Source organism: Meriones unguiculatus, chromosome 19 (genome assembly GCF_030254825.1).
Source record: "Meriones unguiculatus strain TT.TT164.6M chromosome 19, Bangor_MerUng_6.1, whole genome shotgun sequence".
In the NCBI taxonomy this organism is placed as follows: domain Eukaryota; kingdom Metazoa; phylum Chordata; class Mammalia; order Rodentia; family Muridae; genus Meriones; species Meriones unguiculatus.
In genome coordinates this window covers 15514258-15636153 of record NC_083366.1, presented here as the reverse complement: position 1 = coordinate 15636153, position 121896 = coordinate 15514258, and the positions used below count along the sequence as shown (strand labels likewise).

Sequence of the window (121896 nt, the reverse complement as noted above, 5' to 3'; positions counted from 1 at the left end):
TGTGTTTCTTCTCATTGTATCAGCCAGAAAGTGCTCCCTCTGCAGTCCTCATCTTCTGTGGACCACTCCAAGGAAAGGCTTTGTGTATGACATGTCCTCCTCGGCTCAGGTATTGAGAAACGAGAATGTCCACCCAGGAAGGCTATTTGAGAAACTTCTGAAAACTTTGAGATGTAAGGTTGGAAGCTGACGGTTGGCCTTGAAGGTTGTTCACAGTTTCCTGCCTAGCATGAGAGGAATGTCTTTCTTCCTCATAAAGTCCCACCACCATCGCATTCTGCTTTACCATGGACTCAGAGCCGATAGGCAAGGACTTGGGGCTGATAACACTTTGAAGCCATGAACTAAAATAAATCTTTCTTCCTTTAACTTATTCTTTCAGGTGGTTTGGTCACAAGAATGCTGAGAGCTGCATCACTCCACGGGCTAAATCTTCCATACAAAAACATCATTCCACTCAGTTCACTTCAAATCTCATCCCAGTGAAAAGAGACATGACTAGGGGAGAAATAGTAGCTGTGGTCAGTATTGTGGGGAAAGCAGTGTTTGTGGTGACAGACTGACTGTCAAATAAAAAAAAGAGGTGCTTCCCTTTTGTGGGGGCCAAGGATATGATCAGGGCACAGCAGAAAGGGAGGATTTCTGATTGAGCTTGCCTTAGGACTGGTTCAGCTAGTATGACCAGCAGGAAGCAGGAGGCTGAGCAGAGAAGATGCTGTTTGGCAAAAGTAGCGGAGAGTCTGGTGGGCCGTGGGGAGTAGAGCTAGTTCACAGCCAGCTTGGAGCTGAGAACAGACAGAAGAACCTCAAGCCTTAGCATCTGCCAGGGTTGGCGGGTTCTCAGCGCTGCTGGCAGCCCCCACTGGAAATCTGTTTACTCCGAGAACGAAGCATCAGATAAGCTTTGCGGTGGAAGGCAGCCATGAATCTCGGTTTAAACGTTGCAATTAGAGGGAGACACAAAGCTGATCCAGCGGAACTTGAGGCTGGTGGGGCGCTGGGGAATCCGAGGCAGACATTTGGGTCTGGGGTAAAACCTGTTCCGTTTATACAGAAATTATTCCAGGAAAAAGCCATCTGCAGTTCGAGTTTTTAGAAAAATGGTTGCTGGCTTATAAGTACTAGAGATTTGATCTTCCTTTGCTTTTTTTTTTTTTTTTTTTAACTTCTTTTCCCCTTTATTTAAGTACACGTAGTCTATGTAAAGAAACTTCTGAAGAACAAGCTGGTTGTGGTTGTTTCCTGTCTGGTCAGTTACCCTAGGGCCTTTGCACGCTGTGTAAGTACCCTGCAACTGAGCCTAACTCCCATCTGCTCCAGCCTTTTATTTTGAGTCAGGGTATTGCCCAGGCTGGCTTCCAGCTTGCTCTGCAGCCCAGGACTGTCTTAAACTTGTAGTCCTCCTTCCTCAGCCTCCCAGGCAGCTGAGTGTACAGGCTTGCTCTACTAGGTCCAGTCAACTGCACAAAATTTCTCATTGCTCTTCTTGGAAAGTGTGTGTTTCCGTGAGATGGGGGGGGGGGGTGAGAAAATATATGCTACAGGCTTTATAATGTATTTGGAAACAAAACCAACAGAACACACACGGCACACATCCATAGTATCTGTATTAGTTACTTTCTCATCTCTGTGAACAAATATTTGAAAGAAGCAACCTAAGGAACGAAGGATTTGTGCTGATACATGGACCGGAGAACTCACCCCGTCATGGTGGAGATGCTGTCATGGCTGGGATGAGCTTAGGTCAGGCTAGTGTTAGCTGGCACTGGGACCCTGGGACCGCTCTCTTCACATCTCTTTGCATTAGGAAGCAGAGTTCCAAACCAGAACCAGTAACCCTCCAACCCCATTTCTACAATGCTAAGCCTGATAGCTAGGCCTCATCTCTCAAAAGTTTACAACCTTCCAAAACAGCACCATGGGCTGTTCAAACCCATGAGCCTAAGCGGGGACACTCAAAACCTGACAGGATCAAAACCTAAGGTGTCGACTCATGAGCCCCAGCTGTAGCCTCTGAGGCCAGGAGAATCTGTGATATGGTTTAAAATCCTGAGCATTGATGGTGAGCATTCTAGACCTAAAAGTCTGAGAACCAGGAGCCTGAATATCAGAAAACTGACATCCCAACTAACAGCAGACAGGAATAGAAGAAAAGCCTTCTTCCTTTTGTTCTAATCAAACCCTGGGTGAACGAATGACTCACATTCTCATTAAGAGAACCACCCGTTTCACTTAGTCTCACCAAGTCAAATGCTATCTCTTCTATAAACACCCTCACAGACAAGCCCAGAAACAACATCATGGGTCCCTTATGCCTATGGTCCAGTCCAGTTGACACATAAAATTTATCATCACAATAAAAAATGGATTGTGACCACGTATGCTGGTGAACTAGCAAGCCATGGGGGTCTAGGGTGTGTGTGAGAAGGTGCAGGTAAGCCATGGTTTGCAGCATTTGCTGGCTTCTGTGGTGCACATGTTCTCACCATAACTGCTTTTAAGCTTCAAGCTCCCACAGGAAGTCACTCAGTATGGTGTTAAGAGTAGAAGACCATGATTAGCTCACAAACCAATATCATCCAAAGTATAATGGGATAATACCAAACATCTAAGACCAAACAGAAAAAAGAGGATGTTTGTGTGTGTGTGTATGTGTATGGATGGATAGATAGATGTATAGACAGTTTCATGTAGCCCAAGCTAGCTTCAAAGCTGAAGATGGTCTTGAACTCTTGATCCTCCTGTCTTCTCCCAAGTGCTGACATTACAGGCCTGTGTCACCAGGTTCAGATCCCTAAACAGAAAAAAAAGTATTATTTGTCTCGGGGGGGAGAGGCTGTCACCTGTGTAAGTCAAGAGGCCTGGAGGGGTTAGTTTTCCCCTTTACTAGGTAGGTTATGGGGACTAAACTTGGGGTGCTAGTCATTTTCCCTCCTCTCTATTTCCATATGATGCCAAGGAAGGCTACAGTGGATTTGAAATGTCTAAATGATCTTGAACTGTTTTAAGGCAGGGTCTCACTATGTAACCCAGAACCCAGCCTTGCCTCAAACTCATATGTGGCCTTGAACTCATGATCCTCTTGCCTTACCTTCTGAGTGTTATTACAGGAATGTGTTACTAAAAACCAGCTCTTGGTTATAATTGCTAAGTGGTTATAATTAGAATAGTCTCCATGTTGCCTCCCAACCTGCCTTTGCTTCTTTTTATATTTTTCCACATCTTTAAATTGTGTGTGTGTATATGTGTGTGTGAAGGGAAGAGAAGGTACCAGAACAGCAGTTTTATAGCAAGCTACTTCTTGTCATTGGACTAGAAATTAGACTGCAATTACTTAATTTAAAAGTGCAATATTTCATGAATGCTAACATCAAGGCACTAAGAGGAAAAAATGCTTTTCCAAAGATTAACACTTGCCCAGACATCAGAGAGCTTCAGGGAAACATTTGGTCCTTCTCACAGTAGAACTAAATTCAAAGTTTAACAATCTGAAGCTGGGGCAGCAGGCCTTGCTGATATCCCTAAGGAGATCTTTCCTTTAAAGGGAACTGTGGGCGGTGAAAGAATAAAGTACGATAATCGTGGCCATAATTTCCATGTTATTTAAAAGATGTTCAGGACCATTAAATAGGGGTACTTCTCTGGCGGGAAGATACATATACATGAATATAAAATTATGTCCAATGGCTCTGAAGCATCAGGGAGCATTTGGAGTAGGTCACACCAAGATGAGGCCCTGGGCTCTGCCTTATTCTCTCAGTGTCATCATTTTGAACTTTTTCAACTTGCCTGGAACAGGTATTACACAAAAACAAAATAGAATTCCATTTTACAGAAGAGGAAAATAAAGGCCAGAAGGATTAACCTGACCCCAACTACATGGCTAGCAAGGTACTGAGCTAGCAATCTGATCCTAAAGGACTGTCTCAGCCATCATTTACTAAAGTACTAAAGGCAGCAGCTGTTTGGGGAGTTCTCACTAGGTGCCTGGGCACTGCAATACATGGACAAGGTAGGTGGAAGTGCCTCATGTGTCACAATAATGTAGAGATGTGGCACGTTTAGAAAAGAGGAGCAACTGAGGTGTGCCATTGAGGACACCTCCTGGCAAGCCTTCACTCCTGACTACTTTTCCTTGGACTCTGAGGACAGTCATACTTAGCACACAGCTATGAGGTGCCTCCCCACCCAAACACAAACATTTCACCCAGTTACTCAAGCCTTTTTGCAAAGAACAGTAGTGAGCTGCTAAGGAAAACACAGAAAGAACACACAGCATTTTATATGTGACACCTGCCAGGTTAACAGGGACAGAATGTATACATGTATGTACACACACACACACACACACACACACAGTACTTCAATCATGATTCCTTGCTTGCAAGTGACAGAAAAACCCATCAAATTCTGTCTTAGAAAATGAGACTCCAGCTTTGTCCTAGACATGAAATGAGAAATTAGTTTTACTGACATTCTGTTCTTGGCTTGAGTATCTAAAATAAAAGTGATTTTTGTGGTAGCTAACCAAGATTACTCCATTACAGCTGCTGAAGGTCAGAGGTCAAGTTGTGGGAGTCAGTTCTCTCCTTGCACCGTGTGGATCCAGGGCTCAAATCCAGGTCCTCAAGCTTGGCGGCGGGCACCTTTACCAGATGAGTCAAACAAGCCCCTGCTTTGGTTTACTTTTCACTGAAGACCTTTCCTGGAAAACCAGAGGTTCTCCGTCCCAATATTCAGCTCAGTGTGGCTGTAATCAGCTCCCAGGATTGCACTTTGTGTTTGGGAGACATGTGCTAAGAAGTATTCAGGCTTCTTCACTATTGGGCTTCTCCAGTTCTGCTGAGAGCAATGTCTGCTATGAGAACTTGGATTTTAGGGGTGTGCCCTTCAAATCTGTTACGTTGTCTTTCCTTTCAAGGACAGTTAAACAAATGGAAGATGTGGCTTCCTGGTTCTTAGGCAAGCTTTCTAACTTTGGGTCATTGGAATTGTCTTATAGAAATAATGGAGGTCAGTAAAAGGGGCTAAAAAGAGGCTAAGCATGAGTCTTCATGGATCTGAAGTTAATCCATTGGACACAAGTCATCTGAAGACTGTCCCTGGGATAGAGCCCATGTTAGAGAAATCCCAGACTCTATGGGCTAAGCACCTGCAAACAGCCATGCCTATGACAGCTTCTCTGTATATGTGGTCTCTCAGCTTTTGACACAATGCTAAGGAACACTATTATTATTTTCTCCTCATAGATTCCATTCTAGGACTGGTAGGACTCAGACAAACATAAAAATCCCACCAAAGTCTGCATGTTCAAGGCTTTGTCTCTAGGATGGTGCCATTGGGTGGTGGTAGAACCGCTGGAGTGTAGGATCTAATCGAAGGCCCTTAGGTTAGCAGAGGTGTACATGGGAATTAGAGTGAGAAGTCATAGGCTGTTCTTCTTAGCAACTTCGCTATTGCAGTGCTAAAGCACCGTTACCAAGGCAACTTATAAAAGAAAGTGTCTATTGGGCTTACAATTTCAGAGGTTGACTCTATGACCATCATGGTGAACAGTGTGGTAGCAGGCAAGCAGACAGACATGGAGTAGTAATTGAGAGCTTACATTTGATCCATAAGCATAAGTTTGAGAGAGAAGTAATTGGGAATGGTGTGGGCTACTGAAACCTCAAAGCCCACCCCAGTGACACACCTCCTACACAACAAGGCCACACCTCCTAACCCTTCCCAAACAATTCTACCAACTGGGGACCAAGCATTCAGGTTACCACACCCTTCTTCTTCACTTTGATCCCTTGCTTATGAGGTGGATGATTTTCAAACTTTGCCACATGCTTCTGGCATAATGGGCTGCCTCATTGAAAGCTCACAGTTATTAGGGCCACATTTTTAACTGGAAGCTCCAAAACATTAAGTATAGTAGTTTGAATAACAGTGGCCCCGTAGACTCATATATTTGAATGCTTTGTCACCAGAGGGTAAAGGATTAGAAGCTGTGGCTTTGTTGGAGGAAGTGTACTAGGGATACGCTTTGAGGTTTCAGAAGCCCGTGCCAGCCCCATTCTCTTTCTCTCTCACTCTTTCTCCCTCCCCCTCTCTCCCTCTCTCCCTCCTTCTCTCTCTCTCTTTCCATCCCTTTCCCTCCTTCTCCCACTCTCCTTCCCTCCCTCTCTGCCTGCGGATCAGTATATAGCTCTCAGCTACTGCTCCAGCGTCATGAGTGCCACCATGCCCCCCCATGATGATATTGTCCTAAGCCTCTAAAGCTGTAAGCAAGCCCCCAGTTAAGTGCTTTGCTTTCCAAGAGTTGCTTTGCTCATGATGTCTCTTCACAGCAATAGAACAGTGACCATGACACTGAGATAATCTTTTTTTTTCTCTTTATAAATTAATTATCTCAGGATTCTGTCATAGCGATAGAAAGCTGACTAACACAAAGGCTGCTAACCCCAACATCTTGCCCTTTCTCGTACTGCCCTTGTTGACCTCTCCTCTAGAACTGAGGTGACATCATGAAGGCAAGAATGCTCAGAAAAGCATCATCTCTGCAAATGAAAGCCACACATCTTCTTGTTTTACAATTTTATCACTTGATGGCTTAGGTAAAGTCCAGGGAGGCTCAGGGAATAAGCAATCTCTGGGAGGCAACCTCAGTCCTGACATGTCCTGGGATCTGATAATGTGATTATAGTAATGGCTGCATGTACTAAATTGCGCTCCTGCTTTCAGCGCTGTCTTGAATTAAAGCTCAGCTCCTAATATGGTGATGCTGTGAGGAAGGGACTTTGGCAGGTAATTAGTGTTAAATGAGTGAGCTGTGACTGTCTTCATTAAAAGAGGAGACAGCAGACATCGCTCACTTTTTGTATGTGTCAGTAGGAAAAGCCATGGCAGGACTCAGTGAGAAGCTGGCTATCTGGAAGCCTGAAAGAATGCCCTCCCAGAGAAAAAGCTTCTCATCCCTTGATCTGGAGTTCTCATCCCAAACTAAGGAGAAATCTATTTCAATTGTTCAAGCCATGCAACCTGTACTCTTTTGTTACGGTACCCCAAGTAAGCCAGCCACAAAATGAATGTCATTCTCAATACTTTACATGCTTCAACTATTCTATATAAATCTATGGGAAAGATGATTTATTAGTCATATGCGCATTCAAATGAGAGTTTTAACATGTAGAGAAGCCATATATTTTAACAGTGAAAAGTTCTGTGTGTGTCTCTGTCTGTCTGTCTCTCACACAAACACATACACACACATATACTCACATAGTGACACACCAATAGAAAGGCTGTCCTGGTACTAGAGATTGGAGTGGTGGAATACAGAGAGGAGAAGGATGTTTTCTGGGGTGATAGGAATATTCTGTATCTTGTTTTACATCTTGGTGGTCTCTCTCTCTCTCTCTCCATATATATATATATATATATATATATATATATATGTCAAAATTCATCAAATTATGCACTAACATGTATGTTATATAACTTTGCCCAAAATGATTACAAAGTTAAAATACTTTTTTAAGTGAATAAAAAGATACAAGCTGGCTCCCGTCTTTACCAAATATCAATTGTGTGATATTGTTCAAATTACACAGCCCATGACTTCATGTCTTTGGGCCTCTCAGATGCCAGTTTCTCATTTTTAAAATGCTATCATGCTCTCTCTCTCTCTCTCTCTCTCTCTCTCTCTCTCTCTCTCTCTCTCAAAAAGATTCATGCAGCTCAGGCTAGTCTCAAACTTGTGATGTAGATGACCTTGAACTCTTGATCTCCTATCTCTACCTCCCAAGTGGTGGGAAAGTAGGCTGTTACTTTCTTAATGCATATTTTTAAGAGTATTATAAAAGTAATTCATTTATTTATACATTCATGCAAGGAGTATGCAACAAACACCTGCTACATGTCAGGGTCTGATCAGGTAGACAGCAGGAACATACCATCTGGAAAATATAGTCAAAAATGAAACCACCAGGGCCCCTGTGACAAGGAAGCTGATTGCCTCGGAAAGGAGGAGGAAGATGCTGTGAGTAAAATAAAAGTGTTGTCATTGGCTTTGCGATAAACTAGAAACTCCCCCCCGCCCCCGAGGAAAACTTCCAAGTTTTAAAGCAGGAGGAAAGGGAAGGCGCATGAACATCAGCAGGATAAGGGTTCCAAGCAGAAGGAACAGTGATTGCAAAGGTCTTGAGGTGGCAGTGAGTTTGGGTAAAGTGCTTGCCTGGGTTCTAATCCCTATACCACCAACAAAGAAGCTAATAAAAAGGTGAAATTAGCACTGGGCAAAGTCAACACGTGGCATGAAGGCTAACACTTGGTAAATGTCCAAGCGACATTGGACCCTGGCCGCCATTTGTGTTAGTCACTGAGTATCTCAGTCTGTGTATCGCTGTTAACAGGCTCATGGGCCAGAGACACATGGACCCACTCCAGCTTCCTTCTGAGCTCCTGAAACGGAAGACTTCTGTAAGCATTTTGAGTTGTTCTCATGAGATGTCATGGCTAGCAAGCTGAAAAACTATGTGGCAATTTGCCAGCTGCCTGATTTTAAATCTAGTCCCTTCGGTGGAAAATGAAATTGAGAACAAATTCAGAATTCTAATTGGAATCTGTCCCCTGCAGGGAGAAGTCTATTTTTATGTTTCAATACAATACCCTAGAGAATTCTGGGAACCAAGCCTGTGTCCACATTCCATGCCAGGGAATTAAGCAAAGGAGAGGCACTAGCTTGCTTCCTAAGGATGACGCCCACAGTGTCCCCCAGGTCTCCAGTTTTCAGTGAGGCTGAACCTCCAAATCTACTGAAAATACAAACAACAGACACCCTGTGCCTAGTTTAGAAGGAAGAGAGGGAAATGAAAGAAAAATTCCAGAAGGAAGTTGAAACAGTGAGGACTTTTCTTCTCTTGACATTAAGAGCCTCTGTCTATTCTTAAGTGATTTATGTGTGAGACTTAGCCAGGGGAGGGGACAACTGGAAGGTGAGGGGAAGGAAGCACAGTGTTCATCTTGGTGTGACAAGTCAGAGTTTGTGGGTTGAGAGAAATGATGTATGGTAGAGATGCAAGCAGGTCGTGTTCAATGTTTATGACTCCCGGGGAGATGAGAAACTGCTCCCTCCTGCACTAAACAGTTAGTTTGATAAAGTGCTAGAAACATCTGGACACATGTATCATGTTTCAGAAGGAAAAGCTGACAAAGGGTGGGCCAGACAATTCCAGCTGGAGGTTTAAGGAAAATGAAGGTGCTGTCTCCCCCCGCCCAAAGACTTTCTGGTACTTGATTATTTGAGTATGAATGTCCAACTCACTGGTACCTGGTGTTTGACACCAAAATTATTTAAATTGGCTGAATGCAGAGAATTTTCCTCAGAGGTCCAGAATGGTACTTTGTGAAATGTGCCTTGAGTTTCTTGTGTGTTCCCGCTTTTACCACCACTACCACCTCAGGAATAAAGGGCAGCCCATGAACGTTCCAGGAGAAAAGTTGAGGGAAAAATGATCTGTGGTATGTGTGGTTGGAAAATGTACGACTGCAGCCAATACAGGATTTTCGCACGGAAGTAGGTTTTATGCAACAGGAGTTATGGTACTGGTAGAATTTTCCTATGCTTGTGTACTCTTCCTGAGTTGAAATCTAGTCCTGGCTTCTTAGCTCCCCCGTGACATGCTACATGCCACAAGTGAGCCATTGGTCATGATCAGGCATGCTATGAATAGGAGGGGGTATTTCTGGGCTCTCTATCTCCTACTCATGATTGAGATGAAGGATGGATGATAAGAAAATTCAGTAATGGGCCTGCACAATGGTCCAGTTGGCCAAGTGTTTGCCTTAGAGCATGAGGACCCCAGTTGATTCCATCAGGGAGTGGGAATCCAGCCATAATGGTTCACACTGGTAATTCAAGTGCCAGGAGACAGGGATAGGCCTATCCTTGAGGCTCACTAGCTATCCAGCTTAGCTTACCTGCCAGGTTCCATACCATTGAGAGACACACTGTAAAGAAAGAGAGGGGGAAGAGGGAGAGAGAGGGGAAAGGGAGGGCAAGGGAAGAGAGGAAAGGAGAAGATAGAGGAGAATCAAGAGGAGAAGAAAGGAGAGGGGAGAAAGGAAAGGAGGGAAGAGGAGGAGAAGGCAGGGGAGGGGAAGGGAGAGGATAGGGAGGAAGAAAAGGGGAAGGAAAGGGAGAGGAAGGGAGGAGAAGGGAGAAGAGGGGAGGGAAAGGGGGAAGGAGAGGAAGGGAGGGGAAGGAAAAAGAGGGGAGGAGAGGAGATGAGACGGGTAGAGCAGAGAAGAGCAGAGAAGGGGGAGGGGAGCAGAGGAGAGGAAAAGAGAGGAGGGGAGAGGATAGAGAGGTGAATGGTAACTGAGGAAGGAAACCTGAGGTTCTTCTTTGACCTATACACAATGGCCACTCAATGCATATACACCTGAATATATGTCTGCGCCCCTTCACATGAACACACACACACACACACACACACACACAATTCTGTAATGATAGCAAGGTGAGTGTCCTCTACAAATACTAATGCTCTTGAACAAAACAAGAAAAGCATGGAAAGAAAAGTTTTCTTCTTTTTTTTTTTTTTAAAGAGCATTTTCATCTAATTGATGTGCTGTGTTCCTCTCTGAAGTTCCCTGTGGTGTGTAATTCTTGGCACACAGGCAGAAGGGGTGGATCTGAAAGGTGTGTGCCTCGAGGACATTGAGTGAGTTATCTGAATGGAAGCTGTGGAAGAACCAGGCTGCTGCCTCCCTCCAACTGTTACTTACAAAAAACTTTCCACATGGCCTTGGGCTGGTTAATCCAAAGATTTGCAACAGCTTGCCTCTTCCAAGCTAAACACTGGGGTCTGAGTTATTAACTCCAACTAAAGCAACTGCCTTGAGGAATCCAAGGTAAAATGAAACTTTCAAAGGAAAACACTTAAGTACAGCGTGAAAATGACAGTATGGAATCTATTTGTAAGAGATTTATGCATCTGAGAAACTTCTTACAAAATCAGTCTTCTTGATATGTCCACATTGAAGGTAATCTAGATATGAAAATGGTTGGTTGGTTTATTGATTGATTTTAAATTTACTGATGGAAGGACAAGTACAGTGCCAGTAAATCATCCACATCATCAACACAGCCTCACTAAAAAAAGATGAGGGACATCTGAAGTCTTGCTTTCATACTACTAGATGATATGGAGAATAGATGACAAGAACATAAATTTCAGACTGCTGTGGAGTGTCACAAGGATAGTCCTTTGCTCTTAACGCATTCTCTCTATTGATGGAAATTTCTTCATGAAACCAGCAGAGACGTGTTACATGTTTATGTTCCCCAGGACAGCATAGATTGACACCCACAATCCATTCTGTGGAGAACCAATGAAAAGATAGGTGGAAGGCTGAAGAATTGGTTCAGCCATTAAGAACACTGGGTGCCTTTCATAATCTCCCTCTGTGGCCTGGTAAGGCTGTTCCCTCATCAAGGGGAGGTGATCAAAAAGCCAGCCACTGAGTTCATGTCAGAGACAGCCCCTGTTCCCCTTACTAGGGAACCCACTTGGACATTGAGCTGCCATGGGCTACATCTGTGCAGGGGTTCTAGGCTATCTCCATGCATGGTCCTTGGTTGGAATTTCAGTCTCAGAAAAGACCCCTGTGCCCAGATTTTTTGGTTCTGTTGCTCTGCTTGTGGAGCTACTGTCTTTTCCAGATCTTTCTATCTCCCCCTTCTTTCATAAGATTCCCTGCACGCTGCCCAAAGTTTGGCTATGAGTCTCAGCATCTGCTTTGATACCCTGCTGCATAGAGTCTTTCAGAGTCCCTTTGTGGTAGACTCCTGTCTTGTTCCTTGTTTTCAACTTCTGATGTCTATCGCATTTGCCTTTCTGGATGAAGATTGAACATCTTACCCAGGGTCATCCTTCTTGCTTAGCTTCTTTAGGTGTGCAGATTTTAGTATGATTATCTTATATTATGTGTCTAATATCCACTTATAAGTGAAAGACAATCCTGATGAGACCTTATAGACTAGGGTCAGATGGAAGGGGAGGAGGACCTCCACTATTAGTGGTCTGGGGAAGGGGCATGGGAGGAGATGAGGGAGGGGGGGAGGGAGAGTGAGTGGGAGGGGATGAGGGTGGGGCTACAGCTGGGATACAAAGTGAATAAATTGTGATAAATAAAAAATTATATTAAAAATTTAAGTTGAAAAAAGTAAAAAAAAAATCAAAAATAAAACAAGAACACTGGGTGCTCTTGGAGAAGACCTGGGTTTTTCTCTTAGCACCTGCATCGCAGCTTACAGCTATCTATAACTCCAGTTCCAGGGAATCTGATCTCTTCTTTTGGCCTTCATGGGTACCAAGCATGCACATAGTATATATGTGCATACTGTGTGTGTGTGTGTGTGTGTGTGTGTGTGTGTGTGTGTGTGTGTGCAGGCAAAAACATATTTGGTACTAGCTTCCAAATCAACCCTTGCCTTGATCTAAGACATGTATGCTCCAGAACTGTAAGAGATAAATGCTGTTTGTGGCATTCTGCTAGGGCTTTATGTGTTAGCCCTCTAAGATGTCTAAGTCAGGACTATTTAAAGAAGGGGTGTGAGTATGGATTGAATTTCCTCAGTAGAATCTTGAGAGTTATTTATTACTCTGAATTTCCCTGTGCTTTCAGCTGAGGCTTACAAACTCCCCTTTGGGTGTCAGACTGCATCTGGAAAACAGTGAGCGACTTCATGGGCTTTTGAGCACCTCTAGTAGGCACTTGTCCTTCATAAAACAACCAAGCCAGTCATGGTGGTACAGACATGGTAGAGCTCTCTCTCTCTCTCTCTCTCTCTCTCTCTCTCTCTCACACACACACACACACACACACACACACACACACACACATTTCTGGGGAGCACTATCCTTCCTTCCTTCCTTCCTTTAGGACATGCCTTTGTACTACTGAGTTATTAGAACCCAGTTGTAACAGATTAACTCTAAGATAGTGCTCACAGGTTCCCAACTCCTGGCACATGTGCCCGTGTGTTGCCATCCCTTTGTATGTTAGATATGTGTATGTGGCAGTGGGGGGGGAGAGGATCGGTTTGTGGGAAGGGGGCTATGACTTGTTTCTAATTTGAAATGTTGCAAAGGAGTTCACTTCCTGTCTAGATGTAAATTGTGACTTGTTGGTACGTACCCTCTATTGCTCTGTAAGCTTGCATGTTTGATGTTTGAGAGGCCCATCTGGCAAGAGTATGAGGGCAGCTATTTTGCCAGTGAGGCTTTGGTTCAACACATTTCGAGAAACTAAATTGTATGCAGTTGTTACTGTTATGTTAAGGTGACCAAATTCTCCAGCATAATCAACATAAAGAAGGAGAAATTATTCTGGCTTACACTTTCTGAGAGTTCAGTCTATCCCGGGAAATGGGGAAAGGCTTGATGCGGCATCTCGGTTCATATTATAGCAGATGAGGAAGCAAAGACAGTGATGGGCAAGGAGCAGGCATGATATTCCTCCAAGGACCTGCCTCCAGTGGCCAATGTCTTCCAGCAAGGCTCTACCTCCCAAAGATTGCAGAACATTCTCCCAGCTGGAGATCAGTTTTTCAAAATATGGGGAGTGGAAGCATTTCAGATTCAAATGAGATCTGCCAACAGTCCTGTTAACATTGGAATGGAACTTCCCCACCCAGCCTTCACACAATACCTTCACCTTTACTGCAGCCAATGGCTGGCCTTTGCAGAGAACACTACTGAGCTACCCCTCGACACCAAACTGTAGCCATAAAGTGGTAAATATGCAGTTTTTGTTCTGCTGAGTTTCTGATAATTTATCACACAGCCATTGGGTAGCTCATATGTCAGTCTAACATACTTATACTCAGATCATTTTAGAAATACTCAAAGCTATTTTCAACACCCAGATCATTTCTTACCAAGAAGACGCCCTATATTATTATCTCCCAAAATGAAGTGTTTGCTCTAAAAACAAGTAGCGCCAATTACCCTCACTTAGCACAGTGATGTCTCAGTCCTTGCTTACCATCCCCATGCAGCAGGTATTGTGTTAGTCTCACTGTGGAAGCTAGGCTCCCAAGCTGGGTAGGAAGGCAAAGCTTACAGCTTTGAGGGGTCCCCAGTGGGCAGCCAGGGTAGTGATCCCCTCATTTAGGTTCACATTATATCACCATCTGGTGCTTTCCTGGTGGCAGTTTGTCCTCTCCTCCTGTGCTCAAGGGTCTGGAAATGCTGATCTACTCCCAGGGAACCTAGATTCATAATTAAGATGTGTTTTTAATAAAAGAAAAGCTTTGTTTCTGTGTCTGCTTTAAATTTCTCCCATTTTATTGGACAGGAAGGCACAAAGTGCCAGGCTGTGTGGCTCATGCCTAGCCATCTGGCAACTTGAGATCCATCTCTAAGGGACAGAGGATACAGCCAACTCATGAACCGTTAATGGGTAACAGAATTCATTGAGAAACTCAGATAATTGGATAGCTTCATCTCACTTCCTTTTAGGGGCCTCTTCCAAGATCCCTTAATAAAAGCCAAAGAACCCCCCCCCAACACACACACACATAAATCAATGAGGCTTTTATTCCTTTGACTTGTTGAAACCTCTGGTGGAAAAGCCAACCATCCTATATATGTGAAGAAAAAAAAATCAGCGAGAAGGGGGTATAGAAGGAAAACGAGATTTTGAAGTCCTACCCCCACCCTGAGAGAAATAGTGTCAAGGCAACCAAGAGATGACTTTCATATCCCCTCTACACTTTAGGAACACAAGATGGCAACGGGTGGTATGAGTTAACGGATGTTTGCATAATCCTTGCCCTTGGGAAAGCTGGGAGCTAGAAGGCGGCTGAATTTCTATGCATGGAAGAAGTAACATTAGGTGGTGGCATTTCAGCTGCTGCATATAGAATTCTTGGAATTTGAATTTAAAATGTCCCCACAGGTGAGTATGTTGAATGTTCAGTCCCAGAATAGTTCCAGCACTATTCTAGAAAGTTGTGGACCCTTTAGGAAGTAAGGGTTGGCTGGAGAAAGTAGGTCCCACAGTGCATGCCTGTGAAGGCACCCTGGTCCTTCCTCTTACTCTGCTTCCTGCCTAGCATGTGATAAAGAACCTCATCCTCCATCTACTGCTGACAAAACTATTTTCTACCTAAGGGAATGGGGCCAAGCAACCATGGACTGAACCCTCTGAGACCATAAGCCAAAATAAATCACTTTGAGTTGCTGAACTTAGGTTATACACTATTCTGGAGCAGGAATTTTTCTTAATGTCGGCAGCTCAGGGGACCTAAATCCCTTGCATCTGGTCAGGAATAAGCTAGACATGGGGTAGAGGAGGCAACCTGAGTGCTTGGGATTTTAGAGAGGAAAAGGAGTGGGGGCAGAGTACCAAGTCCAATCATCCCTAACACAAGAGATTTATCAACACCAGCAATGGGCAGCCAGTAGGGCCTGGTGGACAGGGGTTAGACTGAAGGAATGTTTTAGTTCTTTAGGAAAAAACAAGGTTTACACTTCTAAAGGTTTCTGTGAGAGGGGTGTTACACACAGACCAGCAGGCTTAGTTGGTATGTGACCTATGCTACATGATTGCGGCAGGAAAGTGGGACATATGTGGTTTGAGATGTATAATAATGGTCACTCCTTCCCTGGAGAAGAGAGCAGGACCTGCCTAATGTCTAACCCACACACTATAAACAACAGCCAGGCTGCCTCTGACCCTCAGGCAGCAGGAGCAGGGATGCTTGTGTTCTTGCCCTGCTTGCAATTCTCTGTGTTTGGGACCTGGTTTGGGTTTTCTACAAGTGAAAGGAACCTCTTTCTGTTCCTTCCTCAAATCTCTAGTTCTAAGCTACAGAAGCTCATGCTGCTTCCATTTTCTCATTCTTTTCTCCTCGGGTATTTAGTTCATGTTGTGTTTTGTTGACCACTGAGGATTCAGTGGGGGAATTACAAGTCCCACTCAGGGAACTCACAAATTAGTGAAGTGAGATACAGTCAGTGCTAGAGATTGGGAATGTTTCACAAATGTCATAGGACCCTGGAGGAAGCAGTAATAGATTCCACTGGTGGAGGGAGGGCTAAGAAAGGCTTCTCCCATTAAAGTTTCTGTGCTACTTATTTCTTACGCAGTGGTGTAAGCATGTTTACCACTACTGAACTGGTACTCAAAACTTGCCATTCTAACCATTTGTATCATATCTTTACTACAGGTTTTTAAATTAGACTGAGCAAAACTTCCCAAATGTCTTAGACTATCCCAAGACTTCTCAATCACTACTTATTGCAACACTGTGAAAATTTAAGGAACTGTAACTGTTGCTATGGAAATTAAAAATCATGTCCTTGAGTTTGAAACACAAATGGGATTTTCTCCATGATGGACAAAGAGAGGCCAAAGGAAAGGGAGAGAAAACATATAATATAATCAAAGTTGTTGGGTTCTGGGTGAATTGTGTGGGATGTGGCTTATTATGAAAAAGTAAGTATATTGACAGTCTGCTAGCTAGTCTGGATTATCAGCTTATTGAGATTTAGAACCAGGATGGAAACACACCTCTAATTAAGTCTGTAAGGGAGTTTTTACATTAGGTTAATTGAGGTGGAAAGTCAGCCCCACTTGTGGACAGCAGCGCTCTATGGGAAATCAAGTTCTAGGAGTTCAGTGGCAAGTCTCCAGGGAGGAAGAAAGCCCTCCCCACCAGAATAAATGGCGAATATCAGGTGGTTGTTGGTATACTGTTCTTTTGAAATGTATACACCTTACCCTTGTTCATTCAAATGCTTATTCTCCCTGCCCACTCTCTGGTTTCAATCCGGATATTGCATTGTGATATTTATTCTAAACATCCTGTCTCAACTTTGTGTAAACAGGTCAAAATAAAGCAACTAGCCACAATGTTGGGCAATGGGAGGAACCAGAGGGGAGGAAATGAGTGGGAGGAGCCAGAGTGCAGGAAATGAGTGGGAGGAGAAAGGGCGAGGGGAGAGCTAGGAAAGAGAGCTGGAAGAGAGATCTTGGAAGGACGTGGAGAATGAACCAGACTTAAGATTTCACAAAAAGCAAGAATAATGGGTAAAATCTAAATGTTAGGAAAATATGAGGGCTTGGAGGTTTAAGAAGGAGTAACTATTGCCCAGCATTGTGTTCTAGGTTAACTAAATAAACTTAGTCTCTGTGTGGTGATTTGGTTATATAGCTGTTTAGGATTAACAGCAGTGTTACTAAAAGAGAATTAATATTAAATGCCTACAACATGTGGTCATGGTGCAAAGCTGATGGTACCATGCAGCACCTTTCTTTCATGTGAAATCAGGGATTTATAAACCTTGGGCAGTGGGAGGGATTCTGAGGATGAGTGTGTTTGATTCGCTGGGGCTGAAGATGCTAGTGAAACTTGATTTACGTGTAGTGGTACAGTGCCTCACTTACATGCAGTAGCACGGTCCTATCACAATAAAGAGAACACAGTATTTAATTACACTGTGGGTGGAAGAAAATCTCCAGGTACACTTGAAAGTCATTGGTTGAAAACCAAGACATGGTATTACATAGGGTAGGCATCTCCAGGAATCCTCCGGTGCTTGCTGAACAGGTTTCTTCTCAGGAAAAGGTCAGGCCTGTGGTCTTCTCTGAGGGCTATGTGACACTCCTTAGAGGTTTTTAGGGTTCAGAGAGGGTACCCCACTGAGAAAGGAAGTCCTTTGGAGCTCAGAGGCTATCTAGAAAATGCCAGACTTCAACTTCACCAGCAGAGCCCCACATTTTCACAGACTAGTGAGACTGACTATGAAACAGGCTTGTAGCATGACTCTAGGAACTATCTGATCCTCTAATCCATGCACCTCCCTTTGACTTCCGTCTCGGATATAGTTCAGCATCGGTACCACAACCCCACAGGGGACTTAGGGTTTCCCTTGCTCCATACACACTGATACTGGTAAGTACCTGCAGCTCCCTTTGTACAAGCCTAGGAATAGTGAGAGCATGTTTCAGTGTCATCACACGACTTTGCTTTCAGCAGGGTTCCTGACCTTAGTTTGTTCAAGGGGCCCTATGAACTGCTATAGGTCTTGGAATCAGTTGAAGTGCTATGGCTCCCTGAAAATAGAGACCAATACTAGACTTCAGATTGCCAGATCTAGATTGATTGACGTTATAAGGATCAGTCTGCTGTTTATCAGGTGGATCATCGTTTTCATCTGTGCAACAGGGAGTATTTCCCACAGGCATCTCTGATCTTCATGTCTACCTCTGTGCTTCCCAAGGATGCCAGGACCCAGCATTTGCAAAGGGAAATGTGTTCCATAGCTTATATGAAAATAAAACAAATTTTAAATTAATGAGTCTTAAGTGAAAAATTAGCTATTTAGTAACACTAGTCACATTTAAAAACTATTTTTATTTTATCTGTATGGGAGTTGTTCTTGCATGTATGTCTATGCAGTGCCCATGGAAGCCAAAAGAGGGTACCAGGTCCATTGAAACTGGAGTTACAGATGGTTGTAAGCTGCTGTGTGGGTGCTGAAAATTGAACCCAGATCCTCTGAAAGAGCAGCCAGTTCTCTTAACTGTTGAGCCACCTCTTCAGCCCCTGGCACTAGCCACATTCTAAGAGCTAGCAGCTTCCATTATATCCATTACAGAAGAAGGTCCTGTTGGGAACCACTGGCCTAGATTGCATAACTAGACATGTAGACATTTTATTTTTGGCAGTATTGTTGTTGTCAGAATTTGTAAGTTTAAGTATTAGTTGGTCAAAGCTAATTTAGTTGTTTAGCAGTGGTCAGGGAGATGGAAAGAGGGGGTGTGAAACAGGAAGAAGAAAGTCTTGGTAAAACGTCGTGAATTATGTTGAGTGTTTCCTTTTGATAATTTGATAAAATGTGGGAGAAAGCAGCTTTGACCATCTGCTACCTGAGAACAGCAGCCTGGACTGAAACCCAATCCTCACAGGCTGAGGAGGTCAAGGGAAGTGGAAAGTGCAAGCTATCTCTAAATAGATGTACAGACTTTTGATTGGGGATCAAAGGACAGAACCAAGATAATGACTTCAGGACATATCAGTGCCATCATGGACCATTCTTGTGCTTGGGGCTGGAATGTTTCTTTCTGGTTTTTGTCGTGGTTATGAATAGGTCTGAGGATGTCTGGAAGATAAAGATAGGCACCCCCAATAATGAAGACCTATGGTTAAAGAGGAGAATGTTGGAGTTAGATATTTTCTCTTGCTTTAACAAAAACACCTGAGGGTCATTAATAGAGGATTATTCATCTCATGGCTCTGGAGACTTGAAAGCCTAAGGGCATGGTACTAATTATTTGGTGGATATTGTAACATGGAGAGAATCATACATTGAGCAATGCAATGGTACCAATTAAGGTCTCTCTCTCTTTTTGCTTGTTAAGCTCCTAATATCATGGGGCAGGCACTCGCATCTCATCAGCTTCTACTTTACCTCCCCAAAGTCCTATCTTTAACATACAAATCTGAGATTTTTCCAACATGGACAAAGTCGTCGAAGGAAAAGAACATCTTACTGACCCCGCATGTGGCAACAGAGGCAGGCCTCTCCTCAATGGGGTGAGATGAGGAGGATGGCAAACCTAGATTGTATGAGTGGCGGAGGCGAGAGGATTGAGGAAGCACACTAGTGATGGGTTGTAGTTTCTCTGTAAATCTGGAGGAACAGCTATCTACACTGTGTGGAAGAAAGGGATATGCTTAGAATTTTTTTAAAGATTTATAGTGAATTTAAAAAGGACTAAAGACTCGTGTGGGGAACAATGAAAAAATTATATGCAATTCTACCAAATGGTCTCTTTCCAACAAAGTTGATTATGTCATATTCATGTACAAAGTTATTGACTCGTGACTTCTCTATGCATGTGTAGCACATATATGTGATACATTTGTATCACATACCATGAATGTAGTCACCCTCACTTCTCTTCTCATCTAATAAACTTTCTCATTGTGACACACAGTGAACCAAATGTTGATAATGAAATGTATACATAGTAAGCAAGGCAGAGAAGGCTATCTGAGCTGTGTTACAATCTGAACGACACCGCCAGTCCTACTGCTAATTTCAGGGTAACGAGACATCATGGCCCCTATTTTACAGGAGAGCGGATGCAGAGAGAAGTGAAGGTGGAGTTGAATGCTTGTGGAACTACCTGCACGGTTGTTCACCTTTGCTGTTTCTTTCCGAAAGCCTCATACTCCTGTTGGAGAGTAGGAATTGAGCTTTCTGCTTTGTAAAATTATTAAGAACATTAAGTGAAATAATCTGTGAGGAAGAACCTAATATATGCCAGGAATCTTAGTGGTTTTAAGAGAGAGAGGCATGAGTCGGGGTCTTGCTACACGGCCTAAGCTTATGATTCTCTTGCTTCTGTTCCTCAAGGTTAGGAGTACAGGTGTGTACCACCATACCAGTTAGGATGCTTGATTTTGGTAAAAAACCTCATAGAATATGAATTGTTGATTTTGCCACTTGATTGAAAGCCATTGTGATTTGAGTTTTAATCTGTCTCTTCAAAGCTAGATAAGTCTCAAGCTCCAGATGGAAAGATTCTAGTACCTTCCACCAGGCAGGAGCCATACTTCGAAATATCCCTGGTGTTTAAAACAGGTGTTTTAAAAAGGAGTTAACAGTACAGCAGAGACAGTGTCCTAAATGAGAATCAAAGACGTTGACAGTCAACATTCTGTGGGGTACAGAAGCTTCACGCCTGCACACCTTGCCAGTGTGACTTCCCTGAGGACTGTCACTTTAAGGATCTACAAGACTTTAAAGACTGAATGAGTCTGCCTGCTTCCTGCTTGCTGCATGATTTCGGAAAAGCTACTTTGTCTTCTGGTACCTTGAAGAGAAATGACACAATAGCCTTCATTTCACAGAAGGTGCTAAGACCGACTGAGGAAAGTGCGTCATGTTCTGAGCAGTGCCGAGAGTCAGCCTTTTGTGGAACATTAAACATTTCACTCATATGGGCTATGGCAAGGGCTATGGCAAGATGACAAGGCAGAAGATACGGGACCTGGGGAAGTCTCCTTCAGCAAGGCTTCGGAGCATGTCTGGAGACGTTGATTAATGATACCTCGTGTCCCCTGAGGGTGGCAGAGCAGGAGCACAGGTGTGCCAAGAGATGGGAACCCAAGGGAAGGGAGGCCCAGGCCACATCCATCAGGGAATGGCAGGAGATCAGACTTGAACAATCTCCTCAGTGTCCCAGGGTCACTCCAGATATCTCCCCAAAGGCTTTAAATGACTTTTCCAGACCGAAGCTGGGAATCATGAAGCTTCCCTGATCCAAAGACACACGCATTGTCTCACTGCTGTTGGAATCACTGCTCATGTTTATTGGAAAAGCAGAACACAATGCTACCATATGCTGTGGCTGCCACAGTTCTCCAAACCCTGGCTGTCACCTCTGAGCTTGCCATCCTCTTGGGAGGTAAGGAAACTGCTTCAGTTAAATGTCCCCAGGGAGAATTAACGAGAGGGCACACCTGTGTAGCACATTACGAACATCACCGCCAAAGGGGCTGAGGGGGGAGGGTGGGAGAAGATTGGTCCCAGAGTAGAAGTTCCCATCATGCCCAGTCCAGCCAAGGGCACAAGTTTGCTCCCGCACCACCGATACTCATGCAATACACGATACTTCTCGTAGAGGTGCCTGGACTTCCTAAAGTAGAAAGGAAGCAGTGCGACAGTAAAGGACACTTCATCAGCCTTGTGTGTCTGGAGTGGGCTCTGAGTGGTTGACGCTATAGGGCAAAAGAATTCTTTCTGTTGGCGGGACAGCATGGGAGGGCATTAGGTCTGGAGGGCCATCATCAGAACAGACGCCCCTCAGCTGACTTCCTAGTAACCTAGCCGGCACCTGGTCAAACTTGGCCCCCGGTAAGGACAGCGAGAGCACTCCTACTGAACCGCCTTGAAGTTTGCTTTCCAAAGAAAGCCTTCTGTTAAGGAACTGATAAAAAGAAAGCGCACTCTTAGGCAAATATTTCTCTCAGGGTATGCACAGGCCTTTTGTGGGGAACCTGGGAAGGGAGCATGAATGTGTTTCCAGGGAAAGGGTTTGGTAGTTGCACAGAAGCTTGGGTTAGACAATCTGAACAAAGCCCTTTGGGAGCCAGTGTGGGAAGATGAATCCCAGCAGGCAGCGAGATGGATTTGCAGAGTAGACCATGTCAGTGTGGTGGGGTGACTGACCGTGAACTCAAATTCATGGCATGCTCAGCAAACAGAAAGTTAAGACTCCACAATGGCTGAGCTAAATTCCAACCTGGGAGTTTGAGTGATGAGACATGGTGTGTCCATAGAAACAGCTACTCTGTAGATTAAGGCAGCCTGTAGGAGCTGGGGTTGGAAAACTGACATAATTTATCTTTACCAATTACCAGCTGCCTCAGCTCCCTGCTCGGCTCCCGTGCCCGTGATGAACTCATTAAGTCTTAACATGCTTCCGCTCTGAGAGGGCACCTGCTTTTTAAAACATGGGTAAAAGCAGAACATGCTTGTGCCTGCTCTGGCTGCTGAGACTCAACTGACTCTCTTCTGAAATAATAGCACAGTCCCGTGGTATCTCCGTATATATTGAGGTTCTAGAATGTTCTCTCCCCAATGAAGGCACTCTAGAGGCTGAGGGCCAGACCCAAGTTGGCCCAGAACTTGGGGATCCTACTGCCTCTGGATTTTAAGGCATTTGCTTGGCGCCAGGACAGACAGGAGGCATGCTGCATGTGGGGTCTGAAGCCGAGTGGCCAGTAAGGCCAGCACCCAGTGGGAAAGAATGCAAGGCTTACCACCGTACCCAGTTAGACTCTACCAAATGCTAGCGGATATCTCTTATAGGGTTTGAAATAAGTGCGCGCAGAGAACCCGCGTTTATTCTCTCAGTCTGCGGGGACGGATAAAGCAGGCCTGCACCTGCTACCCGTGCCGATAGGGGGCGCGCGCGGACTCCCGGCCCAGGGCGTTGATGTGCTGCTGAGCACCTGCGCCCGCCAGCTTCTCATTGAGTTTCTGGTTCACCAGCTCCAGGTGGCGGCTGTTCTTCCGCGCCTGCCTCAAAGACCTCTTGACCTTCTTCACCCGCTCTCGGAGCTGCCTGTTCCGCTTCTCCAGGGTGGCCACCTTCTGCTGCAGCTTCTTGACGTGGTCCTCCTCCTCAAACAGGGCCTTCTGCACGGAGGAGCACATGAGCTGAGGACAGAAATGCCACAAAGGGAGAAGCGGGTGAGTCTCAGAAAGTGTTCTGCCTCCAAGCAGTATCCCCAGCCCTCTTCACATACAGACTGTCAGAGTCAGGATGTGGGCAACAGGGCTCTACGGGGACAATGTGTAGACCCCCATAAGGAGCAGTTAGAGACTGTCAAAAGAAAAACTGTGTATCCTTTGGCCTAGTAATTCTGAGACTTCATCTCACAGAAATACATTCACATGTGCAAACTGCCAGGGATACAAGGGTAGCCCAGCACTGTCTGGGCATTGAGGATTAAACCCGTTGGTCTCAGAGCATGCTAAACATGTATTTGGCCACTGAGCTGCTTCCCATCATTTGTTACTTTAAAAGAGCTGAGCAGAGTGACGCCATCCCGCCATCCCAGCCCTTGGGAGACTGAAACAGGAGGATTGCCATCAGTTTGAGGCAAGACTGGGCTAAACAAGACTGTCTCCAAAATGTGTTTTTTTTAATGTAAAACCAAAAGTTTTTGTTTTTTTTTTAAGGGTTGAAAACATCTTTAAAATGTCCATCACAAGAGACATTGTTCAAAAATCACAGTAGGGCTGAGAGTGCAGCTCAGTGGTAGAGATTTTCCTACTAAGCACAGGACACCCAGCTTGACTCCCAGCATCATGAAAAGGAACAAGAAAGTGAATCATTATATGATGAAAATAGCTTTTTCTTGTGTCTGGAAGGGGATTATGCAGCTCCACAGGACCATTGCTGAAGCAAGGAGCCGGTCATGGTGTTAATTGAGAAAGCACAGTGCAGGATGACATGGACATGGTGATACGAGGGCTGAAGAAGCTGATCTCCGTGTGCACCTATGCTTACACATGGGTATGTCTTCTCTGGGGGATGCCTTGGGGACGGTAGCTGTATCCCAGGAGCAGAGGGGGCAGGAGTGTGGGAGAGTGAGCTCTTGCTTTCTGGGTACTCCTTGGGCCTTATGCTCTAAGCAAAGTTCCCCTTTCCCATGGGAATTTGTGGTCTCCCCACCACCGCACAGTGTCTGCCCCCGCGTTAGCCGTTATGAAGAGCTGTGCTATCGAACAAAGGCCTGGGCATTGTGTGCTCTGCTCAGAAATGGAGCCTTCTGTATCTGCAGGACCTGTGCCTGTGCGTTCCTCCTCATCAGACTCGACCAACCGAGTATCAAAAGAAAAAAAAATCCTGAAAGTTCTCAAAAGCAAACTTTGCACTGGCAGGCTAAGAAGTACCCTGAACCCACACGGAGGGGGTTTAAGCTTCGCCATCCTGACACGTCTCTCAGACCCTTAGTATGTCTTTAACACCTGTCACTTAGGGTGTATTCCATGTGCTTCATTTGTGTACTTTCTAGGGAGACAAGCAGTGGGGGCATCTGCCATGGGCATTGATAGACTGTTCTCCTGCTGTTATCCAGAAACTGTTCATGTGTGTTGTGTTAGATAACCCACACAGCCCACAGGTGGCTCTAGGCAAACACTGTTCCATCTCACACCAAACACACGGAGCTTAAGCCTCTGCAGATTTGGGTATCTGAGGAAGGATCCCAGGACCAGTGCCCCCCACACGCTGAGGAGATGGTGCTCATCTAACCCCAGCCCCTGCACCGCAGTAGGGCGATACAGTTAAATGCATAGTCAGTCTTCAGACCAACTGCCCTAGTTTCTCACCTGCCTTTTCTGCTTCTAAATGTTCTCACTTCAGGCAAACGTCTTAAACTCAGTGTACTGGGTCTTCCTTGAACAAGCCACACTGGCTTCAGAACCGGAGGGTCTGTTCCCAGCTCTTTGGTGTGGTAGAAGTTTTGGTTTCTTTAAATACTCAGTTGTGGGGGCTGGAAAGATGGCTCAGCAGTGAAGAGCATTCTTTCAAAAGACCCAGGTTCAAATCCCAGCACCCACATGGCAGCTCACAACTGTCTATAATTCCCAGATCAGACAAGCTCACACAGATATGCATGCAGACAAAATAGCAATGCACAATACATACATACATACATACTAAAGAAACTCAGTTGTGTTATGTAACCAGGTGTTTGTTTTAATCCCAAGTGTGGGATATGGAGCTGCTTTTAGTTTGTCCACAGCTGATAATTGCCTTGAGGGGCGTGGTCTTTGCCAGCTGGAGTTAGTGGAATTCTGAGGACTCTGAGAGAGTAGTAAATATGAGAGCCCACGGAGAGAAAGAGAGCAAGGGGGGTTTGGAGGAGATGGATGGAGGAGAAAGAAGGCTGCTGTTTGTTCCGCTGCCACCATTTGCCATTTGCTGTTGCTGGACTGCTAGATATCCTGACGACCAAGATTGGCATTTTCCCAAAGAATCTGATGACCCTAACCTAGCCAGAACTAAGAGGTCTACCTCCTTTCCTTTCCTTCTAACCTTCCTAGGATTGGGGGATCAGAAGGGAGTTAGAGGCTTTGGGAATCCCAAATAAAGTAGAGGGTAAACACTAGTGCCTAGGGGCACTGGAGATGGCTCAGCAGTTAAGAAAATGGACTGCTCTTCCAGAGGACCTGAGTTAAATTCCCAGCACCCACATGGCAGCTCACAACTGTCTGTAACTCCAAGATCTGATGCTCTCACATAGACAAACACTCAGACAAAACACCAACGCACATAAAATAAAAATAAACTATTTTTACAAACCCAAAACTAGTGCTTAAACTTTGGAGTGTTACAAGTGGACAATCCTCAGCTGATTTTCCAGAACCTGCCTTGGTTTACCTCCCCTTGGCATTCGGAGTTAATGAGTAGGCATGGCACAGGGTTAGGAAACCGGGCCCCTTGTTCTACCTGGGAACATCTCTGAAGGGATATCTCAGCCTCACAGTGTCCTGTGAACTAGAATAGGGCCCCAGCAAGCTGGAGTTACCAATGGTCTCACCGTTTGTTTGACTGGTCCTGCAGCATCTCTTGCCCGCCTGTCCCCAGGTTTGCCCCTAATGCCAGGAGCATTCTCTGAAAATACTCCCACACGTATCTCTCCCTTCACGGTCTCCTTTTCAGGAAGCCTGACTAGCTGCATACTGTTTCTTTACGTGTACCATAAGATTAATCATGGGGCTGGAAGATCTAGAGAGTCTTATCTGGAAAGTTCCTAGACTCGTGTGCTGGTACCTGTTAAAGTTCATTGTCAGCCAGTAATCCAAAATACAGTGAAGGGTTTTAAAACCAGAACTTTGTGGACAGATCCACCTACTCACCTCCATTCTTGCTCACAGTTTGTGTACCTCAAGCTTGACCACAAACTGTGCTGGCTCCGGGTTCTTCCGCCAGCACATTCTGCTCCTTCCTGTCTCAGCCTGTGCCACGGCCTCTCTTCTACTACAGCACCATCCTCCCTCTGGACTTTTTTCTTTAAAGACAAGTCTCATGTAGACCCAATCTGGCTTCAGATTTACCATGTAGCCCAGGCTAGCCTCGAATTCCTGCTTTTCCTGCCTCCGTGCCCAGGGTCCAGATTCTAAGCATGTGCCATTAGACCTAGGTGGCTGGCAAGCTCATAAGCTCTGTGTGTGCCCACTTTCATGCTGCCCCTTATGCCATGTTCTCTCCTATAGGCTATCACACTAGGGATAATGAGTCTCAACGCCCTTGGCACATCACAAGTTCTTCAAGACCTAACTCAACATTGGCCTTTGGGTTTCTGTTGCCTAGCAATTTTGGACATATGAAAAAGGAAATTGAGCCAGTGTTCCAAAACTGTCATTTAATAGTTCTGGGCTCCTGGGGAGCCCACATATGCAATACTGCCCTCTTCTGGCCAAAATGACAGCAGCCCCCCCCCCCAACACACACACACAAAGAAGGAACCTCCTTGAGGAACTCATATTATTTCTAGCATATATGTGTGCGTAAATAAGACCTATGTATTTTTAAATTCCATATGTCTAAGTAGCTAGGATAGATACTCTCCTTATATTGTGGTCTGTGTATGCGTTATGGTAGACTCTTCAAGAACAGGATAACAGGAGATAAACAAGGTCTGCCAAAACAAGAGACCCAGGTCTATTAGTATGTGCTAGGCTATCACCTCAAAGAGGATTGAAGGGATTGTGAGGCATGAACAATCACCATGAACAAAGCTTTTCTGAAGTTACCGACATTCCTGGACCAATGGGCAATGAACTCCTTATTCTAGGGACCCCAGTGCAGGAAGAGCTACTGCTCTAGCAAAGACAACACAGCCAGCCAAGAATGCCCCGAGAATGACCTGAAGAAGCCACAGTGAGTCTGAGAGACATCGAGCTGACTTGGGATGGTGGTGTAGTGATGAGAGAAGTAAATCCCAAAGCAAGGTTAAGTGTGTTTCTCAGTGGGTGTATCCTCTGGTGGTCCCCATGGCTTCTTCTTCCCCCGACAGGAACAAAGAAAGACATTAAAGGCCTCATGGGATTTGTAATATGTCATCAGTAGCAAAGCTGTAATCTAAGACTACTATCACACGGGTCTCTCCTCTTCAACCAAGATGCCATGTGCACTGAAACAATACCATGACATAATGAAGTTGCTGCCCATAAAACCTAAAGTGGGCCTCCTCGATTCTAACCATCACCGCTCCCCAAAAAGTGAGAATTCCTAGAGTAGAACTATGCTTTTTAAATACATGTTTCTTTAAGAAACTCCTTTTTGGGGAATGCTTTCCAAATGAACTCTATCTCTTAAATTTTTTAAAACAAGCCATGCTATTTGCTGATTTAGCTTTGAGGTATTTTCAGTAATTTGAGCTGCAGAGGGGAAAGGCTAGGCTAGGCTGCAGCAGGTACTACCCATTCTCTTTGAAGAAGAACCAAAAGGGGGTGGGGGGATCTTGGAAAGGAGCCCTGAAGACAGATTACCAGCTCATCCTTGCAGAACCCCTGCCCTCTCCCGAGGCTAACCTGGGGAGGTGATTCCCACTAGCTTCTAAGCGCCTCCACTTTGCCTGCAGCAGAATTTTATCTGGAAGTTTTCATGTGGCTGAGGGAATGCCTGCTTTGGGGCACACATGGGCACACTGCCATGAGGTGGGGAGTGCTTTCTGTTTCTTGACAAGTTAGACTGAGGTACCCATGCCTCCTTATCTCTTAAAATGCCACTTTCCAAAGAAGCAAGGGGCTGATTATAGATCAACTTTTTAAAAGATAAATAAGGAACCAAGACTAGGCAGATGATTTCATTGGCACCACTCAAAACACAAGGACCTGAGTTCAGTTCCCCAGACCTCAAGTGAAAACCTGGGCACAGAGGTGCACACTTGAAACCCTGCCATTGGAGACATAGAGATAGGATCATCCCTAAGCCTGGCTGGTCAAGCCAGCCTAGTCTAATTGGCAAGCCGTAGGTCCCACGAAGAGACAACCTGCATTTACTCCCCAGGACCCCCGTGGTGGAAAGAGAAAAATTACTCTTGCAAGTTGTCCTTTGTGGAATACATACATTATATGAAGTATATGTAAAAATTCATAAAACATAGTAATATGGAGAATAACTGAGAAAGACACCTCTGGCCTCTACACGAGGCACATGCCTCCCTCATGCAAACATGGATACATTCACAAACACACAAACACAGGAACCCAAAAGTGGAAAGTTTAAATCATCCTTGATTGAGTATAGAGAAAGGCACTGTTAGCATTTCACTGTATGTATTTATTTCTAGAGCTGAGTTTCTGGGTCTAGGTAAACACATAAAGATTTTAAACAAAACTGGAATTGTGCCTATTTTTGTGCCTAGTTTTCCTGTTCTAATAATATAAATTAGATTGCCTATTCCACTTTTTTCCCTGGAATTTAATCATAGCATTTGCAGACCTTGGTCTGGGTAGTTCTTTCATTGAGCAGCCTTGAGACCAGGTGATCTTAACACGGCCATTTTTATCACCCGCCTCCATTAACAGGACAAATCTATGGAGTGTGCCTTGTCTGTACCTCTGTTGGGCATCTTCCTATCTGATTTCCGTGTCCCCCAGGAAGTTCGGGTTCTGTGAGAAGCTTTCACAGTAAAAATCTTGAGAGGTGAAGGAAATGTATCCATGTTGCAGTTTAGAATCATGCACCATTTCCAAACTTGTTCAGCTTATATTCTCTCTTCTGAACACACAGCTACCTAGCTAAGCAAAAACAGTGCATCTAAAAAAAAAAAATCACTATTTCATAGTAGTGGGCATAGAAATGTCCCTGAGAGTTCTTTTCTTCACAGCTGCTTTCAATTTAAATAACCACCTTCAAGGACAAGACAACGTGTACTTTCTGAAATATAAAAAACAAAAGGACTGTCCAAAAGTAACAAGAAAGACAAATAGCTTGCCTTCTAAACACCTCATTCCTGTTTTTGGGATTCAAAATGAGAAGGAAGGAGGGGAAGATAAAAAAAAAAAGATAAAAAAAAAGTGGTGAGTAGTGGTAATCCAACTATGGCCTATCACAAAAATCTGGCCCCACATGAATAAAATTTTATTAGTATACAGCTACAATTTTATGTTTGCATAGTGTCAGTGGCATTTATTGTGCTACAGTGACAGTGTTGAGTAATTGCCATGAAGACCTTATGGTCCACAGGCTTAATATATTTACTGTCTGGTTCTTCATAAGGCAGGGGACATCTGAAACCTGACCTCAGGAAGGACTCCAGACAAATGGAGGTAAAAATGTGATAATTAACCACACACAGGATGGGTTTGGAGGAAGGTGTTCTACAGCCAAGGAAAGAAGGAAAGACAAAGAACAGGAACCTCATTTGCTCACACCTCACCCCCATAATCATGTTCATACCACTGTGGAACACTCGTGTGATTTCTGTGGGTCACAGCACAAGGTACCAGTAATCTTTGTCCAAAGGTCATTTCACTCCATCTGAATGGACTGTGGCCAATTTCCAAAGTCCAGCTGGAGAAGTAAACTTGTACCACTTTAAACTGTAGAAAGTCTAGAAACAGACAGTAGCGGCCAGGATTGCTTCACCACCTGTGATTGAGGGGCTCAGCTGGCCTCAGCCCAAATACCCACAGTTCTCTTTGTCCCTTCTGCAAATCAGTTGGAAACTTAGCCTTGTTGCAGCATCATTTAACTCCAGAGAGAGAGAGAGAGAGAGAGAGAGAGAGAGGTGTAGGCAGGCAGTCCTCCCCAAGCTGGGCAAAACCCGCAGCTACTAGGGAAACACAAACCTCAGAAGTGACAAACAGGGCTGTCCCTGTAGCCTATGCTGTCACAGGTCTCCAGCTTGTCTCAGTGATGGCCCCGCTTTTGGTTTTCCTTTTCTCTCTAGGCCCTCAAACCTCCCCTCCCTACTCTCCCCACATCTGGTCCTCAACCCTTGTTTTTCTCCCTCCACCCTCTCCTATCCAATTTCCTCTCTGCTTCCTCTTCCACTGTCTATTTTCCTTCCTTATCTGAGTGAGATTCAAGGAGGGCCTCCCTTGGGCCATCCTTATTAGCTTCTTTGGGCCCATAATTAGTAATCTATTTATCCTGAAATATATGCTAATATCTCCTTATAAGTGAGTACATGCCATGTGTCTTTCTGGGTCTGGGTTACTTCCCTCAGGACAATCCTTTCTAGTTCCATCCATTTGCCTACAAATTTCATGATTTCCTTGTTTTTAATAGCTGATTAATATTCCATTATGTAAATATTTTCTCTATTTTTCGGTTGAGGGGCATCTAGGTTATTTTCAGTTTCTGGCTATTATGAATAAAGCTGCCATGAACATAGCTGAACAGGTGTTCTGGTGGTAAGGAGGAGCATCTTTAAGATTTATGCCCAGGAGTGCTATAGCTGGGTCTTGAGGTAGATCTATTTCCAATTTTCTGAGAAACCTCCAAATTGATTTCCACAGTGGTTGTACAAGAGTTCAAGCCAGGCCCAGTGTCTGTCTCTTCTTGAGGCCTATGGATCCAGATGTAGAACTCTCAGCCTCTTCTGCCTGCATGCCACCACGCTCTCTGCCACGATTATAATGGTCTAAAGATCGGAAACTATTCGCAAGGTCCAATTAAATGTTTTCTCTTATAGGAGTTGCCATAGTTATGGTATCTCTTCATTACCAGAGAACTTTGACTAAGGCAGCCTGCTCCATAGAACTGCCTGGAAGATTCAATTGGCTAATATATTGATTTTTGACTGAGCTCTGGCAGAGAGTAAACTTGACCTTTAATGATTGAAAGCTCGTCTCAACCACAGTAGGGTCTCTGAAACATGTAGATCTTTGCACAAGTATTTCTGCTTTAAAAATCTCTGTTGACCCTTCCTCCCATGTTTGTATAATTGGTAACATTCTTCGAACTCTTCAAGCCTTCCTGATTCCTCCAAGCAGAGCCCACTAATCCCTCTTTCGGTTCACTTAAGTGTATGACATTGTTCTGTTCTGGTTCATCTGACTCTGCCCTTGGCCTTGGACCCGTTGAGTATGAGGTCTTTGTATTCAGTACCTGGCATATATTAAGTCCTTAACAAATAATGAAAGGAAAGGTTTCAAGTTGAAACAGAAATAAGTGCAATGGTTTGAACATGGCACCCAAGAAAATTATCTTTGGAGTGTTATAAAGGGCCGACCATCATCCACGTGGAGTCCCTGATTCCTGAGAATAAGTTTAATTTCAACTTGTTCCAACTATATTTGGAGTTGACTTTTAGAATTCCTGAAATTAATACATTTTCTTTTTCTAATCACAACCTGTCTTACTTGGCTAGGTTATTTTGTGCATCCTCATGTCACATCCTATAGAAGCAGAACATGTGGGAAATGAGAGAAGAGTGTTTGAGGGGAAAGATTTAGGGTTTCATAAGGCTCAGTGGTCTAGTTAGGGTTTGAATGCTGAATTGTTAAAAACAAGGAAGGCCAGGCTGGTGTGGTGGATTCTTGATCAGAAGAGACAAGGGCTTACTGGTGATGGTAGTCACAAGGGACATTAGAGCAGTGTCTTTGTTAATATGAGTCCACTACAAAGAGCTTCACAAAACAGGGTCCATAGATTTTTCATCTCACGGGGAGGCTGCATGGTCAAATATAGTTCAGAAATGATGTACCCTATGCCTTCCTCTCTTGTGTAATAGTCACTATGTGTAGTTTTGTTCATGACAAGAGTAAGCAACCTTCCATGTGTTCCCCAGGGAGTGTGCATGCATTTCCCCTTATCTGTGATGTGAAGAGGACTGGGAAGCACTGGGCCACGGAATACTGCTCCTGACCCCAGCTGCTTGTCTAGGCCTACCAGGGGAAGGAAATGCTGAAATCAGAGTCTTGGGAAAGGAGGCTACTCGTCTCTTGGTGCTGGCTCCTTTTCACTGTGAGTGAAGAGAAGGATACCCCCTCTCACACACACGTCCTGAACTGAGAAGGGGGATATTTTATATTTTCAGTGGCTTTCCAGAAATCCATTCCAAGAATTCAGCATCATGGCAAAAGGGACGTGAATTTCTTTGCAGGGAGCCATAATGGAGGCCTTGGGTATTTGTAGTCTTCTCAGTGAGTTTCAAAAATGATATTTTCCAACTCTTGTTGCCTGTCGAAATACCATAATCCTCCTTTAGCCACTCATGCCAGCTAATGTTCCTTTCCCTGGCAGCATCAGAGGGTGCTCTGTACTCCAGACTGGCTTATGTGGTGTGCCCTTCAGAGGGATAGTGTCCTCCATGGTCCTGGAATCTCAGGTTTGTAAAGATCTGATGGTTGATCGTTTGTGTGTGTGTGTGTCTACCTCACATTACAAGGGTGGAAGGGCCAGATGTAGCATCTTTAAAACCCAGCAGATGACCTTGCTGTCACTGGGGTAGGAGGGTCTTTGTTCATTGCCATCCGGGTGTACTGACCCTAGATGAATAAGCTACACTGTGGAGAAATGTCTTGTGTGGATGTAGCAGCTGTCAATAAAGAACCGATTGGCCAATCAGCTGGGCAGAAGGACAAGAAATGGAAGGTGAAACTTTCTGGTAGGGAAAAAGGAACTCTGGGAAGGGAAGCTGGAAAAGCCTTTCGGAGACATAGAGGAAGAAAGATGTGTTTGGATGCTGGGAGGGTAGCTGGTCATGTGGCTGGATGAGGCAAGGTAGGTGTGATATAGGTAAAAAGACTCAAGCAAAATAGTGTAGACTCTGCCCAGCCAAGGCCTCAGTTTAAAAAATTTAAAAGGTCTTAGCGTCTTTATTTTTATGGTTTAAAGACCGTCCTGGGGTCTAGGTTTTTTCTTCACCGGAGATATAAGCCATGGGTCTACACTATACTAAGCCACCCCTGGGCCCTTTAAAATTCACCTATTGGACCTGCTCTGACCTCTGTGCCGGAAACACTCACAGCAGACACTTCTGATGTCAGGGTGAAGCAACAAGGCTATGGAGAGAATCAGGTTAGACTGAAGACCAGGCGTCTGTGGCACCAGCTCTGCCGAGGAAGGGGGTCCCAGGGCAGGACCACTCTGCTCTGTCCCACTGGTGAAAATAAGCTGACCCACCTTTGATCTGACACCAGTAGCTAGCACAGTGCCCAGCTCTTCTGCAGACTGCCTTTCCTCTTGCTGGCTTCCTCTTGGCTGGCTGGCAACGCCAGGAGCTCCTGCTGCCTACCCTGCTGGGGAATGTGACAGGAATGTATGAGCTCAGAGCCTGCTTGTGTTTACTTCTTGGAGAATGGTGACTGTCCACATGGCCACATCTGGAGGCCAGACTCCGCTGAGATGTTCATCTGGGAGAATTTAGTAAACTTACACATGAACACCAAGTGTTCATGCTGCTGAATTAAGACAAGGTGGCCCCAGGGCTGAAGGGACCGAAGAGCCATGACTCCTGTGGGCGGAAAGAACTGGGATGGAATTTGTAAGACCACTCCAGATGTGGCTTGGACACTTGCTAACTTCCTAAGTGTTCCTTCCTTTCCTCTTTCCCTCTTTTCTCCCGTCCTCTTCACTCGGCCCCTCCCTTCCTCCCACTGCTCTAGTATGTGTATGCGTTTGAGGGGTGGGCATATCGACATCAGAAGTCAATATTGCTGCTCTCCACCTTCTATTTGTGGCGCTCTCTCACTTGAATGGGGCTCACTGATTCAGCTAGCCTGCTGCCATCAAGCCTTGGGGATCTCCCCGTCATAGGCTTCCCACTGCTGGGATTAGTCTTTGCTGCACAGGTTTTTAGAGTGCTATGTTTCAAACTTGTGTCCTTATGCCTACATGACAAGTAACATACAAATGGGGTTCTTACCCAGCCTCCCCATCTTTCTTAAATCCAAGACTCGAGGGAAAAGCAGAGATTCATGGAGAAGCCTTAAGGTCACTACATGGCGACTGTGGCTATTTTAACATACTGCCAGGCTCAGTCAATAATTTTATGTCTTAGGATGAAGTTTCAGTTGATAATTCATTTGGCAAAATGTGATTGGAAAAGTTATAAATAACATGACGAACTGTAAAAGACAGTGATAAATGCGGCTGCCAATTCAAGGGTTGTCTTTCCTGGCATGTGTTGGATTCAGTCTTTGTAAACTGGAAAGCTTTAATAACAGGGCAGAATTTCCATGTGGAAAGCATTAAAGAACTTCGGCCAGATCCTGTGATGTATGAAAATATGAAAAGTGGATATTGTCTGTCAGAGAAAAGTTAAAATGTAACTGTTTGAAATGCCTCAATTAACCTTGTCTTATATAAAAATTCCAAGTTGCTCATGCATGCTTCTTTAATAGTCTGCTGTTCTATCTTCCTTACTGAGAAACAATTATCAAAGAACTGGAAAATACTGGAAAACAGGAAAAATAAGTAATCTCACCATTAAAAGACAGTTTCATTTTTCTTTTAGTGTGATTTTAAAAATCTGATTATAAATAAGTATTTACTTTTAAAATGATGCAGGGGTTTAGCTCAGTGATAATGACTTGCCCAGCATATGTAAGGCTCTAGGTTTGATCCCCAGAACTGCCAAAAAATTATTACTGTATAAAGATCATAACTATTTATGATTCTTTGAATATGTATATATTGTAGAATGGCTAAATTGATTTAATTAACATGCATGATCTCATACTTAATTTTAGTAATGGCAACATAAAGCTTTACAGCATTTTTTCTCTTTTTTATGAAAGATTTCTTCTGGTTGTTTTTAGCTATGTGTACATGTGTGGATGGATATATGACCGTGAGTGCAGGTGCCGGTGGAGGCCAGGGTCATCAGACTGCCTTGGGGCTAGTTATGGGTGGCTGTACGCTACCCATATGGGTGCTGTAAACCAAACCCAGGTCGTCTGAAGAGCAGTAGCATTTCTCACTCTTAAGTTTTGATGCCAGTCCCACTTGTAGCAACTTTCATTTAATTAATTTATATTTATAACTTACATGATGTATAAATAATATATTGTGATTAGACATATCACCCTCAGGTACACTCCATTGTAGTCTCTGATTTGGTGAGGTTTCTTTCTTTCCTTCTCTCTCTCTCTCTCTCTCTCTCTCTCTCTTTTTCCTCTACTTACCTACAACATCTCTTCATAGCTCTGGCTGTCCTGGAACTTATTGTGTAAACCATGCTGAGCTTGAACTCAGAGACCCACCAACCTCTGCCTCCCATGGGCAGGAATTAAAGGCCCCCTGTGCCACTTCACCCAGTGAGGTCATTCTTTTTAGAATTTGCCTATTAAATAAGGTCAAATGCGTGTTTTATTTCACTTCATACACTGTCCCTGGGCACGTAAGTGATAGCATGGTGATTATGACTAAGGTAGCAGTGAACGTGGAGTGTTCATCGACACATGTGTTCCATGTCCTTTGCACACTCACTTCATGTCAGATAGTCAGTAGTACAATACTGGAACCTATGCTCATTTTTCTTTCTTTTTTTTAACCTCCACACTTTGCTACCGCCAATTTAGAGCTAATTGACACCGATGGTACAAGGGTTCCTTTCCCACCAACACCTTTGTCACATGTGTGTGACCCATGGGCATGTCCAGAGAGCATTGACAGAGGAAGGAAACCCTAACCCCACCCTGGACAAGAGGAGTGCCATCCCATGGGATGCCGCAGCCCAAAACAAGCAAGCCAGGTGGGTGAGAGCGCTCCTAGCTCTCTGCTTTCTGATCCATCCAGATGCGAGCAAGCAGGCTCTCAGTCTGCTGTTCCTAACCACCATTTCCTTCCCACCGTGGTGATGTACTACCAACCTGTGCCAAAGTAAGCTCTTCCTGCCCGAATCTGCTTCCTGTTGGGCATTTGGTCATAGTAAGGAGAAAGTGACTCAAACTTTTACCTTTTTAAGTTATAACCATTCTAAGAGGTACAAGGTGATACGATCATGATGGTTTTAATTAGAGCTTCTCTGATGACTAGTGATGATGAGATTTTTTTTTTTTTTTTTGAGAATGAAAGAGCTGCCCTGGCTCTTAATACTCTTTTTCATTCCCTTGGGATGAAATCTCCACTCCTGTGGAAACAATTACTTGAATTTTGCTAAGATCGGCTTGAATCTATAGGTCATCTCAGGTCATGGGAACCTTTGTTCTTTCTTCTACTTCATGAACATGGGATATCTCTTTATGACTGTGGCATCTTTAAGTTTTTATATTAGTGTTGTAAATAGTTTTCAATGCAGAGATTTTTTTTACCTCTTTGGTTAAATTTATTGCTAAGAATTTTATTATTTCTTGACACTTCCATAAATAGGATTATTTTCTCAGTTTATTTTCAGATCAAGTTGTTAGTGTACAGAGACACTACTGATTTAGAAATACCCTCTAGCTTCACTGAATTCGCTTATTCGTTCAAACAAACGGAGTTTCCAGGGCTTTGTATATCTAAAGTGCCATTGCAAACACAGACAATTTAATATCTTCCTTCCCAATACCTTTTATTTATTGCCCAACAGTTCTAGCTGTGACCAGTTTTGTGCTGAATAGAAGTGATGAGAATGAATTTTGCTCATCTTTATTGGTTTGAAGGAAAAGCTTTGACCATTTCACCAATGAGTGTTTGGTGTTGGCTGTGGGTACAGCATGCACGCACACACACACACACACACACATGCTCACTTACAATATTTGCATGCAATGAATTGCAAAGTAGTAGGTCTCTTCATATTGTTTTGACATATCCTTGTTTTGGCTGACTCTCCCCTCTCCCACATACATATATGTAAAAATTAGAAGCTCCCATATATGAGAGAGAAGCATGCAATGTTCGTCTTTCTGAACATTTGTTAACTCACTATATATATTTTCCAGTTCATCCATTTTTCTGCAAATTGCAGTTCTATTTTCCTTTGTGACAAAATAAAATTCCATTGTATCTATCTACTACATTTTCATTCTCCATTCATTTGTTGATGGACATCTAGGCTGATTCCATTTCCTTATAATATGTGGCCCCTTTTGTGTGATGGGGTATGTTTTTTGCCTGATTTATTGAAAAATTTTTATCATGAAAAGACAATAGATCTTGTCAAATTTCAGTACTTGATGAAATGATAACTTGAGTTTTATCCTTCACTCTGTTAATGTGCTTTATCTCATTAGGGATTTGTGTATGTTAAACTATGTTTGCATCCCTGGCATAAATCCTTGACCATAGTCAATTTCTTGCTGGACATTTCACAAATTCAAAAGCATTGTTTGATTCTACATAGTTAAAATTGGTTGGAAATTACTTTTGGACCATACCATTGTGTCCACAAGCAAAATACTTGATAGTATTTCAGTCTTCCAGAATGGTTAAACATTTTTGCCTAGCTTATCAGTCCTGCAGAACGTGCAATGGATACTTGGGAAGATGTATGTATTTAGCTACTTTTAGAATGTTCTGTATATGTCTGTTTGGTCCTTTTGGCCTAAACTTAAGTGTGTTTACTTATTGACTTGCTGTGTGGAGGATGTTCTAGTTTCATTTCTGTTAATATAAAATACCCTGACAGAAACTAACTTAGGGAAAGGGCAGTTTGTTTGGCTTACAGTGGCAAGAGCTCAGAGTGGCTAGTCACATCCTATCCATTGTCATGAGCGATAAGAAATAATGTGTTCAAGACTGCTCTCTTGCTTTCTTTCTCCTCTCTCAGACAGTTCAGAATCGTGCTGGGAAATGTTGCAGCCTGCAGTGGAATGGGTCTTCCCACATCAATTAGCAAGCAAGACACACTGAATATCCTCCTGATTAATTGACCCCTTTGTCATTAGAATAAGGCAAAGTCAGCCATTATATAAGTTTTGTTTTGTTGGTTTGTTTTTTGTTTTTTTTTTTTTCTTAATCTAGTTATCTACCTTCCCTCATTTTTCAATTTCTATTTGCATAGAATATCCATTTCCATTCCTTCACCTTTAATTTATATATGTTCTTAAAAGTAAAGTGAGTCTTTTATAGATCACATACAGTTTTTTGGTCTTTCTAGGTCTGTTTGTTTGTTTGTTTGTTTAAATCCATTCTGTCACACTATGACTTCTGATCAGAGAATTTAATCTCTTTATATTCATGATAGATAATTATTGGCATTTGTTGTTTTCTGGATATGTGGCTTCTTTGTCACCTGCCTTCTGATAAGCTTTGGCTAATGTTTTTTGTTGTTGTTTTGCTTTTAAAATCCCTGCTATAGTTTGCATATCTAGCATAGGTTTGGGCTTTCTGGTTATCTGGGCTTACCTAAAATATTTTATAATCCCAAAAGGCTAGTTTAAATTAATCATGTTTCTAAAACTACAGTTTGGGGAGCCAGCATGGTGGTGCACACCTTCAGTCCCAGCACTTTGGGAGGCAGAGGCAGGCATATCTCTGAATTGCAGGCCAACCTCGTCTATATGAGTTCCAGGACATGCAAGGCTATGTAGAGCATCTATTAAAACAAAACAAAAACAAACAAACAAAACCCTACAATTACAAAGGGTAATTGAGAGGCAATTCAGTCAGTAAAGTGCTTGCCTCCAAAGTAGGAAGAGCTGATTTTGACCCCAAAATCAAATCACTGTGTTGGGCAGAGACAGGGCGATCCATTGGATTCACTAGCCAGCCAGTTGGTTTGAGCTCCAGGCTAATGAACAACCCTGTGCCAAAATTGGCAAATGGTGTTTCCGAGGATGACATCAGCGGTGTCCCTTGGCCTACATATCTATGTGCACACAAATGTGCATACTCAGCTCTCATGTTCTAATGTTACAATTTACATCTTTTTATAGCATGACTTACTTAACACATTCCAGCAATTTTTAAGAGTTTGGCTAAGTTTTATATACATTCACATATAATTACATTATTAGAGTTTTCTCAATTTGTGTAGTTATTTTACATTAATGTGTTTCATACTTTATGTGGCTTGCTCCTTCAGCCTGAAAAAATTCCTTTAGCATTTTTTTCTCTAAGGTGATGATCATCTCCTGAGCTTGGTTTGTGCTGAAGAGCCTTCACCCACCTTCATTTCTGAAGGATAGGATAGTATTGCTAGGTATCATAGTCCATGTTTGTAACTCCTCCTTTCAGTGTTTTGTGCATGTTATTCCAACATCTTACCTGCAGAGTTCCTATAGAGAAAACTTGCTGATCCCTTATTGTAAAACTTGGCTTGTCGGAATGGCTTCATTCTTCTTGCTACATCTTTGTCTCTGGTTTTTAACAGTTTGATTATAAAATATCTTGACATAGTCTCATTTGGACTGGATATGACTGGAAATCATTGACTCTCTTATGTCTGAACATATGTATATTTGTCTTAGTTAGGGTTTTATAGCTGTGAAAAGACATCATGACCATGGCAACTCTTATAAACAAAAACTGGCTGGCTTACAGCTTCAAAAGTTTAGTCCACTATCATCATAGTGGGAAGAAGCATGGCAGCATCCAGACAGATCTGGTGCTGGAGAAGGAGCTAACAGTTCTGCATCTTGTTCCACATGCAGCAGAAGGGGGGAATGAGTGTCACACTGGGCATAGCTTGAGCATAGGAGACCTTAAAGCTGGCTCCCACAGTGACACACCTCCAACAAGCCCATCTCCTAATAATGGCACTCCCAACGGGCCACGCATTTAAGCAGTGGAGTGTATGGGGCCATACCGGTTCAAACCACCACAGTATTGATGTCTAGATTTGAAATTTTAATTTTTCTAAAATAAGCTTTATGATCTTTTCTGCCTTCTCTTTGAATTACTATAACTGGCATCTTGTTCTTTTGAATGCTGTCCCAAAAGTTTTACAGCTTTCTTTATTCCTTATCAATATTTTTCTCATCTGATTGTATATTTTTAAATATCCTATATTTGAGTTTATAGGTTCTTCTGCCTGATTACTTCTGCTTGGTTCTATTGTATTGCTCATTTCATTCCTTTCTCAGCTCTAGAATTTTTAAAAATTATTATTATTGTTATTATTATTATTGCTTTGGTCCTTAATTGTTTTCCTGACTCACTGAATAGTTTGCTGATATTTGCTGAGCTTCCTTACAATAATTACTTGGAATTCTTTGTCAGGTAGTTCATATGTCTCCATCTTTTAAGAATCAGTTTATTGTTTTTTTGGGAATTTTGTGTTTCCTGATCTCTCTTGGTTCTTGTAGCCATGTATGGTATTTACACAGTTGTGGAAATAGAAGCATATTCCAGTCTTTGAAGACTGTTTCCATCTGGCAAAGCCCTTCATTAGTAGCCGGTTCGGAGACTCTGGGAAAGCTGGTTGTGGTACTTTGAATAGGTCTGGCCCCCATAGGGAGTGGCACTATTAGGAGGTGTGGCCTTGTTGGAATAGGTATGGCCTTCTTGGAGGAAGTGTCACTGTGGAGGCAGACTTTGAGGTCTCATACACACACACATGCACAAGCTCCACCCAGTGTGGATTCCAGTGTTACTCTGCTCTCCAGCATCATGTCTGCCTGGATGCTGCCATGCTTTCAAACCATGATGTTAATGGGCTAAACCTATAAAACTAAGCCAACCCCAATTAAATGTTTTCCCTTATAAGAGTTGCCTTTGTCGTGGTGTCTCTTCACAGCAATGGAAACCCTAACTAAGACAATGGTCACGTCTGGATCTACTAGGATGAATCCTTTAACTAGGTCCTTCAGAGAGTGACCTGAAGCCTAAGTCTATATGGGCTAAACTGCCATTGAGGGAGCATTAAGCCCTGGTCTGTGTCCTCTAACCATGGGAACTGTCATGGAGCCTATCTCTTCAGGGATAAACTTGGAGCTTGCATCCATAGGAACCAACCAGTGGGGCCTGCTGGAGTGCCTGATACTTGAATCTATGGAGCGGGCTGGGACTGTGAGTGTACGGCATCCATAAGGGCTGGCTTGGCACCTAGAGCCCGAGTCCTTAAGGGCCACCCTGGCAATGGGATACACAAATACGTTATTTTACTTACTGCTGTAGCAGAACACCTGATGTGCGCAACTCTGAGGATGAAAGATTTACTTTGGCTCACAGTTTAGAGAACATAGTCCATCATGGCAGGAAGGGCAGAAACAGGAGTATCTTATAACTAGAGTGACAGGAGTTTGGGGTGACTGTATAGCATAACAGCAGAAAAGAGGCAAGTATGGCCCATAATTCATGAGATATGACTCAAGGTCCACCAAGTAGGCCCCACATCCAAAATGTCCCTAAAACAATGCCACAGATAAGGACACAAGCCTGTGGGAAACATTTCACATTTGAACCATAACAACTTGATGAGCCTGCTTATACTGGATCTGGCAGAAAGCAGGTCTTCCCCAGTGTTAAAGTGACAAACTAGACGAGGGCAGGCCTGAAGCTTGGGATTGCCTCAGAGCTCATGTGGAACTTGAGGCAGGGCCACCTGGAGGATGATTTACAGGTGACACCTACTGGTAACATGGTTGGCAGTACTGGGCCTGGTGATGAGATCAGCTAGGAGTCTGGGGATACAGGGCTTTCACAGCATTGGCTTTTGTTGGGGGAAGGCCTCTCAGGGTCCGAGGCAAAGTTGGCAGGCATTTCCCTCATCTTTCTCCAAGTAGAAAGGTGTCTTGCCTCAGACTGGGGAAGAAGTGCTGTGGGAAGTCTAAAACCACTTTCTACCCTATTCAGAGTGACTCTTATTTCTATACCGTACCCAAGTATTCTTTGTTTTGTATGTGTTTTGTTCTCTTAAGACAGTGGCTCAAGTAGTAGCCCATGGTAGCCTCATATTCATGGCAATTGTCTTGCCTCAGCTTCCCAGGCGCCATAATTCGACATGAGCTATCATGTCTGACTCTGTTTAGGTACTATTACCTCTCATTTTGTTTCCTTAGTTCTTGTGAAGTTATATTTCATTTGTAGATAGTTGTCCAAATTGATGTTTCTGAGAGAAAGTAATGCTAGAAAGTCATTGTTCTGTCTTATTTTTAAAATAGTCCCCTTCCTCCCCCTCCCTTCTTCCCCACCCCCTCTGTGTGCATGCCTACCATGTGTCTGGGTACTGATCCTCCCCTTGCATCTTGTTTGACTCCGTCTCTTCCCTGTTTGTTTCAGCATTGTACACTCTAGGGTACCTGGCCCACTCATGGAATCCAAACTCAGGTTGTCAGGCCTGTGTGCAAGCACTTTTACACCATGAGCCATCTCCCTAGCCCTTAATATATATTCCTAAAAGCATAGTAGTAACTTATTTTGGTGTTTTCAGTTTTGATTCTTGAAGTTTTTTTTGCATGAAAACATTACAACCCAATAGTTGAGTAGCCAAATGACCACAATTTTATGTTTATTCCTTTACTTATGTAACAATATCTATAGTAGATTCTCAAGTTGTTTCTGCATTTTTTTATTGACTTAAGTGGTGTTAAAAAATTCAACCTACTACATTTTTCCTTAGGATAATTATTTCTTTAAAATTGAAACTTGAGGTTAGACTGGATGGCACAAGCCTTTAATCCCAGCACTCGGGAGGCAGAGGGAGGTGGATCTCTGTGAGTTTGAGACATGTCTGACCCACATAATGAGACCTTGTCTCTAAATTTCCAAAAGTTGATCAATCAATTAAAAAGTAAAATTAGTATTTAAAGTGAAACTACTTGAAATAAAGGACATTTCCTCTAGTTTCGCTTAATGTTACCAAAATATTTCCATCAAATGTCATTCTGTTAAAAGGCTTGATTGTTTTTTTATGTGACTATTTCTTTAATTTGCCTGTTGTTTATCTGAGTACAAGGTATCAAGTGAATGTATAAGTAACCAACAAACCAGCTAATTGCTTTTATTTTATTCACCACTCATCTCTTCCCTGCCCCCTTGCACTGCCTTCTTTAGTATTCCTACTAAGGTCCGATAGACCTACTTTGTCCTCTTTAGCTATGGGCTCATCTCCAACAGCATGTGGCTTTTATTAGTTATATAATGTAACATGTGATAGGAACTTTTTTCCAAAAACTGTCTTGGCCAAAAAAACTTTAAATACAGAAGGATTCTATAAAGATCTTATAATATGAAACTTATATAGTTCCACACATATTTTGAATGATTTGGTTCTACACATATTTTGAATGTATGAAAAAAAACCACAGACTAATATTTGCCTAGTACAAAGTTATGCCTGAAAATTTAATTTAAAGTATATGCTCCTTCCAGTCAGCACCCCCCATCATAATTTTTTCCCAAATATATTCTTGCTTCAGTCTTTATCTTATCATCAGTTAGGGACTAAGGCATTTTATGTTCCATTGTGGATTTGACCTACGGGTGCTGTGTTTTCATTTTCTCGTTTATATAAAAACACAGGACTTCTGGCAAGCGACAATCGAGGTGTGTGCTCGTTAAGACCCACTTAAGCGTTCCGGTGCACTCCCGCTACAACCAGTCCAGTCTTGGTTGCTTGTTGCCCAAATGAGTTTAGATTCACAGAATCTAAGGCCCGCCTCTGGAAAGCCAAAAAGTGTTCTGTGGGCCCATCAGTGAAAGATGGCGTAGCCATTCCACCACCTGGGCAGGTAGCTAGCTGATGGTAAGACACACAGAGGAAGCCTAGCTCTACCTGTCTGCTGCTTCCTTGACGTCTTCGGACCTCTATGAAATAGGAGAATCTGTCCTTCTCCCCTTAATTAGATTTGTCCGTGCCAGAGAGAAAACATCCAATGGCAAGTGTGCCCCGTGGAGTAACCAAAGGTCAAAGAGCCCCAACCCTGATCAGCACTGTGCACAAGATTGCCGTGGGCGTTAGGTATCATGCTGTACAGAAACCACAGCAGCCAGCAACTCAGCAAGTGACAAAGTGGCTCAACACAGTGTGTCACTGTCTTTCTTGGGTTGACAGCACCAATAATATTGAGTATGTCAACATACATGTGGCTTCTTGGCTAATTAGAAAATCGTTACTGCATTCCTAAGCTGAATGCTTAATGACAGCAGGGAGTTTGATGGGACTGAGACAGCCTTCATCACTCAAATTAAGATGGTCTCTGCTTGTGCAGAAGTGACATGTGACAATCCGATCTTTCATCAACAAAGGACTATCTGATGCATTCATTGATGCTGCCAGGAGTGGGCAAGGAGATCAAACTGTTCAAGGCAGCTGAGTCAAGCCTGCAGGGAGGAGATGGCAATGGTAAGTTTCCCTATATTAAAGGCCTCAAGTTACAAGGCCATGAGAAGCTAATTCTCGGCAACTTTCCAAACCTGGGGAAGGTGGCAAACTCCAGGAAGTGGGAGTTAGAAGGGTCTTTCAAGGACTACAAGGTTGCCAAGGATGGACTATCACACCTCGTGGATCTTGAGGGCAAAGAGGTAGTCAGAAAGCGTGTGGCCTCAGTGATGCGGACAGAGGCTCTTAGTGAGGATATCACACCTAACTTGGGAAGGCCAGCCTCAGCTTGATAATGATGGCTGTATAACTATGAATGATCTCCTCCACCTAATCAGGACTGGTCTAAGATCATAACTTCCACTAATGACAATTCGCCCCTTCCCTCTGATGTGTTTCTATAGATTAAATATTAAAGAAAAAAGAAAATATGCACAGATGTTTATAGAGGGGATAATCAAGGATGAGCCCTAAAAACTGGAAAAGTAAAAGCTTTAATTAAAAACTTTCATTCTCGTTGTTTGTTTTTAAAGATAATTTTTCTCCTCCGTCTCTTTCTGTGGGGGGAGGGGCACAGATAACTCATACATACCAGCCTGAATAATACCACGTGCAGTTTAGAAGATGAGGAAGGAAATTGCTCCAATATGTATTACCAAGTGAAAAGAAGTCCTCACCGACCTTCCAGAATCATTCATGTGATGTGCCATTCAGAAAAGCAAAAATGCATCCATAACTGTTGTGCAGTGGGAGTGGGTGTCTGGAGGGGTGCTGCAAGTTTTTTCCTTTTCACATGGCTCTCTCAAGAACTCAGAAGGAACTATTGTGCCAGTGCACTAGCATGAGATGACTTCCAGCTCAGAGGGTCCAGTGCTGTGACTAAATCTTTAGCTAGCAGGGATAGAAGATTTTGCGGTTGCCTTTTTTGTTAAGAAGCCATGCTAAAGTAAGAAAGGCTTGCCCAGGAATGGCCAGTGAGTGACTGGGTGCCTGGGCACAAATGAGGTCTGGGCTTCCCAGCCACAAATTCCATCCAGCAGGTCAGGATGGGTCCCGAACAGTATGGCCTATGAAGTGATGAAGGGGCATTTGCTAAGCAAGCCGAAACTTTGGCACACCGAGTGCACAAAGTCCAAAGGCAGCTGGCGAGGCAGGAGAATGCATCAATCGCTACTGAGAACTGGCTGGCCAGGTGGATCGGTTCTGAGGAGTGCATACTGCTCTTGCAAAGGATTGACATTCAGTTCCCAGCGTCACATGGAGAAGCTCAAAACTAACTGTAACTGCAACTCCAGGGCCTCTTCTGGACTCTGGGCATTTACACACTTGCAGGCATGTGCGCGCACACACACCACAGAGGAGAGAAACGAATCTTTGAAAACAAACAAATAATAGTTATTGGCACGGGGCAGGAAGCTCCCCCAACTTGGGGCTTTCTTCTGGTGTTAGAGATACAATTTATTGAACATAAACTATGCCCCAGGCACTGTGCAAGGAGGTTGAGTAATATTTTTTTATTAACTTTCGACATCTAATCTATATCATAGTTTGGGCCATTTTTCTGTATTTTATAGGTTAGTCAGATAAAGCTGAGAGCAGCTAGCACTTACCTGGCAGGGCCCTATGATGGGAAATGGAACTCAAACTTTCGGGCCATCTGTTAAAGGTTGTGTCCTCACTGCCTGGAGTCTTCAGAGCAGGCTGACTAAGAACACTCAGGATCATCAAATGAGTTCATGTGTAAGCCAGAGGCTCGGGGGTGTGGGGGCAAAATCCTAGTGGCCCCAGCACTCCCTGGCTCTCACCAGTGCACACAAACATCCTCCTTGGGAACCAACGCCCCTCTCAGCTACTCTCAAGAAAAACCACTTGCAAAATGCACATTGTGCTCTTGGCCGGGGACACCGTGGTTTCACTCTCCCATCATAAAAACTGAAAACCACCACTCCAGATGAGTGACTTCTCCTCTGCTTGTATAATCCCACTTGTAAGCAGTCTGGGCATTCAATTTCAAATGAATTAAGGAGGGAACCTAAAGTGTGGAGGATGTCAGCGGGAGCATTTACAAACTCAGAGTTAATGAACATCAAATCCCACTGCGGTCTGACAGACGGTGACCTTTTGACTCGAAAATTTGTACATCCTCTGGGCTGGAGCTGCCTCTGTGCTGTTGCCTGAGCATGTCTCCTGGAAGGGTCTCCTCTGGCCCCAGACTCTCTGAACTTGAACCAGGAAGGCCTGCCCACACCTAGGCTCCACTGACAGATGGAAAAGCCTGAGTATGTCTTTTTGTTGTTGATTTTTATGATGATAAAACAGGGTTTCTCTGTGTAGACGTGGCTGTCCTGGACTCACTTTGTAGACCAGGCTGGCCTCAAACTCACAGAGATCTGCCTGCCTCTGCCACCCAGAGTGCTGGATTACAGGCGGCACACCGGCTTGAGAGTTTATCTTCTTAAGCATATGGTGTTAAACACCTTCACCCTGTCTGTACCACCAACCTCGGGCACTCCCTTCATTTTGCAGACCTACGTTGGTTTTGTTCATTGGGATAAAATAAGCAGGCCTGAAAGTATATTGTTTTAGCCATGCTTAAGTGTGCAGTTGAATGCATTCCGGACACTCAGGCTGTCACACAGCCAGAGCTGCCCCCACCTCCTAGGCCTTAACTTTTACTTCCTGGCTATTCCAAAACTGTGCTAATTAGCAACCCACTCAGCTTCTCCTTCCTGACAAACTGACTTTCTCTTCCAGACAGTCCATTGCTTTCCTGTAGCAGTGCTGGGCTGTCCAGTACAGTTCAGTTGGCCTCTGCCATGGAGCAAGCATAGGCTCCCAAGTCGTCTGTTCTCCCAGGTGGCCAGGCTTCCGTGAGAGTTGGGTGAGATCTTCCTCGCCAGCCGGATCATGAGCTACCACCTGTGCTGGCCAGCAAGCATCTTCCTACCTTTGATTTCTCAGTGTCCAGAACCCCATGCTGCGGTTAGAACTCGCTTTGTTCCCTTCTTAACAGTGTGTCCTTGGGCAGCTGACTTCCACAGCGTATTCTGTTTGTAGAAAATGGAGTCACCGATAATTGTTAGTGTGATTGCAAGAATAAAAACAAGTTTGTGGGTTGCAGAGATGTCACGGTTGATAAAGCATGGGTCTCACAAGCATGAGGAATCTGAGGTCAGATTCTCAGAACCCACATGAAAAACCAGGCAAGTTGGGGCAGTCACAGTTAGCAAAGTTCAGGGCCAGTGAGAGACCCCGTTTCAAACAGAAGGCTCTTGAGAAGCAATACCGGACATTGGTCTGGGGCCTCCACATCTGCCCATACCCACAAGTGGACATGCACACACGCGTGCATCTACACATAGGTACACAAAGGATTTGCAAAACCGTCTCTCTGCATCTAGAAACTGTCCTGTCCTGAGGCCTTCCTGCGGGTCCTCTCTTTTTTCACTTCCTTTTCTCGCCAACCATTCCCCACCCCAGGAAGCATTGCCTCTGGTGGGAAAACGGAATGTTTAAGTTATCCCAGGATGTGGTACAAAGTCGGAGCCAGGCTCGCTGCTGTCTGAATCCTAATGAGCTCCAGTGTCTGACCTCTTCCCTGTGGCTGAATCTGGAACAAAGTGCTGACATTGCTGTCACAGCCTCCTACTTTGGAATGTGTGGAAGATGCCTCCCCAAATGCCAATTTACAGGATGGAAAGGGAGCCTGGGGCCTTGAGGATCTGGGAAAACAGTCTCTCTCATTCCCTGATTTGCCAAGTAATTCCGTTTACAAACTTACAACAACATCCTTTCCCTTCCCTCTCCACTTTGTGAGTGAGAAAAAAAAGGCAATCCCTTGGTGGGCTTAAAGAACAATTCACTTATTTTAAAAGTGAGTCAAGGGGAAGCAGGCCATCTGTCCGCCCTGAAATCCTCACAGCACAGGAAAGCAACTGGGTAGACAAAAGCAAACTGGGATAACCTTCCCCAGACTCCCTGTGGGTTTACCGTCTGCAAGTTTAATCTTCTGGAAGGAAAAAGTGTCTCGGTGATGTTCCTGGCTTGGGGAACACACGCCAGAACATTCACATTATGTCATGTCTCTGTCAGATGCCTTCAAAAGGAAATGGACGCGTTCCTTACTTTGGTGTCACCACTTTGTCCCAAGCACGTAAGTTACAGCCACATTGAACCGCTGTCACATTCTACATCTTTATTTGGATGCTTCCGGACACCCGTCAGTCCAGCAGCCCCTCTCTAAGCTGGTATGATGCCACCTTCACCTAGCCACGCCTAGCTCCCTTGACGACGCGTAACACACCACCTGTAGCCTTCCCCCATCCCTGGCTCAGGGAACTTCCCTTCTTGCATCGAGCCAGCAAAACCCAACAGTGTTTTATTTTGCTTCAGGCAGCAGGCGGGGTTCCCTTTGGGATATGCACTGTGGTTATTGACATTTTGTTTTCATCTCCATGCGCCTTTGTGAAGGAAGAAACTGTGTGATGCCCATCTTTGTACCATGCACCATCTTAGTGCCTTGCCTCTGTGTGGGAGACTAAGTACTCAATGAACTTAGTTGATGCTCTACAAGCCAATGACGTTACTCTAAGCGTACCGTCTTTGGATGAACATCACTTCCCCCGCCATGTGTGTCTCCACAAGAGTTAGTGAAGATACCTTAATTCAGCTATCCCCAGCCACCTGTTCCATGCAGTGGCTGCACTTGGCAGTAACACCAAGAGAGAAAGAATTAATGAAATCCCAGATTTTAGCATTTGTGCAATCGGTTTTGTGCATTGTAAAACACTGGCTTTTAATGCTTAGAATCACCATCACCTCCATTTCTGTAGTAAGCACTGGTATCATTAGCATAACATATGCAAGCTTCTAGGTGAAGCCCTGAGTTTTTAAAGTTTTAAATTTCCTGGCAAGTTGTAAAGGAGATAAAGGATGAGACATTTCACATTCCTGAGTTTATTTTTACCCTGCCCTATGGCATGGATTAAGCCCCACAATGCATGGTGCTGGTAGGCCATCACCACTTTTGAGCAATGGTGGACTTGCCATATTCTTCTGTTATGTTTTTGGAAATGCTATGCCAGGGGTTGAAGAAGATATCCTAGAAAGCTTTCTGACATGAAAGCTCATCACCAAAACAGGATTTTTAACTGTGCTGCCATGGCAGCCAATCTGTGATGCTTCACTTAGCCTAAGATGGGCAATCCAAACCCTGGTGACTCTGAGAATAGCCTAAGTGGAGGAGCAACCAGGTGCAGGCTCCACGAGGAGCCTGGCGTCACATCCGTTTGTCAGCTTCCGATCCACTGCCTATCTGCGGATCTCTCTAAACCCCGACTTCTTCTGCTGAATGTTGTAGGAGCATGGGCTTTGATCCTGCAGCACACACGCTTCACACTCTGATACACAGCTACTCCTGGGCAAGAACATGTAGTCTTGACAAGTCTAAGAGCTGTGGGGATGGTAGAGAAGACTTTGAAAGAATAGCATGAGAATTGCATGATGAACAAAACAGTCACCTCCCAAACAATAACTATCTTTTTTTTGCTTACTATTATTATTATTTTATAATTTATTCAATTTGTAACCCAGCTGTGGCCCCCTCCCTCATCTCCTCCAAGTCCCATCCTCCCTCCCTCTTCTTCTCCCATGCCCCTCCCCTAGCCGGCTGATATAGGGGAGGTCCTCCTCCCCTTCCATCTGACTGTAACCTATCAGGTCTCATCAAGACTGGCTGCATTGTCTTCCTCTGTGGCTTGGTAAGGCTGCTTCTCCCAGGGGGAGGTGATCATAGAACCTGCCACTGAGTTCCTGCCAGAGACAGCCCCTGTCCCTCTTACTAGGGACCCCATTTGGAGACTGATTCTATGAGCAACATCTGAGCAAGGGTTTTAGGTCCTCTCCATGCATAGTCCTTGGTTGGGGTATCAGTGTCTGCAGGGCCCCCAGGGCCCAGTTGTTGTTTTTTTGTTTGTTTGGTTGGTTGTTTTGTTTTGTTTTGTTTTGTTTTTGGCTCTGTTAGTCTCTTTGTGGAGCTCCTGTCCCCTCCAGATCTTTCTATGTCCCCCTTATTTCATAAAATTCCATGCATTCTATCCAAAGTTTGGCTATGAGTCTCAGCCTCTGTTTCAATACCTGGATCAGTGGAATCTTTCAGAGGCCATCTGTGGTTGACTCCTGTTCTGTTCCCTTCTTCTGATGTCTATCACGTTTGCCCTTCTGAATGAGGATTGAGCATCTTCCCTAGGGTCTACCTTGTTGTTTAGTTTCTTTAGGAGGATAGATTTATCCTGTATTATATGTCTAATAACCACTTATGAATGAGTATATACCATGTGTGTCTTTCTACTTCTGGGTTACCTCACTCAAGATGATCTTTTTAGTTCCCACCATTTGCCTGAAAATTCTATGATTTCCTTGTTTTTAATAGCTGAGTAGTATTCCATTTTGTAAATGTACCATAATTTCTGTATCCATTTCTCCATTGAGGGACATCTGGGTTGTTTCTATATTCTGGCTATTACGAATAAAGCTGCTATGAACATGGTTGAGCAAATGTCCTTGTTGTATACTTGAGCGTGTTTTGGATATATGCCTAGGAGTGGTATAACTGGATCTTGAGGTAGCACTATTCGTTATTTTCTGAGAAATCGCCAGATGATTTCCAAAATGGTTGTAAAAGGTTACATTCCCACCAGGAATAGAGGAGGGTTCCCCTTTCTCTATATCCCCTCCAGCATGTGTTGTCACTTGAGTTTTTGATCTTAGCCATTCTGATGGGTATAAGGTAAAAATCTCAGGGTTGTTTTGATTTGCATCTCCCTGATGACCTAGGACATTGAGCATTTCTTTAAGTGTTTCTCTGCCATTTGATATTCCTCTATTGAGAATTCTTTGTTTAGCTCTTACCCCATTTTCTAATTGGATTATTTGGTTTGTTGTTGTTTAACTTATGAAGTTCTTTATATGCCCCCTGTCAGATGTAGAGTTGGTGAAGATCCTTTCCCAACCTGTAGACTGTCGTTTTGTTCTGATGACGGTGTCCTTTGCTTTACAGAAGCTTTTCAGTTTCATGAGGTCCCATTTATTGATTGTTAACCTTAGAGCCTGTGCTGTTGGTGTTCTGTTCAGGAAGTTGTCTCCTATGCCAGTGAGTTCCAGGATCTTCCCCACTTTTTCTTCTAAGAGGTTTAGTGTATCTGGTTTTAGGTGAGGTCTTTGATACACTTAGACTTTAGTTTTGTGCAGGGTGATAAATATGAATCAAGTTTTAGAGAGATCATGGATACAAGGCACATACCTAAACATAGTAAAGGCAATATACAACAAGCCTATAGCCAACATCAAACTAAATGGAGAGAAACTTAAATCAATCCCACTGAAATCAGGGACAAGGCTGCCCACGCTCTCTGTATCTCTTTAACATAGTACTTGATGTCCTCGCTAGATCAACAAAACAACTAAAGGAGATCAAGGAAGTACAAATTGGAAAGGAAAATGTCAAAGTATCACTATTTGCAGACAATATGATAGTATACATGAGTGACCCCAAAAATTCTACCAAAGAACTCCTTCAGCTGACAAATGCCTTCAGCAAAGTGGCTGAATACAAAATTAACTAAATATATATATATATTTATAAAATTAACTAAATATATATATTTATAAAATTAACTATATATATATATATATATATATATCAGTAGCCCTCCTGTATACAAAATACAAAAGGGCTGAGAAAAAAATAGGGAAACAACACCTTTTACAATAGCCACAAATAACATAAAGTACCTTGGTGTGACTCTAACCAAGCAAGGGAAAGACCTGTATGCAAAAAACTTCAAATCTCTCAAGAAAGAACCTGAAGAAGGTATCAGAAGATAGAAAGATCTCCCATGCTCATGGATTGGTAGGATCAACATAGTGAAAGTGGCCATCCTACCAAAAGCAATCTACAGATTTAATGCGATTCCCACCAAAATACCAACACAATTGAAACTTGAAAGAACCAACAGAACTTGAAAGAACAATTCTCAATTTCATATGGAAAAAAAAAAAACAGAATTGCTAAAACAATCCTGTACAACAACAGATTGTCTGGAGGTATCTCCATCCCTGAAATCAAGCTGGACTACAAAGCAATAGTAATAAAAACTGCATGGCACTGGCAGAGTAACAGTCTGGAGGATTGATGGAATCTAATAGAAAACCCAGAAATAAACCCACACACTTACAGATACTTCATTTTTGACAAAGAAGGCAAAACAGTACAATCGAAAAAAAAAGATAGGATCTTCAACAAATGGTGCTGGTCTAACTGGATGTCTACATGTAGAAAAATGCAAATAGATCCATAATACCTATCTTCTAAAAAGGCTTCTTTAAGATTTTTAGAAGCAAAGGAGTCACATTTTATTTGTTCATATTAGCAGATTTTCTCAGTCCCATTTCCTACTTTGACCAAGAAAATTATTCTCTCATTTACTTGTTTGCTTAGCATGTGTGTGTGTGTGTGTGTGTGTGTGTGTGTGCCCACGGTGCACCTGTGACAATCAGAAGACCTTCCGGAAGTTGGTTCTGTCTTTCTACCACTTGGGCCCCAGGGATCACACTCAGATTATCAGGCTCAGCGGCAAGTGCAGCCACCCCTCCAGCCCTCTCGCTGGCCCATGTAGACTCTACAAAAATTTGAAAGCTAGTAAAATAAACTTCCTGTAGCCCATGCTCGTTGCCTTTCCTGCTTTGTCTAACCAGTGGCTTATTTTTTTTTTCTTTTTTTGCTATGGGGTCTTTTGAAGGAAATCCAAGTTATCATCTGTAAATACTTTACTATGCATTTCTAGGCAATACATTTTCATTGCATAACCACCACGCTGCTATCACATTCAGACTAATAACCACTCTCTACTAGCTAATACCCATACAGTTGTTGCACAGATGTTTTAATGCAGTTACCCTTTGGTATCCCATAGCTCTGAAGCAATTCCCTCTAGATGCCTAAGTCTTCAGATGTTCAAACCCCTTACATAATATGTTGAGGTATTTGCATACAACCTACGTACATCCTCATGTCTCTGTCTCTGTATTGCTTATGACACAACGGCACAGTGGAAGTCCTATGTAAAGAGTGGTATTGCTTAAGAAATCATAAACATAATCAAAAAAGCCTGCCCACGTTTAGTCCAGACTCGGCACTGTAAGTATTTCTGACCTGTGATGGATGACTCCACAGATGTGCAGCCCTGTCATCATGGTGCATCTCCTGCACATAGTTTATTGAAGTCATGATTGATGCCAGGCCATGGCTTGCATTCATGCCTCAGCTCCGGGGTCTCCTTTTTATTTTCTTAAAAGTACAACTGACTGCTTAAGGGAAACTGGGTCTTTCATGCTACAAGATGTCAAAGAGCCTATTTTTGACTCAGAAAGGATCTCTTCACAAATGATTGTGACCACCGCATAAGTAAAGAACAATAAATTGGGCGCTTAGGAGTGAATTCTTTGATACACACTCTTTATCTCAGAAACACTCCAAAGGGGTTCAAGAACACTTTGGAGGGATTGCATGTCATTTTCTCGTAAGTATGTAGAACCTGTGTGGGCCAGCCTGAACCACGAAGAACCCGCGGGGCTTGTTAGAATCAGCTGGAGCAGAAACTTTTTTTTTTTCAGTTCAATTTCAAGTGAAATTCAATCTGTATTTTAAAAGCGCTAACAAGATATGTAGGCTTTATCCATCTCAGACTGCAGGACATAATCCACAAAACTAACCCAGTAGAGAAGGGACTTCAGAGGCCCTCCTAGGTCTCCAGGAGGTAAACACTGCCAAGTCGTGAGTAACTTAAGTACCTTCTTCTACCCTGGAGTCATGTTGGGGCATATGGAAGGTGTCAAGGGATGCAGGTGTGTACACACAGGGCATCAGTGTGCTACGACACCGCCAAGCAGATGGCATAGCGACCCTGTCAAAATAGAGCTGAATGCACACATACTGCAGATTCGAGAAGGTCCTTTTGACAGCCGCGGCTGGGGACATAGAGGGCTAGTGAGAGGGCAGCACGGGGAGCCCTTGATAACAAATCCAAACTCTGATCTCTCAGACAGCTCAGAGAGCCAAAGCTCTGGAAAGGAAAAGGTCACAAGGGCCCGGGCACAGGAGACAAGACCATAAGGAATACGCAACAAGACGCAAGCAAATATGAAGCGCTTTTTCTCAGGGGTTTTCTATGAAGTCTGTCCCAACCCCTTTTCTGAATGGTGGCTCTTAGTATCCTTACTGTATACATTCAACAGTTGTTCTAGGTTGCTTTCTGTTGCTGTGATAAATGCCACAACTGCCAGCAACTTGGGGTAGCGGGTTTATTTGGCTTGCTGGTAACAACACTGAAGGATGTCAGGGCAGGAACCTGGAGACAGGAATTGAAGCAGAGACTGGGGAGGGGCACTGCTTACTGGCTTGTTCCCAGGCCAATGTTCAGCTGCCTTTCTTAAATAGCACAGGCCAACTTTCCTAGCAACCTTCCATCCAAAGTAGCTTTGGCCCACCTCTATCAATCAGTGGTGAAGAAGATGCCCCACAGATATGCCCACAGGCCAGTCTGATGGTGGCAGTTCTTCACCTGAAGTTCCTCTACCCAGGTGTTCAACTTGGAAAGCAAGCTGAGACATCATACAAACTGAAGAAACCGACCCAAACTAATTCATCCCTGGTAAGCCACCAAAGCCATGATCTCACAGTAACCTCCTTCCTGTGGCTTTCTGTAGAGATGACTCTCTACTACTAGCATCTAAGCTGCCACCTTCACCTGAGGTGACTAACGTGGCAGGAAAGGGTTTTGCACAGAGACGAAGTAGGGTGTGAAGTGCCCAGATCTCCTGTTCACATCACACCATCCCTCAGTGATTGTGAGGTGCTGGGGTCCCTGCAGAGTCCTTCTGCAGTGACAAGAGGCTCTTGTTTCATGGAAGACACAGTCTTCCAGAATCCACAGTGAAGGGGCAAACAGATTTCTATCCCATAATCACCATTCTGAAAGGGGTACACTCCTCTGGGGTCACAAGAATCTGCCAGTCCCTGGAGATGAAATCAAAGTCCATTGGGACCGTCTGGCAGAAAGGTGATTCTGAGGCAAAAGATGCAGATTTGGCTTTCCGCTGAATTTTACTTTTTGTCCCTGTGGTGGCATCTACACTCCAATAACCTGACTGTGCCTTTTCCTTCAGGTCAAGATGACCTTACAGGGCCAAGGGTTGCTATCTCTATGGGGCTGTGGGGATAGTAACGCTTCCAAGGAAACCCAAGTCCTGGTTTTGGTAGATGACAACACTCACACAGAGACACCAGCTACAACCTCTGGGGAACAGAGCCTATCTGCCCTCTCTCTGCCATACATTTTCTGTTGCCACATGTTATTGATCCCTGGAGTGGCCCCTTCCTTTACCTCAAGTGGCTCCCTAGAGCCAGATTTATGCCTTCTCCAGTGGTCCATCAAGATTCACCTTGATCTGAGGTTAAGTCCATATAAACTAACCCAGCAATATTGGATCCTGAGGGACCTTTAACTTCCTGGCCATATTTCTTATATTTAAATGTATGCAGTGATACCAATCTGATAAAGGGAGGAGAATATCATATGTGGAAATGTAAAGGGCAGGCCCCTGAAAACCGTAAAATACCACAAAGGCAAGCTAAGGGGCTGGAGCGATAGCTCGGCTGTTAAGAACAGTTGCTGCACTTTCAGAGGACCCAGGTGCAGTACCCAGTACCCACAAGGCAGCACACACCATTGATAAGTCCACTTCAGGGGGGATCTGATGCCCTCATCTGCCTTCTTCAGGCATCTACCATACACATGGCATACATACAGTCACTAGACACTCATATATACACATGGATAAAAATAGCTAAATTAGAAACCTGGAGATTGAAGTGGCTGTGGGGAGAGGTAGTATTCTTGGGGCACGATGAGAAATGAGAAAGAAGTTTTTCGTTTGGAAGTGGACAGTGAGGAAAAAATGGAATCAGGGTCTCGTGTTAGCCCAGAGAAAGCCTCAAGCTCTCTGTATAGCTGAAGATGATCTTGAGCTTCTGATCCTCCTGCCTCTACCTCAGTTCTTGGCTTTTGAACATATGTCACAATGCCCAGAGCTAAGAATGGAACCCAGGGCTTCAACATGCTGCACAAGCACTCTACCAACTGAGCTATGTTCCCAACTCTGAAATTCCTGTGGCTAGATTAATGAACATTAGAAAGCAGTCTACAAGCAGAATATGGGAAATGACACTATCAATAGTTACCTTGCATATCGCACATTGAAATGATAGCTCTTGAACACATATACTAATAGAGGATAATTTGTAAGTTAAATGTTAAATGTTTTGCTTTATAAGAGTTCATCATGGTGTCTCTTCACAGCAATACATCCCCTAACTAAGACATAAGGGCTGGGATTAAAGGCACCCACCTATGTGTGTGGCTTCCATTCTTTGTCCCATTTTGTCTGCCAGCCCATACTTGTTGTGAGCTTCATCTGAACAAGTCATATAATTTATATGCTAAGAAAGAAAACAAAGTCATAAGTTCACATTCTAATAGCATTATAACGATTTGTGTGTATGAGGATATCAGAGCAAAATAGTCCTCATACCCATCTCTTGTACTGTTGCCATTACTAATTTCATTGTACATAGCAAACATGCATACATAAACACACACACACACACACACACAGAGAGAGAGAGTACATTAACAATAGGACAAAGCTTTTTCTTTTGCCTCCACTTACTAATTCTCTGCTGTGTCCTTCCTTCATCAAGATACAAATTTCTTCCCTGTGTATTCTGAGAAATCCTGTTTCTCCTTCATTTTTAAAGCATAATTCCACAAGATAGAGAATTCTCATTTGGTTGTTTCTTTCATCTCTTAAACATTTTGCCCACCCTCTTTGTCCTTGTTCTTGATAAAGTTTTGATAAAGTGACATTCTTTTGTGCAGAGAGAGTAAGTGTGGCTAGCTTTAAGCTATTTTATTTCATCTGCTAAAATCTGGATATAATATACCCAGGTGTGGTGTTTTGGCATTCATCCCATTTGGTGTCACCCACACTTCCTGTGTCTGTGGTTTGGTGGTTAGCTTTGAAAAATCTCTGTGGTAATTGTTTCAAACATTTCTCTGTATTCCTTCTCTCAATCTTTTCCTTCTGGTGTCCCCTTGCTTATGTTACACATTTTACAGTAATTTCACGGGTACTGTGCTTTGTCCACAACCACCAGGTTTTTTTTTTTTTTCTCTTTGCTTTTCAGTTTTGGAAGCATCTATTGTCTTCTTTCCTTACTTATGACCAGCCTACCAGTGAATCTGTGAAAGGTGTCCTTTTATTTCCGTTCTCTTTACCTCTATCATTTTGAGACAGGTTCACTCTGTACCTCTAGCTGGCCTGGAGCTCACACCACTCCTCCCTCGTCCTCTCTCATCCTGGGACTGTAGCAGGGCACACTACACCTGCCTTGGTCTCTGTCATTTATTTCAGATTCTTTAATATTTCTGCCTGTTTACATTATTCACCTATTCTTATGTATCACCTGATTTTTTTCATTAAATCATATTAATTGTGGTTATTAAACATTCCTGTTCTAAAGCCAACATTCCTGCCATATCAGATTCTCATTGTGATATGAGTTGACCTTTTCAATGTGTATTTTTTTTTTCACTTTTGTCTTGCTAGGCAGGTTTTTGTTGAAAGGGGGCAGGGGTAAGAGAAACTGTGGTACTATACAGGACTTAGTAATGAACAGAGTGGTCAGGTGACACTTTGGGAGAAGCAATATTTGGCCTCAGTCTTTTAGAGAGCTTGTGACCATCTCACAAATGTCTTAGTGTCTCCTTTCCTTTAGAAGGACCCTAATGGCTGGAGTGAGATGAAGTTAGGTATTCTTATTATTTCACATAGAATATTATAGCCAAGTGGATTTTTCCTTCTTCTGGGGTTGGTTAGACTCTGGTTAAATAGTTTCTTCTGATTGAAGACATTATGCTCTATTTCAAAATAGTGCATGCTGGGCTGGAGAGAGAGATGGCTGAATGGTTAAGAAGTTCTTGCTACTCAGGAGAGCAAGCCCTGCACTTCACCTGCGTAGTGCAGTAGAGATGACCCTGATGGTGGAGGCACGGGTGAGCTGGCCCTGAGGATGTGAGGATGGGCCCTGCCATGGGGCAGCATGGGCAAAGGAGAGATACCCTCCTCTGTCCTTGCCCCTTGTCACCTGTGGCAGGTGGGAAAGCTGGCCCTGTTCCTCACCTGCTGCAACACTCAGGAGAGCAGGCCTTGCACCTTACCTGGGAAGCAGGGCAGAGGTGGCTCTGATTTCAGGGGTTGTGAGTGATCAGGCCACAAGGGCATGAGAACAGGAGAGCCTGCAGGCTGAGCATCTCAGATACCTCTCAGGCCCAGATCCAGAGCTTTGAATTGGCCCACCCAAACAACTATCCCATCAGTGAGCTGCTAGAATGCATGAAGGGGCCAGTCCTACAGATCCGAAACTATATGATCTCCATGACACAGCAGGATAGCTGAGAGGAGTTTCAGTGAAGTTCCAGTACTGAAAGAGCAGCAGAATCCAGAGGCCTTGAGCCAGACCAATAACTCATTGCAATGAACATTTGCAAGCAAAGAAGTGTGAACAAAAGGTTATACTGTGGGACACACTGACATACTACAGCTTCCAAAGTGAGATATTTTCTTTTATTCTGTTGTGGGGGATTTTGCCAGGATGGAGAGAAGGTACAAGGGGAGGGTGAGATGAGGGGGATTGGGGTGCATGGTGTTAATTTCACAAAGAACCAATAAAAAGTTTTTTTTAAGTTCTTGCTGCTCTCCAAGAAGACCCAGGTTTGATTCTGAGCACCCATGTTAAGCAGCTCATAACTGCCTGTAACTCCAAGCCCAGGAGACCAGACATTCTTTTCTGGCTTCCACATCTACCCACACACATGTGGCATATACACACATATACACACAGACACAAATTTTCCAGCAAAACAGAGCAAGAGAGAACATGTTCAATATATAGTATATGCCTATAAGATCATAAAATGATACCTTTCTTTATTCCCTATGTCAGAAAACACTGAAATCCTTATTTCAAATTCACTATGAAGACCTAAAGGCAAACTAACAAAATCACTGATGGAAAAGTGCCCCCCTGGAATTTTTGACTCTTAGACTTGTGTTCTGAAGCCATGGCACTTTGCTAATTAGAGTGCAGTCATTCTGACCCCAACGCTGGCTTTTGTAGACATGTATGCTTTAGTGAGTTGTGAATCTTGCATCTAGCTTATCTCTTTCTTCAATTTTGGATACCATAGTTTGGCCTGTGACCTTCTCTGGCAGATTTCAGAAGAGTTCTTGAATTTAAGGCTTTTTTCCCTCAGTCCTTTGTTTGTTGTTTGAATAGAATTGTAACTTCTAAACTATATGCTGGACTAAAAATGATATTTCTATGTAAATGTGCATGGTAATTAAAAGTAGGTTACATCCCAATTAAACTCATAAGTTAAAGATGCATTTAATGTGTTTTGTAGACATGAGAGAAGCTCACACAGTCTCAAGAAGCATTTTCTCAATTAAGATTCCCTCCTCTCAGGTGGCTTTAGATTGTGTCAGCTTGACATGAAACTAGCCAGCACATAATCTATGTTATCCTGAAAAGGATTACATAGTATCAACAGACTCTGAAAGAGCTCCAGGGTAAAGGATGTTAAAAGGCCAGTGTGATGGGGATAGAGCACGGTACCCATCTGAGAGGCCGCTGTCATGCTAAGGAAGAACATGTTTACTGTCCTTGTCCAAACGGAAGATCAGCTTTGTCCCCCCTGGATTGGGAACTTCTCTGACCTCCTCGCAGTTTTGCCTCCAGGATTCCAGGTTCAACAGTCTGTCATCCTTGGTCCTTACCTACACTCCTTCCTATTGCCCACCCATTTTCTTCCCTCCCATTCAAATATTCTCTTACCTCTTACGGTCTCATTTTTTCCCCTGTCTTCCCAAATTCCTGGAACTTTGCAGTATACAAAGTGAGTCTCTAAACATCTTCAACTTGCATGGAGCATGCTCCTTCCATTGACCTCCTTAAGACAAGCCTGATTCTTTTTCAACCCATCAGGATTCCAGGCTGGGAGGAAGAGTTAACATTTTCCTTCTCCGACAATAACGTTTTGCCTTAATTCCTCATCCACCCACATAAGCTTGGGCTTTGGGACCTAGTCCATCTGCTTGCATGACCAGCTACCCCTCTTCATTCTATCATGTACTGGCTTCTGATTAGCAGCCCACACTTGTCAATGCTCTTATCACCCAGGCCCCACAGTTTCCTCCCAAGCGTTTCTCATCCTGCTGAGACTGACACAGCAACCATATAGGGGCGGGCCCAGAAACCCCATCTCCAGTGACCTTCATCCACACCATGCTTTAGGTTTTTTCTTCAGATAACAGCAGTGCTGTTTAAGTGTTAATCAATGCAGGCAATTAATCACTCTATTCATTCTTCCCATGCCATTTTAGAGGCAGTGTGGTGTCAAATGAAGAGCTTGGGTTTTGTATGCTGGAACACCCAGTTACAGAAGTCCAAGACCTGTCACGGACTAGCTGGGAAATAATGGACAGGTTTCCTTGGTTGTTCTATGCCCATAAGTTGTGAGTCTGATCTCAACATTGTCATGAGAGTTAGCTGAGTTGACATGTGCAAAGTATCCAGCATAGTGTTTAAACTAAAGCTACAAAATACTCCATCTTTCCAGATCATTTACCCATCACTTTCGTTGTTGCATTAACCTTCTGTGGGTCCTAGTCTCCTGATAGGCTTCCCGCAGAAGTCTCCCTGTGCTCATGTCTTCACCTCCTTCTGTGTCTAGCCAAAATGACTTCTGTTGTTTGGAGAGTGAGGCAAAGAAGTGTTTTCAACGACTTCATCTCCTTGCCTTCTTGTCCTGTCGATACGCTAGCCCACATATAACTGGAGCTCTAGTTTCCGTGCCACCAGTGCTGACTCTACACATCTGCCCCTTTGCTGCCAAGCTCAAGTCAGTTCTCTGTCCCGTTCCTTACTGTAATCTGTCCCCCTCCTACCACCATCTTCCTTCAGTCTTGCAAGGTGACCTTGAGAGGCTCCCTGCTAGAACCTTCAGAGTCACTTCCTATTTGTTCGACATATTTACATCCTGCACTCTTCATTCTGATGGAAAAGAAGTTCCTCTTTTGAGTTAAGTGAATTCCTGCCCCTCTGCTCTAACTTCTGTCCAACTTGAAGCAGCATGAAAAGGAAGCCCTATGTTTGGTAACAGGTATTGCTTGTATTTAATGATTGGTAGAAGTGGGATGACTTTGCCTATAAATGACTTTATTCATACAAACTTAGAACCTGTGTGAATGAAGGTTCTAAGCCTCTATCAATGAAGTAGATCCTCTGAGAAAGTCTCACTCTCATGAGAACCAAATAGGAAATGGCACAGTGATTTTGATAAAGTCATCATAATATCTTAAAGGGTGAAGAGACAAAATCCTGTCAATCCTATTAAAAAAACAAAAAACAAAAACAACAGCCCAGCCTGCTGATGCATGCCTTTAATCCCAGCTCTGGAGAAGCTGATGTAGGATACTTGCAGTGAGTTCAAAGGAACCTTAGCTACATATCAAGATCCTGATTTTTAAAAATCCATTTCATAACCAAGTATTTATTAGAAATACTAGTTCTTTGACTAGTTCTAAAATTTTCCTAGACACAAAGTTAAGTATTTATTCATTGAGGGGTTTAGAGGACTTTAAAGGAAGGACAGCTGGCCAGATGGACGGGTGGAATGGCCACTACAGGGCTTTTACCACTTCTCAGTTGACTCCTGTGTCAACAGTAGATCTAAATGTCTGAGACAGGCTGATTTTTCCGGCAAAGCGCAAAATTCTAACAGTGGGTATTTTACTTAGAAAAGATAATTCATCAGCCCTATTCCAACTATGGCGTCATATCCCTCCCCCACCAATCCTCAGACAGTTGAAAGGGTCTTTCTCTCTGCCAAGTTTTCCTTTTCTCCTGCGAATGTGACTGCACCACTGGGAAATGCAATGTGGCTGGTGCAGGAGACCGCCATGGAGGGATCTGGAAGGATGTCAATTCTATGTTCTTTTGAGAGTTACTCTAGGCAAAGATAGTACAATGGAAGAGCTTAGATGTTGCACAGTGATGTCCAGGTGCTACAGGAGTTGTCTGTAGATGCTGCCTTGGGGGTTATGATGGCCCCCTAGTCAAAGGAGGGAAATCGTAGAGGGTTTTAAACCCAGACCTCAAATGTGACCTTGCTGCATGGCTACACAGTCTTTGACATCATGGAGCCTTGCCTCTGAGTGCAGCCCGATTTACTTTCCATATTTGTCATAAAGAATATGCTAAATAATAAATAAATATAAAAGGTGAGCTGTTTCCCCTCTGCCTTGCTTGCTGCCTGTAAGACCTTCAAAGTCACAGGTTTTCTCTGTGAAGTAATTGGTCAAAGAAACAGATTATAGTTTTATTGTAATTATTAGGTCGTTATTGCTTAAGAAAACTGAGCTCTCTCTACTAAAGATCTAAGCTTTTTCTACAAATAAATAGCTGCGTATATTTGCCTATAAACTTTACCATTCAGATTAAGTAAGTATTGTCTCACAGTGGCCTGTGACCCTATTGTAATCAAATGTCTTAAAGCATTCAGCACTTGGGCAGTTTCCCCAAATTAAACTCTAAGTTAAGACCCCTTGTCCTCATTATTAGCTTTGAGAGTTTCCCAGTGGTCCTCTAGAATATTGAAGAGTTTGTTCTCTCTTTTGGTAAGTGGCACATGCCTATGGTCTTAGCACTTAGGAAGTGGGAGCAGGAGAATCAGGAGTTCACGTTTATTCTTGGCTAAACAGAGTCAGAGGCTAGGCTGGGTACCCCAGATTTCGTTTCAAAAAAAATAAAACAAGGACGTTAAATTAATCAACCTTATCAAACGCTGATAATGAGTTTACTGATCTTTAAGTCATCACATGAGCATGTAATTGATATCTTCTGTACACGGCATAAAATTCCTAGGATAATGCTAACACCACTCATGGTTTACTTATTGTCTTAATTAGGGTTTCAATTGCTAAAACACCATGACCGAAAGCAGCTAGGGAAGAAAAGTGTTTGTTTCAGTGGACGGCTTGTAGTCTAGCATCCAGGGAAGTGAGGGAAGGAACTAGCATGCTTAGCCTGCTTTCTTCTGACACCCAGGACTACCAGCCTAGAGGTAGCTCTGCCCCAGCTGAGCTGGGCCCTCCTACCTCAATCAAGAGTATGTACCAGAGGTTTGTCCATAAGCCTTTCTGATGGAGACATTTTCTCAGTTGAGGTACCCTCTTCCCGCCTCTCTCTAGCGTGTGTCAAGTTGGTATAAAACTAGTCAGGACAATTATTGTCTTAAAATACTGTCGTACAAATAATGAGATTTCCATATTACTTTTATTTCCATATTACATATTATAATGGTTTCTCAACAACACAATTTTAAGTGCTTTCTGTTGTGCCTGTGCTTTTTCTAACAGATATGGCATACAACAGCACAGCACACACATGACATTCGTAAGTGGGACTATTAGACGTACAAGCTACTGAGAACTTGAAGATTGGTTTCCAGAACTCTAATGAACAATACCAGTGTAATAAATACGTCAGCACGTTATCCTAAGCCAGGTCATGCTAAACCTATTTTTGCAATCAACACTACGCACCTAATTTGGAGCAGAAAATTGGCACTTAGCAAGGCATAAGTGCCATACTAAACCTTCTCTTCATGACTTCTCTGACCTGGAATACTTGGTCCGGTCCTGCCCCACTGTGCTGTATCTTTGTGTCTGTGTGGCAAGATAATGGGATGGTTAGAATTTCCTATCTATCATTCAGATAGGCTAGAGGTTACGTTAAGCTTAAATCTTAACTATGGGTCACGAACACATATGTTACCATGTAACTGAATGAGGGAACTGTGGAAACTTTGGTGTGAGGGGTTTCTCACAGTACTGGCCCATGTTGCATTGCGTGACTGCTGCAGCCATGCACACGGTACTGTGTGTGCTGTCAACAGGAATGAAAACTGCTAAAACACTTGGGCTCAGAATTGAGACCACTGCAGTTTTAGGCATAAAGTTAGTGTTTTTAATGGACAAATTCTTCTATTCTTATACAAGCATGATGGTTTGATTACCGGGAAATAAAGACTAATGTTTTCCTTTGGTTGTTCCTTAGTATGTAAAGATCAAAGTAGTTTATCTGTAGTTTTATTATTTCAGGATGTATACATTTAAAAGCTTGAGTTTCACAAACAAAAACTGTTAGCTGAATTTTGGCTGGGGGTTAGGAAAACATTCCCAGTGATTTCTGAAATGGCTCCAAACCTGCTTCTACCATTTTTCCCTGCACATTTCTTATAAAGTGCCATTCTCAGCACTGATAGGATCAAATCAAAATATTGACCAACACTGAAAAATTGTCAAAGGCTGTACATTCAGCAAGTACAACCGTCTTATTAGTATGAAAAGTTACTTTCATCTTTAACAAATGGTAAAATCTACATGTATATAGTCCTGGCTTACCCAGAATGCATAGAGATCTGCCCGTCTCTAACTCCTGCTAAGTGTTGGTATTAACTAATTGTTTTAAAATAAATTTTTCTAAGTGGGAGAAAGCAGGGAATAGGACAGGAGGCTGTCTAAAAGCCCTACACAGAGGGCCTCTGAAGGACTCTATCCAGCAGGGTACCAAAGCAGATACTGAGACTCATAGCCAAACTTTGGGCAGAGTGTGGGGAATCTTATGAAAGAAGGGGTGATAGAGAGACCTGGAGGCGACAGGACCTCCACAAGGAGAGCAACAGAACCAAAAAATCTGGACCCGGGTCTTTTCTGAGACCGATACTCCAACCAAGGACCATGCATAAGATAACCTAGACCCCCTGCACAGATGTAGCCCATGGCTGCTTAGTCTCCAAGTGGGTGCCCTGGTAAAGGGAACAGGGGCTGTCTCTGACATGAACTCAGTGGCTGGCTCTTTGACCACCTCCCCCTGGGGATGCAGCTGTACCAGGCCACAGAGGAAGACAATGCAGCCAGTCCTGATGAGACCTGATGGACTAGGGTCAGATGGAAGGGGAGGACCACCTCCCTTATCAATGGACTGGGGAGGGGCATGGGAGGAGAAGAGGGTGGGAGGAGATAAGGGAGGGGGCTACAGTTGGGATACAAAGTAAATAAACTGTAATAAATAAAAAATAAATTTCTCTATGGGTATAAGGAGATGTTTGATTTGTGTCCATCTCTATGTATCTATATAGAGTCATAATAAGAAAAAATGCCAGAAGGTCTGCCACTTATTTCACTGATAGTCCAAGTGTGATTCAAATTCCTCATCTGGGTCTCTTGACAGAGTTAGTCTTCTAGAGTTATACACTGATTTCTTGTTTGAACTTAACAGTAGTGAAACCTATCCTGAAGGCTTTAAGTTAACTTGTGCTCTAAATTGATGAAGAAAAGCAACAGGAAAAAAAATGTAATTCAGCAGTCTGTAGACAAACTCACTAGGGTACATTTTAATCTATTGTAGATTTTTCAGCCAACCATACGTGCTGGCCACTCTTTCTCAGTAAGTGAGGGGGGAAAGAGGTCAATGTGGAGGAAAGATTTTAAGAACATTACCCTCCTAACAGCCCTCGAGATAATCTCTCTGCTGCATCCTGTCTTCTCAAGTGTCTCAAGTGCTTGCATAAAGGCATTCACTGTGCACCAGATGTTGTTAGAAAACATAAGGGGAGACTGTCAGGTCATTTGGCTGACTTTCTACTGTGATGTGTGGACTCTGTACTGAAATCAAGTAAGTCCAGCAGGATGGGGCGAGAGAAGGCCGAATGGCCAACATCTCAGTCAATCTCTCAAGAGTTTCCAGTCACTGCATTTTAAGTTCCTAGGTAACAAACTATAGACTTGGGCAGTGCAAAAACTTGTGACATGTAGGTTAGTTTCAGCCAATCGCAGACAACCAGCCCACCAATCACATGGTGTCCAAATAAGCCAAATGTCTAACAGCTGCCAATCAGGTGGCTTCTCTACTTTGCTTTCCGGTCTATTAAAGCTCTCTGTTAACATTGCTGGGTGGGGGCCTGTTGACCTCCTCTGGTCCTGAGTGCTGCCCTAATCATGAATCATACTTTGCTCAAATCAACTTGTTCAATTTGTGTACAGCTTTTCTTTCAATAAGGATTACTCATCGCCATGGCCTCAACACTCTCAAACTCCCTCTGTTATGGTTGCAGGGTAAGATTTTCCCTCTTCAGTTCTGTCAGCCTCCTTTTCCCTCAGCATATGCACTTCTTGGGCTGTGTCAACTTCATCTTACACTGCCACAAAGCTCCACTTACCAGTAGTCCATGTATTGACATCACCCCTTACTAACATTCACTCACCATCCTAGCCTGTGTGGATAAGAGAAGACAGACAGACAGATACACACACACACACCTTAGAAAACTCAGCAGGAAACCAAGGATAGAGACCAGATCTCTTATGTTGATTCCCTCCAATTTCTACATCCAAATCTTATTTTTTGTCAGCCAGGAATTCTGCCTCTTGTCCCTTGAGTTTCTAAAAGGAAAGCCAGCCCTGCATCCTGCCCAGTTTCTGGTATGCCTGATGTAAAATTAAAGAAATGCTGAGTTCCAGGTGTAAGGAGGGAGTGTTTAGCTTGTGAGAGGGTGTTGCCAAATGTTTTGTAAATAGAATTCAGAATTGAGTCTCCAGTAAGCAGAATGTATGCTGCTTTTCCTCAAGTTTATACTTGCGCTAGCAACATTACTTCTCATCTGCTTATACCTCTGCCACAAATGTTCTCTGGACATCTGCCACTGGGTGCTAAAAATCCATAGAGTGCTGTGGCTGGCATTAGTATCCTACTCTGTAACATAGCACATCACTTAGCCTTATCACCTATGGAATCTTATATACTTAAATAAACTATAATGCCCTCAGGAGCAAGAGCCCCAACTTGTGGTTTGGTTTGTTTTGAGATTGGCAAGTAGCTCAGAACATGATTGAGTAGATTATTAAGACATGCTTATGGATAAATAATTAATTGCTTCATGGATGAAGAGTTAGGAAAGTTGGCTTATAGATTTATAATGATACTGGTAAAAAAATTTTTTGAGGCATTACAGTCTTGCAGTGTAGCAAAGGCTGGCCTTGAATTCAAAATTCTCCTGCATCAGCTACTTGAGTCCTCATGCCACCTGGCCTGGCAATAATGACCTAATTAATCTGTAGCATCCCTGCTAGAGTCCAGGTGTTGTGCTAGGACAGCTTCCTGACAGTAGTGTAGTGTTTCTGCTATGATTGCCACTGCTGCCACCACCTCCATTTACTAGACGAGGAAACATGGTATTAGAAGACAGACTTAAGCTGTCCTAGCTACAGAGTGGCAGATCCAGCATTGGACCCCACTCATTCTGGTTTCCGGGCCTCACCTTTGGTCACTAGGCTACCCTGGTACTCTGGACTTGAGGGAGACCAGGGCCTTACAGAATGATAGAGTCCATAGATACATTTGGCTCATGGGAAAAAGACAATATTCATGCATCACAGGGAGGGGCTATGTTTAATTTCTTAATGCTCTCCCCTACTTTCAAGATTTCTCCTCAACCATTATGAGCATATTGTCAGGAAGGTTTGTTTTGTTTTGTCTTTGTTGGACCCTGGGTCTGATGACTTAAGTTACTAGAACCCTGATCAACCAGGTGCAGACCATGTGAAGCCCAAAAGTAGTGAAAGTTTCCAGCCTTGCTCTTTCTTTCCTCTGGCAATCCTGAGACTTGAACCTAGGGTATCACATATGGGAGGCAAGTGCTCTAGCACTGTGCTACAGCCCCAGCCCTTAAGTTCCTGCTCTTAAGCTCTAGGGATAGTTGGGAAACATCTAGCCTGTGAGTGAATCTCTCTCATAGACCTATTTTCCAAGGAAGGCTATTGCTTAGCTAGATAACTAAAAATCCCAACATTACTGCCTATGGTTCCTGATGAGCCCTCCTCTGCTTCTCGGGGCTACCAAGAATACAGACCTGCCTCGAGCCAGATGGCCATGGGTGTTATGGCCAGAGGACATAAAGTAGAAGTTTCATAGGCAGCTTTGGGAAGTGTGGGCTTGGGACACAGCCTGTGGTGGAACATGAGGCTGTGTTGAACGTGGGTTCAACACCAGCATGGCAAAACTGAAATGAAAAGAAATGACTGTGCCAGAATGAGATAAGGTCAAAACCCACATAAGCTGGTATGGTTCTTGTCCACCATTCCCTGTTACCAAAAAAGTGAACTGCCACAGTAGCTAAAGGCAACCAGCTGGACTGAGGGCTTATCAGGAGGCAGCTGCGGCTGACTCAGTGTTCTTCAGTTTCTAGAATATTTTCTGTCAGAAAGGAGGACTGACAGATTACATGAATAACTGCATAAGGGGAAGACTTGGGATAACCCTCACATTCAAAAATAATTGTTTCTTGCATTGTTTAACAAAAGAATGATCTATTCTGAGAAATGTACTGCTAGGCAATTTCATTGTGGTTGTCAACATCGTAGAGGAGGCTTACACAAGGCTAGTGGAGCTAGCCTTCTCCACAGCAGGAAGGGGATCTCTGGCCCCATAGGGGTTACTCTAGGCAAAAACAAACAAACAGTTTTTAAAAATCAATTTTATTTTAGCATACAGTTTACTCTTAAAGGGACCACATTCTTCTCTTGGAAGTGGAGAAGGGCCTATCATTGCCTTGGGAAAGTACATCCTCTGGGAGTGGAGAGTGTGTTTGTTGCTTTTCCCATTTCTGTGACACAGTACCTGACAGAGCTTAAGGGGCTGAATTAATTACTTTGGTTTATGGCTTTAGAGGGCTCAGTCCAGGCTCACTGGGCCCTAACCCTAATCCTGAGTGTATGGCAAAAACAGCTACTCACTTCATGGAGAACAGGAAGTGGAGGGAGGGAGGGGGAGGGCAAGGGGCAAGACACCCTCATTCAGTCCCCACCCATGACATGTCCTTCTTGCCTCAATTTGGTTCCACCTACTAAAGTTTCCAGAACTTCTATTGCTCTCACATAGAGAGCCTGCATTTAATAAAATGAGACCAAACTGTACAGTTCGTATTAAAATCCAACAGACAAGAACTAAGTTTTATTCAATTAGAATTCTAGTACTTGGCAAGCAGAGACAAAACAATCAGGAGTTCAAGGTCAGTTGCAGCTACGTAGTAAGTCTGAGGCCAGACTGGAATTTGTAAGACCCTGTCTCAAGCCAGCAAACAAACAGGAATCCAGAAATGTGAGCCTGAAGGGGAAGGTGCAGGTTGAAGGGATGAGGGAACTTGGATAGGGAAAGATGACCCTGACCTGTCCGATGTTTACTCGCTACATGAAGTGATATCAAACATTCCCAGCTAGAGGTGACTGTATTCTTAGTCTGGTTGGAAACTCGCTCTGGAAATTTTGGCGAACACGTGGGCTGCACCTCGGTGAAGTGCGATCTCTTTGTAGGTTAGATGCCTTGTTTATGTATGTAAATAAGGTCCTGTGCTACACAGTGACACTGTCGTCTGCAGTGGACCATAGGTATGATCTTATAGGTATGATCTTGTTTGTTTTTGCCTGGAGTAACCCCTATGGGACCAGAGGTCCTCTTTGCCTCGGTTCCAGCAAAGACTCACTGACCTGCTTCAGGTCTCTACCTCTGTAGAACCCCTCACCATGCCAGGGAGTATGAGAAGTTCTAACCAGCCAGGCCTGGAATCCAGGGTTGCAATTAACCCAATGAGAAAGGATGATCTAAGAAAGTCATGTGCCACTTGAGAACAGATGATCCATGAAAGGTCAGGGTACCATAGAGAAAAATACTAAGTGGACAAAAAGTAGCCAGTGTTCCTAAGTGAGGGCAAGAATTAAATCTTAGACTAAGACCATAACCACTGGATTACTACAGCTGCCGTCATCACTACGTTAAAGAAAGGCATCCCTCCTGCCTCACCCTCCATTCTTTTCTTATATATTTTATGCATACGAATGCTCTGTATGTATATCTGAACAGCAGCAAAGAGCATTAGGTCCCATTACTGAGGGTTGTAAGCCACCATGTGGTTGCTGGGAGTCAAACTTGGGGCCTCTAGAGCAGAGCAGCCAGTGCTTTTAACCACTAAACCATCTGTCCAGCTTCACCCTCCATTTTTACTCAAGACATCCGAGTAGGAATACGGGCTGGCAAAATGCCTAGGCTGGTAAAAGTGCTTGCTGTACAAGCCTGGCAATCAGAGTTCAATCCCAAGAAGCCACAGTAGGAGAGAATCAACTCCTGAAAGTCAAGTTGTCTGCTGACCTTCACACAGGTACCATAGTACATGCAAAATTACAAAGTAAAATCTTTAAGCAGTATGAACAGTGCAAATAATAAGTAAGATTATCTTATTATTCCTCAGCACAGTGCCTGACTTATAGTTGACCCAATACTAATTACCAAATGCTCCACCATTCTTGTAGACAGGGTCATGGCCAGCCAAACAAGATAATAGATGGAGCAGGGTCCAGAGATTATGAAGAGTGCTGTAAACACAAGGGCATCACAGCAACCTTGGACTTTCCTTCCCTTACAGCCTGAGCTGGTATTTTATTGTATAATATCTATTACAGTGAGTGAGAAAGGAGACAAGGCTTAGAACAGATGAGCAGTAGAACAGATGTGCCTAACAATGGGCACAATGCCTGGAAAGACTTTGTTAGCAACCTGGGCATCCTTGGAGGTGCTTGCAGAGCACCGACATCCGGAAATAGCTCAACCCACAGCTGCAGCAAGCTCTAGACACAACTCAAATTAGAGCCTCACAGATACCACCCCAGATTCAGCCTGATCTTGGGGGTATGGACAAGTCACTCAGCCCCTGTCAAGCCTCAGTTTTCTTAGCTGTGAGCTGAGAAATGCATGCCATAGGGATCATGGGAAAATCTCACATCCAAAGGCACCATTGCCTACTAACAAATGGGCCTGTCCCAGGGCTGTTGTCAGGGAAGGAGAAAGCAGGTGGCCTAGCTCATTGCCCAATACCAGTTATTTTCTCTAAAATCAAATAGAAATGGGATTCAAATAGCCTTAAAGTAGAGAAGAACACAACTCCAGCCATACTAATGTACTCTAGCTGCAGTGTAATGTTGTCTGAGTATTTATATAGAAAGGTCATCATGCATCTTTAAGAGATTTTGCATCAACGCTTTTGAGTAATTTTTTTCTTTGCTGGGGCCATTGACCACCGTACAAATGTATCCTGTCTCTATGTGTCTTCAACATGGATAAGTGGGGACAGTGAGATCTCTTAGACTGGTTTCCAAAAGAAGGCATTGCAAACAAGAGAAAGTCAACAGAGCTCAGGCTCATCTGAGGGCTAGGTGTGTTGGGGGGAGGGGATCGGAAAGGAACACCCATGCCTAAGTAATCGGATGAAATAGGCATTTTCACCCGCCACAACCCTCCCTTAGCTGATTCAGGTCCGTGATAATCAACCGCTTCATGAAGGCTGTTTCCAAATAGCCTGCTGCAATCTGAACTTCAAAGAAACTCTAGAGATGTCAGGAAACCCCCACTTTGAACCTTTTCCCAAAGGGTAGGAGTGGGAGGAAACCTAAACCTCAAACAGAAAGATCAGTATTTAGACTTGTGTACACCAAGTACAAAGCAGAGAGACTGGCACATGGAGTTTTATAGGGGTGGTTGCAAATAAAAAAAATGTCGCTCTGAGAAGATGCAAAGTAAACTTCAGCAACAAGAAAAAGCAAGAGGCTTAAGAGCTGGCTCAGAGGTTGAAAGCACTTGCTGCTTTTGCAAAGGAACCCCGGGTTCAGTTCCTGGCACCCACATTAGGTGATGAGCGGTTCCCAACTTCTTGGAACTCCAATTCTAGGCGATCTGGGCCCCTCGGCCTCCTGCACACACATGGGCATGCACACATAAAATACATCTTCAAGAAGAATGAAAGCAGAGCTGCTGTTTTCATGACCAGGGCGAGAGCATCAGGATTTCTCCTTCCCTTCTTTAGCTTTCCTCAACTGGGGGAGGGGGATTTGACTTCACAAATTCCTCCTCAAGTGTGCAGCCTCCTGCTAAATTAAATTTTTAAAAAATACATAGAAACCAGGAATCCCCAAAAGTTTCTTTGGCTGACGCATTACTGTGAAATGGCTTTAAGCTGAGAACTGCATTTCCCTCTTTACTTTCTAGGACCTCAAGTGGCCAGAACAAAAAAGTCCATCTATGTATATATGAGATCCTATACAACAGGGACTCATAGTCAGACACCGTGCAAAGTGGGGGAACTTAAAATTCATTCAGGATTTACAGGGCACAGGTTTTCTTGAATATCAGACACAGACTGGGAAGGTAATTTTAGGTTAAAGCTAACAGCTTTTAAAAAGCCAGTTTTCATCTCTTCCTTTTATGGCTGGGACTGCTACCACTCGGGCGTGATTTCTGACAAGCGCTACGGGAGTACTTCGCATGAACACATACAGAAAATGGAGTACCCGTCCGCAGAGGGCTGTTTTCCACCCCTTCTTCCCTAGCCCTAAGTCATAGACTCTAAACTTCACGTTAGATTAAAAGGCTTTGGCTTCTTTAAAAACGACCTCTGTAACCAACCACTATATTTAGCTAGTGGAAGGAAATAGCTGAGAAGCAGAGGCCCCTGGGTAGCCATCCCTTCTTTTTCCTCTCTCTGTGTGCCGGTGCACATATGTACACACGCTTACAGAGGCTAGAGGACAACTGTAGGTGTCCTCAAGTGTTACCCACCTCTGGGGTTTGTCTATACCTGGGTCTTTCACAAGCCTGGAACTTGTCATGTGGGCTAAGGCTGGCTGGCCAGGCAACCACCTGTCTCCACCTTTTCCAGGGCTGGATTTACAGGCGCATGCCACCTTACTCGGATTTTTGACACAGGTTCTAGGGACCTAGTTCCAGCTCTTGTGCTTACGTGGCGATCACTTTGTCAGCTGAGCCACCTTCACAACCTATCCAGGAACTTGAGCATGCTAGGCAAAAGCCACACCCCTGGATTTCACTGGGAAGTTCCATTTTCTCTCTATTTAGGAGACTGCTCTGAGCACCTCTCATCTAAGTAGGATGCCCAAACACAAGCCAGTTGCTCACTCCATCCTCCCTGCCTGAGTACCAGGTCCCAACCAGATTTTCTCCTTTATCTTTAACATCCATCTTTCTTGTTCTTGTGTACAGTCAAGTAGCTAGTGAGACTTACTATACCCATCCTTTACTCATCATCATCATCATCACCACCACCGTCATCGTGAGTAACAGCAAATGTACTTACATAGCACTTCCCCAGTCTTAAGTACTGTTTAAGGGTTATGTAAGCTAACTTACGCTTTATGTCATCTGCCCATCAAATAGTCCCGTGGGGCTTATTATGTCGTTGACTTAGATCCATTCCCTCTCCTGAATGACCCCCAATTCAGTTCTACCCTTTTTTACAAGGCTGTTACTTGCAAATGGCCTATCCTTGCAGATGGGCCCTTATTAGTCTAAGAAAATCAAGGTTTTTAGATTCAAAGGTTCTTTAGGACAATGGTAGATTTTTTAGAGAGGTTGTTCAGTTTCATTTGTTGTTCTTCATGAAAACCGCAAAGAAGAGATAATGTCTTTCTTTTTCAGGTCTTATTCAGTGTAGAGTTAATGCCTAGAACTGCTGCATCCCATTTGCAACCATGAGGAAAGCTCGCTTGAAAACAGATTACCACAGGGAACACCACCAAGCCAAGCAGGCAGCAATCAGTTATCTCTCAAGGCTGATTCTTCTAAGCCTGTAACTGTGGGACTTTTGCCTTTTTCTCACATGATCACTCACTTCCTAGCTGTTCTCAATTATCCAGGGAGTAGTTGGCCAGCACAAAACAAACTCAGTGCTATTTTTTATAGACTTTCATTTGTTTGGTTTTTTTGTTTGTTTTTGTAATATTTTTGTCTTAATGGTCTTTTGATTGTTTTAGTTTTCATTTTGTGGGTTTGGTTTTTGGTTTTGTTTGTTTTGAAAGACAGAGAGCAGAATAACATATAGTTAAGTGGGTAGGGAGGTAAAAAGGATCTGGGAGGAGTTGAGGGAAGGGAAAAACATGATCAAAATACATTGTATGAAAAATTTAATTATAAAATATTCTGAGTCTAAAAATAATGATTCTTTGATAACCAAAAAAGGGGAAAAGATAAAGACTCTACACTTATTTAAAACCAGAGCAGAGTGCCAGTAAGCACACAAAGATAACGTTGACATTACTAACTAGCATTTGGAAATAAACTGATCAGTAACAATGATGAAGGCTTTCTGACTAACATCAAGAAAAAAGAAATGCCTCTGAGTCATTTCATTTGCCTGCTCTTAGGACTCTTTCTCCTATTGAGTTGCCTTGGCCAGCTTCAATAGGAGGGCTTTCGCCTTGTCTTACTCTATCTTGTTTTGTCATTTTGGCTGTTGTCTCTTGGAGGCCTGCTCTTTTCTGAAGGGAAACAGAGGGGGAGTGGATCTGGGAGAGAGGAGAGGTGAGGGGGAAGCTGGGAAGACTTGAGGCAGGAAAACTGTGGTTGGGATGTATTATATGAGAGATTCTATTTTCAATAATTTTTAAAAAGGAAACAAAGAAAAGAGACATGCACCCAACACCTTAGCCCCTGAATATATAAAGCAAATGTTCAAGGATCTTTCAACCAGTCACAGCCAAAAGGGACTTGAACCATATTTCAAACCAACTGCACCTAACAGATACATGAAGAATGTTCTTTCAAACGGCATCATTAAATAACTGTATATCAAGCAAGGGAGGTGGTCATAGTCTAGGCCACAGAAGTATGAGGACCTAGAACCCACATCAAGCCAGTCATCATGGTATGCATTGGTAATCCCACTGCTCCTTTGGGCAAGATGGGAGGCAGAGACAGAAGAATCCTCAGAAGCTCACAAGCCAACTAACCTGGCTGCAGAGCAGCAGGGATGTTGTTTGAAAAAGTAGAAGGCAAGAACCAACACCTGAGGCTGTCCTCTAGCCTTCACACACTGTATCACTGTGCTCATTCATACATACATACATGCATACATACATACACATACACAAAAAAAACTTTGTCCAGATGAATGAAAGTAAATCAGATCATCATTCCATTTTAAAATTAAAAGCAACTCAACATGCATTACAGCCTTAAACATGAGACGCGAAATTGTGGACTTTTGGAGTAACTCGGTATACAGGGGCCACCTAGTGCAAGGCCTAGGTAAAACAAACAAACAAACAAACTACATGCAGAAAATATATCAGGAATTTTCAACCCTGGTCTTGGCAATAATTAGTTTGGTAATAATTGGTTTGGCATATCTCCAACAGCACAGGCAACAGAAGAAGTAGACACATGGGATTCCAACTAGTCTCCACAGAGCAGAAGGAGACAAGCAACAGAATGAAGAGGCCCCTCAGAAGAGGGGAGAATTTGCAAGCCATGTACCTGAAAGAGGACTAATATTCAGGTTATGTAATGTGCCCAAGCATCTGGGTGGTAAGGAAGTGAATAACCCATTTAAAAAATAAGCAAGACCTGAACAGCCATTTCTCAGTGGAGGACACAGAGATGGGCAACACTTAAGGAAAATGCTCACCATCACTAATGAAGGGGATGAAATTAAACTAGAAAGAAAGGTCTCCTCACACTTGGCTGTTACCAAAAAGACACGAGGCGCATGCTCCAGTGGGGGAAAGGGAGCCTGTGTACACTGTGAGGGCAGTCACTTGTGATAACATGATGTGCTTAGAGGACACTGTGTTAAGTCAAATAAGCCGTTCAGAAAAGACAAATGCCGCATGATCCCAGTTACACATGGAATATTAAAAAGTGGAATTTATTGAACTGACTAGAATAGAAACTATCAAAGGCTGTGGGTTTGCTGCTCAACAGACATGAAATTCAGTTAGACAAGAGTAATTTAAAGAGTCTATGATACATCATAGTGAATGTAGGTCATTACAGTATATCATACATTTGAAAATTTCAGAAAGAGCCAAGGCATGGTGGCACATGCCTTTAGTTCCCGCACTCAGCAGACAGAAGTCGGCAGATCTCTCAATTCAAGACCAGCCTGGTCTTGAGTTCAAAGCTGGTTTAGTAATAATTGGCTTGGTATATCTCCAACAACACAGACAACAGAAGAAATAAACACATGGATTCCAGCTAACCAAAGAGCTTCCACAATGCAAAGGAGACAGGACAGCCAGAGCTATACAGAGAAGCCCTAAAAAAATAAAAAAACAATAATAATAATTTAAAAAACAATAAAATTCCACAAAGGGTAGCTTTTTAATATTCTTGTCTCCAAAAAGAATGTGAGGCAATATATCATAAATGATTAGCTATTCTACAATATGTAGTCCATATATATAAAGATATAATATAGACAATAAATAGTTTCGTAGTCAATTCAATCACAAACCCATCTTTAACTAGACCACTAACTCTAACAATCCCACAGCACTTTGCAAAGTCATGGCTGTCATTAAAGCCACTGTGCATCTCAGGATCAATCATTTACCTCAGGCATCTGTCTACTTACAGGTAAAATGTCAAGGGTGTTATATAAACTATGGAGTTACAGTACTTTAAGAACGGAATAGCAGTGGACTGTCTAGTGTTGGGCTTCATGCCTGCAATTGCAGTGCTCAGAAGAGTGAGGCAGGAATATCATGCACATGAGGTGAGCCTGAGCTGATGCTGGCCCCTCTCAAAGTGCGCACACACACAGAAGAGGGGGATGGAGGAAGGGAGAGGTGAAGACAGCAAATAGAAAGAGTCAAAGTTGCTATCCTAACAGAACTACCCTTAGGTAGTTTTTTGTGCATCTCGATACTGGCAGCAACAGCAGTCTAAGTCATAGGGGATGTCACAGGGGTGAATGGAGGAGGAGCTGTACAGAAAGACCACCCAAGGGGAGAAGTTCTGAGCAATAGAGAAAGATAAGGACAAGACAACATACTGAGCTTAGCCCTGGACAACTACTTTAGGTACGCTGCTGGTGCAGGTCCTGTGTGTTCAGAGAAATGTTTGAGAGTCAACTATGTGCTTCCAATATGGAGGCCACCAGTATGATTAGGACGGGTGAGGACGGATCCCAGAATCATGGGGGGGTGCCTATTATTAATGACAAGGCTCACTATACAGTTTCCCAATTTCTAGTTGGGTTGGGCTTTCAGAGGACCTTGACCAAGGTCTCATATCCCCAAGGCCTCTTATTGCACTCTAGCTCCACCCTCAAGCTGTGTCATATGAAGCAAAAAGCACTACAGCACAGAATCTTTGTGACCCCAAGTGGGTAAATGAGGATTATGGCTTCTTTGGTAGGACAAGCAAAGAGAAGAAAATCAAAGAACCCCAGAAACTAGGCACCATTCCAGAAAGATAACCAAGTGTGATTAATAGGCCCTTTAGTGATGATAGATAAGGGGTGATGAACAGAACACTCCCCACCAAAATAGCCAAGCCACCACAATGAAGAGATCATCCCAGGCCAACAATATGGCTCAGGTAAAGGTGCTGACCACCAGGCCTGATGAGCTAAGTTCAATCCCCAGAATCCACGTGGTAGAATGACCATGGGCATATGACACATGACACAATGCACCACCACCCCACTAAATAAATAAATGCATATATATTTTTTTTATTTGTTCATCCCATTAAAACACAGGACCAAAGTCACAAGCTTCCTGTCTGGAGTTTCCATTTATAAGAAGGGCTCTCTCTGAACCCTGTCCAGCTGGTTGACGTGTCCCAAGTGAGGCATAACTCACAGAGCAGAGCGCAGGTCAGCTCAGTTCAGGCAGAGGCTTCCACTGCCCCGCTGGCAGGGGCTGCCCACATTCCTCCCCTCCTGTTTTTCCTCTTAGAGAGTGTTTTCACTATTGTTATCTCCACGAGCAGAGAGGGATGGAGCCAGCTGAAGGTAGGCTGACCTAGGTGAAATTTGGAAATCAGACATGTGGCTGTTTTCTCCACCTAAATCCAGCCTCAAATCACCCATCCAAAGGCTGGGAGAGGTGGAGTGGAAAGGGAATTCTTCCCCAGTGGGAACATGAGGTACTGGGAAGCTGAGGGTGTGGCTCAGAGGGCTGATGAAGTTCAAGTTATGAGTCACAGTGGAGACAGAGCTGAGCTCACATCCAGGAAGACCCAGACTAGGCTGTACCCCCTGGCCAGAACGACACCCCATCCTTCTACAAAGAAATAAGGGATGAGAGAATCAAGTTTTTCCCAGTGGAGAGGTTATCCCCCTGAATCTACAAAAGGGAGTGAAAAATATGATTTGCAAATGTTCTGTGTGGCAGCCCAGTGAGACCCATGCATATGGCGGCTATAATGCTTTGCTCCCACCCTCCTTGTCCCGGAGGTCCATTGGTCAAGGTCCAATGAGGGCACTCTCTCACCGCTCCTGAAACCCAGGACTACTCTTAGACAGAGGGACCTAAATTCTACCCTGCCATGTGCCCCATTCAATACGTTGGTATCAAGGTGGGTGGGTACACAAGGCTTGGGTGAATATGGCTCCATCACATCCCTTGTGGATAAGGAAGCTTTTTGAGTGGCTGGTACAAGGTAAGGTATGGAAGAAGAAGGAGGGGGGAGGAAAAGGAGGAGGAGAAAAAGGAAAAGAAGAAGACAGCATAGTAAATGATAAAGTAGAATAACCACAAATGTCCACCAGTGGGTAAATTTAAAAAATGTGGTCTGTATACACAGCAGTTAACCTTTACAAAAGGAAATCTTGTCACCTGTTACGGATGGATGGGTCTTGCGGCTGTTATGTTAAGTGATATGAGTCAATCACAAAAGACAAAGGCTGGGCTGGTGAGCTGGCTCAGTGGGAAAGGGGCTTAGCCTAAATGACCTGAGTTTGATTCTCAGAATTCACATACCATCTCATGAAGTCACAACATCTTGAAGTGGTGTTACATCCTTGTGTGTCACGAAACAAATGAGTGTGAGGTGCCTGAGATGAAGGAATTTCCAGAAGATAAATATCTAGGAAGGCCAGGTCCATCAGTTAGCACATTAAGGGATATGCTCAAAAAGGACGCCAAAACATGTTGGTGTCACCTTAAGGAATGAAAACAAAGCAGCTTCCCCTTGGACTAATTTAACCAGAAGCAAACCCAAATTTAAAGTCTCCATTTCTCTCCCCGTGCCTTCTGTTTAGCTGTAGGTTGTGGTTACTGACCTCTCTGCATCCATCTGTTGTATGTGTGGTCTGTCTGTCCCTGCTGCTTGTGTCTTGTGCTGTGTGTCCGTTTCATGTTTGTGTTTGATGCCTCTGTGTGTGTGTGCGTGTGCGTGTGTGTGTGTGTGTGCGCGCGCGCGCGCTGTGCTGTGCCTGTAATAACAACACAGAAAGCATGGGATGGGTAAGAAATAAGGAATTCTTTCCAGTAATCTTTAAGATGGTTTTGAGGGAGGGAATTACGTTATGGACATAGAACAGCAAACAAAACCATATTCACATGCTACCAACCTATGCTCACACACACCCACCGTGTTAGGGAGCTCTGCTGTAAAGGCTCTCTTTTAACCTGTTGAGTCTTTTTCAGCAAGTACCACACACGAACACACACACACACTATTCTGGGTAAGGGCATGGAAGAGCACATAATTTAAGATTAAAGGGATGCATTTAGCTTAGGTTGTAAAAGCTGGCCACATGGGGAACTCCATAGTTTATGACACATTGTTCTTTTAAACTTGGTTGCAAGTGGAGCTTAAACTTGAGGCACTCACAGTCTTAAGTGACCTCAAGGCATATTACATATTAGTTGCAAAGTCTGGGGAAAGTCTCTTTGGAATTAAGAGATATTTTCAGTAAACTCTCACCACCATAGCCAAGAACTTTATGGGCTCTTTAGTCGTTGTGTTTGCGTGTGTGTGTGCCTCTGTGTCTCTCTGTTCAGTCCCTTTCCTAAGTTTAAATTAGCGTTATGTGCTTAGATCAAAACACTCATCCCTTCTTCCCAAGCCCCTGATCCAACGATAATTAGCAAGGGCCCACTCCCTCTAGTGAACACCCTCCCAGCATGGTTTTCTCACCTCTTTCCATCTCAGAGGACTTAACATGTCCTTATCACGCACCCCACCCCACACCCTCCCCAAAAGCACCCTTCAGGCTTATGTACTATTTTTCCATGAAAACAAACCCATGGTTCAGCTCCAGGCTTGCCCCAAGCCCAAGATCTGAACAGACAGGAACAACACTCTAGAGTTCTGTTCAGCCCTCCTTCTGCCTGCTGGGCATTAATTTAGCCGTATGGCTTTCAGAGGTACACTAGGAAAGGGGATTTGCAGAAATAAATCCACCCCTGCTGATTTTCAAACTAGAGGAGGGTAGACAGCATCAAGGAGCCCGTCTTCCTAGGTTTCAGAACTTGCAAGATCCCCATCCCACAGACGGGGAAGCCTGCAGGAGCGGCTCTCGGTAGTCTAGTGTCCAGGAATCACGTGGGCGAGTCCTGTTACCAGTTCTTCTTATCTGGAAAGCCCTGCCCACACATTACAATGGAAGCGTGCCACAGCAGCTTAAACGGTAATTAACTGGTAATTTTTATGAAGGGCTCAATGCACGTAACTTTTACCATCCTCCAGCCAGGTTAGCCCAATTTGAAGGCTTCTCCTAGTTTCAATGAGTTGGAACTCAGCTCAGGCTCCCAAAGTACTCTCCACTCCAGTCCACCAAACTGTCTTCAGAACAGGAGTGGCCAACCCTGGGATAACTAGGTTTGTTTTTTGTTTTGTTTTGTTTTGTTTTGCCTCTAACTTCTGTGACTCCTTGGATCAGAACCACATATGTGGACAATGCCAGTTTGTCCTGTCACAGCTGGAGCTCAGAACAGCAGCCCAGGCAAGGCTGGGAAGCAAACTCTGTACCTTTGGGGATCTGGCTTCTGTAGTATTCAGTGGATAACTTGGAGTACGTGAGTAGGGAGTGGGAGGGGCAGGAGCAGACACAGGGAAGGCCAGCCTTTGGGCAGGTAACCGAAAGAACAGCAAGACCAAAGCAAAACAGATTTTCAGGAGATGAGTGGGGATTGGGAATTCACTCATTCATTCTCAGAGCATTTACTGTTTGCAAGGCTCATGGGAAACAAGGGCACAAGGACTGGGCCTGGCAAGATGGCTCTGCAGGTAAAGGAACTTGCCACCAAGCCCAATGACCTGAGTTTGATCCAGAATCCACATGGTAGAAAGAGAGAACTGAATCCCCCAAGTTGTCCTAATTTCCACACACATGCCATGGCACGCACGCACACTAAATGTAATAAAATATTTTACAAAGAACATTGGAGTTACGGAGGAGGGTGTGGGCTGGCAACAGAAGATGCCGTCATGGGGAATGGGTTGGTTCAGGGTTCTAAGACACAGACTGCAATCATAGGAACTCTCCAGAGCAGAACTCCACAGGCGGCGGGGACGGCAGCTCGTGGACTGTTTTCTGCATCTGGTCCCTGAGCTTGCTTTCATTCACAGCATTACAACCCAAACAGCTGAAAGCAGCATGGGCCTGTGCACAGTACTGTCCATTATGCAATTCAGTCCTTGCTGAAGACCAAGGAGGAGGGGGAATGAAGTAATGGGAAGTGTCAGATGCTTAGGGACAGCTCTGAATGACACATTAACGGTAGATACAGGCCATTCTGTATTTGCCCCACACAAAGCGTGATACCAAACATGGACCCTATCGTAAGCCATTGAGCCTGAGTAACAATGGTACGTGTGGGTGTGGATTAACAGACCCTTAGGCCAATGCTTCGCCCTGGCAGGGACACTCACAGTCAGGAGGCCAGGCATATGTAAAAACAGGAGGTGTGTGGGAGTTTCCTGCATCTCTCTTCCGTCTTGCCATGCTGTAATAAACAAAACCTATTTTTATCTTTTAGTTTGGTGTATGTGTGTGTGCAGGTATACTTGAGAGTGCGTGCAGGTGTATTCGGAGCGTTGAGGTCAATGTCTGATGCTTTCCTTAATTGTTCTTCACTTGTGTTTTGTGACACACACACACACACACAGTCTCTTTCTCCTGGAATCTGAAATTCACTGGTTTGGCTAAACTGGGTAGCTAGTGAGCTTCAGGGATCCAGCTGTCTCTGCCTCCTTGGCAGGGGCATTACAAGTGCACACAGCCACACTCGGCTTTCACACGGCTCTTGGGGTCCTCGTCAGTTTCCATGGTCAGCATCTTACCAAGCTCCTCACTGAGCCATTTTTCTTTCTTCCTTTTTTTTTTTTTTTTTTCTTTATACAGCCCAGCCTGGCCTCCAGTTGCTATCTAGCCAAGGATGAACTTGCACTTCTGGACCTCCCAAGTGGCTGGTCGTGTACCACCATCATCCATTCTGAGGACCAAACACAGAGCCTCAGCCATGCTAGACATGCACTCTGCCAACTAAGGTATATGCTCAGCCCCACAGCTTTACCAAAGCACTACTGCCTGGCAAGCACAGACTGATTGGAGGTGTGGGCTTGGCGTCAGCCCACTCACCCCACACTCTCCCGGGGCCTCTCCACAACAGCCATCATCCCACGCCCTGATCTGGACACAGAATCTCTCACACCCACACCCGCGTAGGCTGCTGCACAGCATGGCAGACTTCTGAGCTCCCCCACCACCCCCACGCCTACCACGGCCCACGTTCTGAAGAGGCATCCACTTAGAAGTCCAAACTCTGCCCTCAGCAAGTTCTGCCTCATTGTGCCATGGCAGGCAAATGGTCCACAAGGCCACAAGGTGGGCCCTTTGGTACTCACCACACCCGAGAGCCCTCCTTCTCCCGTGGGCCACTTCCTGTTCTGTGTGTCAATGTCTGTGCCGAGCTCCGGATAGAAATATCACTTTGGTCTCAAAACTCAGAAAAGGGCCCATTCTTGGAGCCTGGAGCTAAAGTTAAACCTGAAGAACCTGAGCACACTTGCAGAATTCATAGCAAACAGAGCTAAGATGCCACAGCCCAGGTGTGTGTCAGTCTGGAACTCAAGATGTCACCCACCTGGAGAAACTGAGGAGCTGTCACTTCTGGACGTTGCCCTGGTGTCCCTGTTGCTCACTGACACTGGCATACACAAAGCTCCTTATTATTTCGTGTGCACATGTGTGTGTGCATGATTGCATGCATGTGTGGTGGTACACACACACCACAGTGTGCATGTGGAAGTCAGATGGCAACCTGTTTGACTCTGTTCTCTCCCTCCACCATGTGCATCCTGGGAATCCAGCTCGGGCCGTCAGGCCCATTTTGCCAGGTCTCAGAGGAAGAGCGCAAACCGCCACCCCTAGTGTGGGGCACAGATTGCAACGTTGGCAACCACTTTCGTCAGCCCGTCCATCCAGAAAGTGCTGCACCCCCGGCAAGAGGGAATCCATCTGCAACACAGATTGCCTAGAGGCTAAAGAAATGACCTCCACAGGGGGCTTCAATTAATTAGGATTCCTTATAACATAAAATCCAGGCTCCCCTGGGGCCTCTCCAGTAAGACTGCACAAGCAGCTTTTTAAACACTGGACAGTGCCCTGCTGCCTGCTTCAGCAGTGTTAACGTTTCGTCATAACAGATACAGACTGAGTGCCTATTGCTCACCAACAGACTTGGATATGAAAAGAAAAAAGTCTTCTTATCAGCCATTTGGGATAAATCCTCATCAGGGCCATCCCTGGAATAAACACAGCTTTAATCTTCTGGAGACACAGTGCAGACGGACAAGCTCAGGCCTGGGCTTGCACATAGTGGAGTCTGGATGGTGTCACCCGTGTGGCTGAAGGAACCCAGTACATCACCCGGACACAAGCCTCCCCCAGCTCCTGCCTAATGCGGGAACCCCACTCTCATTTCGGGATGAAAGGTCTGAGGGTTTTGAATGTATGTTTGTGCTGGGAGGTAATGAATTCTTACTACTGCCCTTTAACACATACCTTGGTTTATTCTATGCAACCAGCTGTGTGGCAGAGCCTTGGGGTGACTCTGGGGATGAGGTAATGAAGGAGCAGGAAGAAACCGTAGGGGCTGTGGCAGAGGGGGTGGGTGTCTTAGGCAGTGTTCTATTGCTGCGAAGAGACACGGCGACCACAGCAGCTCTTGTTTAAAAAAACAAAAACATTTCGTTGGGGCTTGCCCACACTTTCAGAGGCTTAGTCCACTGCCGTCGCGGTGGGAGGCGTGGCAGCGTGCAGGCAGACGCAGTGCTGGAGACACAGTTTGAGAGTTTTACATCCAGACCCACAGGCAGCAGGCAGAGAGACACACTGGGCCTGACTGGAGCATCTGAAAACCTCAAAGCCCACCCCCCACTGACACACTTCCTCTAACAAGTCACCTACTCCAACAAGACCACACCTACTCCATTTAAGGCCATACCTCCAAAACCTTGTCAAGTAGAGCCACTCTCCAAAGAGCAGGCATTCAAATTTGTCAGCCTGTGGGGGCCATTCCTATTCAAACTACCACAGCCCCCAAATATAGGGGCAGCAAAAGACTGCCATGAAGAAGGAGAAAGCCAGGGCAGGCAGACAGGAAGGAAACTGAGAGCTGGGGCAAGCAGCCTGAGGTCTATATGGAGGAAAAGAATAAGCATGGATGGGGGAAGGGAGGGAGAGAGGAAGAGAAGAGGGACGGGAATCAAGAAGTCACATGATACTTGGTCTCTGGGCACACTACAGCCTTTTCCCTAAAAACTAGGAAACCATCCTCTTATACCCTCTCTCCATCCTGAGGACCAGGATATGGAGGGTGGGCCTTTTCCCAGAGCAAACAAAAATGCCTCAGAGCACGTCTGCAGCCCCTGTCTCACCTTTTACCATTTCAGATGTATTTTGGATCAGTGCGATTTCAGCTTCATCTCTTTGTTACCTGCATATATATATGTACATATGTGTGCACTTAGAGGCCAAAGGGCCATGTAAGCTGTCCTCACTCAGGTACCATACCGTTTGTTTGTTTGTTTGTTTGTTTGTTTGTTTGTTTGTTTGACAAGCTCTCTCACTGACCTGGAGCTCACAAAGTAGGCTGGGCTAGTGACCCCCAGGGATTCATCTGTCCAGCTCTGCTTCCTCTGCAGAGCTTACAAGTATGTATCATCAGAACTGGCCTTCACTTGTGTGGAGAGAAGGAATTCAAACTCTGGTCCACCAGCTTGTGAGATAAGCAGTTTACCTGCTGAGCGATCTCTCCAGTAACTTTCAGCATGACTATTTTACTTCACTATAAAGCTATTGCCCAAACCAACCAAACAAACAAACAAACAACAAAACCAACTGTATGCCTTTGAAGCCCCACGCCAGTCTCTGTGTACTAATATGGTTAATACACAGTCAACACAGATAGGCCCCATGCTAACAGACAGAACTACGGAGGAAGCCATTATCTTGTGTCTTCTCTTTCTGCCTTCTCTGACCTCTTTCTCTTTCTCTCTTCACAAAATCTTTCTGTGGTGTTGTTAAATAATGGGTTAGACCAAAAAGCCTTCTGTCCCTGGCAGTCTTCATTCCATCTGTACAAAAATTAATAGATGGGCCTCAAGAGTCCCAGGTCACCCCTGGGGCCCTGAGTCCCTGGAATGTGCCCGCCAACAGCAGCTTGGCTTTGTTTAGCCCCACAGGGGATGCACAGCTCTGCCGGGTGTCACAGCTGATTTAACTAAAAGCTAGATGAGACACGGCCAGGGCATCCGAGGCCTGGCAGCATCCCAGAGAGTCTGGCCAGCCAGAGCCAGAACTGCCTAGGGGACAGAAGGAGATCTCCCTGAGCTCCAGGTCCACAGGCAGCATTTGTCAGCACTGTGATCCAGCAGCCTCAGAAATGTCCCTGCGGGCCTATGATCAAAACAATGTATGCTGGAAAAGCAGAAACCTGAAGCTAGCGCCTCCTTGGTAAGAAGGTGTCAGCTCAGAGGGCCCACAAGGAGAACTGGGAATCCGGAAGAAGAAAAGATAAGATCAGGACCTTGAGCTGGAAAGGTGGCTCAGTGGGTTAAACGCATGTGCCACCCAACAATGGAAGCCTGGAGACCCTAATGTGACCCCTGAAACCTATAAGATAGAAGGAGAGATGGGACACCAGTGTGTTGTCCTCTGACCTCTACTTGCACACAACACTATTAAAGTTTAAAAAAAAAAAAAAAAAAAAAAAAAACAAGAATTAAAGAAGGTCCCTGGGGCTGGAGAAAGGAATTAGCTTAAGGTTAAAAGGGAATACTGCCCTTCCAGAGTTAGCTCCCCAAAACGCACAGAGTAGCCTTGGCTCATGCCAGGGCCTAGAACTCCAGCTCCAAGCAATGTGACACCCTCTCCTGACCTCACTGGACACCTGCACCCACATGCACATGCTCACAGAGAAACACACATACACACATACACACACACACAACTTGACACAAACCTAGACATACCTGGAAAGAGGGGATCTTAATTAGGGAATAGCCTCCATCAGATTGGCCTGCAGGCAAGCTCGTGGGGCATTTTCTTGATTGATGATTGATGAGGACCTGGCTCACTGTAGGCGATGTCACCCTAAGCCAGGTGACCTTGCATTGAAGAAGAAAACAGGCTGGGCAAGTCACCAAGAGCAATTTAGTGAGCAGCCTTCCTCATGGTCTCGACTTCAGTTCTTGCTTCTGGGTTGACTACCTTCTGCCTTGACTACCAACCCGTTTCTTCCTCATGTTGCTTTTGGTCATGATATCTTATAACAATAGAAAGCAAACTAAGAACACATATTTTTAAAAATAAAATATTTTAAAGTAAATAAATAAAAGGTCCAGAGAAAATAGCTGAGCCAAGATATCCCCAGGAGCCTCAGATTGTGACCTGTTTTCTGCTCCCCAGACAGAGGAAAGATCAAGGATCACTTCTCATTTAAAAACATTAAGCTTAGAGTTCCCTTCTGGACCTTGCATTCTCACTGTGCAGCCCCAGAGAAGACAATCAACACACCCAGTGCCTGTAGCCATGCACAGATGCTAAACACTGATGGAGAACTGAATGGAGTCAGGCGATGCAGGAGACCTTGGGAAGAGAGGCAGAACTTTTATTCCAAGCCTTCAAGATTCTGAGAATGTTCCTGACAAGCCACCTTTGCTTCTACTGCCTTAGCACATTTCCACAAGAATGACATTGAAGTAGGGCACTTGGGGTGGGGACTACACCTAACCATGAGGAGTACCTGTCCAAGGAAAAAAATCCTCCATGGAGGAATACACTCCTCTCTGATTCCCTCCCCTTTCCTCCAAGTATGTCATGCACAGAGGTACTCAGCAAGCCTTGGGGGACAGAGTCATCACCCATCATTCGACAATAGAAAGAAAGCCAAAGGAATAAATGAGACCACTCAGGGTGTCTCTTCAGCCTCACAGGGTGGGAGCTTCTCCAGGGACTCCGTAGTGTGGTACACAGATGTCACAGCTGAGCACATCTCTAGGCAGAGTTAGGGCAAGATGACTGTTTGGTTTTTGTTTTGTTTTGTTTTTTGCAAAGCTCATTTTCCTAAGTTAATGACCTACTCTAACCTATTTTGCTGATGGAGAAATTGAGTCAGGCAGAAATGCCAAATAACACACACATGCACATGAGTAAAAATCTTAAATGAACCTTGCTAGGTGTGGTGGCACATGCCTTTAATCCTAGCGAGCCAAAGGCTGAGGTAGGTAGATCTTTATGTGTTTGAGACCATAGTGTCTACATAGTGTGCTCCAGACCAGCCAAAACTACAGTGAAACCCTGTCTTGGATATTATTATTAATAATCGTTTTAATAATAATAACAAATAGTTCTTTTTAAAAGTGTTTGCCTATTCATAGCAGCTGTATTCATTATAGCTGAAACTAATACTCGTACAAATGTCCTTTAGTGTCACAGGTTAAACCATGGTGGCACAACCATGGGACGCTGCTTAGCAATGAAGAGAAACATAACAACGTGGGTAAAATTCTAGATTAGTGAAAGGCTGAGTGAACAGAGGATCTCTCAAGGTGTGTAGTGGTTATAGCTATGCACCACCTGAAATAAACCATGTAGGCTTGTGGGCTGGGGGGGTGGGCCAGAGTGCTTGTTCTTCAAGCATGAGGACCCTAGTTCAAATCCCCATTCAAAATCTAGGAATGGAGCCAGATGGAGGACGAGGAGGTGTGGGTAGCATGAGGTATGTATGGTAATGAGATTCTTCCATATTTTGATTGTGGTGGTAGTGCAGTGGGAGCTGCACATGTGACAAAATCACACACACACACCCCTGTATAACTAGCTGCACATGTGACAAAATCACACACACACACCCCTGTATAACTATAACCCCTGTATATCTGGATAAGTTCTGTGGATGTGATGAATGTCACTACGAGGTTTGGTATTGTATTCCCATGACACATGACCCTAACAGGGGAGCATGCACAAGGGACACCCAGAACCTTAGATTGCAACTGCCTGCGAATCTATACTTTAAAACATTTTTTAACTACCGATAGCATTAGTCCGTACTTAGAAGCCAGAGTTGTATTTCAATAAAATACTGAAGGCCAAAGGGAGAAAAAGGAGTGGGCCAGAGGTGGGCTCAGGGTGAGTCTCAATGGTAGAGCACTTCCCTAACATGTCTGAGGCCCTGGGTTCCATTGCCAGCATCATGGGTGGGGTGGGAGGTGGGGAGAGGGAATCAGGGAAGAGAGAGGAGAGCTACTCAGTGCAGTGACCCAGCCTCACCTCAGCATGCTGCAGGCCACCTCTTTTTAACGTAAACTAGCTCTTCTCCCGTGTAGGCCTGCTCCTCTGGGCCACACTCCCCACCCAGCAAGCCAGTCTCCTATCCTCCCACGAGCACCCGGGCTCTCTGCCTTCATTCATGCTCCTCCCTGTCCTAATTCATCTTCTCTTCGCCAAAGTCTTCCCATCTCACACAGCTCTGAAAGACTAGCCCTCTGTCCATATGAAATGACTGTACCTACCTAAGTTCAGAAACCAAACTTCAGAGTCAAATTTCTCTACTGTATTTTCTAAAAACCTGCACAGTGGCTAAGGTTATAGGGAAGCACTCAAAATTCTAATGGGTGAAATAAAGGCCTGGCTGCCCTGAGGTATAGCCTTGATATCCATAGCAACTCTATCAGAACCATGACCTAGAACCTATTTCACACATAACTGGTCCAGATAGCCCTTGATGACAGCTCAATTTATGACTTTTGACTTTATGATGGCACAAGGTGATATGAATTTAGTAGAAACCACGCTTTGAATTTTAATCCATTTCCAGCCTAGTGCCACACTGTCTGATCATCTCTTCTTACAACGCCAGCCACAGGTGGCAGCCATCTGCAAGTCCCATCCAGTCACATGATCAGAAGGAAGACGGTACATTACTTCACAATGTACTACAACCAAGCTGTGATGTTGTGCTGTTGTGCTGGCTAGTTCTTATGTCAAGCTGACATAGGCTAGGGTCTTCTAGCAAAGAGGAATCTCAGTTAAGAAATGCCTCCACAGGACTGACTTGTCGACAAGACTGTAGGGCATTTTCTCAACTGTTGATTGTTGTGGGAGGGCCCAGCTCAGTATGCGTGGTACCATCCCTGCACAGGTAATCCTGAATAATATAAGAAAGCAGGCTGAGCAAGACATAAGGAGCAAGCTAGTAAAGCGCCATTCATCCATGGCTTCTGCTTCACTTCCTGCCTGGAGGTTCCTGCCCTGACTTCCTTCAGTGTTGGACTGTCATATGAAAATGTGAGCATGAAATAAACCCTGTCTACCCCAAGCTGCTTTTGGTCATAGTGTTTTATCACAACTATGCAAACCCTAACTAAGACTGTTAGATATTATTAAAGTTTTTGAAGATTCATTTGAATGTTGGCATTCACACAAGTCAGAGGTATCAGATTCCCTGAGAACTGGAGTTGCAGACAATTGTAAACCATCAGTGTGAGTAGACTGTAACCAAACCCCAATCCTCTGCAAGGACAGCATGCTCCCTTACCTCCCAAGACATCTTTCCAGCCCCTAAATGTGTTATGATTTAAGATATTTTCAACTTGAAGGATTAACTGACATCATAAACTGAGAAGCACTGATTTCAAACTGTTTACCATGTTACCTTATAACAGGCCCATTTTACAGTCTAAAAACTGAGTCCAAGGGTGATTAAGTAATATCTCAAATCATAAAGTTAGTGATAAATCAAAATTAGAACTCATAACTCTATTGCAAAGCCTAATCTGGATACAAATTGCTGCCCTAAAACTTTATTGTCAACAAAGCAAAGTATTAAGATCGTATTACCCCAAAGTGTAACATTTGTGGCACTGGCCACTACCTTAGAGGTAGCCGAGGCCCTCCAGGAATATCTAAATATCTTATAAAGTGGGAGCAAAGACTGGACTAGGGTGAAAGGTAAGTCAGGAGAACAACTCGGAGTCCAGAGAAATGGCTTGGTGGTCAAGAGCACTGATGCTGTAGGTGAAGGAAGCAGGATCCCTGGAGATGTCCTTAGGGGCTGCATCTTGTTCCAGGCCCCTGTCTCTCTGCTTTCCGTCCTCCATAAACTGAGCTGCTTGGCCCTCCCACCTGCCCTGCCATGATGACTGTATCAAGGAACCCAGTGATCAACCAACTGACACCTCAGAAACCAGGGGCCCCAAGAAGCCATTTCTTCTTCAAATTCTTCCTCTCTGTTATTTGTCATGGTGATGAAAAAACTAACAGTGCCAGACTGTTTTCATCCTGGCAACAATTACCATGGCTTTTTCTTCTGTCTGGGTTCCTCCTTTTCTGCCTCATTTTTGTATGACTGGTCACTCATTTCAGTTTTACATGTTTTTTTTTTTTTTACATGTATTTGTGTAGGGTGGATGGATACAGGCCACAGCCTGTGTGGAGTTGAGAAGACAATTTGTGGGAGTGGCTCCTCTTTTTCCATGTGGATTCCAGGAGTCAAGTCTTGATAGCAGGTACTTTTACTTGCTCTGCCGTCTTGCCAGGCCCTCGGATTTCTGATTTTCCAAGCAAACTGACCCAAGAAGCAAGCTAGAGTAGCCATCCTAATATCTAATAAAATAGACTTTCAACCAAAATTAATCAAAAGAGATGATCAGGGACACTTCATTCTCATCAAATAAAAAATCCACCATGAGAGCATCACTATTCTGAACATCTATGCCCCAAATACAAGGTCACCTGCATTCATAAAAGAAACATTATTGAAGCTTAAACCACACATCGATCCCAACACATTAATAGTGGGAGACTTCAACACCCCACTCTCACCAAGGGACAGATCATTGAGACAGAAGCTAAATAAATAATGAAGCTTACAGAGGTAATGAAAGAAGTGGACCTAATAAATGTCTACAGAACTTTTCACCCAAACACAAAAGAATATACCCTCTTCTCAGCACCTCATGGAACCTTCTCCAATCTGGCCATATAGTTGGGCACAAAGCAAGCCTCAACAGATACAAGAAGATTGAAATGATCCCTTGTATCCTATCAGACCACCATGGTCTAAAGCTGGACCTCAACAATAACAGAAATAGCAAAAACCTACCCATGCATGGAAACAGAACAACTCTCTACTCAACAACAGCTGGGTCAGGGAAGAGATAAAGAAAGAAATTAAAGACTTCCTAGAAGTCAAGGAAAATGAAGACACAACATACCCAAACTTATGGGACATATGAAAGAAAAGCAGTGGTAAGAGAAAAGTTCACAGCACTAAATGCCTCTAAAATCTATACACCTAAAGAAGCTAATCAAGAAGGAGGACTCTGGGTAAGATGCTCAATCCTCATTCAGAAAGGCAAAGAGGATGGACATCAGAAGAGGGAGAAAACAGGGAACAGGACAGGCGCCTACCAGAGAGAGCCACTGAAAGACTCTACCTTTCAGGGTATCAAAGCAGATTCTGAGATGTATAGCCAAACTTTGGGCAGAGTGCAGGGAATCTTATGAAAAAAAGGGGAGGTAGAAATACCTGGAGGGGACATCAGCTACACAAGGAGAGCAACAGAACAAAAAAACCTGGACACAGGAGTGTTTTCTGAAACCGATATTCCAACCAAGGACCATTCATGGAGATAACCAAGAAACCCTGCACAGATGTAGCCCAATGCAGTTCAGTGTCCAAATAGGAACAGGGACTGTCTCTGACAGGAACTGATTGGCCTGCTCTTTGATCACTTCCCCCTCAGGGGGGTGCAGCCTTACCAGGCCACAGAGGAAGACAATGCAGCCACTCCTGATGAGACCTGATAGACCAGAATCAGAAGGAAAGAGAGAAGGACCTCCCCTATCAGTGGACTAGGGGAGGGGCATGGGTGGAGAAGAAGGAGGGAAGGAGAGATTGGGAGGGGAAGAGGGAGGGAGCTACAGGTGGGATACAAAGTGAATAATAAAAAGAAAAGGAAAAAAAATTTGAGATATCACATACAAGCAAATTAATGGCACACCTGAAAAGTCGAAGAAGAAGAAGAAAGAAGAAGAGAAGGAGGAGGAGGAAGAAGAGGAGGAGGAAGAGGAAGAAGAAAGAAGAAGAAGAAAGAAGAAAGAAGAAGAAGGAGGAGGAGGAGGAGGAGGAGAAGGAGAAGGTAAAAATCAATAAATTACAAACAAAACAATTAAAAAAATCAACAAAACCATGAGCTGATTCTTTGATAAAATCAACAAGATAGGCAAACCTTTAGCCAAACTAAAAGGTAGAGAGCCACTATCCAAAGCAACAATATCAAAAATGAAAAGGAGGACCTAACGACAGACACAAAGGAAATCAAAAGAATCATTAGCCTATATGCCACAAATTTTGAAATATACAGCAAGCCTATAGCCAACATCAGACTAAATGGAGAGAAACTTAAATCAACCCCACTGAAACCAGGGACAAGGCAAGGCTGCCCACTCTCTCTGTATCTCTTCAACATAGAACTTGAAGTCTGAGCTAGAGCAATAAGACGACTAAAGGAGATCAAGGGGGTACCACTCAGAAAGAAAGAAGTCGAAGTATCACTATTTGCAGATGATATGGTAGTAAATTTTATTCATTTTTCTAAAGATCTGAGTACACATGTTTAACTTTCTGTATGAAGAAGCCGGACTTATAGCTTCTTAGCACAGTGATGTCTCAAGGTCAGCTGTTCAGATGGAGCTTTGAGCCAAGGTAGAGGCTTTTTTATTTTTCATGAAACACTCTTTTCACTTGAAAGAATGAGTGACAAACTATTTTTGCTCAGTTGAAAGATATTTCCTTCAAGGATGACTAAAACAAGCCTGCCACTTAAAAGAAAATAATGACTGTATTTGCTGCCGCCAGTAATAACATTTGAGCTGTCCACCAAAACTCAGAATTTTAAGAATACTGCTACTGAAAGCCTGAGGGTTTCTCACTACTTAAGACTTCCCAGATGAAATTGACACTGGTGTTAAGTAATCTCTTAAATAATTTGATAAACTATCTGTGGAAATGCACAAATCTGACCTAATACTTTCTGCATGTCATGTTACAAACTCATACGTGGTTTTATTTTATTTTTCCCGTAGGGCTGGATAGTGAGTCAGAGTGTCTGCTGTTCAAGCAGGAGGACCTGAGTTTGAATTTGCGGCACTCACTCACACAGGAATCTGCGTGTGGCCACACAAGCATCTAAACCCCCCCCCCCCGGGATCGCTGGGGCTTGCTGGCTGCCAACTTGGCTCCAGGATCAATAAGAGAGCTTGTCCCAAGGAATAAGGCAGAGGGTGGTAGAACATGCCACTCTGTGGCCTCTCTGACCTCCAGGTGCTCTAAAGGATGGATACACAGGAGCATGCACATGGGAGTTTGCTGGGAGACGGTCCCCTAGGGAAGGTCTCACCAACATGACTGCCCAAACATAAGCGGAACAGGGCAACAGACACACCGAGGTGAATGAGGAAAGCCCACGAGGCCTCAACCCAATACTAAGAACTACAGGCAACTTAGGAATGCTGAGAGGTAGAGAAATAGCTGCCCCAAAGAGGGGCACACCATTGGTTACCCAGTACCAACTGGTCACCCCTGAAAACATACATACAAGTAACATTTTATGGTCACACAGATCATATTTAGGAACACACATGCATGTACATATTGTGCATGCAGTAACAAGTAATGGATGAAGAAGCCATGAATTTGAAGGAGAGCAAGGAGGGGTACATGGGAGGGTCTGGAGGAAAAAAATAGAAATGAAGATACACTATGATACACTATATGATTATATGACAATCTCAAAACTGTTGTTCCTTCTGTGTTTGACCTTTGGTTTTGGGCTTCTAATCTCTAGAATGTGAGGAATACATTTCTGTTGTTCAACCCACCCAGACACCAGTACTTTGCTATAGTAAAGCAGATGCGCTCACACACAGCTAATGAGGGGAAAACTGCCAATGCTACACAGTGAGCCCAGCAAACAAAAGGCCATTTTGTGAGGCGATGCTTCTTGGATATTCTTTCATAATTACAAGGAAATAAACCTGCAGACCAGATTCCTTAGATGAGTAACAGTGAAAAAAAAAAAAAAAAAAAAAAAACCAAGGGCTCAGTGACAGTAAGCAATCCTGGGGCCTTGGTTCTACACCCAGCTTGTACATACATGCACACACGTGTGCACACATACACAATCCCCAACAAAATGTTAGCAACTGAATCAGGAAATATATAAAAGCCACATTTTATTCTGCAAGTGTGTGCTTGAGCGTTTACGTTATTAACAGGCTAAAAGGGGTGAATCCTATGACCTCTCCGTAGATGTTGAGAGACCATGTGACAAAATTCAACACATTGTAACAACTCTCACTACATATGCGTTGTCAAATTCTCTTAGCCATCACGAAAAATGAAATTATGTCTTTTGCAGGAAGATGGATGCAACTAGAGATGACTTTTGTTAAATAAATTAAGCCAGCCTCCGAAAGACAAATAGGTTTTCTCTTACTTGCTGTTCTTAGATGTTTATAGAGATGCATACAATTATGTAAGTATGTGTGTGTGTGTATGTATGTACATGTGTATGTGTGTATGTATATATGTATTATGTATGTGTGTGTGTATGTGTGTATGCGTGACAGGAAAGTAAAACTGAAACTCTCTAGAGGAAAAAGAAGAGAGACAGAAGAGGAAAGTGTGGAGAGATGGGAGGCGGACAAATGATAGGTACAAATGTGCTCAGCAATGTGTGCTTGTGAGTGTCCTTATATAAACCAGTACTGTGCACACTAAAAATATTTTAAGGATATTTTTAAAACTGTCCACAAACTGATAAAAGATGAATTCTCTAATCTCTGATCATATGATTCCTTAATCAAAAATGTAAAATACAGTTAGCATATATAAAATATACTACCCATTCTCACATTCCCAAGTATGATCACACTGGATGACTTAGTCAATGCAGTAAGATTTAAAAGAAACATACATAATGTTTCAAGAGGAGTACTCTGGGTAAGATGCTCAATCCCCATCCAGAAAGGCAAAGAGGATGGACATCAGAAGAAGGAGAAAACAGGGAACAGGACAGGAGCCTGCCACAGAGGGCCTCTGAAAAGCTCTGCCCTGCAGACTCTCAAAGCAGATGCTGAGACTTATGGCCAAACTTTGGGCAGAGTGCAGGGAATCTTATGAAAGAAGTGGGAAATAGTAAGACCTGGAGAGGACAGGAGCTCCACAAGGAGAGCAACAGAACCAAAAAATCTGAGCACAAGGGTCTTCCCTGAGACTTATACTCCAACCAAGTATCATGCATGGAGATAACCTAGAACCCCTGCACAGATGTAGCCCATGGTAGTTCAGTGTCCAAGTGGGTTCCATAGTAATGGGAACAGGGACTGTCTTTGACATGAACTGATTGGCCTGCTCTTTGATCACCTTCCCCTGAGGGGGGAGCAGCCTTACCAGGCCACAGAAGAAGACAATGACAGCCACTCCTGATGAGACCTAATTGACTAGGATCAGAAGGAAGGAAAAGAAGTCCTTCCCTATCAGTGGACTTGGGGAAGGGCATGCATGCAGAAGGTGGAGGAAGGGAGGGATTGGGACGAGAGGAGGGAGGGAACCACAGGGGGGATACAAAGTGAGTAAAGTGTAATTAATAAAGAAAAATTAAATAAAATAAACCACAAAAAAAGAATAAAATAGATTAGAAAGAAAAAAATAAAAAAAAAAACTGTACCCTACTGAAGACATGATTATTTATGGGAAAAAAAAATGGCATGGAATCTACAAAATCTTTTAGACCCGAGTGCATTCAATGAGTTGTCAGTTATAAGATTCATACACAAAACTGAGTTGTGTTCTTATAGGTTAGCAATACAAGCTTTAAATGGAACCTCTTGGGCTAATCGGGTAGCTCAGTGGGCAGGGCACTTGCTACACATGCCTGAGGACCTGGCCTGTAATCCTCAGAACCCACATCAAGCCAAATCTGGTACCACGGGCTTGTAATCCCTGTGCGCCTACAGCGAGATGGGAGGAGGAAGCGGAAGCATCTCTGTGAGCCTGAGAGCCTGCCTAGTGTACACCATGGTAAACAGGGAAGAGACCCTGTCTCAGACTAGTCGGAAGGACGTGGGAAAACACGTGATCATGTGCTCATGGATATGGGCACACGAGCATGTACCAGCAGATGATCATGTATATACATATGTGTGCACGTGCGCGCACACACACACACACAGTTTTCTAAGGTGCCTGTGCTTGCTGTGGTGGTGGTGCACAGCTGTAATCCCAGCACACATGGGAAAAAGAAGCCAGAAGAACATGAGTTTGAGGCCAGCCTGGATGGACTACACAGAAAAACTATCTGAAAACAAAACAAAAATTGTCCAGATCATGGTCCATGTGTGAAATGTCCTTGAACATTTGGTTCCCAGATGGGGATTGTATTTTGGGAAACTGCCAGACTTCTGAGAGGGGCAGCTGGAAAATTGGGGTCTTAGGGGACAGGCCTTGAGATTTATACTCCAGTGGGCTTCCTGTCCTGTTTCTGATGACTGCCAGCATGATGTAACCAGTCCCCACCACACACACACACACAAACACACACACACCACCACCACCACCACCACCACGACGCCTTCCCTGCCAAGGTGGACTGGATCCTTTCAAGTTTGGGATCACATTAAATATCAGAACATCCACCCCCCATTTAGTTGCTTTTGATCAGATATTTGCTCATAGAAGTGAGAAAATACCTAATATGGTACCTGTGACAAGACCACTAAATATAAAGTCTAGAAGTATAAATCCAAATACTTATAGACTATATATGCTGAAAATTACAAAGCATTGATTGAAGAAATCACACTTTCAACATTGATAATATATGTGGTTCATAAACTGGGAAATTTGGTATTGTTAGTTTATAAATTCCTTCCAAATTAATCTGTCAATTCAATGTAATAATGCAAATTTAATTTTTTAAAGATTTATTATTTGTTTATATCTGAGTCTCTGGCTCTCTTTCTCTCCCTCCCTCTCCCAACCCCTTTTGTTTGTGTGCGTGTGTGTGTGTGTGTGTATGTGTGTGTATGTGCGTGCAAGCATTCAGATGCCTTGGAGACCAGAAGAGCATGTTTGGAGCCCCTGGAACTGGAGTTATAGGCAGTTGGGAACTGTCCAATGCAGGTGCTCTGATTCTCTGGAAGAGCTGCAATAGCTCTAAACTGCTGAGCCACCCTTTCAGCCCCTTGATTTATTTTTATATATCAAGATATTTCCAAAATTTCTGTAAAGAGATTAAAAAAAGAAAAGCCTAAACTACTTTGAAAGAAAGAAAAATGAAGAAAGAAGGGGAGGGAGAGAGGGAGCAACGGGATGGAGTGAGGAGAGAACTGACAAACCTGTGTGTCCTCCAGCAATTCTCTCTTAGTCACACATGACTTCATGACACTCAGTCGTGTCCACATGCTTCATATTTTACTAATCAGAACTCCCTGAGAGAAACCGTGGTGGTCTGAGTGAAAGTAGCCCCACAGGCTTCTGTGGTTGAGTATTTGATCCCTGGTTGGTGGTAGAACTTTGGGGAAAGGATTTGAAGGTATGGCCTTGTTGAAGACTTCAAAATCCATGCTATTCTCAGTCAGCTCTGTCCCCCTCATGGTTGTGTCTCAATGTGTGATCTCCCGGGTACTGCTCCGCCATCAAGCCTGCTTGCCTGCTGCCATGCTTCCCACCATAATGGTAATGGACTCGTCCTCTGACACTCTAAGCTCCAAATAAACTCTTTCTTCTATAAGTTACCTTGGTCATGGCATCTCATCACAGCTATTTAAAAAAAAAAAAAAAAAAAAAAAAGCAACTAAGAAACTTCCTTTAGTTGTGCCCTGGACCCCAATAAAGGTCTTCAACTGTAGTCACCTCACTTTCTATTTTCCTCTTACATACTGGCTGAGTGCAGGCTTCCTGCACAAGACCCCCTTCCTTTTGGCCCCATGAAGTCATCTGTCCTCTTTTCCCTGGGATGTTTAAGTAATAAACTGCACTTGACACATCGTACTTCTTGTTAAGCTGCGTCCTCCACATTCACTTGACTGACTCGCTGACGCTAACCAATTTTCTCAGCCATGGATTCCCTCAGAGTACGCTTATTAGTTACTTTCATGCCGTCATGACCATGATCCCTGACAGAAACAGTTTGACGAGGGAAAGGTTGACTCGGCTCACGGTTTCAGAGGCATTTCAGTCCATTATGGTGTGTGAGGCATAGCAGAGTGGCCCTGCCCGTGGCAGCTCAAGTGTGAGGTGGCAGCTGTCCAGACCCAGCTGGCAGGAAGCAGAGAATGTAGGGGCACCTGGTGACCTAACTTCTGCCAGCCAGGTCGCTCTACCTGAGGGCTCTACAGGAGGGTAACAAGCCAGAGACTCAGCACCAAAAACATGAGCGGAGGATACAGCAGGTCCAAATCTTAACAAAGGAATAGCCCTACATAGGCATGGTGACACATACCTTTAATCCCAGCACTCCGGAGGCAGAGGCAGGGGGATCACTGAGTTTGAGGCCAGCCTGGTCTATAGAGCAAGTTTCAGGACAGCCAAGGCTACATAGAGAAACTCTGTCTCGGGGGGGTGGGGAGGGGAGGAAATAAACCAAACACATGTCAAGCAAGAGCGATGGAGGCCTCTGCCATATTGCATACATTTCCCATAAGTGGGCCATGTGGTCACAGGTCAGACACAGTCATCCTCCCGAGGAAGAAATAGTCCATAAAAGGCACAGTGTGAATGTCCACGCCCAGTCTTGGAGCCCTCTCAGGACAGGAGGAGAATTTATGGCCGCTCTTCTGAGACAGAGATAAAGACTAATTTTTTTTAATTCCAAGTATCTCTCAAATTTGATCATTTTTCTTCATTGCTGCTGTTTCTACCCTAGACCAACACCGATCCGGTACATCGCTTTTTCTCAACCGCACCACAGGGAATCCCTCTAACCCGGCCAACCCAGGTCCCACTCTTGTTTACTTGATTTCCCATCACCCTTCCCTTCAAAGGGTCAAAGATTTCCCACCGCTGCTGGAACAGTCTGGATCCTCGGAGGGGCTTACCAAGCCAGGCACGGTCAGCGCCTGCCAGAACTGGGCTCTCGTCTTTCCCAGCCATACCCGTCGCCACGCCACAAGGCTCCTCTTCACCCCCCACGCCCTGCCTGTTGCACATATTCTTCTGTCTCTGAACTGCTGGCACCACATTAACGTGAACACGCCTCTTTACATGCTAGATCGTATCTCAGGTCTCAGCTCATCTAAGGTTTTCTTCCCCCCTTCAAGTCCAGGTAGAACCCTTCGATGCTCAATTTCTTAAGCTGGGACAATTATTTCCACTTAAAATTATGCAATGACCTTTAGAGTATGACATTTTTGATCAATGTGGCCTTTTGAGTATGTCTGTTGCCAATCAGAACCATAGGACCATATGCTATTGGGGCCTTTACTTCTAGCATTTCACACGGGAGCTGTGTCTTCAGAAGCACCCAAGTATTTGCTGAAGATGAGACACAGTAAGGAGTCATGTGAATTAGTTTTATGTAATGCTGTCAGCACCATTAGTAATGATGTTGTAGTAGAAACAACCCACAAACCCACAGCAGGAGGCTTCATTAAATATGACATATCATGTTACACCCACTCACTGGAATATTTGCACAGCCATTTAAGACATCTTCAGACATGGAAATCTATACGTGAATAAAACAAAGCACAGCTAAGTATACACAATCACTTACCACAATCACAACCACGACTCCATCAAGGACAACAGTAAACCATGCACGTTGAACTGTATTTGCAGTATCAAAACATTCACTGAATGTTTACACAAAAAACTAATAATCTGGGCTGTCTGTCTGAGGGTAGGCAAGAACTGGGGATTGAATGTCCGAGAGGAAGATCTACTGATACCATTCTCTATATTCAGGTTTGGACCCACGTGAACGTGTTATCTCTTTACAGTTCAGTTAACACACTTCTTCCAAGTGCTCCTGCCCAAAAGTGTTTAGATGCTGCTAAATGGAAGAAAATGCACACACTGCACACTCGCTTCCCCTCAGTCCATTCCCATTACCAACACCATGCCCTCTACTGTTCTCACCAATCAAGGCGGTGAGGTGAGGTGAGGTGGGGATTAGCAGTCCCCAATCCCAGCAGGCCATAGGAGTTACAGTTTCCTGGAGAATAACAGGAAGCTTTTTTTTTCAGTTACATGTATGTTGGGGGGGCAGTGTGTAAACATGAACACGTGCCCATGAAGGCCATGTGAGCCACCTGACATGGATGCGTAGAACTGAGCTCTGGTCTTCTGCAAGAGGAGTATACGATCTTAACCACTGAGCCATCTACCCAGCCCCAGACAGTTTTTTATTTAATTGGTAAAAATGCCATGCTGAAAGACTTTGAGATGACTACAGTCATGATGAACCCCTGAGCTGCTTTTCGTAGTTTACAGAGCACATCAGATGCACGCTCTGGTGCAGCAACCTTTGTTTCCGTGGGTCTCATTTTCTAGATGAGCAAACTTCAGCTCTGAGAAATGAAAGGACATGCCCAAGGTCACTCCTCCTCACACAGCAGAGCCACCCGGATCTGACGAGGAATTTACATTCCTTCTGAAGCAGCTTGGGGTGAGACGGCTCCTTCCCAGCTCCAAACAAGGACTGGAGAACGTGGAGGCAGCCTGACCTTCACAGGTTTTATTTTAATCCCATGGCATTTTATGACAGACTGATGTAAGTGGGGTCAGGCTAGGTCTTGGTCCTAGGGGACAGTACTGGCAGAAAAGGAAAAATATCCAACTTCTGTTTTGACGGTTACACTCTCCCAAGCAGGGAAAAAAGGAGAAAGGAAAAATGTTCTTGGCTGGAGTGCAGAGAGCCGGGCCAGTTAAGCCTCCGATTGCCAAAGACTTCCCTCTCAAGCCCCGTTAACACCATGACACCAACGGAGAGGGGCTGAACACTTAGTGGCACTACTGACGTCTTGGCAACTTTTGAAAGCAAGATTATGTTTCTATGAACTAAGGGGTGGGGGTTACTTAGAAAATGAAGTTCTGGGGAGGAACCAGAGTGTGGGAGGGTTTTGCTCCTGCGGATTAAGTTGAATGGCACCCTGAGTGTACTACACAAAAGCGTCCCCGTGTAAGATTTTCCTACTGGTCCAGCCCTCAACCTCCAGATCACCTCTCCAAGTCACACGGTGCTCCAAGAGAAAGAAAAACCTATTAATGAAGAGGATCGAGTGTATCCTTCATGACTGGAGTCTAGGCCACCTGTCCAGGCTGCAAGGAAGCTGGGAGAGCAACAGCACCAAGAACAAAAAGTGTAAGAGCTTGTTGCACAGCCGAGAGGTTTGTCCTCTAAGATACTGTGAGAGTAGCAAGGTCCAGGGCCACTCACACGTGCTCTCGGAACAGGTGAGGGATTAGTGAGTTCTCATTATCAAAAGCTTCCCCAGCCCAGCATTTTTTCCTGCTTGGAGGCTAGGTGATCTAAAAGCAGCCATTATGAAGCCACATTAGATTGAGGGAAAACTGGTTAATGTGTCTGAGATCACAGCCATGCCTGTCCTAGAAAGAGGAGATAACTGGAGGCTTGCCTGCCCATGGAAAAGGGCAGGTGTTGTAGCTTGCTTTCTTTCCTGTTTGTTTTTGTTATTTTCTTGGTTTGTTTCTGAAGGAAGGAAGGAAACAACCACCAATAAATCTTCCTGTAACTCTTTGTCCACACACAACCACTTGAATCACCCCACACTACTATATGAAACACTCCAAATTACAGAGAAAATGTGCAGGGCTCACAACAGAACTTTTAAAAGTAAAGATAGTTTTAAGTTAAAATTTCTGTGTGTTTGTGCATATCTGTGTGTGTGTGTGTTTGCGTCTGTTGTGTATATTCATCCATGTTTGCATGTGTGGGGGCATATGTGTGTGTGCACGTTTGTATGTGGAGGCCTGATGTTGGGTATCCTCTTCTTCGACTGCTCTCCGTCTTATTTACTGAGCCAGGGTCTCTCAGCTGAACCCAGAGCTCAGTGGTTGGCTGGTCTCAGTAGCTAAGAATCATTTATCTTTATCTCCCAAGTACTTGGATTACAGGCATACTCTGTCTGCCATGCTTTTACAAACAGGGTATGGTATGCTTGTTGAGGTCTGAAGACGACCTCGGGAGTTAGTTCTCACCTTCTACCTTGTTGGAGACAGGGCCTGTCTCCATTGAGCATGCCAGGCTAGCTGACTGAGAGCTCCTAGAAATTCTCCTGTCTCTGCCTCCCACTCCCCAGTAGGGGTGTACTAGGATCACAGATACCTGCACGCAGCCTTTGTGCAGGTTCTGAGGGTCCCACCTAGGTCATCAGGTTTGTGTGATATTAAGATGAGGCTTTGACCTACTCTAAGTTACTCCATCTTGTATAAAACAGTGGTTTATCAACTTGTGTGTTGCCCTAAGATTTTTTTTTTTACTCTATTTTGAGAAAAGATGACTACAACCCCTATGTAGGCAGACACACAAACTGTAAAGCTGCAGGTACCACCCAGCCAACACAGGATGATAAATGACCAGAAGTAAAGGGGAACCACCCGGTTCATTTATTGGAGTGAACTGAGAGTGTGGAGGCACATGAGTATATTAAAATCCAGTCAGGGTAACTAGACCTAAGAACTTACTAGACACGCCAGACAAAAGCAAACAGTTATACCAGAGTATAATTCCCTTGACTGGATGCCATAGGTGATAGACACCTAACATTTTGATTGTATGGTATCACACCAACCTATCACCTGATAATGAGTATATACATCAAGGATCAACAAACAGAGAACTCCACGACTTCCCTGGAGCTTCAGATCCACTAGGGTCCCTCTGTTGACTCAGGCTACACAACTGCCTGCCCACTCACCTGTTCAGCCAGGTGAACCTGGACCTGGTTTTTGTCAACTCTGGGTTAGAAGGAACTTTTGTTGAGAAGATGCTGCCAACAGATTGTCTATAGACAAGTCTGTGAGGTCGACTCTTGATTAGTGATTGAGGAAGGAGAGCCCAGCCCACTGTAGGGGGGTTGCCACCCCTGAGCAGGTTGTCTTGAGTGATATTAAAAGTTGGGATGAGTAAACCATGGGAAGATGGACAGCAGTAAGCCCTATTCCTCCGCAGCAATCTCTGCCTCAGTTCTTGCCCTCAGATTGCTTCCCTTCATGAAGAACTGTAAGCTGTAAGATGAAATAAACCCTTTCCTCCCTAAGTTGCTTTCAGTCATGGACATTACCACAGCATTGGGAACCAAATGAGGACACTGCAGTTTTTTGCTCTTGGACTTGGGCTCAGGCTTTTACCACACAGCTGAACTCTGTAGCCTTGCTCTCAAATCCTGACTTCAGCCACCTCCCAGCACTGGTCTGGCTTGTATCTTATCCATATAGACTCTTACAGCCTCCCATTGAAACCTTTTGTACTCTGCTGCAGCTGTTTTAACTTGTATTCCTCCTGTAAATTACATATATGCATTTATACTTAGCATGTGTGATGTCTATTATCTGTCTGTCAGGTTGCTGTCACTGAAACCTCTGGGCCTTGAGAATTTATTGCTATTCAATAAGCTATGAAATTGCAGAAAGACACAAACGTTCCCTCTGTGTCTTTGGCTAGCAAGCCCACAACATGGAGCAAGATCTTCTGCCCGCCCAGCCATCTCTCCAGCCCTTAGGTTAAATGTTGAAAGAATTAGCTGCTAGGGATGGTGGCACATGCCTTCAACTCCAGCACTTAAAAGGCTGACCTGGGAGGATTGAGAATATGAGACTGGCCTGGGCTGTACAGCAAGTTCAAGACCAACCTGGGAATCTACATCATAAGACCCTGGTGCGCACACACACACACACACACACACACACACACACACACACACACACACACGACAGATAGATAGATAGATAGATAGATAGATAGATAGATAGATAGATAGACAGATGGATGGATACTTTCACTGAACTCTGATGTGGTCCCTTTGAAAGAGGGCAGGGAGTGAAAATGGAATGAAGGAAAGGGTCTGGGAATTTGAGAGTGTTCCAAATCAAAACTTTAGATTTACTGCCCATTAGAACAGCATTCTGGAATGATTATCCCTCACATACATACTTCAGATTTTGACACTTTCTCCATGTGTCCAGCACTCCATTATCTAAGAGGTCAGGGTGACTAAAGGGAAAAAGTGTCTCCCCAAGATCAGATCTGACCCACAGCAATAAAAGTGCCTCTACTCTGAAGCTATTCCCCAAGGTCCTATTATTCCATTCTCTCCCTTTTTTAGTGTTGGAAAATCTAATTCCAAACAAATGTTAATAACTTCATTATGTGAGCAAAAGGCTAATAAGCCATGCAGCTGAAGAGTTTTAAGGCTAAGCCCCTTAAGCTTTTGTGCGGGAATATCTGATCTCCTGACACAAATCTATTGCTAGTGTGGGCCACATACACACATATACAAAGATCCCACAAAATAAACTAAAACTGATTACATTCCTGATAGACTAGGTGTGATTCACACACACGCACATGCAAGCACACACACATGCACAGGAAAACAGGACTGAAGAGAGCTCAGATGGTAACGTCTTTATGAATGCAGGAAAACCTGAATTTGATCCCCCAAAACATTTAAAAAGCCAAGCATGATGGCACACCCTCCTAATTCCAGTACAGAGGCAGAGGTGGCAGGGACTCCTGGGGCTTGATGGCCAGGCAACCCAGCCTGTTGAGTGAGTTCTAAAACAATAAAAGACGCTTGTCGCAAAAAAAAAAAAAAAAAAAAAAAAAAAGCAGAGTGGATGGCTTAAATGAGAATGGTCCCCACAGGCTCATGGGTTTGAATGCTTGGTTCCCAGCTGGTGGAACTGTCTTAAGGATTAAGAGGCGTGGCTTTGTTGGAGGTGGGCTTTGAGGTTTCAAAAGACTGGCCCCATTTCCAATTCTCTCAGTCTCCTGCTTCCGTATCAAGATAACCCCCAGCTGCGCCCGCCACTGCGCTTTTCAGAACCTTCATGAACTCTAACCCTCTGGAACAATCAGCTTACTTACATGCTTTCTTCCATAACTTGCACTAGTCATGGTGTCATGGTGTTTTAGCACAGCAATAGAAAAGTAACCAATATTGTGCCTAGGGACCAAAACCAGAAGCCTCCACACATCTCCATACACATACGCAAGTGCATCAAGCTCACACATGTATCTGTGCACATTAACAGGGAAGAGAAGACAAAGTCAGTTCTCAGGACCATGCTGCCACAGAACACAGGCTGAGGAACCCCAGAAAACTCTCAGAAAGCATGGGAGAAGAATGAGGAGACCCTAGACTGCTGTCAGCAGGGTAGTTCTATGGCAGGAACCTCTTGACAATGTGAAAAAGCAAATGAATAACTTCTGCGTCTGGACAGCCTTGCCTATTACAGGGTCGGCTACTCTGTGAGCAGAAGAAAAAGGTTGTGGGACAAGGGACCCCTGGGCTGAAGATGATGACATTTATAGGAACAAAGCAGCTGTCCCAGATTAAACCACCAGACAAGATGTGACACCCTCACATGGATAGAAACAATGGAGCCACTGGAGACATCCAAGGTGATTCTTTAACCCATAAATTAGGGTCACTGCTTGATTTGATAGCCACATCAGACTTGGCTTCAGAAGCTGATCGTTTAACTTCAGATCTACTTTGGATAGAGGACATGGAGTGATGGGCCAGCAGCTCACAGGCCTGTCTGACTTTATCTCATCAGTGCCATTGACACCACCATTGTTTGGAAAAATGAACAATCCCTAACATTCTTCCATCACTGGCATTTGACCCAGATTGGGTACATTTCCATATTCAAAGTAATATTAACCCTTACTGCAGCTACTTGGGCTACCCTGGGTAAAAGTAACTTTTATTCACCTGAGGTAACTGTCTTAGAGGCTTACTGCCTCTGTCTGCTAACCTAGGCCTAGTCCTGGAAGCTTCTAGCCTCCATAAAATCTAAACTAGGCCTAGACTATTTTAAGCCTCTGAGACTTACTGCTGAATAAACTCACCCTGTCTAGTTCTTACTGAACTCTGGCTGGCTCAACTTAGCTGTTTTGGCTCAAACTTCTCTCCAAGCTGACTAATTCTATCTGGCTTCTCTCAGCTTCTGACTAAATATCTCTGCTTGTCCTCAAACCAATTTAGCAATCTGTTCTAATCTTCTGACCCCTTTTCATTCTCTGGATCATTCTGTCTTCACCTGTGTCAAGCTGTTCTCTTTTCAACCTGGTTCTGTAAAACTCTCCAGGAAAAATTGCCTCAGAGGGAGAAAACAGGGAAGAGGACAGGAGCCTACAACAGAGGGGCTCTGAAAGACTCTACCCAGCAGGATATCAAAACATATGCTTAGACTCATAGCCAAACTTTGGGCAGAGTACAGGGAATCTTATGAAAGAAGGAGATGATGAAAGACCTGGAGGGGACAGGAGCTCCACAAGGAGAGCAACAAAACCAAAAATTCTGGGCACAGGGGTCTTTTCTGAGACTGATACTCCAACCAAAGACCATTCATAGAAATAACCTAGAACCCTGCACAGATGTAACCCATGGCACTCAGTCTCCAAGGGGAACAGAGACTGTCTCTAACATGGACTCAGTGGCTGGCTCTTTGATCACTTCCCCCTGAAGAGGGAACAGCCTTACCAGGCCACAGAAGAAGACAATGCAGCCAGTCCTGATGAGATCTGATAGGCTAGGGTCAGATAGAAAGGGAGGAGGACCTCCCCTTTCAGTGGACTGTGGAAGAGGCACAGGAGGAAAAAAAGGAGGGAAGAAGGGAGGGTGGATTCAGAGGGGATGTAGGAGGGGCCTACAGCTGGGATACAAAGTGAACAAATTGTGATAAATAAAAAAATATATTAAAATAAATAAACATTGACAGAAAAAAAAAAAAACTGTCTCTGAATTCAATGAACTGAACTGCCACAAACTTAACTCAGTGGCACTTGCCTTTCAACTCACTGACTTAACTGAACTGCCTGAACAGAACTGACTAGAACTCAGAGATTTGCATGGCTCTGTCTCCTGGGTGCTGGGATTAAATTAAAACTTTTCTTTACCTGAAACTTGCTCTATACCAGGCAGGCCTTGAACTCAGAGATCTGCTTGCCTCTGTCTCCTGGGAATTAAAGGTGTGTCTGTATTCTAGCCAGAGTAGCCTTGTTGCTGGATTAAATACCCTGTAAACTTTAAAGGGATTAACATTTTAAAAATCATGGAGTAGAGGCTAGAGAGTAGGCTCAGCAGTTAAGCACACTTTCCAGTCTTCTAGAGGACCTGAGTTTGATTACCAGAATCTACACGGTGGCTCACAATCATCCAAAAGTCCAGTTCCAAGGATCCAACACCCTCTTCTGACCTCACCAGGCACCAGGCACACATATGGTATACATACATATATAAAGGCAAAACACTCATACAAAAAAAAAAGAAATCTTAAAAAATTGAGCATTTAATGTTAGCTCTGAGAATTTTTATTTCATTTATTTCATTTCTTTACTTCCAAGAAAATTTCTTATCAGTGGCTCTCAACCTTCCTATTGCTACAACCCTTTAATACAGCTCCTCATGTTGTAGTGACTCCCAACTATAAAATTATTTCATAACTGTAATTTTGTTACTGTTATGAATTATAGGGTATCTGGTATGCAACCCCTGTGAAAGGCTTGTTTGACAACCCCCCAGGGGTCATGACCTGCAGGTTGAGAACCTCAGACTATCTATCAGTCACAAGATTAGCCATAATGGTTTACAAGTACTGAACACTTACTCTTGAGCACTATGCCAGAAGATTTACATATTTAAATCAAATGAGTGTAATATGGTTTTGGCTTTTGTCTCCCTTTTGAAGGAGAATGTGTGTCTTCCTCTGCTCTCATTCCTACTTTGTCAAGAACTCCTAATCAAGCACTAAACCTCTGGCATCCAATGCCTCTGAGCAGCATTGTCCCACAGTTGGGAAAGAGACATAAGAACACATGATTTGGAAGAACATTCTTGACACCTATGATCGTGATGCTCATAGAAGATATGGCTACGCTATGACTGTTTTGCTGAGTTATGGGTTCTAGCCAGTTCTTACCCGGTTGTCTTCCTGGATCTCCCAGTCACTCGAGAAAGTCATCAGCTGCTGCCCTTGGGAACAGTTGGCAAACTGGAAAAGGCTGGAAAACATCCTTCTGTTTTCTTGTGTGTCTGGGAAGATGGCATCTTGGAAATTGACCCCATGTGGCAAAAGATTGTAATTTTCATCCATCCTAAGGGGGAGGGGGTCAAAGCAGAGATGCAAGTAAGGCTATTGGAGGTGGGTCGGCTTCAGTCTAGTTTACAGGGTCTTGCTAATTTCATCATGAAGTCTGGCATGGTTCTCAGGAAGGGACGCTACAGTTAGCACTTCTAATTGTTTTCCACTTTATACTACTTGAGTCTTAAGAATGGAGGATAGACAATGAGGAAAAAAGATGTGTGCATGCAAACCTGTCTATTTCCCATGTCTCAGAGTGTTCCTTGGTTCCCAGTGAGCACACAGCAGTTATAAAATGTGACCTGGATTCAAGTCTCACTGCTACACTGGGTTCATGAAATGAAATGTGCTTCTTGAAGCACCATCTTCTAATCTGCCACAAAAGGAGTGTAGCAGAATCTGCTTTTCTGGTATAATCACGGGATTGCACTAGAAAAATGTATATGTGGCTCACTGGGTAAGAGTACTTCCTGATCAAGTGTGAGGACCCGCCTTCAAATCTCTAGCACCCACGTAAAAAGCCACTCATGACTGTGCATGCCAGTAACACCAACAGTGGTGGGCAGAGGCAGGCAGAACTTGGTAGTGTGCTAACCCAGCCTAGACCAAACAGTAAGTTTCTAGGTCAATGAGAGCCCCTGCCTCAATGGCAGTAAGGTAGTGAGCGACAGAGGAAGATGGCCAACATCTTTCTCTGGCCTCTGCATGTGCATGCTCTTGTGCATGCTTCACATAGACACACACATCCAACACAAACAAATAGAACTTGGCATGGAGTGAATGCAGCACAAGTATTAGTGAACATTTCTTCATGCTTACTAGAAATAGGAAGTAGGCCAGGCATGGTGACGCACACCTGTAATTCTAGAGCTTGGGGAGGCAGAGGCAGGTGGATCTCTGTGAGTTCCAGGCCAGCCTGGTCTACAATGCCACACAGAGAAACCTTGTCTCAAAAAGACAATAAATAAATAAATAAATAAATAAATAAATAAGCAGGAAAAAAATAAAAGAGGTGAGAATTATACCCTAAGTGTTTCCATTTGAATTTGATATGTTCTACTTCCTCTGCTTCCTGTGCTCAACCTTGGTACCCAACTAGGGTGGGAGGCTGAGGGAGGTTCGGGAGGTTGGATGTACGTGGAGGAAATGAACCTCTGGGGTATGCCTTTGGGGCTGTATCCTGTTGTGGCCCCTTCCTATATTCCTTCTCTGCTTCCTGTTTGCCGTGAGGTGAACAGCTGCTGTGCCCTGCCTGCTTATAATCATCTGTGTAAGTGTACAGAGCCACACACCAAGGCAATGAGCCCTCTGAAATGAGCCAAAATAATCCCCCCTCTTGTTCATTTATCAGCCACAGCTAGTGAGCAAGAGATGGAGGAAGAGGCCAGAACAACAGAGGAAGAATGCTTTGTATGCACTTATTAGCCTACTTCAAGGCAAGACAGTCCTATGAAAAACAGTCTGTCACAGTATTGTGTGACTGTTTGTCTGTCTTAACTTTCTGCAAATAGGGTCATGAAAACAGATGAAAACACTGGCTGATCACTGCACAGTCCCTGGGCCACGCTGTGATTAAAAAAACAATAATAAGCAAGAATTCAACACTCTTCTTTTATTGAGCTTTTATCCAGTGGAAAATAAAGCACTGTCAAGTTGTTTTATAGCTGGGCTCTCAGTGTTTCCCCTAAATAAAAACATGAAAAGGCTGTTAGATTTCTCTCTATCAAGGAAAGGCATGCTCACAGCCTGGCTGACTTTATTCAGAAAGTATACTTTCCAGACAATTACCAAAATAAATAAATAAATAAATAATCTGGCTAAGCCGCTCAAGCCAACACAAAGCAGAACATGCATTCTAAACATAGCCTGCCTTCAATATGGAAAGCACATGTGGCCTTCAGCTTAAGGACGCCCCTCTGCGGAATTTACTGTTTTCTTTCTCAGGGGTTCCAGAATGAATCTGCAGCCCCCGGTCAGAATCATTCCCCAGAGCCTTGGTGCTGTTTTACAATTGGTAAGACAGGGGCTGTTACTGGTCGTTCAACTTTGCACTGAACCACTGTCTTAAAACCTGGCGAAGAGTCTATGTCCGTGTCTCTCTCCGCTGTTCTATATCCATCCTAACTCAATTAGCAGCAACCCACGAACTCGGGGATCCACCTGCTCTTTTCTACGTGTGGTTTAGATTGAATTCAGGAGTCGATAGAATGAACGGGATTTGGGGGCAGATGCTTTTGCTGTCGCTCACAGACCACCCTCCGTGGAATGGCACAGGATGGATGCTGTCTACAAGGGACCACCTGCCTGATGCCCATCTGCACTCTTCAAAGCTTTGTGACCTGGGGCCCTTACCTTTCCCCGCGCCCCCAGCAGGCTTCCACCAAAGCTCTGCTAATTTGAATTACCTAGCAGCTGGCATGAGAGAGTGGAACGGGACATCTGGGCTGCTTTCTGGCATTGGAGTGGGTAGGAGAGGAGAAAGTGGATGAGCAGGAAACGACAGGACTTTCCCAGGTGCTTCGGGTGCATCTATCACTGTTTGCGTCTCACTTTTATCCAGGTGGGAACCGGTGAAAGGGAGGAATGTTAGCGTGGGACTCAGAGAATGGCTCAAACCCCACATTTGAGAAGTTCCAAGCTAGGACCCAACAACAGACTGCAAAGGTCACCTTTCTCAATACAGTCGGGTAGCTGAAAAGCACTTTGACACGAGGGGCTGAGGCAGGAAGATCCCCTGGGCAAAACAGGAAAAAAACAAAAACGGTCTCACAAACAAAAGCACTTTGACCTTTTTGCCTTTAACGCCCTGGTGTGCACAGAACTCCAAAGCCATCTCCGTATCTTAACCATCCTCCGCCAAAGGTGGTCAGGATCTTCTTAGAGGACAGAGCGAGGGAAACGGGTCCGGGGGGGCGCTCCCGACCTGCTGCATGGAACCCGCAGAGGGGCCAGCTCACCTGACAAAGAAGAAATAGGAGTAGTCCTGGACCACGGTGTGGGAGTGGCAGGAGAAGTAGCCCAGACCCGTAAGATTGAGGCGGGAGCCGGCGGGCACCTCCAGCATACTGCCCCACGCCTGGTCACACAGCATCTCCACCTCGGCGGAGTAGAAGAGCCCTTCCTCTCCAGCTTGGTACTGCCACGGCAGGTAGTTGTAGAGGCCGGGCACCTCGGGGTGCAGCGCCAGCACCTTGGCATACACGATGGTCTCGGCCAGCTCGGCGCGGCAGCCCTCGCTCAGGGGTCTCCACTCGGAGGGCAGCTGGCAGGCGCGCGCGGGCGCCGGGTGGGCTGCGAGGCACAGCGCGGCGAGCAGCAGCGGGAGCGGCATGCCGGCGGCTGCGCTCTAGCCTGGGCGCATGGCCCGCCCGGGTGCCGGCGGCGGCGGGGAGCGCGGGAGCCCTCGGTGCCCGCCTGCCTGCCCGCTCGCCCGGGAACCGCGGCCTGGGCGCTCGGCTGCGCGCGCTCCGGGGAGCTGGGTGCGCGGCTAGCTCTGGGCCCTGAGCACCTTCGCCCCGCCACGCTTAAGAAGGGTCCTGAGGACGCGTCGGGACGGGCGGGGACTGGGGCGTGGACGGCGGCAGGGGCGGGGAGTCGGCCGGGCAGCCCTGCACGGCTCCCGGAGAAGCGGGACTCCCAGGTGGCGGCGGGACGTACGGACTTGACCGCCAGACCCAGCTGGTTTGCAGCGCATCGCCACGGGCTAGATCAGAGCGCGCCAGGTGTAAAGAGTTGTTCCCTCCGCACGTGTCCCGCGACCACAGCTCTGATTTGCACCGTGGAGTGCTCCGCAGAAGTCTCTAAGTCCAAGTGATTTAGAATCAAAGCACATAGAAAGCAAATCTGATTTTATCTTCCCAGAACTTCGTGTAGAATAATAACTATTTCCCTCTCTCCTCTCTCCCTCCCTTCCTCCTTCTCTTTCTCTTCCCTCTCCGCTCCAACCTCCCTTCCTCCTTCTCCTCTTTCTCTCTTCCTTCCTTTTCTCCCTTCTCGCCCTCACCCCCTTCTCCTCTTCTCTCTTCCCCCCTCTCTCATCTCTATCATGCACACACACAAACACACACACAGTTAGATCCCCATAAAGATTTGAAAAGCCGTTGTTCCTGGATATTTTATACAGCCCCAGATTCTGAAAGTCCTACACCGAGGAAGCAAATTCATCAGTAAATTCAAAACAGCTTTTCCCTAGTCAGTGGGTGAAGTGGAAGAGGCCAAAATCCTCAAAAGTTCTCACTCACTCTCCGTTGCCTTTGCTATTCTTGGTGTAGTGAGAGTAAATCACAAGAGGGCTGAGGGTGTAGCTCAGGTACAAGAGTGCTTGCTGGGCATGCATGACGCCCTGGGTTTGATCCCCAACACTCAGCATTGGGCACTGTGGAATACACTCAGGACTTGGGAGACGGAGGCAGGAGGATCAAAAGTTCAGGGCTGTTCTCACCTACATAGGGAGACTTTGTAGAGTTTGAGTTCAGCATAGGCTAAAGAAAGTGTCTCCAAGAAGAAAGAAAGAAGAGAAAGAAACAAAGAGAGGAAGAAAGAACATAAGAATACCTGCTCATTAATATATTAATCATACATTCCTGTTATGGATGTTATCCGTGTATCATTACTATACATATTTCATTTAATGAATGTTTAGAACAGATTTATAAGCAAAATTGCCCTTAAAATAGGTGGCTATCTGCACTTGGGGGTTTGCAGGTTTGGAAACAAGAACCCAGCTGCATTGTTCAAGGACCTAGAGAGAAGAGAGTTCCTACGACAAGCTGGAAGAGACCACACAGACATGGAGATGAAAGTGTAAAGGCTGGGCCTCACCTCACTAGGCCCCCAGGTCTAGGAGTCCTGGCACTCTGGCTGGATGGTTTGGGATGGGTGCAGGTTTTGCCCGGTTTTGCCCGGCAGCTCTTACAAACAACCCCAACCCATGCAGAAGGGGATTAGAAGGAAGACGGGAGAGAGGAAAACTGGGGAAGCCTTTGGATGTTTTCAGACAATAAAAAGGACTTCAGACAGGACTATCCAGTTGAAGGACTTGGAGAGCTTCGGAGCGTCATGAGCGTCATGTGAGCCTAGACTCTTTTAGGTGAGCCAATTAGGCTTTATTCTCACAAACCTTGTGGGAGCCCCAAAGCAGAAGGAAGTGTAAGAGAGAGGCCCTTCACAGGCCATAGATCTCCCTGTGTCAAGTATTCAGCCTGAGACCTCAGCCAAGTTCCATTGGGGGTGGGGGAGGAGTCAGTCTTATACAACTATGCTCAATAAGGCCTCAACAAATTCTGTAGGAAAACCTTCGTTATAGGCAAAGGAAACCCAGAGGACAGCAGTGCCAAGTATATGGATGACAAATGACTCTCTGTGGTTACCTGCCATGGGAAATACCAGACTTTCACACAATGAGTGGGGAAGTGACCCTCGGAGCTAACATCAGAGGCTGCTTATCAGCACAGTCCCATTGTCTCTCATTGGACATTTAAGCTGTGAACTTTCACAGGGTTACTGTTGAACCTGCTCCGGCTGTTGTAATGAAATTCCACAGGCTGGAGGTTTCCAAGGCAAAGATTTATTTCTCCCAGTTCTGGGGACTCAAAGTTCAGTGTCTGGATGCCAAGACTGGTGTCTCGTAAGACCTTTGTCCCTGAAGTGTGTGTAAATGGCCATCTTGTATCCTTGCAGCAAAAGGTGGCCTTTCCTCTGGGCTTTCCTGTCTCCCTCACCAGCCCAGTGGGTTAGAGTCCCCACCTCTGTCAACTCATCCAGCTTTCATTACCCCCATAAAGGCCTTGTGCACATGCAGAGGTCAGAGGTCAGCTTTGGAGCCATCCTCACCTTCCACCTTGTTTAAGACAGAATCTCTTCGCTGTTTGCCACTGAGTTTACCAGGCTATCTGGCCTATGAGTGCCCAAGGATTCTCTTGTCCCCATATCCCATGTCACCATAGGACTGTTGAGATTCCAGGCTTTCTGTGAGTTCTGAGGACCCAGTCTCAGCTCTACACATGTGCATGGCAAGCACTTTCCTCGGGTCTCTCTCCCTAGACCTTTTGTCTTTATTTTTACAGATAGGAACCTTTAGACACAGCGAGGTTAAAGACTTACCAAACACACAAGAGCTAGGAACTGACAGGGTCAGGAGTCAAACCAGGTGAATCAGTCTCCTGAAATACGCTCACTTAAAGTCAGTGCTCAAAGACACCTAAAGACAAAAAATAGACGATGATTTAAAGGTAGTCTCCCTATGTTATAACTTATGCAGACAAGATAATTTAAAGGTTTTTCTTTTAAGTTTCATCTTCAAGTGGCTCGAAGGTCTGGCTGGATAAGATTTGTCTGACTCCAATCACCTTAAAGCCTCGACTCTTCTTTCCCTTTAGACAAGTCAATAAATAAACAGCTGTAGGCCTGGCTATTTTCTCTTTTCTTAGAAACTCAAGAGAATCAAAGCTCTTCCAATATCACCCAAACCATCTTCTCCTGAAGCCCCTCCCCGAGATTGTCCTCGCGGACTCTAAGACGGGTCAGTTACTATTTTCTTCTCTATAGGTTCTGGCAAAGAGCTGTCCTCATTTGTTTTCTCTTCCTGATGGGGCTGCTGGTATGTTCCCTGGTGATCTGCTGATCTCAGGAAAACAAGACCCTCAAGACCACAAGACAGTAAGAAATGAAAGTTCCACACATTGTTGGGTTTTATAACGAGGCAAGCCATTTTTGCCCATTGATTACAAGACCCATCTATTGTGGCTGCATGTAAGGCTGAGGTGACATCCTGCCATTTCAGGGCCTTGACTGTCAACTGACCCGATAGCTGACTGAGTCTTCCTCTGTCCCTCACACCTTTCAGAATTTGTTGGGGCATTTCCAGGTGATAGCACACGTGGTAAGACCAGTTAATTTTGTGGCCGTGAGCCCATTGCTGTGAAGAGAGCGGTAGGACACACTGATCAGAACTGGTGCTCTGGGAAATGCCATGATGACAGGGTGTTCTCAGATGCCATTGAAGGTGCTGCAATGTGGGCAGAGAAAGCAAGTTCATATCTAGAAAGTACCTGATCTGCTGACAACTAATCTCTATCCCTTCTAAGAGGGAGAAAGTTCAGTATAATCAACCAGGTAGCTGACTGCTTCTCTGGGTGAATGGTGCATTAGCACAGGACTCGTATTGATCTCTGACACAGTAAGCGCTCAACAGTAGTTGACCAGGCCAGCCTTGATGCGGGAAATGCTGAACCAATGAACAGCCTGCCTCATTTCCACATGGCCACTCTGTTCATAGGCTCATGAGCAAGCACTAGGGTGACTGAAACTAAATGACATGAACATAGGATGGGTTTGCCTTCAGTGGTCATCACTGACATGAGACACAGGTGTCCAGACAATCGGTGACCATTCTAAGTCACCCATTCATCTCTCCTCCCCAGATGTCCTTCTGACCTGCTTTCTGGTGCTATTCTTTCAAGTCTCCATCCATCCAAACAAATAACTAGTCACTGCTAGTGAATCTGTGTCATTTGAACTAATGGCTATTCCGGGGCTCGTTTCAGCCCTCAATCATTGAGTGAAGTCAGAACAGGAACTGGAAGCAGGAATCTGGAGGCAGGAAGTGAAGCTGATACCACGGAGGAGCACTGCTTACTGGCTTGCTCAGCCTGCTTCCTTATACCATCCTGGACCACTTTCCCAGGCTTACTCTGGCTTGTGGCAGGTTGTCACAAAACTAGCCAGCACATTGCCCTTTCATGTTTTAAAAGTTATATTGTATAAATACAACGCTTGAAACAGTGTAGTAATTGTGAAAACTCATCAGCCTTATAAGGAGAACAAAACAGACCTTTAGTCATCAAACTTAATACATACTCTGCAAGAACTCTAATCGCCACCAGTATATAAATCCAGATCCAGTATATAAATTGCTGTACACTTGCGTGTTTGAACAGAGTAGCGTGCCACATTTCCAAACAGTCTAAATGGCATGCACATGGTACCTGGATAATCTGGGGGCACACAGGAGGCTGGAATATTCCATGCCTTGATCTTGGTGGTTGTTACATGGTTACCCACATATTTATGTATGTTTCATACATGTATTTTTACATATTTTCTTCATATACTTACAATAAAAAACCTTTAAAGGACACGGGCTTCTGGTCAAACTAGATTATAGTCAAGAGATGGATCTGGCCAGCAGATTCAGTCTGTCACCGTCTCATACACATTCGGAGGGAAGCACAGAAGGGTTACATGATTGCTCTCCAGAAGTTCACACACGGCAAGGCTCAGTTCTGGTGGACCAGTACTGCCCTGAGTCTCCCCAGGTAAGAAGCGAACAACAGCATTACAATAGTCATTGAGGTGGGCATGCCCCCTGAGCAGAGCGAACAAACACCAGAGCCCCGAGACTGTACCCCTGCCCCAGCAGCACACTGAAAGAAAGAAACCCACAGATAGAACAAAGCTAAAACTTGTTTCGTTCTCTGTGTGCTTGTGTATGTTTATATGCATGTATGTGTGTGGTTGCACATGCATATGTGCTTGTGTGCATGCATTCGGAAGACAGAGAACACTCTCAGGTGTCATTCTTCAGGTACCACTCACCCTTTGTGTGTGTGTGTGTGTGTGTGTGTGTGTGTCCTGGAACTCACATAGTAGTCTAGGCTTTCAGGTCAGCCAGCTCCATGGATCTGCCTATCTCTCCTTCCTCCCAGCTTTTAAAGTTTTGACATGGAACTCGAGTCCTCATGCTGGTGAGACACCACTGTACTGACGGAGCCACTTCCCCAGTCTCATAGCTCCAAACGTCATCTTAGTGTGTTCATTCACTAACTAGACCACACTCAGTAGTGTATCTGTCCTTAGAAAGATGCTGAAGATGCAATGGCCCATCCAGCACCATTCCTGCCCTCCAGAACCTGTCCATCCTAACGGTAAACTCTAACTTGAGACCACTCCAATTCTGCCCCCTACTGTTTCCGACACAGAGGTCTGTCTGCTGTGATCTCAGTGCAGGCCAGAACCATATACTTACTTTCCTTGTTATCAACCAAGTTGTCTGCTTCCAAACCCTCTCCCCTCAACGTGAAGAAGAGAACAAACAAATAGAACCGAGCAGCAATGAGTGAGAATTATCCTACTTGATCTAAATTCAGAAATTTCTTTCATATTTTTCTACTCTCTTAATCTGTGTACAGAGTGATGGCTCAGGGAGCCTAAACAGAAATAAACAACCAAAAGTGAGGGACATTCTTCCTATTTCAGGGTATCATGTTCCCTAGCCCTGCAGGGTCCTTATGGAAGTCTCCCAGTGTGCAACATAAACCTCAACTCATTCTTCCTTCTGGTATCCTTGGGAGAGAGGAAGCCAGAGTTATTTCACAGATAAAGAAGCTAGAATCCTCAGAGGTCCAACTCCTGCCTGGGTCATGGAACTATAGGCAGCTGGGGCTGCTGGGAATGGGGCTTAAGTTAGGACTCCCTGCCTGGCGCCTCTCAGCCCCCTCCTTCCTAAGAGGAGAAGCTTCCTGTGTGAAGCTTCCAGTGGAGTCTTGCTTTCCAAAAGGAATATTATGGGAATGCAGAGCAAGCCATGCATATTTCTTCCCCTGCATATTAATACATTTTCAGGAGGGAGAAGTGCATATAATGATTGTCTGTGGCCACTACAAGTTCATCTAACGATTAAGTGATCTGTCACTGCCGAGTCCACAAGTCTGTACTGTCAAGAGAGGATTGTAACAACAAAAACAAAAATTATCTTGGTTAGTATAATCTTTTCTTTTTCTTTTCCTTTTTTTTTTTTTAAACAGAACTAAGGACTGAACCTGCAACCTTATGTGTGCCAAGCAAGCACCAAACCCCTGAACTAGAGCTGTAGCTATAAACCCTTGAACTAAACTATAGCTCCAGTTACCAACAACAAAAACCTTTGACATTTAAGACAAGGAGTGATCAAGGTTTGAACTTGACAAGCACCCAGTAACGGTTCCGTTAGCCACTGTCAGCACTTTGGCTAAGCGTCACGCTGGAGTCTGCACTCAACAGTCAGGATAACAGTATCGCCAAAACCTCTTCACGTTGGCAAATGGAAACAAGGCTGGCTGGTGTTTCCAGGAGGGGAGATACAAGGTCAAGAATACCTGCCCATTTTAACCCATCAAACCAGACTCCTAACATCTCTGTGTTCAAATCTTCAGATGCCAAATGGAAACAGCCAGCACGGGCCAAGCATCTTGAGCCTTCCATCCATCCTTCCACGCTTCCATTTCAAACAAATAACTCTCAGTATTTACCTTTTGACTTGTAAGTGCAGGACCTGGTTTCAGGCCCTGGAGATACAGTTAAGAATAATAAAGAGATACTATCCTCCTTAGTCAAACTGGTATGGCTAAAATGGACTAAAACCATGACCTTCACTTGGCAATGAGTGGCCTGAAACATTGATTCAACAGACTCTGATAATGCTGCCATTGAAACGCCTGCACAACTGGACAAGGCGAACCCCTGGACACTGGGAATGGGAAGGTGACCTAGACAAGCCACTGTGGAACACGGTTTTCTGAAAGAAGAAAAAATAAAGCCTAAAGCAAATCCTCCATATGACTCAGATCCCTATTCTAGGATACTTGTGTGAGAGCCTGTCTTAAAAAAAAAAAAAAAAAAAAGGCCCATATAACTGACAAAGCTAAAGACAAGCAATGGTTGCAGCTGGCTCTCTGAGAAGGGAACTTTCCTAGTAAGAGCATAAACAAAACCCCCACAAGCCCAGAGGAAGGTGGGTCTCATTAACCTTTCCACATCCCGGTCCTTGCAATGAAATGGAAAAGGAAGTTGAAGCTGCAGAGGGCTCAGAGAGGAGCACGTATGGTTATCACAGAGCTGCTCTGCACCGCACAGGCATGTTGGCAACAAGGTCTCATTCCCAGAGGAAGCAGAGTCCCCTGGGGGATCCGACAGAGGTCATGGCCAGTGGAAGAGAGAAGTAAAGTTCTCAGAGGGGCACAGTCTTCTGCTGGAAGGAAGGTCCCCCAGCTGGGCTCGCTGACTAGAGACACACCCCGCCATGGGAGGCAGTGTGCACCTCCAGAGCCTCCTGCCATCTGCTCAGGGAGTGGGTAACATGAGTAGCACACAGAAGGTACACAAAGACTCCAGCGACTGATTCCCTGGTTTTTGCCAGTGGCACAGAGGATGAAAACCCTGCAGAAAAGCTTGGTGGAGGGAATTTCTCATGCTGTAGAAAGGATCTCCACGGGTTATCAACTTGATATGCCCCAGACATAAAAATATTCATAGATATAAATAGGAACATAGTTAGTTAGTTAGTTAGTTAGTTAGTTAGTTCATTCGCTAGTTAGTTTGTTAGTTAGTTAAAAGGACTACTGAGATGACTCAGTTAGTAAAGACAGGTGCTTGAAGCCAAGCCTGAGTTCAATCCCTGAAACCCATGTGGTATAAGGAGAGAACTGACTCTGAAAGTTATCCACCAGACAGACAGATAGACACACATGCACACACAAACACACACACACACATACATACATACATACACATATGATGTAGAAAGTAATTGAAAGTAATTTAAAGAATAAAAGTAATAAGAAAGTGTATAAGAAGTTTGGGTATCCCTGTGTTTACAGCATTAAAAGAGTTAATAAAGATTTCACTGGAACATAAATAAAATGAAATAGTGTGCTTTTTTTTTTTTGGTATGGAAGAAAAAGTCCAACTGGTTCATTCATAACAAAGCCCCAAAGGGATAATAATTAAACTGTCTCTTTCCCTAAGTGACTTTTCTCTCTTATTCTGCATTTACTGGCGTCTCTATCTGTACTCAGATTGCATAGATGTCACATGATGAGAATTTCTGCAACTTCTATGTTTACAGGAAATTAATTTGTAGAAGACTATCTAGTTCCTCTAAAATTTTTACTACTTAGTTTGGTTTGTTTACAATATCACTTGACGTAGTGACACGTGCTTTTAATCCCAACACTCAGAAGACAAAGGCAGGCAGATCTCCGTGAGTTCAAGGCCAGCCTGGTCTACATAGCAAATTCCAGATGAGCTACATTGTAAAAGCAGGCAAAACACCCAGACACATAAAATAAGAATCAATTTTAAAGTAGATTTGCTTTTTTGTTCCCTTAAAAATTAACCAACTCCAATGAACATCTTTTTATACTTTACAAATTGATTTATACTTCATTAATTTATACTTTGCCAATTAATCTCTTTTATGAGGGCAGAGAGCCCAGGACTTTGTGTATGAGAAC

At 44.3% G+C, this 121896-nt stretch overlaps 1 protein-coding gene across 4 annotated transcripts; it reads right to left on the bottom strand.

Annotated features, from left to right (window-relative positions):
- Positions 1-21359: 21359 nt before the first annotated feature.
- Ccdc3 (coiled-coil domain containing 3) lies at positions 21360-113140 on the bottom strand. 4 transcript variants are annotated; one of them, XM_060372386.1, is made up of 4 exons: positions 112585-112680; positions 112033-112361; positions 109466-109640; positions 21360-23237 (listed from the first exon to the last, which is right to left on the bottom strand). In XM_060372386.1, the coding sequence occupies exons 2-4, from the start codon at positions 112248-112250 to the stop codon at positions 22965-22967; spliced, it is 666 nt and encodes a 221-aa protein (XP_060228369.1). In that variant the 5' UTR covers positions 112251-112361; positions 112585-112680; the 3' UTR covers positions 21360-22964. The 4 variants fall into 4 exon arrangements, with proteins under 4 accessions (XP_060228369.1, XP_021499272.1, XP_060228368.1 ...); XM_060372385.1 differs by lacking the exon at positions 112033-112361 and adding an exon at positions 57149-57239 and having other exon boundaries at positions 23064-23237; positions 112585-113140; XM_060372384.1 differs by lacking the exons at positions 21360-23237; positions 112033-112361 and adding exons at positions 49639-50135; positions 57149-57239 and having other exon boundaries at positions 112585-113140.
- Between the last annotated feature and the right edge of the window lie 8756 nt (positions 113141-121896).

Coding starts and splice junctions, on each gene's coding strand:
- Ccdc3 (XM_021643597.2), bottom strand. CDS start 112,958: ATGCCGCTCCCGCTGCTGCTCGCCGCGCTGTGCCTCGCAGCCCACCCG. Junction 109,641..112,584: donor TCCTATTTCTTCTTTGTCAG/GTGAGCTGGCCC, acceptor CCTCCCCCTTAG/GATGGATGAAAATTACAATC. Junction 23,238..109,465: donor AGATCCAGGAAGACAACCGG/GTAAGAACTGGC, acceptor TTCTGTCCTCAG/CTCATGTGCTCCTCCGTGCA.